Source organism: Lithobates pipiens, unplaced genomic scaffold (genome assembly GCF_037356315.1).
Source record: "Lithobates pipiens isolate NorthernLeopardFrog02 unplaced genomic scaffold, aLitPip1_a1.2 Scaffold_28, whole genome shotgun sequence".
Lineage (NCBI taxonomy): Eukaryota > Metazoa > Chordata > Amphibia > Anura > Ranidae > Lithobates > Lithobates pipiens.
Window position 1 is genome coordinate 15,141,292 of NW_027507789.1, and position 144,179 is coordinate 15,285,470.

General features: G+C 47.2%; 2 protein-coding genes across 8 annotated transcripts in view; one reads left to right on the plus strand and one right to left on the minus strand.

Moving 5' to 3' along the window:
- Positions 1–14,289, minus strand: part of FAAP100 (FA core complex associated protein 100) — a 98,850-nt gene extending 84,561 nt beyond the window's left edge. For 2 of the 4 annotated variants that reach the window (XR_013263459.1, XM_077458724.1), the window contains exons 1-6: positions 14,185–14,289; positions 8,475–8,647; positions 6,764–6,882; positions 3,283–4,166; positions 1,821–1,974; positions 1–78 (exon numbers count right to left, since the gene is read on the minus strand). The exon at positions 1–78 is cut by the window's left edge and continues 617 nt beyond it. Coding sequence is in view for 3 of the 4 variants with exons in the window: in XM_077458724.1 (XP_077314850.1) it covers positions 1–78; positions 1,821–1,974; positions 3,283–4,166; positions 6,764–6,882; positions 8,475–8,618 (1,379 nt within the window). In the remaining variant the exon portion in view is untranslated. Of the gene's footprint in view, positions 79–1,820; positions 1,975–3,282; positions 4,167–6,763; positions 6,883–7,176; positions 7,317–8,474; positions 8,648–14,184 lie in introns of those variants that run through there. The other 2 variants (XM_077458726.1, XM_077458725.1) reach the window with 2 other exon arrangements.
- A 6,592-nt stretch (positions 14,290–20,881) lies between these two features.
- CEP131 (centrosomal protein 131) lies at positions 20,882–106,446 on the plus strand. Of its 4 annotated transcripts, none has more exons than XM_077458720.1 (27): positions 20,882–21,047; positions 28,835–29,009; positions 32,172–32,254; positions 34,816–34,930; positions 37,123–37,244; positions 39,569–39,682; positions 41,447–41,596; positions 44,395–44,512; positions 45,600–45,716; positions 48,552–48,714; positions 51,376–51,470; positions 53,922–54,089; positions 55,516–55,716; positions 56,989–57,126; positions 61,198–61,323; positions 61,866–61,982; positions 63,560–63,589; positions 65,263–65,365; positions 69,966–70,167; positions 71,861–71,968; positions 76,290–76,407; positions 90,774–90,848; positions 94,708–94,850; positions 97,588–97,765; positions 99,940–100,136; positions 104,269–104,329; positions 106,187–106,446. In XM_077458720.1, the coding sequence occupies exons 2-27, from the start codon at positions 28,845–28,847 to the stop codon at positions 106,256–106,258; spliced, it is 3,279 nt and encodes a 1,092-aa protein (XP_077314846.1). In that variant the 5' UTR covers positions 20,882–21,047; positions 28,835–28,844; the 3' UTR covers positions 106,259–106,446. The 4 variants fall into 4 exon arrangements, with proteins under 4 accessions (XP_077314846.1, XP_077314848.1, XP_077314849.1 ...); XM_077458721.1 differs by having other exon boundaries at positions 20,925–21,047; positions 28,839–29,009; XM_077458722.1 differs by lacking the exon at positions 63,560–63,589.
- The last annotated feature ends 37,733 nt before the right edge of the window (positions 106,447–144,179 follow it).

The window sequence follows — 144,179 nt, forward strand, 5'->3', positions numbered from 1 at the left end:
CGGCTGAGTGACATCACCTGGTTCAGCTTCTGTAATGCCCGGCTCTTCTCACCGACTGCCAACTTCAGCCGGGATACCCTGCAGAAGGAAAACAGGGTACAACCTTACAAAGTGGGACAAAAAAAAAAAAAACTGCAAAAGGTCTATTGGCAGACTAATGTCACGTACACACGATTGGACAATCGGAAAAAAATCTGATGGATTTTGTTGTCGGAAGGGTGTTGGCTCAAACTTGTCTTGCATCCACACGATCACACAATGTTGTCAGAAATTCCGAACGTCAAGAATGCGGTGACGTACGACGAGCAGAGAAAAGTGAAGTTCGATAGCCAGTGCCGCTCTTCTGCTCGATTCTGAGCATGCATGGAACTTTGTACATCGGAATTATGTACACACGACCGGAATTTCCAACAACGGATTTTGTTGTTGGAAAAATTTGAGATCCAGATCTCAAATTTTGTGCGTCGAAAATATTTGATGGAGCCCACACATGGTCAGAATTTGACAAAAAGCTCCCATCGAACATTTTCCGTTGGAAAAAATCAGACCGTGTTGTACGCAGCATTATGCCCTGTACACACGGAAAATGTGCAATCGGACTGTGTTGTCGGAAATTCCGATCGTGTGTGGGCTCCATCGGAACGTTTTCCGACGGAATTTCCGACACACAAAGTTTGAGAGCTGGATCTAAAATTTTCCCACAACAAAATCCGATCGTGTGTATACAATTCCGACGCACAAAGTGCCACGCATGCCAAGAATAAATTACTAGGCGAAAGCTATTGGCTACTGCCCTCTTTATAGTCCCGTCGTATGTGTTTTACATCACCTCGTTCTGAACGATCGGATTTTCCGCCAACTTTGTGCGACGTGTGTATGCAAGACAAGTTTGGGCCAAAATCCATAGGGGGGGGGTGAGTTATAGGTGGTGGAGACTTATTTCTCTATAGCTGTCAATCACAGCACGGAATAGCAGGGGACCCGAACCCGGAAGAAGGGCTCGGCTTACATTTACGTCGCCCGGAATGGAGCTGCTGCCTGCTCGCAGTACAACTACTGTGGGAGGGTGGCAGGCGGTTAAAGGCCGCCTCCTCCTTTTCAACACATTACACCCATATTTGGGGTGCAACAAGTAGCTAAGTAAATCCCACCGCCAGAGCACCCTACCCACGTGTGTGTACAGGGGCATCTTACCCGCAGCCGCTGTCACTTGTACAACCCGTGCGCCTGTGCAGGGTTCCACTCACACAGCCATGTCATTAACTTACAGAGATCTGTGAATGAACTACAAATCCCATAACCCACCACAGCAGATGGACTTCTAGTTCTGGAAGGAATACAAGTGTGGTGATCACAGCTCTTGCAGTCCATTGGCACTTCCTCCAGCTCTCTACCTCCGTAAGGACAGGGATCTAGAAGAAGGGTCTGCAGGAGCCTGGCATTGCACCCTCCATCCACTGATCACAGCTGCAATGCTCGAAAATACTACTACTACTACTACAAATTGTTTTGCTACAAATATATGTACATTTATTTCCGAAAGGTGGACTTATCCTTTAACTTAATGCAATGTCATGAATCGATGTTCTAAAACAGGGATATGCAATTAGCGGACCTCCAGCTGTTGCAAAACTACAAGTCCCATCATGCCTCTGCATCTGGGTGTCATGCTTGTGGCTGTCAGTCTTGCTATGCCTCATGGGACTTGTAGTTCTGCAACAGCTGGAGGTCCGCTAATTGCATAACCCTGTTCTAAAAGTTCACTATCAACTTTATCTTGATAGAAGCTCACCCGCGAGTCCCAATAACAAACTGCTCACCTGTCAGACACCGAGCCGATCCCAGACAGCAGCTCTTTAATCCGGAGTCCGGTGTTGTCCCTTTCCAGTCCAGGCCCCCGGCCGCCATGTCCTTTCTGATTGAACCTGCACAGCATGAGGCGCCCCCTGCTGGACAGCAGAACCAGACCTGTACCTGTCAGGAGAAAGTTATAAAAACGCTGCAATTACAGTATTTTTGGAGGGCGACCACTATTTTTACGAAAAGGTAACAGCGCTCTCTGTGGGGGCAACCCAATCCATACACCAGATCCACTCACAGGTGCCTGAGCTTGATGTATCCCATCACACTCTAATGTCATAAACGTAGAAATAAATAAAAGTAGAAAGAGTCGGCAACACTGAAATCCTTGAAGTGTAGTTTATTGGTACATCAGAGTGACAATAAAAACAATAGCGCTGACAATTTTCAAGGTTGCAAGTCTGTAGACTCCCAATTAAAGTGGAAGTAAACTCAATCAACATGTGCTCTGTAATCCTTATGCAGCTAGCATCTTAGGAATCCTTATCCAGAGACATTGCGTGCTTCTCCTGCAATAAAAAGCCTGCATGCTCGCCATTTGTGACAGCTGAACTTCAGTTCCACTTTAGGTCTAGGGATAGCGGAAAAGGCTGGAATATTATTTCTCACTCCCCTGGTTGCCAGTGCTCTTCTCTTTAACGTTATGGGTTGTAGAGGGAACCTTTGCGATCCTCACATACAAAACGTAGGACTGTTGGTGCTGCACTGTGTGCAAAGACATCAGCGTCGGGAGCACCTTAGAGAAGAGGTGTCGGGGGGAACCGATCACACAGTGGATGAGAAAGCCTAACAGGAGTGAGGAATAAAGCTTATTCCTCAACCCCTAAACCTAATGAGAATGTAACCCTTGCAGTGCCAGGAGGCTTTGTTCCAAGGGTTTATTTTTTTAAAAAGCACATGTTGTAAAGTGCTGCTTAAACTGTTGGTGCTATATAAATCCTGTACTAAAATATACATATACACACATAGATAGATATATATATATATATATATATATATATATATATATATATATATATATATATATATATATATATATATATATATATATATATATATATATATCTATCTATCTATCTATCTCTATCATTATGATCAGTGGATCTGGGGTGCAATGTCAGGCTTCTGCCTCTCTATAGATTGTCAGACAGACTACTGCTGTGTACAATCACAGCGGGTGTCGGCAGGGAAGCGCACGTGTGCTCGACCCTAAACCCAGAAGCAGGCAGCAATGTACATTGCTTTGCCTGCACAGGCTGCCTGTCTGCAGTACATTGCGGGTGGGCGGTCCGGAAATTGCTAATTTCTTTTTTTTTTTGCCAATTTTATTTTGATAAGAGGGTCATTTTAAAAATCTTCCCCTTGCTACCCAAGGCTGGCTGGAATAAGGTTTTAGTATATGAGCACCTAAAACAGACCTACCATCAGAAGTGTGGATGTTCTCCGATACGGCTGCAATCCTAGGAACATTGTGTCGGACAGACGACACCATGGAACTCCTCGTTGCAGAGGCAGGGGCCCCGTCCTCAGCCTTGGGAATGGTTATGGAGAAGAGGTCGGAGGGGTTGCTGTAAATGACAGCGGCAGCAGAATAGAACGCACAGCACACAGGAGCGTGAATTGGATACTTCCTATATTCACAGGCTGCACCTTCCCCTTCGTCTCCAGACGTCATCGACACCAAGGAGCCCTTCTGTCCAATAAGCAGCATACAGTCACAGGAAACGTTCCCAGAGCCTCCGATTGGTTGCTCAGTACCGCCATCATGTGGTCCTGTCTTAGTTGCCCCGACAGAGACCACCGGCTGCTCCATGTGGTACAGGAGTTTCAGCAAGCTCTGATTTTCTTTACAAGAACCCGAACTCTTCAATGGGAAGTATGCCACCCGACCATCAGGGAAGCCGCAAAGGATTATGGGGGAATCGAGCATCGCCAGATCGACTCCAAACAATCGAGTGAACAGTCGTGCTTCCAGGAGAAAGGTAGACGGGACCCCGTTCACTTTATTTTCTTTCCATAGAGAGACACAACACAGGACGGGCGGCGGGGGAGGATTCGGCGTGACCGCCTTGCCGGATAACGTCACCTCTCTGGTCGGCGATGGGTTGAGGTCTCCATAACCGAGGGATTTCCGGGGAAAGACTCTGACCTTCCATTCTTCCAACTGCTGTACGGCCAGTACCAGAGCATCACCGGCCAGCGTGAAGGAGGCGGCACTGCTGTCCCGCAAGCAGCAGAACCCGGGCCCAATATGGTGGACAGTCGCCCCTCCTCTCTGTGATGTACAATCCGGGTCCTGCAACAACCTGCACAGATACAAATAAGAACAGCCAAAAGGATTAAAGAACCACCCCGGATAACAAGAGACCAATCAGTAAACTGAGTGCAGCTTTCCTCAACCCGATGTCCTGCAGAGAACGCTGGGAGTTACCCGAGCAATCAGAGATTCATGAATTTTAGATAAGGACCCCCCCCCCCCCCCCCCCATCTGCAGCCTACACACCGGAGACAGTGCAATCAGCTCCTCATCCTGGGAAAGGATGTGAGGCGCCAAAACGGCATCAGCTGGAACTAAATCTGCCCCAATATTTACATTCTCCTTCCTTAACCACTTGCTGACCGCTATCAGCACACATATATATATATATATATACATATATATATATATATATATATATATATATATACACACACATATATATATATATATATATATATATATATATATATATATATATATATATATATATATATATATATATATATATATATATATATATATATATATATATACACACATACATACACACACACACACACACCGGCAGAATGGCACGGCTGGGCAAATTAACGTACCCGTATGTTACTTCGAATTTCCATAAAACTATCCCTTATTTTGTAGACGCTAACCAACTTTTGCGCAAACCAATCAATAAATGCTTATTGCGATTTTTTTTTTTTTACCAAAAATATGTAGAAGAATACGTATCGGCCTAAACTGAGGGGAAAAAAATATTTTTTTTTATATATTTTTGGGGGATATAGCAAAAAGTAAAAAAAAATGTGTTTTTTTCAAAATTGTCGCTCTTTTTTTTGTTTATAGCGCAAAAAATAAAAACCGCAGGAAGTGATCAAATACCACCAAAAGAAAGCTTTATTTGTGGGGAGAAAAAGAACATCAATTTTGTTTGGGAGCCAAGGCGCACGACTGCGCAATTGTCAGTTAAAGCGGCACAGTGCCGAATCGCAAAAAGTGCTCTGGTCTTTGGCCAGCAAAATGGTCCGGGGCTTAAGTGGTTAACGAACCATCACAGCTCTGTGGTAGTTCGTTGAGAACTACAATCCCACAGCCACCAAGGCTGTCGGGACTTGTAATTCATCCATACGCAGAACTCTGTATGAATGATGCTGCCGTGTGGGCGGAGCCCCGCATGGCCGTGCTGCATTCAAAAACAGACAGCTAGTACAGTGACAAAGTGTCTGTTAGTGTCCGCCACAATGTCACAGTCCTGCTATAAGTCGCTGATCACCGCCAAAGAAAAAAAAAAAAAAAAAAAAAAAAAAAAAAAAGGGGAGAGAGAAGATTTGGGGCAGCACAGTGGTGTAGTGGTTAGCACTCTCACCTAGCAGTAAAAAGCGTCGCTGGTTCAAACCCCAACCATGACACTACCTGCCTGGAGTTTGCATGTTCTCCCTGTGCCTGCATGGGTTTCCTCCGGGTACTCCGGTTTCCTCCCACAATCCAAAGAAATGCAGGTAGGTTAATTGGCTTCTGCCCACAATTGGTCCTAGTAAATGAATGGGGACCTATGTGAGTGTGCAATGTACAGGGATAGGGACAATTGTAGACACTCACAGGTTGAACTGGATGGACTGGTGTCTTTATTCAACCTTACTAACTATGAAACTATGATCCCATGGTTTGTAGACACTATAACTTTTGCTCAAACCAATCAATATAAACTTATTGCAATATTTTTTTTTCTTTTTTACTAAAAATATGTAGAATACATATTGGCCTAAATTGATAAAGAAATTCGATTTTTTAAAATTTTTATTGGATATGTTTCCTAGCAGAAAGTAAAAAATATTGTTTTTTTTTTTTTTTTTCCAAAAGTCTGTCTTTTGTTATTTGTAGCAAAAAAAAAAAAAAAAAAAAAAAAAAAATGTATTGTAGGGATGATCAAATACCACCAAAAGAAAGCTCTATATGTGGGGAAAAAAAAAACAAACAATTTTATTTGGGTACAGCGTCTCACATAATGCAGTGCCGTATCACAAAAAATGTCCTGGTCATGGGGGGACCCTGGGCTTGAGCCGCTTTCAGAACCTACTGTACCTTCTATACATTAACATATTTATCAGCGTATAACACGCACCCCAAGTTTAGGAGGGAATTTTAAGGGAAAAAAAAAAAAAAACTTACATTTAAATGCCCATCAATGCAGCCTTATCAGTGTCATTGCAGCCTTTAAGTTTAAAAATGGCGCCGCTGAGATACAGAGTCCTGCGTATCTCTCCAGCTCTCGGGTCCTCTTGGCGGCTCTCGGGTCCTTTCACAGTCGTGAGCGGAGCCGAGAGTAGCCAAGTGTACTCGGCTCAGCTCACAGTCACGCCCAGTCCCTGTGTTATGTCCATCATAGGACAGGACTGGGCGTGACTGAGCGGAACGGAGCCGAGTACACTCGGCTTTGTATCTCGGCGGGGGCCCCCCTATTGGGTGGGGCCCATGGGCTTGAGCCTTGTCAAGCCCAATGGTAAGCCCGGCCCTGGGGAGGGTTGCAAATCTTCCTGAGGGCACCAGTTTAATAATATACACAATAGTACTACTCCTTTAGTATGGGTGGTACTCCGGGAGATGAAGCCAGACTTGTGAGAATGATGGTGATGTCGGGCGACTTACCTCCCAGTCTCGTCCCATTCCAGGAGGAAGACTCCGCAGGGAGCGCACAGTGCGTACAGCTGATTGGACCGGCGGTCAACTTCCATATGGGAGATTTTGGAAGGAAATAAATACACGGACTGAAAAAAGAAAAACATCGTCCCGTTTTAATGCACACCGAACACGCCATTTGTTGTGAAGCAGCAAAATTTAACGCTGAACTCCAACCAGATTTAAAATCTGCGCATTAACCCCTTCCCGCCAACCGGTCCTTAAAGTCAGTGGATCTCAACCTCAATCCTCCCCCCCAACAGGCCATGTTTTGGAAACTTTTTTTTACTATAAAATAGTTTTTACTTAAAGGGGTTGTAAAGGTTAGTTTTTTTATTCTCTAAATAGGTTCCTTTAAGCTAGGGCATTGCTGATTCATTTACCTTTTCCTTCGATTTCCCTTTTAAATGTTTTTTTTTTCTTTGTTTTCTTTGTCTGAATTTCTCACTTCCTGTTCCTCCTCAGAAAGCTGTTCAGTAAGCTGTTCTGGCTGACTAAACACCGCTCGGATGATGGTGTGAAGTTTACTGAGGAAAAACAGGAAGTGAGATATTCAAAGAATAAAAACATTTAGAAGGGAAATCGAAGGAAAAGGTAAGTGAACGAACAATGCACTAGCTTAAAGGAACCTATGTAGAAAATAAAAAATTAACCTTTACAACCCCTTTAACTATTTTAGATAAAATAGCTCTTATCAATACCATGTCATTGATATTGGTTTAAAGCAGCTGTGCAAAGTATAGGGAAAAACCTGAAAACATGGCCCGTTGGAGTTCCGTGAGGACTGAGGTTCGAGAATCACTGCTTTAAAGCGGGAGTCCACCGGGACTCCGCGTTTTTTTTTTTTTTTTAAAAGCCAGCAGCTACAAATACTGCAGCTGCTGACTTTTAAAATAGTGACACTTACCTGTCCAGCGCGCCCGCGATGTCGGCACCCGAAGCCGATCGCTAGGTCGTCTGTCGGGTCCTGCCGCCGCCATCTTGGGTATGGGAATCAGGAAATGGAGCCTTTCGGCTTCATTTCCCGGTTCCCTACTGCGCATGCGCGAGCCGCGCGCCGCAATCCGGACGGTCCCCGCTGCCTTTGGGAACTGTGTGTTTCCCAGCAGGCAGCGGGGCACTTGCGCAAAGGGGCGGGCAGTTGCGGAAAGGGGCGTAATCTACGCCCCTTTCCGCAGACAGCTATCCCGGAAGTGGGTGCAGTTACCTGGATTATCCAGGTAACTGCACCCCCCTCCCCCCTGAAAGGTGCCAATTGTGGCGCCGGAGGGGGGGGGGGGATTCCGATGAGCGGAGGTCCATTTTATGGTGGACCTCCGCTTTAAGGGTTCTAAAAGCCAAGAGGCGGGCAGACGGGCATTCGGGTCATACGCCTGTTGGCTATCACAGGGAGCGCGCTCAGGGATGGTTCAAGCTGGAACAAGGTAACAATTTCCAGACCTGGAATTCAGATATAAGGGAAGTCACGTTGCTGTCATATTGGGGTTTACTTACTAAATCTGGAGAGTGCATAATCAGCCTCACCTCTGCACAGAAACCAATCAGCTTCCAAGTTTTCATTTTGGAAGCTTAATTGAAGAAGCTGAGGTTAGAAGCGGATTGGTTTCTCTGCAGAGGTGAGACGGATTTTGCACTCTCCAGCTTTAGTAAATCAGCCCGGTTGTGTTCTGGAATCTCTCACCGTGATCGCCCTCCTCTCCAGGGAGAAGACGTGGAGGAATTCGCTGCCTCCGCACACATAGAGATCGCTGCCCCAGGGGACAATGCGGCCTTTACCTCCGGGCACGCCGCCGGCCGGGCACTGCAACTGCACCAACGGCTCCATCCCGGCCAATCCTACGTCTCTGTCGGGGTCTAAAGAGGAAATAAAAAAAGAAATCGGGTCATCAATCAGATCTGAACCCAATTCACTGAACTCTCATAGAAGCTCCAACATATTACAGTAGATGTAACAGAGGTGATCAAATATCACCAAAACAAATCTCTATTTGTGGGAGGAAAAAAAAAAATACATCAATTTTATTTGGGTACAAAATCGCACCGCGCCATTGTCAGTTAAAGCGACACAGAGCCGAATCGCAAAAAAGTGGCCCGGTCATTAAGGGGGCAAAAATGGTTAAAGTACGGAGTGATCCCGACACATTTCACCGCTATGGGGGGGGTTCTTCAGGGGATAACACACGACCTCCCCCTCTCCACCACGCAGGTCACACGACCCCCCCCCCCTTCTCCACCACGCAGGTCACACGACCCCCCCTCTCCACCACGCAGGTCACACGACCCTCCCCTCTCCACCACGCAGGCCACATGACCCCCCCCCATTCTCCACCACGCAGGTCACACGACCCCCCCCCCCCCATTCTCCACCACGCAGGTCACACGACCCCCCCCTCTCCACCACGCAGGTCACACGACCCCCCCCCCCTTCTCCACCACGCAGGTCACACGACCCCCCCCTCTCCACCACGCAGGTCACACGACCCCCCCCTCTCCACCACGCAGGTCACACGACCCCCCCCTCTCCACCACGCAGGTCACACGACCTCCCCCCCCCTTCTCCACCACGCAGGTCACACGACCCCCCCCTCCTTCTCCCCCACGCAGGTCACACGACCCCCCCCTCCTTCTCCACCACGCAGGTCACACGACCCCCCCCCCTTCTCCACCACGCAGGTCACACGACCCCCCCCCCCCCCTTCTCCACCACGCAGGTCACACGACCCCCCCCTCTCCACCACGCAGGTCACACGACCCCCCCCCCCTCTCCACCACGCAGGTCACACGACCCCCCCCCCTCTCCACCACGCAGGTCACACGACCCCCCCCTCTCCACCACGCAGGTCACACGACCCCCCCCCTCTCCACCACGCAGGTCACACGACCCCCCCCTCTCCACCACGCAGGTCACACGACCCCCCCCTCTCCACCACGCAGGTCACACGACCCCCCCCTCTCCACCACGCAGGTCACACGACCCCCCCCCCCTCTCCACCACGCAGGTCACACGACCCCCCCCCCCTCTCCACCACACAGGTCACACGACCCCCCCCCTCTCCACCACACAGGTCACACGACCCCCCCCCTCTCCACCACACAGGTCACACGACCCCCCCCCTCTCCACCACACAGGTCACACGACCCCCCCCCTCTCCACCACACAGGTCACACGACCCCCCCCTCTCCACCACACAGGTCACACGACCCCCCCCTCTCCACCACACAGGTCACACGACCCCCCCTCTCCACCACACAGGAGACACGACCCCCCCCTCTCCACCACGCAGGTCACACGACCCCCCCCTCTCCACCACGCAGGTCACACGACCCCCCCCTCTCCACCACGCAGGTCACACGACCCCCCCCCTCTCCACCACGCAGGTCACACGACCCCCCCCTCTCCACCACGCAGGTCACACGACCCCCCCCTCTCCACCACGCAGGTCACACGACCCCCCCCCTCTCCACCACGCAGGTCACACGACCCCCCCCCCTCTCCACCACGCAGGTCACACGACCCCCCCCCCCCTCTCCACCACGCAGGTCACACGACCCCCCCCCCCTCTCCACCACACAGGTCACACGACCCCCCCCCTCTCCACCACACAGGTCACACGACCCCCCCCCTCTCCACCACACAGGTCACACGACCCCCCCCCTCTCCACCACACAGGTCACACGACCCCCCCCTCTCCACCACACAGGTCACACGACCCCCCCCTCTCCACCACACAGGTCACACGACCCCCCCCTCTCCACCACACAGGTCACACGACCCCCCCCTCTCCACCACACAGGTCACACGACCCCCTCTCCACCACACAGGAGACACGACCCCCCCCTTCTCCACCACGCAGGTCACACGACCCCCCCTCTCCACCACACAGGTCACACGACCCCCCCCCTTCTCCACCACGCAGGCCACACGACCCCCCCTCATTCTCCACCACGCAGGTCACACGACCCCCCCCCCCTTCTCCACCACGCAGGTCACACGACCCCCCCTCTCCACCACGCAGGTCACACGACCCTCCCCTCTCCACCACGCAGGCCACATGACCCCCCCCCATTCTCCACCACGCAGGTCACACGACCCCCCCCTCTCCACCACGCAGGTCACACGACCCCCCCTCTCCACCACGCAGGTCACACGACCTCCCCCCCCCTTCTCCACCACGCAGGTCACACGACCTCCCCCCCCCTTCTCCACCACGCAGGTCACACGACCCCCCCCTCCTTCTCCCCCACGCAGGTCACACGACCCCCCCCCTCCTTCTCCACCACGCAGGTCACACGACCCCCCCCCCCCTTCTCCACCACGCAGGTCACACGACCCCCCCCCCCCTTCTCCACCACGCAGGTCACACGACCCCCCCCCCTCTCCACCACGCAGGTCACACGACCCCCCCCCCTCTCCACCACGCAGGTCACACGACCCCCCCCCCTCTCCACCACGCAGGTCACACGACCCCCCCCCCTCTCCACCACGCAGGTCACACGACCCCCCCCCCTCTCCACCACGCAGGTCACACGACCCCCCCCCCCCTTCTCCACCACGCAGGTCACACGACCCCCCCCCTCTCCACCACGCAGGTCACACGACCCCCCCCTCTCCACCACGCAGGTCACACGACCCCCCCTCTCCACCACACAGGTCACACGACCCCCCCCCCTTCTCCACCACGCAGGCCACACGACCCCCCCTCATTCTCCACCACGCAGGTCACACGACCCCCCCCCCTTCTCCACCACGCAGGTCACACGACCCCCCCATCTCCACCACGCAGGTCACACGACCCTCCCCTCTCCACCACGCAGGCCACATGACCCCCCCCCATTCTCCACCACGCAGGTCACACGACCCCCCCCCCCCCCCCCATTCTCCACCACGCAGGTCACACGACCCCCCCCTCTCCACCACGCAGGTCACACGACCCCCCCTCTCCACCACGCAGGTCACACGACCTCCCCCCCCCTTCTCCACCACGCAGGTCACACGACCCCCCCCCTCCTTCTCCCCCACGCAGGTCACACGACCCCCCCCCTCCTTCTCCACCACGCAGGTCACACGACCCCCCCCCTTCTCCACCACGCAGGTCACACGACCCCCCCCCCTTCACCACGCAGGTCACACGACCCCCCCCTCTCCACCACGCAGATCACACGACCCCCCCCCTCTCCACCACGCAGGTCACACGACCCCCCCCCCTCTCCACCACGCAGGTCACACGACCCCCCCCCCTCTCCACCACGCAGGTCACACGACCCCCCCCCCTCTCCACCACGCAGGTCACACGACCCCCCCCCCCTCTCCACCACGCAGGTCACACGACCCCCCCCCTCTCCACCACGCAGGTCACACGACCCCCCCCCTCTCCACCACGCAGGTCACACGACCCCCCCCTCTCCACCACGCAGGTCACACGACCCCCCCCTCTCCACCACGCAGGTCACACGACCCCCCCCTCTCCACCACGCAGGTCACACGACCCCCCCCCTCTCCACCACGCAGGTCACACGACCCCCCCCTCTTCACCACGCAGGTCACACGACCCCCCCCCTCTCCACCACGCAGGTCACACGACCCCCCCCCTCTCCACCACGCAGGTCACACGACCCCCCCCCTCTCCACCACGCAGGTCACACGACCCCCCCCCCCTCTCCACCACGCAGGTCACACGACCCCCCCCCCCTCTCCACCACACAGGTCACACGACCCCCCCCTCTCCACCACACAGGTCACACGACCCCCCCCCCCTCTCCACCACACAGGTCACACGACCCCCCCCTCTCCACCACACAGGTCACACGACCCCCCCTCTCCACCACACAGGTCACACGACCCCCCCCTCTCCACCACACAGGTCACACGACCCCCCCCTCTCCACCACACAGGTCACACGACCCCCCCTCTCCACCACACAGGAGACACGACCCCCCCTTCTCCACCACGCAGGTCACACGACCCCCCCTCTCCACCACACAGGTCACACGACCCCCCCCCCTTCTCCACCACGCAGGCCACACGACCCCCCCTCATTCTCCACCACGCAGGTCACACGACCCCCCCCCCCATTCTCCACCACGCAGGTCACACGACCCCCCCCCCCATTCTCCACCACGCAGGTCACACGACCCCCCCCCCATTCTCCACCACGCAGGTCACACGACCCCCCCCCCCATTCTCCACCACGCAGGTCACACGACCCCCCCCCTCTCCACCACGCAGGTCACACAAACCCCCCCCTCTCCACCACGCAGGTCACACGACCCCCCCCCTCTCCACCACGCAGGTCACACGACCCCCCCCCTTCTCCACCACGCAGGTCACACGACCCCCCCCCCCTCTCCACCACGCAGGTCACACGACCCCCCCCCTTCTCCACCACGCAGGTCACACGACCCCCCCCCCCCCTCCACCACGCAGGTCACACGACCCCCCCCTCTCCACCACGCAGGTCACACGACCCCCCCCCTCTCCACCACGCAGGTCACACGACCCCCCCCCTCTCCACCACGCAGGTCACACGACCCCCCCCCTCTCCACCACGCAGGTCACACGACCCCCCCCTCTCCACCACGCAGGTCACACGACCCCCCCCCTCTCCACCACGCAGGTCACACGACCCCCCCCCTCTCCACCACGCAGGTCACACGACCCCCCCCCTCTCCACCACGCAGGTCACACGACCCCCCCCCCTCTCCACCACGCAGGTCACACGACCCCCCCCCTCTCCACCACGCAGGTCACACGACCCCCCCCTTCTCCACCACGCAGGTCACACGACCCCCCCCTTCTCCACCACGCAGGTCACACGACCCCCCCCTTCTCCACCACGCAGGTCACACGACCCCCCCCTTCTCCACCACGCAGGTCACACGACCCCCCCCCTCTCCACCACGCAGGTCACACGACCCACCCCCCTCTCCACCACGCAGGTCACACGACCCCCCCCCCCTCTCCACCACGCAGGTCACACGACCCCCCCCCCTCTCCACCACGCAGGTCACACGACCCCCCCTCTCCACCACGCAGGTCACACGACCCCCCCCCCCCTCTCCACCACGCAGGTCACACGACCCCCCCCCTCTCCACCACGCAGGTCACACGACCCCCCCCCCCTCTCCACCACGCAGGTCACACGACCCCCCCCCTCTCCACCACGCAGGTCACACGACCCCCCCCCCCTTCTCCACCACGCAGGTCACACGACCCCCCCCTCTCCACCACACAGGTCACACGACCCCCCCCCCCTCTCTCTCCACCACACAGGTCACATGACACCCCCTCTAATCTACAGTAGTTATGTCAGAGGTCCCTATATGACGCCGGGGGTACCCGGCTCGCCTCCGTGTATGAGAGAGCAGTGAGGACCGGTCACATAGCGACTCACACCGACATCCACAGTTCTTCCTGCCTTCTCCATCCCGCTTATTTTTTCTAATTTTTAATCCTCAACGCCGATTGGCCTAGCCGCCTGTCACTCCGCCGATCCGTCATCGAGCGCTTTGAGTGCGAGACACGCCCCCCTTCTCCGCGGCGAGGCATGACGGGAGGTGTAGTCCATGTGACAAGCGGTGACGGCCCGGGCCAATAGGAGGTGGGACACGTGACTGGTGGCGCGGATCCATTATATACATATATACATATATACCTCATCATAGGGAGGATTTACATCTTAGGAGACTAGGTTGACCTTTTGTTTCTCCAGCCCCGAGCCTCTTTCTGACATTTGTTGCTTACAAGTTAAAAACAGTTTTGTTTTTTTTACCAGAAAATTACTTAGAACCCCCAAACTTTATATATATATATATATATATATATATATATATATATATATATATATATATTATCACTTGGGATAACAATACAGGTGTGGTTTGAAGAAAGGTTTTCATATGCGGGCGTGGCTCACGTATGCGTTCGCTTCTGCGTGCGAGCTCGTCGGGATGGGGCGCTTTAAAAATTCTAAAAAAAAATTTTCTTATTTTACTTTTTTTTTTTTGACACCGTCTTTAAAATAAATAAATAAATTGGGTCACGTTTATTCCTATTACAAGGAATGTAAACATCCCTACATCCCTTGTAAGGCCCCTTTCACACTGGGGCGCTTTGCAGGCGCCGCAGCACTAAAAATAGCGCTTGCAAAGCGCCCTGAAAGAGCCGCTCCTGTGTCTCCAGTGTGAATGCCCCCCGAGGACTTTCACACTGGAGTCCTGCTAGCAGCATCTTAGGAGCGGTGTGTGTGTGTACACCGCTCCTGCCCATTGAAATTAATGGGGCAGCGCGGCTATACCGCCAGCAAAGCGGCGCTGCAGCAGCGCTTTGCAGTGGTTTTAACCCTTTCTTGGTCCCTAGCAGGGGAGGGGGTAAAACCGTCCCGCTAGCAGCCGAATACGGGCGGTAAAGTGGCGCTAAAAATAGCGCCGTTTTACCGCCGGCACCTGTACCGCACACATAGCAGGGCCTGTTGCTGCACTCACCAAGAGTAACTGTGAGGGCTTACAGTTTTCTGATTTCACCAACACCTAAGGCCCAATTTTCTGCAGAGTATATAGGGCAGGCCGTATAGTGTGTATATATATATATATATATATATATATATTTATATATTTATATATATATATATATATATATATATATATATATATATATATAGATATATATATATATCTATATAGATATATATATATATATATATATATACTGCTGTTCAGAGTATATAGTGCCTGGGGACCCCCACGCCATTTTTACATTTTGGTGCAGGGTTCCCCTTAATATCCATACCAGACCCAAAGGGCCTGGTAATGGACTGGGGGGGGGGGGGGGGGGAACGACCCATGCTGTTTTTCTCAATGATTTTCATCTATATTGCCGGGACCCGACAATACGTTACAGCCGTGAGCAGTTTTAAATGACTTTTTTTCCTTTAGAAATGTGATTTTGCTGCAGGGACTGTTCTAAACACGGGAACCACTTTACAGGCATACTATAGACACCCCCCAGGCACGATATTTAAAGGAGTATTGCACTTTTATTTTTTCACTTTAAGCATTATTACAATCACTGCTCCCCAAAAAAACAGCCATTTAAAAAAAAAAATTGCATTGATACATGTCCCCTGGGGCAGGACCTGGGTCCCCAAACACTTTTTAGGACAATAAATTGCATATAAGACTTTAAATGAACACGTTTGATTTTTCACGTCGTGTCCCATAGACTTTAGCGGTGTTCGTCTGTTTGAACAAATGTTTTGCCTGTTTGCATGTTCTGCTGCGAACCGAACCAGAGGGGTGTTCGGCTCAACCCTAACAGTGGTGGGGGGGGGGGGGGGGTGAGGGGAGACTCATTGACAGAGGTGGGGAGGGAAGGCTCAATGATGGTAGTGGGCAGGGTAGGCTCACTGATGGTGGTGGGGGAGGGAAGGCTCACTGGTGGTGGTGGGGGAGGGAAGGCTCACTGGTGGTGGTGGGGGAGGGAAGGCTCATCGATGGAGGTGGAGGAAGGAAGGCTCATTGGTGGAGGTGGCGAGGGAAGACTCACTGATGGTGGTGGGGGAGGGAAGGCTCATGGATGCAGGTAGGAGGCAAGGCTCATTGATGGAGGTGGAGGAGGTACGGCTCATTGGTGGAGGTGGGGAGGGAAGGCTCATTGGTGGAGGTGGGGAGGGAAGGCTCATTGATGGAGGTGGGGAGGTAAGGCTCATTGATGGAGATGTGGAGGGAAGGCTCATTGATGGAGGTGGAGGAGGGAAGGCTCATTGGTGGAGGTGGGGAGGGAAGGCTCATTGGTGGAGGTGGGGAGGGAAGGCTCATTGATGGAGGTGGGGAGGGAGGGCTCATTGATGGAGATGTGGAGGGAAGGCTCATTGGTGGAGGTGGGGAGGGAAGGCTCATTGATGGAGGTGGGGAGGGAAGACTCACTGATGGAGATGTGGAGGGAAGGCTCATTGGTGGAGGTGGGGAGGGAAGGCTCATTGGTGGAGGTGGGGAGGGAAGGCTCATTGGTGGAGGTGGGGAGGGAAGGCTCATTGATGGAGGTGGGGAGGCAAGGCTCATTGATGAAGGATGGAGGGGATGTTCATTGGTGGAGGTGTGGAGGGAAAGCTCATTGATGGAGGTGGGGAGGGAAAGCTCATTGATGAAGGTGTGGAGGGAAAGCACATTGATGGTGGTGGGGAGGGAAGGCTCATTGATGGAGGTGTGGAGGGAAAGCACATTGATGGAAGTGGGGAGGGAAGGCTCATTGATGGAGGTGGGGAGGGAAAGCACATTGATGGAGGTGGGGAGGCAAGGCTCATTGATGAAGGTGGGGAGGGAAGGCTCACTGATGGAGGTGGAGGAGGGAAGGCTCATTGATGGAGGTGGGGAGTGAAGGCTCATTGGTGGAGGTGGGGAGGGAAGGCTCATTGATGGAGGTGGGGAGGGAAGACTCTTTGATGGAGGTGGGGAGGGAAAGCACATTGATGGAGGTGGGGAGGCAAGGCTCATTGATGAAGGTGGGGAGGGAAGGCTCACTGATGGAGGTGGAGGAGGGAAGGCTCATTGATGGAGGTGGGGAGTGAAGGCTCATTGGTGGAGGTGGGGAGGGAAGGCTCATTGATGGAGGTGGGGAGGGAAGGCTCATTGATGGAGGTGGGGAGGCAAAGCTCATTGATGGAGGTGGAGGAGGGAAGGCTCATTGATGGAGGTGGGGAGGGACGGCTCATTGGTGGAGGTGGGGAGGGAAGGCTCATTGGTGGAGGTGGGGAGGCAAAGCTCATTGATGGAGGTGGAGAGGGAAAGCTCACTGGTGGAGGTGGGGAGGGAAAGCTCATTGGTGGAGGTGTGGAGGGAAAGCTCATTGATGGCGGTGGAGAGGGAAAGCTCACTGATGGAGGTGGGGAGGGAAAGGTGGAGGAGGGAAGGCTCATTGATGGAGGTGGGGAGGGACGGCTCATTGGTGGAGGTGGGGAGGGAAGGCTCATTGGTGGAGGTGGGGAGGCAAAGCTCATTGATGGAGGTGGAGAGGGAAAGCTCACTGATGGAGGTGGGGAGGGAAAGCTCATTGGTGGAGGTGTGGAGGGAAAGCTCATTGATGGAGGTGGAGAGGGAAAGCTCACTGATGGAGGTGGGGAGGGAAAGCTCACTGATGGAGGTGGGGAGGGAAGGCTCATTGATGGAGGTGGGGAGGGAAGACTCACTGATGGAGGTGGAGGAGGGAAGGCTCATTGATGGAGGTGTGGAGGGAAGGCTCATTGATGGAGGTGGGGAGTGAAGGCTCATTGATGGAGGTGGGGAGTGAAGGCTCATTGGTGGAGGTGGGGAGGGAAGGATCATTGATGGAGGTGTGGAGGGAAGGCTCACTGATGGAGGTGGAGGAGGGAAGGCTCATTGATGGAGGTGGGGAGTGAAGGCTCATTGGTGGAGGTGGGGAGGGAAGGCTCATTGATGGAGGTGGAGGAGGGAAGGCTCATTGATGGAGGTGGGGAGGGAAGGCTCATTGATGGAGGTGGGAAGGGAAGGCTCATTGATGGAGGTGGAGGAGGGAAGGCTCATTGGTGGAGGTGGGGAGGGAAGGCTCATTGATGGAGGTGGAGGAGGGAAGGCTCATTGATGGAGGTGGGGAGGGAAGGCTCATTGGTGGAGGTGGGGAGGGAAGGCTCATTGATGGAGGTGGAGGAGAGAAGGCTCATTGGTGGAGGTGGGGAGGCAAAGCTCATTGATGGAGGTGGAGAGGGAAAGCTCACTGATGGAGGTGGGGAGGGAAAGCTCATTGGTGGAGGTGTGGAGGGAAAGCTCATTGATGGAGGTGGAGAGGGAAAGCTCACTGATGGAGGTGGGGAGGGAAAGCTCACTGATGGAGGTGGGGAGGGAAGGCTCATTGATGGAGGTGGGGAGGGAAGACTCACTGATGGAGGTGGAGGAGGGAAGGCTCATTGATGGAGGTGTGGAGGGAAGGCTCATTGATGGAGGTGGGGAGTGAAGGCTCATTGATGGAGGTGGGGAGTGAAGGCTCATTGGTGGAGGTGGGGAGGGAAGGCTCATTGATGGAGGTGTGGAGGGAAGGCTCACTGATGGAGGTGGAGGAGGGAAGGCTCATTGGTGGAGGTGGGGAGGGAAGGCTCATTGATGGAGGTGGAGGAGGGAAGGCTCATTGGTGGAGGTGGGGAGGCAAAGCTCATTGATGGAGGTGGAGAGGGAAAGCTCATTGATGGAGGTGGGGAGTGAAGGCTCACTGGTGGATGTGGAGGAGGGAAGGCTCATTGATGGAGGGGGAGAGGGGAGGTTCATTGATGGAGACTGTGCCCATCAAATGCATCCACTGTGCCCATCAAACGCAGCCACTGTGCCCATCAAATGCATCCACTGTGCCCATCAAACGCAGCCACTGTGCCCATCAAATGCAACCACTGTGCCATCAAACGCAGCCACTGTGCCCATCAAACGCAGCCACTGTGCCCATCAAACGCAGCCACTGTGCCCATCAAGCACAGCCACTGTGCCCATCAAACGCAGCCACTGTGCCCATCAAGCTCAGCCACTGTGCCATCCAACGCAGCTACTGTCCCCATCAATTGCTGCCAGTGTGCCCATCAATTGCCGCTGCTGTGCTCCATCAAATGCTGCCAGTGTGCCCATCAAATGCTGCTCTAATAGGCGTCAAAAAAAGTGACCTGCGAGCGCCATCCTGGGCACTCGCAGGTCACTCAGCTGTGTTAGAAAAGCGAATGAATATTGGCTTTCCTAAAACTAAACTGCCTCTCCGCCAATCAGGTTTTTGGGTCTGTTACCTGATTGGCTGAAACGACATGCGCCACCATTGGACACCTATCAGAAGGACAGGACGGGAGATGAGGACGGCAGGAGACGCAGGAAGGATCCGCTCGTGTCTGCCACCCGCTGCCCCACCAAGACAGGGTAAGTGACGGGCAGACGGTGGACGGTGGACGGGGAGTCACACTGGGGGCATTCAGGGGCACACTGGCAGCATTTAATGGGCACACTGACAGAATATGGTGGGCATACTGGCAGCATTTGATGGGCACACTGGCAGCATATGATGGGCACACTGGCAGCTTTTGATGGCACAGTGGCAGCGTTTGGCACAATGGCAGCGTTTAATGGGCACAGTGGCAGCATCTGATGGCACAGTGGCAGCATTTGAGGGAACAGCGGAAGCTTTTAATGGGCACAGTGGCAGCATTTGATGGCACAGTGGGTGCAATTGAATGCACAGTGGCAGCGTTTGAGGGCACAGTGGTAGCGTTTGATGGCACAGTGGCAGCAATTAATGGGCACAGTGGCAGCATTTGATGGCACAGTGGGTGTAATTGATGGCACAGTGGTAGCGTTTGATGGCACAGTGGCAGCAATTAATGGGCACAGTGGCAGCATTTGATAGCACAGTGGCTGCAATTGATGATTTTTTTTCAAAGTTTTTTTGTGCCCTCCCCCCCCCCCCCAAATATTTTGAGCACCAGTCCGGCCGCCACTGTGTCTGAGCAAATTAATGGGAACCACCCCAACCTATAACCAGCCATTCCAGCAAGGAGCACATGGAAGGGGCGACGCATTTCATAAAATCAGTCTGACGTGTACTGTATAATGTAACATTAAAGTGTAATAATGTGTTCATATAATGTAATAAAATATTATATAATGTATCTTTATAATATAATAAATTAATATAATATTATGACATAAAGCATAAATAAGATAGTTGAGATAAATAATTAAGATAAATAATAATATAATTTATATTATTATAATAATATGTTCATAGACTATAATGTAATATAGTGATAATATAATATATATAATAACCTGGAAATATACCGTATAATTCTGTGATACTCTTATATTATAATCTCCGCATTATCGGGTGATTTAAGTGATTTGTAAAGAAGAAATACTTTAGAACATCCATCACCCTCCAATCAGATTATAGGGGAGTGACGTAACCCTAACATAAGAACTCTCCAATGATGTATTGACCGTCCCCGCCCCCCGCCCCGCCTCCTGGACCACGACGAATAACAGAGAAACCAAGCACCGCCCCTTTTGTGTTCTCCACCAAACTGTGCCGGGAGTCCCCGCCCACTTCCTCCTATTGGCAGCTGTGGCGCCGCTAGTGCGGGAAGAAGCCTCCGCTTCGGCCAATGAGGAGCAGTGGGCGGGGAGAGTTCGTTAGGTTGTTGTGTGTTGCTGCCATGGAAGTCTAGAGCGCCGAGAGGAGTGTAGAGTGTCAGCTCTGCGGACTAGAGGAGGCCCGAGGGTGAGAACTACCGCTAACTCCTTCCTAACATACCATGTGCACCCCCATCCCCCTATATATACCCCACTATCTCCCCCCATATATGCACCATACTATATACCCCTATATATACCATACACCCCACTATATACCCCTATATATACCATACACCCCACTATATACCCCTATATATACACCCCACTATATACCCCCTATTTATAGCATACACCCGCTATCTCCCCCTATATATACCATACACCTTACTATCTCTCCCTATATATACCATACACCCCGCTATCTCCCCTCTATATATACCATACACCCCGCTATCTCCCCCTATATATACCATACACCCCGCTATCTCCCCCTATATATACCATACACCCCGCTATCTCCCCCTATATATACCATACACCCCGCTATCTCCCCTCTTTATATACCATACACCCCGCTATCTCCTCCTATATATATACCATACACCCCGCTATCTCCCCTCTATATATACCATACACCCGCTATCTCCCCCTATATATACCATACACCCCGCTATCTCCCCCTATATATACCATACACCCCGCTATCTCCCCCTATATATACCATACACCCCGCTATTTTCCCCTATATACACCATACACCCCGCTATCTCCCCCTATATACACCATACACCCCGCTATCTCCCCCTATATATACCATACACCCCGCTATCTCCCCCTATATACACCATACACCCCGCTATCTCCCCCTATATATACACCATACACCCCGCTATCTCCCCCTATATATACACCATACACCCCGCTATCTCCCCCTATATATACACCATACACCCCGCTATCTCCCCCTATATATACACCCCGCTATCTCCCCCTATATATACACCATACACCCCGCTATCTCCCCCTATATATACACCATACACCCCGCTATCTCCCCCTATATATAGATACACCATACACCCCGCTATCTCCCCCTATATATACACCATACACCCTGCTATCTCCCCCTATATATACACCCCGCTATCTCCCCCTATATATACACCATACACCCCGCTATCTCCCCCTATATATACACTATACACCCCGCTATCCCCCTATATATACCATGCACCCCACTATCTCCCCCTATATATACCATGCACCCCGCTATCTCCCCTATATATACCATGCACCCCGCTATCTCCCCCTATATATACCATACACCCCGCTATCTCCCCTCTATATATACCATACACCCCGCTATCTCCCCTCTATATATACCATACACCCCGCTATCTCCCCTCTATATATACCATAAACCCCGCTATCTCCCCTCTATATATACCATACACCCCGCTATCTCCCTCTATATATACACCATACACCCCGCTATCTCCCCCTATATATAGATACACCATACACCCCGCTATCTCCCCCTATATATACACCATACACCCTGCTATCTCCCCCTATATATACACCCCGCTATCTCCCCCTATATACACACCATACACCCCGCTATCTCCCCCTATATATACACTATACACCCCGCTATCCCCCTATATATACCATGCACCCCGCTATCTCCCCCTATATATACCATACACCCCGCTATCTCCCCTCTATATATATACCATACACCCTGCTATCTCCCCTCTATATATACCATACACCCCGCTATCTCCCCCTATATATACCATACACCCCGCTATCTCCCCCTATATATACCATACACCCCGCTATCTCCCCTCTATATATACCATACACCCCGCTATCTCCCCTCTATATATACCATACACCCCGCTATCTCCCCTCTATATATACCATGCACCCCGCTATCTCCCCCTATATATACCATACACCCCGCTATCTCCCCTCTATATATACCATACACCCCGCTATCTCCCCTCTATATATACCATACACCCCGCTATCTCCCCCTATATATACCATACACCCCGCTATCTCCCTCTATATATACACCATACACCCCGCTATCTCCCCCTATATATAGATACACCATACACCCCGCTATCTCCCCCTATATATACACCATACACCCTGCTATCTCCCCCTATATATACACCCCGCTATCTCCCCCTATATACACACCATACACCCCGCTATCTCCCCCTATATATACACTATACACCCCGCTATCCCCCTATATATACCATGCACCCCGCTATCTCCCCCTATATATACCATACACCCCGCTATCTCCCCTCTATATATATACCATACACCCTGCTATCTCCCCTCTATATATACCATACACCCCGCTATCTCCCCTCTATATATACCATACACCCCGCTATCTCCCCTCTATATATACCATACACTCTGCTATCTCCCCTCTATATATACCATACACCCTGCTATCTCCCCTCTATATATACCATACACCCTGCTATCTCCCCTCTATATATACCATACACCCTGCTATCTCCCCTCTATATATATACCATACACCCTGCTATCTCCCCTCTATATATACACCATACACCCTGCTATCTCCCCTCTATATATACACCATACACCCTGCTATCTCCCCTCTATATATACACCATACACCCTGCTATCTCCCCTCTATATATACACCATACACCCTGCTATCTCCCCTCTATATATACACCATACACCCTGCTATCTCCCCTCTATATATACACCATACACCCTGCTATCTCCCCTCTATATATACACCATACACCCTGCTATCTCCCCTCTATATATACACCATACACCCTGCTATCTCCCCTCTATATATACACCATACACCCTGCTATCTCCCCTCTATATATACACCATACACCCTGCTATCTCCCCTCTATATATACACCATACACCCTGCTATCTCCCCTCTATATATACACCATACACCCTGCTATCTCCCCTCTATATATACACCATACACCCTGCTATCTCCCCTCTATATATACACCATACACCCTGCTATCTCCCCTCTATATATACACCATACACCCTGCTATCTCCCCTCTATATATACACCATACACCCTGCTATCTCCCCTCTATATATACACCATACACCCCGCTATCTCCCCTCTATATATACCATACACCCCGCTATCTCCCCTCTATATATACCATACACCCCGCTATCTCCCCTCTATATATACCATACACCCCGCTATCTCCCCTCTATATATACCATACACCCTGCTATCTCCCATATATATATATATATATATATATATAATATGGACTTAAACACTAAGAGCCGGTTCACACAGGGGCGACACGACTTCCAGGACGACTTTGTGAGGCAACTTGGAGACGACTTGAACACGACCTGGGGCGACGTACAACACGACTTAAACCTTTTCCTGACATTTGTTGGTTTCAAGATAAAATCATTTATTTATTTTTTGCTAGAAAATTACTTACAACACCCAAACATTATATATATATATATATATATATATATATATATATACGCACCCTAGAGAATAAAATGGTGCTTGTTGCAATATTTTATGTCACGCTGTATTTGTGCAGCAGTCTTTCAAATGCAATTTTTGGGGGGAAAAAATTACTTTAATGAATAAAAAACAAAAGAAAACTAACCAGTAAAGTTAGCCCATTTTTATTTTTTTGTATAATGTGAAAGATTTGACATTGCGAGAATCGTGATCTTTTTATTCTAAGCAAAAAAAATTGTGATTCTCATTTTGACCAGAATCGTGCAGCTCTACCATACACCCCACTATCTCTCCCTATATATACCATATACCCCACTATCTCCCCCTATATATACCATATACCCCACTATCTCCCCCTATATATACCATATACCCCACTATCTCCCCCTATATATACCATATACCCCACTATCTCCCCCTATATATACCATATACCCCACTATCTCCCCCTATATATACCATACACCCCACTATCTCCCCCTATATATACACCATACACCCCACTATCTCCCCCTATATTTACACTACACCTTGCTATCTCCCCCCTATGACGAGGCCTGGCGGGCCTTGTGTTTTCCACCTGTGCCCTATCGTGATCCAGTGCTGTCCTGTCTGCTCTCTCTCCATTCCTCTCACAGAACAGACTGAGAGCAGAGGGATACACTGTGTGTGTCTATGGATGCACACAGCCCCACTAAGTAGCAAGCCCACATGTGTGCTCCCCGCAGGAAGTGGCTTGCTATGGGGGCACACACAGAAGAGGCGGCGAGAACATCACAGGGGGATGCCAGAAGAGGAGGATCCGGGCGACTTCTTGTTATTTTATAGGCAGATGGATATAAAGGGATGTGCGTTTGCTTACATCTGATGACCCCAGTGCCCATCTGGGTAAAAAAAACAAAAAAAAAACATAAAAGAATGACATCTTTTCCTGTTCATTGGACCTTAAAGTTATAACTAAAGGCAAACTTTTTTTTGTTTTGGATGGAAAGGAGAGGGATGAGACCCCCCTGTCAGGTTTTTTTTATTGCTGTCTGTGTCCCCGTTAGGGAGAGTCACTCTCTCTATCTGTCCCGTTTTACTATTATCACTGAGAGTGAAATAAAATCCCAAATTTTGGGTTGTCACCAGAACAGGGATATAAGGGAAACCTTCCAATGGGGACAGCCAGAGATTCCCCCTCACTTTGGAGGGATTTCCTCTCACTTCCTGTTTTGGCTATGGGACAGGAAGTGAAGGGAAATCTCCCCAATGGGACACAGATGGCAAAAAACAAACCTGACAGGGGTTATAACCCTCCCTTACGCCATTTAAAATTAAACAAAAAACTTGTTGCCGATTAGTTTCTACTTTCATGCGATGGAATCGGAGGTAAACGGATGCAGAAATAGAAGTACATTCCACTACAGCAGGAGGATAAGTGACTTCTGTATGGTTTATGGTTTAGAGATCGGTTCATAGATCCCGTGATTGGAATGGGCACAGTCCCGTGTGAATAAGCTCATAGTCAGTGGGGGTGGGGCTCAATCACCAGCACCCCCTCCCCGCTGCTTTGGGGTAAGTCTTCCTGAAAAGCAGATTGCGCTGGGTGCTGGTGGAGGGCAGAGGTAGTGAACAATGGAGGAGAAGGTGGTGAAGAAGAAAGGTACATCTAAATATGTCAATGACACCCCTCTGCATGAGCTCTTATACTTGTGTTTTTCCACCAGGGTCCCGCGGCATGCTGGGGGGGGGGGGGCCCTCTGGGCTTCCCTGGGGTGCTACAAGCGTGGGACACAGTTTGCCCTGGATCAGCTTCATGAGTTGCCAGCACCATAACAACCAATGATGCTGTAGGTCCAGGACACACAATGTCATTCACCCGCACCTCATCAGCGCTGACTCTGATACACGGCAGAGAAGGTGGAAGTCCATCTCCCACCCTCTGATGCAATGAGCCCACTGTGTGATTTGAGGGGGGGGGGGGGTGGCTCAATATTGGGGAGAGTCTGGTCCTCCATATGACGTCAGAGGCCCTCCTCCATATGACGTCAGAGGCCCTCCTCCATATGACGTCAGAGGCCCTCCTCCATATGACGTCAGAGGCCCTCCTCCATATGACGTCAGAGGCCCCCCTCCCCATATGACGTCAGAGGCCCCCCTCCCCATATGACGTCAGAGGTCCTCCCCATCACATCAGAAAAAATATATATATATTGGGGAGGACCTCTGATGTGATTTGGAGGATCTCCTGGTTACACTAGAGGCCCCCCGTCACATTAGAGGTCCTTCCTATCGCATCAGGAGTTCCTCCCCATCACATCAGAAGGACCTCTAATGTGATGATGGGGGGGGGGGGGGCTTTGATGTGATGGGGAGGACCTCCTGATGTGATTGTGGGGCCTCTAATGTAATGGGAGAGGTGGACCTCCTGTTGGGGGAGGGGGGGGGTGTGGACCTTCCGATGTGAAGGAGGGACCCCTGGTGTGATATGGGGGGGGCCTCCTGATGTGAAGGGGGGGTTGGATCTCCTGATTGGGGGAGGGGGGATTATGTGATTGTGAATTTTCATACTTTTAAAGAGTCCTGTGAATAAAAAAAAAAGTTGTGAAATGCTGCCCTATATTGTAGCATAATGGCCTTTAATGTTCATTTACAGCCATATCGGGTTTTTTTTTTTTTTTTTTTTTTTTTAGCTTTGGACAGATAAGGAAAGGGTTAGAACCTCTATGGGAGAATATCACTCACTTCCTGTCCTGGTGACAACATTCACGGAGAGAAGGTGCAGAAAAATAATAAAATAATATTAGTACGTGAACCCCTGTCGGCTTTTCAGTGCTGTCCTTTTTCCCTCACTTGACAGCGTTGTCACCAGGACAGGAAGTGAAGGGAAATCTTACATCGGTGTCTCGGTGGTATCTACTCCAGCCAGAACTAAGGGAAAAAATTTTTTCAGGATGGGGTACAATGTGAATGGGAGAGGAGACAATGCAGGGAGCGGACAACACTCATCACACCAAGGTTTAAATGGACCAGAGGGCTGGAGTGAGCAGAGAACTTCCTATTGGCCCCCTTGTGATGACATCAGCACATGAACAGCCAATCCACAGGGGGGGCATTTAAATGGAGCATTCACACTCCCAGGAGAGGGAAGACAATGGGAAGCATTGATGATGCTGACCTTTCACCCCCTCTCCCCCCCCCCCCCAGACTGCAGCTGCTTGGATCCGATCCTCCCCCTGATTCCGAATGTTTTCTATGAGAAGTGTCACCTCCCTTCTATCCACCCCTCTATGTACTAACCTCTCCCCGCCCGCCTGTAACCAGCAATCCCATCGCCTTGTATCTCTATAGAACTTCCTGTCTGTATTTATTATTATTATAATACAGGATTTATTTATTTTTCTATATTTTTGTACCATTTTATTTTTATATCTTTAATTTTCTTTCTTTTGTGTAACTTTGTATCATTAACTCTCGATATGTATTTGTCCTTGTGATGTAGATGACAAGTCCTGAGGCTTGGTAACACACTCGGGGGTGGGGTTCTTTTTTTTTTATTATTATTTATTTATTTTTTTTTGCACATTTTGTCTCTGATTGGTGAGTAAGTCTGGTTAATGATCCATTATTGGTGCAAATAGTTAATTAACGCCCCCCCCCCGCAGCGTGCGCAGATGAAGGGCTCAGTGCCAAGTCATGTATCAATAATTGTAACATAGCTGCCAGTAAATGACATCCACAGCACAGTTGCTCAGGGAAAAAACCGACCCCCGCCTACTCGGAAAACCGCTTGCTGTTAAAAGTGGGTGTGGCTTTTGAAGGTGGGCGTGGCCTGTTTGGCTGTCATGCCAGGTACACCTGTCCATTTATTTATCTGTCATTGCCCGTAACGAGCTGGATCTGTTTTCTTCGCTCTGCTTCCGTTTTCCCGTCGGCGTCTGTCCATTTGTGCGTTCATTTTGAAATATGTTAATAAATTACATTCCCCCTTCGAAAAAAAATATTGTAGAGCGACCCATACGAGGTGAAATTCTTACTCCTCCCGGAGAAAATGCTGTTTGAAGCTCCCTCCGGTGCTGCTCACAAAGACGGGTTTGGTCAGAGGGCCCCAGAATTAACATTGGTTGAGGTGTCCTATGGAAATGACTGGGGGGAGCCTGGAGCAGCGTTTTCTCCAGGAAGCTTAGTTCTGCGGACGTGTCTGTTACCAATGTGAGGAATCCTATAATAGTCGTATCGTTTATAAGTAATGGGGGGGCGCATTGTGCTGTATGTTATATCTGGTTTATGTAGCGGCTCCATATTCCATGGCGTTGTACACATTGTTGTAATAACACATCCTATGGGGAGATCGGAGATGGGATTTTATAAAATCGTACGATATAAATGTATTCTGCTTCCTCCAGGCAGGTCGCCATGCAGAGCTCACCCGGGACACCCGTCCAGCAGAGAGGAGGAAACAACAGTGAACTGGCCCTCACCGGCTCGCAGGTCTCCGTCACCAAGCGCCCGAGCAGCGCCAAGCTCATCTCCCGCTCCATCTCCGTCGTCACCGACACCCGGAGCAAAGGCAACTCGTTGGTGAGATATACAGGGGCTGAACGTCCCACAATGCACCTGTGTACAATGATAATTCTTACCCCAGAATGATTTATAGTAATGAGACACTAAACTGTAACCTGAAAAAAAAAAATTCTATTCCCGTCTGTCTTCTGAACCCCCCCTTCTCCGTCTCTCTTCCTCCTCAACATCTCCAAATTCCTTTTATTTTCCCACTGTGATCAGACTTTTTGTTAGAAAGTGGCTACGTTCATTCTCCATGATCTGTCTGTATGTAGGAATGTAGCCTCCCCCGCCTTGGTCCAACTGTATGTAGGAATGTAGCCCCCCTCCTGCCTTGGTCCCACTGTATGTAGGAATGTAGCCCCCCCTCCTGCCTTGGTCCCACCGTATGTAGGAATGTAGCCCCCCTCCTGCCTTGGTCCCACCGTATGTAGGAATGTAGCCCCCCCTCCTGCCTTGGTCCCACCGTATGTAGGAATGTAGCCCCCCTCCTGCCTTGGTCTCACCGTATGTAGGAATGTAGCCCCCCTCCTGCCTTGGTCTCACCGTATGTAGGAATGTAGCCCCCCTCCTGCCTTGGTCCCACCGTATGTAGGAATGTAGCCCCCCTCCTGCCTTGGTCCCACCGTATGTAGGAATGTAGCCCCCCTCCTGCCTTGGTCCCACCGTATGTAGGAATGTAGCCCCCCTCCTGCCTTGGTCCCACCGTATGTAGGAATGTAGCCCCCCTCCTGCCTTGGTCCCACCGTATGTAGGAATGTAGTCCCACCGTATGTAGGAATGTAGTCCCAACGTATGTAGGAATGTAGTCCCACCGTATGTAGGAATGTAGCCCCCCTCCTGCCTTGGTCCCACCGTATGTAGGAATGTAGCCCCCCTCCTGCCTTGGTCCCACCGTATGTAGGAATGTAGTCCCACCGTATGTAGGAATGTAGTCCCAACGTATGTAGGAATGTAGTCCCACCGTATGTAGGAATGTAGTCCCACCGTATGTAGGAATGTAGTCCCACCGTATGTAGGAATGTAGTCCCACCGTATGTAGGAATGTAGTCCCACCGTATGTAGGAATGTAGCCCCCCCCGCATGTAGGAATGTAGCCCCCCTCCTGCATTGGTCCCACTGTATGTAGGAATGTAGGCCCCCCCTCCTGCCTTGGTCCCACTGTATGTAGGAATGTAGCCCCCCCCTGCCTTGGTCCCACTGTATGTAGGAATGTAGCCCCCCCCGCCTTGGTCCTACTGTATGTAGGAATGTAGCCCCCCCCCCCTGCCCTGGTCCCGCTGTTATGTAGGAATGTACCCCCCCCCCGCCTTGGTCCCACCGTATGTAGGAATGTAGCCCCCCGCTTTGGTCCCACCGTATGTAGGAATGTAGCCCCCCCCCCCGCCTTGATCCCACCGTATGTAGGAATGTAGCCCCCCCCCCGCCTTGGTCCCACCGTATGTAGGAATGTAGCCCCCCGCCTTGGCCCCACCGTATGTAGGAATGTAGCCCCCCCCCTGCCTTGGTCCCACTGTATGTAGGAATGTAGCCCCCCCTGCCTTGGTCCCACTATATGTAGGAATGTAGCCTTGGTTTTACTGTATGGAGGTATGTGTGATGTGATGGACCTCTGATGTGTAGCCCCCCCCCCTGCCTTGGTCTCACTGTATGGAGGAATGTAGCCCCCCCCCCTCGCCTTGGTATCACTGTATGTAGGGATTATGGGCCAAGGCAGGGGGGTTACATTCCTCCATACAGTGAAACCAAGGCTGGGGGGCTACATTCCTCCACAACGGGACCATAATTCTGGAACTCCCATAATTCTGGCCTAGGTGAGAAATGCAGAGGTGGAAGTCGGTACCTGTCAGAAAAGCAAAGAAAATGTCAACAATGTGCTCTTGTGGTGACATGAATTGGTCCGGTGCATGAAATTTTTGGTCACCGCATGTGTTGTGAATGGGCTTTAAACACTGGGAATCCTCGTTATCCCCATCTTATTGAGCCTCAGGTACTCTCTTTAGGTCCCCGAAGTACTGAAGGAATGTCAAACTCTCAGACCTAACCAAAAAATACAGTATATTACCAAAAGTATTGGGACGCCTGCCTTCACACGCACATGAACTTTAATGGCATTCCAGTCTTAGTCCATACGGTTCAATATTGAGTTGGCCCTCCCTTTGCAGCTGTAACAGCTTCAACTCTTCTGGGAAGGCCGTCCACAAGGTTTAGGAGAGTGTCTATGGGAATGTTTGACCATTCTTCCAGAAGTGCATTTGTGAGGTCAGGCACTGATGTTGGACGAGAAGGCCTGGCTCGCAGTCTCCTCTCTAATTCATCCCAAAGGTGTTCTATCGGGTTGAGGTCAGTCAAGTTCCTCCACCCCAAACTACTCATCCATGTCTTTATGGACCTTGCTGTTCATGTGGGAACAGGAAGGGACCATCCCCAAACTGTTCCCACAAAGTTGGGAGCATGAAATTGTCCAAAATGTCTTGGTATGCTGACACCTTAAGAGTTCCCTTCACTAGAACTGAAGGGCCAAACCCAACCCCTGAAAAACAACCCCCCACCATAATCCCCCCCTCCACCAAATGATTTGAACCAGTGCACAAAGCAAGGTCCATAAAGACATGGATGAGCGAATTTGGGGTGGGGGAACTTGACTGGCCTGCACAGAGTCCTGACCTCAACCCGATAGAACAGCTTTGGGATGAATTGGAGTACAGACTGTGAGCCAGGCCTTCTCGTTCGACATCAGTGCCTGACCTCACAAATGTGCTTCTAACCTTCCCATAGACACACTCCTAAACCTTTTGGACGGCCTTCCCAGAAGAGTTGAAGCTGTTATAGCTGCAAAGGGTGGGCTCAATATTCAACCCTATGGACTAAGGCTATTAAAGTTCATGTGCGTGTAAAGGCAGGCGTCCCAATACTTTTGGTAAAATAGTGTATATGCTCACTGTGTGTGTATAAATACATCTATATTTTACACACATCTTTTGAGGGCTGGTAGTATTGCATCAGGAAAATTTTCCCCCTTTTTTTATTTATTTATTTTTTTGGACAAAAATTTTTTATTTTTAATGTGGATAAGGAGACGGCTGAGAAGGGGTTAATGGCAGCAAATCTGAGCGTTTTTTTTAATTTATTTTGTAATCTCCGATCGCCTTTCTGACCTTTTCTCCTGCTCCTGTACAGAAGGACTCGCCGCGGGCAATCAATAACCTTCGCCGCTCCAACAGCACCACTCAGGTGACCCCCGGGAACAGCGATCTGCTCAGGTAATGCAACCAGAGGCCGGTACGGCACCACAGGGCCCCCCCGGCCTTTTCCCAGAGACAGCCGTGTACTAGAGTGCCCGGACTCTGGGGGGGGGGGGGTGGCTTTTCGTATTCTGACCTTTTGTGGTTCCAGCTGCTGCCCCCTGGGGGGGGAATAATAGATCAGTGAGGTGGGGGCCGCACGCTGCTCATCTCTGTCGGAATGTGGCAGATGTTCTCCTGGGGTGGGGGGGATTACATTGCTTACCTTTGTAGTGTGCTCTGTAACAAAGAGTGACAAGGGGGGGGGGGTAAAGAGTTCCAACTCCTCCCCCCCCCCCCCCCCCCTGTGTCCTATTGAGATGCATGAGGACCCGAGTCTAAGGCTACCTGTTGGGGAATTTTGGGGAATTTAAGTCAGGTGATAGGCAGGCTGAGACCTGCAGTCCCGGGACGATGAGAGACAGTAAGGAGCCCCCCCCCCCCCCCTTTTATAGTAGATCTGACCCCGGAGAGGAGGATGCTCACTTTACTTCGTGTATCAGGAATGATTTCCAGGGCTTATTCCCCATCTCAGTGCTGCTGATCTCCTGCAATCTCCTTCAGCCACTTCCGGTCTCCAATGTCAGCTGCACATGGCTCTGCAGCGGCTTTCTGATAGTAACAAAGACGGGCAATGATTGTGTGCGATACGGGGCATTCACTGAGCTTCACACTGTATGCGCCACATTATCCAAGTCCCCCCCCCCCCCCCTTACATCGAGGTCCCCATCAGAGTTGTTCACCCACTCCCTTGCATTGGGGTCCCCCATCAGGGTTCCCACTTACCTCAAGGTCCCTGTCGGTGTCCCTCCTTGCCTCAGGATCCCCGTGAGGTCTCCCCCCCCCCCCCCCCTATTAATTGAGGTCCCCATCAGATTTCCCCCTTATCTCAGGGATCCCATATGGGCCCCCCTTTCATCATGGTCCCCATCAGTTGTTCCCCACCCCCTTGCACCAGGATCCCCCCTTACATTAGGGTCCCCACTAGAGTTCCCACTTACCTCAGGGTCCCTGTCAGGGTCCTCCTGTGCCTCAGGATCCCCGTGAGGTTTTCCCCCCTATTCATTGAGGTCCCCATCAGATTTCCCACTTACCTCAGGGTCCCTGTTGGGGACCCCCATGGCTCAGGGATCCCATCAGGAGCCCCCCTTACCTCGGGGATCCCATCAGGGCCCCCCTTTAATTGAGGTCCCCATCAGAGTTGTTCCCCTTGCATCAGGGTCCCCATCAAAGTTCCCATTTACCTAAGGGTCCCCACTTACCTCAGGGATCCCATTGGGACCAGTGTCCCCCTTTATCACAGGGTCCCCGTCAGGGATCCTTAGTCTGTACACATCAGCTTCCGTCTGGATAAAATCTTGTAGCGGGCCGTTTGTGGCCCGGGGGCCGTAGTTTGGAGACCCCTGTCCTAGGCTTAAAAATAAAATTTAAATAAGATCTCCAGGCAATTTTCTTTTTTCTTTTCCCATGCAGTGGGGCTGTACGCACACTGCATGGGTTAGTTGCTCGTTTTTGTTTAGGGAATTGCAGAGCGGAGATGATACTTACCTAATCCTCCAAGCACAAGACCGGTCCCCGTTCCCTCCGCACACACACACACACACACACACACACACACACACACACACACACACACACACACACACACACGAGCAGTCTTGTACAGTGGACTATCCCTGATGTCATCACGCCCATAGACCGGGTCTGGATATGAGGATGGCAGGAACAGTCCACCGCTGGACACGGGGGAGTTCGGTTTTCCGAAGGATCAGGTAAGTATTGCCTTTCGGTGCACCCCTGGACAAAACGAGCCCCACTGCATGGGAGAAGAGTGTTGTGTTTTTTTTTATTTTTATATATGGAGTTCTTCTTTAACCCTTGCAATGCACTGGAGCCCAACTGCAAAGATAGTTTCAGAATTCCCCCAGAGTTCCGCTTTAATGAATGCTGCCAATCTAAGAAGACTGAAAATTAGAAGTGATCGGAGATTGTAGTGAGCGGGGTCAGATTTCATTTAAAGCTGACTCTGGCTGTTGATATCCCCCCCCCGCCCCCATTAACCTGCTGAGGAAATAAAACCTTTCCATTTTCATTGCATTCCTTATTTTAGACCCAATAATGTAACCGCTGGGTCACTGTGCTTCTCTAGGCAATGCAGGCAGATCGTGGCTGGGGGGAGGGGCCAGCAGGGTGCTGAACATAGCTTCCTGAAAAATCAGAGCACCCAGGCTCAGTACTCCTCTATGGAGCCCCCCAGTCCTGATACAAGCAGTGGGAGGAGTTATGGAAATGTCACAATGCCATGATGGGTGGGGTCAGTCTGGAGGAGTGGGAGGGGTCAGTCTGGAGGAGTAGGCGGTCCCAGGTGGGCTGTATTCACATTGAAGCAGAGTGCTGAGAAGAGATGATACTCTGGAATGGATGGGGGGGGGGGGATTCTGGTTTTAGAAGACTGGGAGGATGTCAATCGGATCACCTTGTAACTTCTCTTCCTATTTCTAGTTCATGTAACAATTTTGTCTCCATTTCGTCCTCTACAGCGGGGATCAGACAGAGGACTTCCTGGCCTTCTTCCAGAGCAGCTCCATCGGCAGGAAAAAGCTCCATGGATTGGCCAAAACCCCCCCAGAGAGGAAGGCCACCTGGAACATTCTGGTGAGTTAAGACCTCAATTCATGAAGGTGACACCCCAGGGTGACACACACGTTGTCAGATTCCCCACCCCTTCAGTCTTGCACAGTTTTATCGTCTCCTTTCCTACACTGAAATGTCTTCCTCTAATTTCACTGCACACTGTGAGCTTCTCGCAATGTGCACTAGAAGCTGCAGCAAGTCAGATAGAGCCCCGCCTCATTTTCTGGCTGGGTGATGTCCAACGTCATTGCCAGGGGTTTCAAACTGTCAGCACGCCAGCTTATTGCTGAACTACAAGTCCCATCATGCCTCTGGGAGTCATGTTTGTTGCTGTCAGCCTTTCAGTGCCTCATGGGACTAGTTCCGCAAAAAGCTGGAGGGCCGCCAGTTTGACACCCGACTGTCCCTGGCCCCACCCCTTTTGGATCATTGGATTTCAGTTTGTTTATCATGGAGGCTCAGCATCTCGTGTGGGCGTTACCCAAGGAGAGCTGCATTCTTGGGAACGCCCACTCCTCCACCCATCAGGGCCTTGTGATGTTTGCATAACTCTTCCCAAGATTGCATATCGGCAGCACCACCTGTCAAAAGCCCTCTTTTCCGCCACCCTCTGTTCATAGAAGCCGCACTATCAGTTACTGCAATGAAAAGTGCTCTATGAATGGAGGATGGGTGGGTGAAAGGTCCACCTCCTCCATTCATAGAAGCCGTAGTATCAATTACTGCAGTGAAACGTGCTCTATGAATGGAGGATGGGGGGGGGGCTAACGGGTCCACCTCCTCCATTCATAGAAGTCATACTCTGTTACCACAATGAAAAGTGCTCTATGAATGGAGGATGTGGACCTTTCAGCCGCCCACCCATCCTCCATTCGTAGAGCGGTAACTGATAGTATGGCTTCTATGAATGGAGGATGGGTAGGTGGATGAAAGGTCCTCCTCCTCCATTCATGGAGCACTTATCATTGCGGTAACCGAGTATGGCTTCTTTGAATGGAGTCGAGGAGGGGGGGGGGGGCATAGACAACACTTTCGGTGAGTGCTTATGACAGGTGGAACCAGTCTGCTTAACCCCTGCAGCACAAGAAGAGCACAGCTGGGGGCGGAGCAAACCAGAGGGGTGGAGCAAACCAGGGGGGCAGAGGAATTAGGATTTTAAGGAAGAGAGTGACCAGCAGCTTACGGCACCTTCCTCATTATTACTGTCCCTGGTGCTGATCAAATAAATCCCTAAACTTCGCCTATAAATATTAGAGTGGCGATAGTTGCTCTCTCCCCTTCCACCATACATACATTTCTGTAGGGTGGTCCTCTCCCCCTTCATTTCTGTAGGGTGGTCCTCTCACCCTCCATACATTTCTGTAGGGTGGTCCTCTCGCCCCTCCATACATTTCTGTAGGGTGGTCCTCTCGCCCCTCCATAAATTTCTGTAGGGTGGTCCTCTCGCCCTCCATACATTTCTGTAGGGTGGTCCTCTCGCCCTCCATACATTTCTGTAGGGTGGTCCTCTTCCCCTCCATACATTTCTGTAGGGTGGTCCTCTTGCCCTCCATACATTTCTGTAGGGTGGTCCTCTTCCCCTCCATACATTTCTGTAGGGTGGTCCTCTTGCCCTCCATACATTTCTGTCGGGTGGTCCTCTCGCCCTCCATACATTTCTGTCGGGTGGTCCTCTCGCCCTCCATACATTTCTGTCGGGTGGTCCTCTCGCCCTCCATACATTTCTGTCGGGTGGTCCTCTCGCCCTCCATACATTTCTGTCGGGTGGTCCTCTCGCCCTCCATACATTTCTGTCGGGTGGTCCTCTTGCCCTCCATACATTTCTGTCGGGTGGTCCTCTTGCCCTCCATACATTTCTGTCGGGTGGTCCTCTCGCTCTCCATACATTTCTGTCGGGTGGTCCTCTCGCCCTCCATACATTTCTGTCGGGTGGTCCTCTCGCCCTCCATACATTTCTGTCGGGTGGTCCTCTCGCCCTCCATACATTTCTGTCGGGTGGTCCTCTTCCCCTCCATACTTTTTCTTTTAGGGTCGGTTTATGGTTTTATCTCAGCAGTCATAATGCTTACCAGTTGCACCACCTCACACCGGGCCAGGAAGGGTATAAGGTGCCCTCTTGGGAAATATGGAACAGCTGCAATGTGAGCAGTTGGGGGGTCTATAGAGAAGAATTTCATGCACAGTAATTATCATCTCCTATGTTTGGTTTGTAGGATGAACAGTCGCGGGTGTTTCCCATTCCCTCCAGTGCCCGCAGCGCCAGCTCAGTGCAGAGTATGGGCATGAAGAGGAGAGAGATGCCAGTTTTGGCTCCCAGCTTTCCCGCCAACAACAGGTATGGGGGTAATTTTGTACAATTGGCACTCCTGCCTGTGTCTTAGAATAGGAGGGAGATGAAGCCTCCATTATTCTACATGTAATATCCTGCCCTCATTGTTTAGTTGGTTAGTGGGCATTGGGGGGGGAGGGAGTGGGCTGTCATTTAGCACCATGTATACACCCACCTGTGTGACTCTATAGTCACATGGGCTGCTCAGATGTGATGGGGAGGAAATTCTCAGGATAGAAACTCGCTGGAAACTGAGCATGTGCAGAGCTGCCACCACAGCTACAAAATCCCCAACTGCAATAGAGACAGGAGGGGGAGATAGAGAGCAGCAGGATTAGCCAGGATTTTTGCAGAATACAGAAAAGGAATCTCATAGGGAGTGAGTGAGTATGAACAGCATGGAATACACCATTTATTCATCGTTTTTTATGATGGAGATGTCAGAAACCATGAAATCAGGCCGAAACAGAAGTACAGTTAAATCACACTTGTTTAATAATAAAAGTAAAAAGAACAAACGTCAAAACATAGCCAAAGTTCAGTAACCGGAACGGATAGTCAGCCAAACCAGACGTTTGGGATCAATGTAGAGGAACAGCAAGCAGGATCCTGAGCCAGAAGGGATGTCGGCAAAGCAAGTCTTGACCAGGATCGCAGGAGATAGTTTCTGTGATGTTTGACCAAGGCAAAGGCAGAGCTCCTCTGGACTGGAGGGCTTAAGTAGGCAGGACTGACGAGCAGGATATCATCAACAGCTGAGTAACTGTGGAGAGAGATGGGAGCTGGCAATTAGCCGAAAGCTGAGCGGCCAGCTCAGAGAAGGAAGGGCCGAGCCCAGCCCTGACAGGGGGTTAATGACACTTTAGGTAATGAAGACAATACCCAGCAGCACCTCAAGTGTGGACCCCCTAATTAACGCGTTTCACAGAAGGCAGGCTTAAGCCCATCTTGGGTGAAATGCGTTAGTGTGGGCACTTCACAGGCAGGGACTGTCGCTTTGGCTTAGTGGAATAATTTTTGAATTGAGAGACGTTATGGGAGAGAGGCCTTACTCCATGTCCTATTCAGAGTGTGGACGGCTCCCTGGTGTCGGGCACCTGATCTCTAGGAGGATACAAGAGTGCCATGACCCTTAAAAAGACATTGAGGTTGGTTTACTAAGGACAGGGCCTTCTTTAATATTGATTGGATCCTGGGCAAAAATTTTCTTGGGGGGGCCCCTCCCATGCAATTTTGCTCTCTACCTGCTCTGAGACATACAATAAATTGCAGATAGACTTAAAATCAGTTTACTGTATCAGATCAGGCAGCAATTGTGATTGGCTGCCAGTGGTTACAGCGTATCATTACTGCTTAATGACTGGTTGCTAGAGGTTACAGCACACATTACGGCTCACTGATTAGTTGCTAGAGGTTACAGCAAATTATTTCTGCTTGTTAATTGGTTGCTAGAGATTACTGTTAAGTAATACTGCTCACTGATTGGCTTCTAGAGGTTACAGCACATCATCTCCTCACTGCAGGGGAGCATGATATACATATGAATGCCACCTTTATTTACATATCAATGCTGCCGGCCGCATCTATTTACTTAGTAATGCTGCCAATATTTACATATGAATGCCGGTTATTTACATGTAAGCACAGGGTCTGCAGGTGAGTCATCTGTACACAATAATAGGGCAGAGCTGGGCAGCATTAGTAGCAGCACTTCACACTGAGATATTGGGACACAGCACAGGACTAAAACTTCAAGGGAATTTACACTGGGATAGTTGGCAAGTATGAGGCAGCTGCTTTGGGCCCCACAACAATGACTGGGCCCAGGACCGCTGCCCCTTTTGCCCTGCCTTAAAGACGGCCCTGACTAAAGACAAAATTAGACTGATCTCCTTCATCTGTCGCATCCGGTGCGTCTGGGTGTGGGGGACCAGGTGGCCTCCTTCCATCTTGCAGGACCTTTAGGCGGTGGTGGGGAAATGCTGGAGAGGTGAGTGTAAAGCGTTTGGAAGGGGGGAGGGCTGTGCACAGATGCTGTTTCATTGCCCTAAACGGGAAGGTAACAGGTTCTCCTTAAAATTTGCCCTGAATGGAAAATAGACAGCGTTTTACAAAGCGACATTTCTCTGTCTGCCCTTCTCCCTCTTCTGTTCCTGGGTATGGGGGGAGCGTGTGGTCTTCCACAAGGGGAGCATTGGAGGGAAAGTATAAGAATGGTTGGTGGGGGCTCCACACAGACAAGGCAAGGTGACGGGTTCCCTTTTAAATTATTTTTTTTTTAATTTTTTTTTTTTTTTTTTTTTTTTTACAATCCATCTTTTCTGTTTCAGGAGTAACAAGGGAGCTGTGGGGAACACGGTAACCACCATGGTGCATAATGACTACTCCTCCGACGAGCGAGGCCTCAGCGCAAAGAGCTCCAATCAGAAGACGCCATCGCTCAAGTAAGCGCAGTTTGCTTAAGTCGGTACACTTATTGGTCTATAGAGGGCGCCTTTACACCCGTCTATCTTATATCATAGATTTCAAGAAGAACATGCGATAAATAAGATGCAGGGAGCGGAATAGTGCTAAGAACTTCTCTCTGTCTGAACCGGAAACCCGCCAGCAGTGCGGTCTCCTGACAGTGCTTGGGGAGGCACATACGCATTCACTGGCTACTTTATTAGATACACCTTTTCAATCTCTTGGTAACACAAATTGATAATCGGCCAATCACATGGCAGCAACTCAACGCATTTAGATGTTCTAGATGTGGTGAAGACGACTTGCTGAAGTTCAAACATCAGAATGGGGAAGAAAGGGGATTTAAAGAGGGATTCCACCTAAAAAAAAATATTAAAAGCCAGCAGCTATAAATACTGCAATAGGAAATCTCCGCGCTGTTACTGGGACCCGTGTGTGTCCCAGCAGACATCGCGGCAGGACAGGAAATGGCGTAGACTCCCACGGAAGTCTATGCCCGGAAGTGGGTGAAAATACCTGTCTTTGACAGGTATCTCCACCCCCCTCCCCCTGAAAGGTGTCAATTGTGACACCGGAGGGGGGGAGGGATCCGATCAGCGGAGGTTCCACTTTAGGGTGGAATCCCGCTTTAAGCGACTTTGAACGTGGCATGGTTGTTGGTGGCAGACGGGCCGGTCTGAGTATTTCTGGTATTTTCACACACAACCATCTCTCGGGTTTACAGAGAATGGTGGGGGGGGAGAAAATATCCAGTGAGCGGCAGTTGTGTGGAGGAAAATGCCTTGTTGAGGTCAGAGGAGAATGGGCAGACAGGAAGCTGAGGCTACAATTGGCACAGGATCACCAAAACTGGACAATAGAAGATTGGAGAAATGTTGCTGGTCTGATGAGTCTGGATTTCAGCTGCGACATTCGGATGGTGGGGTCAGAACTTGGCGCATGGATCCACCCTGCATTGTATCACTGGTTCAGGCTGGTGGTGGGGGTGTAATGGTGTGGGGGGATATTTTTTTTTTTGGCACACTTTGGGCCCCTTGGTACCAATTGAGCATGGTTTAATCACCACGACCTTCCTGAGTATTGTTGGTGACCATGTCCATCCCTTTATGACTACAGTGTCCCCATCTTCTGATGGCTCCTTCCAGCAGGATAATGCCCCATGTCACAAAGCTCCAATCATCTCACCACTGGACAATGAGGTCCCTGTTCTCCAATGGCCTCCACACTCACCACATCTCATCCAATAGAACACCTTTGGGATGTAGTGGAAGATTGGCATGATGAATGTGCAGCCCACAAATCTGCAGCCACTGCGTGATGCTATCATGTCACTATGGAGCAAAATCTCGGAGGAATGTTTCCAACAACTTGTTGTATCTATTCCACAAAGAATGAAGGCAAAAGGGGGTCCAACCCACTACTAGCAAGGTGGACCTAATATAGTGGCCAGTGAGTGTGTATGTTCTGAATGGCTCCTTGGCTGGGTGAAGCCCTTCTGCACACCTGTACGTGCGCTATACTGGTGGTGCCAAAGGCGTGGGAGGGCAGAGCCGGTACGGAGCGGGACTGAAGTTCTGCTTTAAGGGTGGCACATATCTATATGCTATAGAGAACTGGGCTGTGACGGGATTGCACTTTTTCTGTTTTGGGTAAACTATATGGGACATGTCTGCCATGGAGGAGATTTTGGCGGATGTGTTGTACTCTAATTTAATCCATATCAATTTTTTTTTTCATTCCAGTAACCAGAGAACCACCCCCAGTGATGATCCCGGGAGCAGCTTCCAGAAATCGCAGAAAAACCTCTCTGGAGCCAACAACCTGGGCCGCAACTACACCGGGGGGAGCTCCCAGCAGAAGAGGCACGAGGTCACCGCTGAAGAGGCGGAACGGTTAGTGTCCTCCTCACTCCGGTCTGTCTCTGGACAAATCAAATGCATACAACTTCTTCCAGACAAAATAGAACGGGGTCTGTAGGTGGTCTACAACTGCATTGCTCCAGAGGGAAAACTTACAATTGCACACAATGCAGTTCCATTCATCACTGAGCCCAGCCATGTGATCAGAAACTGTTAGGAACAACAAGCCTTTACAGCCAGGCACAGAGAGGGGAATCGGATGTGGCCAGCACAGTGGGGGGGGGGGTCGGTGCGGGGGATGGGAGGACAATTGCAGAACGATGCACTGTGTCTGTGTCTCTCTTTCCAGCAGCTGAAAGCCGGTGGGAGGGAGGGGGAGAAACTGGCTTTCGGCTGCTGGAGGGAGAGACACAGTGCATAATTCTGTATTCGTCCTCCCGTCCCTTCTCACCGATCCCCCCTGATTTCCCCCCTGTGTGCATGGTCCCCATACAGGTGGCACGGTGGTTCCCCCCTATAGGCGACCCTGCTTGTAAGACCTTTCTCTAAAAGGACAGAACTTCCAGAACTGGACCTACTCCCTGACCGTCTGTATATATTTCTTCCCATTTTTCTCTCCCTTTTTTAAGCTTACTCTGAGCAGGAAGGAGACTCTTTGGTAGTATAATACCTGAGAAGAATTTTTTATTTTTTTTTGTTCTTCCCTGACATGCCAGGGGGAGGCCATACATGTCTCATTTTATTTTTATTTTTACTGGTTCAGGTTAGACTCCAGAAACAATCAGGGCAGTGTGTGTGCACATACTTTTTCTGCATTGCTTTTCTCTGGAGTGCCATCCATTAAAAAGAGGGGCAAGACCTCAAGTAAAATGGCTGCCGCAGAGTTGTGCATTGACTTTTATTGAAGAACAGATGGCGTTGACGCACACAGTCAGCAAGGAAAAGCGTCACCATTGGAAATAGTGTCGGCGCACCTTCTCTCCATGTGCACGTACTGGCCGATTTTGTCCTCATTATTTAGGGGACACAGGACATCTCTAAGGTGTAAGCCCTGCCCTTAGGTGGGTGAACACTAAGTAAAACAATAAATCATAACCTTAGCGCTATACCCCCCCCCCATGGGAAGTGTTTCAATCCCAGCTTCTAAAATCTTTTATTCATGCATAGTCTCTTCCCATTAACATTTCATGATGAACAGGGTCCCTCTTCATTTTCTCCAGTAGTGGGCAGTCTTCCATGCTGCAGGGGGCGCTGTACACTCAGAGTCTACGGACATTCTAAGATAATGTTTCTATTTCCACCTACTGTATATAGTCAGAACAGAAAGGTTGGTCTGTTTGTTTATTTTTTATTTATCGGGGTGAAGAATATGTGTTCACAGAGGAAACATTTCCAAATTTGCCCCTACTATTTACCCTAAAAAAATAAAAAGTGATCTGAAGAACATCTGTTATATTTTACTTTGTTTAATGTAATGTAATGTAAAGTACCCTTCCTTGCTCTTCCCTTTCCCTCCATACCCTTCTTTAACCCTACCCTACCCTACCCTTCCTTCCTTTCCTTGCCCTATGCTTCCTTACTCTTCTCTTCTCTTCTCTTCTATTCACTTCCCTACCCTACGCTTCCTCACTCTTCCCTTTCCTTACCCTACCCTATCCCTTCCTTACCCTTCCCTTTCTTATCCTTTTTCCTTCCTTTTCTTATCCTTTTTCCTTCCCTTTCTTATCCTTTCTTATCCTTTTTCCTTCCCTTTCTTATCCTTTCTTATCCTTTTTCCTTCCCTTTCTTATCCTTTTTCCTTCCCTTTCTTATCCTTTTTTCTTTCATTTTTTTACCCTTTCCTTCCCTACCCTTCTTTAACCCTACCCTACCCTTCCTTTCCTTGCCCTATGCTTCCCTACTCTTCTCTTCCCTTCCATTCACTTCCCTACCCTATACTTCGTCACTCTTCCCTTTCCTTTCCTTACCCTACCCTATCCCTTTCTTACCCTTTTTCCTTACCTTCCCTACCCTTCTTTAACCCTTCCTTCCTTTCCTTGCCCTATGCTTCCTTACTCTTCTCTTCCCTTCCATTCACTTCCCTACCCTACGCTTCCTCACTCTTCCCTTTCCTTACCCTTTTCCTTCCCTTTCTTACCCTACGCTTCCTTCCCTTTCTTACCCTACGCTTCCTTCCCTTTCTTACCCTACGCTTCCTTCCCTTTCTTACCCTGCGCTTCCTTCCCTTTCTTACCCTGCGCTTCCTTCCCTTTCTTACCCTGCGCTTCCTTCCCTTTTTTACCCTACGCTTCCTTACTCTTCTCTTCCCTTCACTTACCCTACCCTTTCCCTTTCTTTCCCTTTCTTTCCCTTTCTTTCCCTTTCTTTCCCTATCTTACATGTGGAGACTGTATTAGAAGAAATAGAGCAAAGAAAAACTGTTGCCGTTCAGTTAAAGTTTTGCTTATTTTCCACCATTTGGGAAGGAATTCTTTGAATTTTTTTTTTGCTTTGACCCTGCAGAACATATGGACTTATAACCATAGCCACCACTGATCCATATAATTGTGCGTTCATACGCTGTGGACATTTGTTTCATTTATTCACATAACACTGTTTATTTATTTATGGATTCAGTCATTGGGTAATTAAAAAAAAAATATTTTCCCCATAGGGGATGAATGACACTATTTGTCACTTATATTATTTACTGATTTGTTGATATATTTGATAATTTATATTATCTAACTAAACTTCACTTAGGTCACGCAATTAAAGCTCTTTTTCGCTTCCCTACCTTACTCTACCCTTCCATATATATATTAATTATACTTTTATTTTTATTTTTTTAGGTTTATTCTGCAGGTGAACAATGCAGCCATCACCATTCAGCGATGGTACAGACGCCAGCGGCAGAAGAATCGGGCGGGAGAGATGGCGATAAGGCATATGCTGGCTTCCAAAAAGGAGGTAATTGTTCGGGTGTTCCCCCCTCCCCCCCATGGATGTCTGGAGGCCTCCTCCCTCTACCAGCCTGCAGGGCTGCAGGTACTCTAAGAACTCCCATAAAACTGGCAGGATGAGTGTTCCCAGTCCCTCCCCCTATAGGCTGCTGATTATCCTTCACACAGATAGAGAGGATGCAAGTCCATCTGTGTCCATAGTTCTCTGCAGTGTTTAATTTGCTTCCTAACACGGTCTTTGATTTGTAACTTTAATTCTTTCGCTGCCAAAGTGACAAGAAAGGAATTTTGTGTTTTTTACTGCAGAGCATGCAACAACGTATGTAACAACGTAAGTCACCCAGTATGTATAAGCACCCAACACATGGTGATGTTCACATGTACATGGAGGGCAGGCTCATAATTTGTGGGGGTGTAATTTAAAACATTTTTTACACTTTGTTTCTGTGTTCATTCTAGCTGGATTGAGCTCAAGGAGATGTTTGCTTGTCTCCCTCCCCTCTACCCAACCACACCCACCATGGGGATCATCACAGCCTGGAGCCCAGGAAACATGGGGGGGGGGGTGCTGCACACTACTAGGGGGTCCATGAAAGCGATTAGGTGGCTGTACAGCCATCTGATTGCTGACAGTTGGTTTGTCACATCTTCCAGCTGCTGTGCTGCTCACTGTTCTCCTTGCTGGTGGGGAAGCTGTACCTGAGGACCTGCAGTGCCAGGATCTCCCTGCTTCTGCTTCACTCATTCTGTAGATCTGATATTCCTCCACCTCTATCATCACCCCTCTAGTCATCCAATCACCAAGCATCAGGAATTGAAGAAGCAAAGCCCTGGCTCCACCAAGATGGCCACCTCCACACATAGACAGTGCAGAAAAGGCATAAGTCACTATTGGGGAGCAATCATCTGCAGAGAGACTGCAGGCAATGCCAGTGATTGTTCCTTGTTTCTGGGCCCGGCCTTCACCACTCAGGTCCTCCATAACACACATTGATGAGATTATTTTAGGGGATTATATTTGCATATCCTGAACATTTTTAAAGTATAGATTCCCAGCTGTTCCTGTTTGAAAAAGTTCCCAATCTTTCTCTCAGGTGCGGCAGCAGCAGGCGGGTGAAAGCGTTACACTAAACTTCCAACAATCCAAGGTGGAGGAGAGACGCCGCGTGAGAGAGGAGAAGGCACGCCAGGCTCGGCGGGCAGCAATACAGGTAAGAAGCGTGGTCTGACTGCTTACCAATGGCACCGATATCAAAACTTTTACTCATGAAGGGCATAGTAACAGATTTCCTCTTGTGCCCCCCTCCCTCCAGCAGCCCATACTCACCCTTTCTATGCTCCTATCTGCTCCTGGAAATGGGGGACTCTCTCTCCCCTTTTTATCATATGACAGTAAATCCTGGTGCCTGTCCATTTCACAAATGTCTAATACGGATCAGCCCCTGCTGCAGCCCTCTCCTTTTGTAACATACAAGTTACAGGGGGGAACGAGAGAGAGGAAGCTGAGGAAATTCTTACACCTGGCTGCAGCAAACTAATGATATCATCTTGGCCTAGGCACGGGGAGTTTATCCATGCAGATTTGTATAGGCTTCCCGAAAGATCCTTTTGTAATAATGATTATGTTTACAGTAAAACCTTGGATTGCGAGCATAATTCGTCCCAGAAACATGCTTGTAATCCAAAGCACTTGTATATCAAAGCGAATTTCCCCATAAGAAATAATGGAAACTCAAATGATTAGTTCCACAACTATTTATTCATAGGTCCTTTCGTTTATAGTCCATATAAAAAGGTTATAGTAATGTGATCAGGTTGTGTAACCATAAAATGTCCATCCACAAATGGAAGCCTCCACAAGGGGATTAGAAGCGAAATCCAGCAGGAGCTCCAGAGTATAAAAGAGAAGAGAGGTGCCTCTAAGTGTAGCAATATGTTGCTTAATGTTGTACCTTCATTAAATGTAACCATATTGCTACACTTAGAGGCGTCTCTTCTCTCTTATACTCAGTTGTGACATGACACTACTCGTATATCAAGACATCGCTTGTATATCAAGTCAAAATTTATTTAAAAATGCTGCTTGTCTTGCAAAACGCTCTCAAACCAAGTTACTCTCAAACCAAGGTTTTACTGTATATAAAATATAGAACTCAGTTGGCTTGAAGGAGAGATCAGTGAGTGGGATGCAAATGAAATGGCTTAAAGAAGAACTGCAGGCTGAGCGCATAATTTGTAAATAAACATCTTTGCCATTCTGAAGCTTCCCTCCAACCACTTTGCATATTATTTTATATATACTGTGATTCTGTACTTGCCAAATATTCTGCAGAAATCTCCCTCCACTGAGTCTGCTGCAGCCATTTTAACTGTGGGCAGCTGAAGCTGTTGCCTTTTCACTTCCTGGATTTACAGAGACACACACAGGCACACCTCCCTGCTCTGCAGCTCTCATTGGCCCTCTTATGACTCAACTCTTCCTGACAAACTCTCAGGAGAGTGAGAGAGAGAGAGAGAGCTGTGCACAATGTCATAAGTCTAGGCCAGTGATGGCAAACCTTGACGCTCCAGATGTTTAGGAACGACGTTTCCCATGATGCTCATACACTCTGCAGTGTAGGTGAGCATAATGGGAAATGTAGTTCCAAAACAACTGGGGTGCCAAGGTTTACCATCACTGGTCTAGGCTAATGACCAGACAAAAAGGACGTGGGCTGTATAAGGGATTTACTGGCAGGAAAAAAAAGTGTTTTGTTATCCAAAGTTAACAATAACAAGGGCAGAAGATTTAATAGATGGAAAGTTGAAAAAAATGACTGAAGAGCCAGAAGGAGTCTGTTCCTGTAGCCCAGGGATATGCAATTAGCGGACCTCCAGCTGTTGCAGAACTACAACTCCCATCATGCCTCTGCCTCTGGGTGCCATGCTTATGGCTGTCAGAGTCTTGCTATGCCTCATGGGACTTGTAGTTCTGCAACAGCTGGAGGTCCGCTAATTGCACATCCCTGCTGTAGCCAATCAATAGTGATCAGATGATAATAATATCTATAAATGAGACAAAGATGGTTACAACCATAAATATGTAAAATACTGTCATTTCAATAAGTTTTACCTTTTTTAGCGCCATATCTAAGCCATAAATGTCTGCAGCCCTGTAATCATTAATATATCGTTAAATTTTATTTCTAAACCAGAAGTGTAAGCCTGAATGGGACTTTGTGTCAGCCTCTTGCAACCCCTGTACAGCAAAGCTCAGAGGGATAGAGGTAGCAGAAGCACAAGGGGCCTATCACCTGAACATGCGGATAGGGGGAGAAAGCAGAGTGACAGAGAGAGAAGCTCATCAGTCTGCTGCTTCTCCTTTCCCTGCCCGCTGGGGGGTGATGTGGAGACTTTATGTGCAGCAAAGACCTATCACAGGGATGTGCAATTAGCTGACCTCCAGCTGTTGCAAAACTACAAGTCCCATCATTCCTCTGCCTCTGGGTGTCATGCTTGTGGCTGTCAGTCTTGCTATGTCTCATGGGACTTGTAGTTCTGCAAAAGCTGGAGGTCCGCTAATTGCATATCCCTGACCTATCAAGTGTCCTGATGTGGTAAGGTGCTGTGCTGTGTGGCAGAGCTGTATAGCTCTCAGGACTGTAAGAACAACAGAGGGTGCACCAGCCTAGTGCATTACCCCATGGATAATTTATAATGCATTAATATAAAAAATATACTCGCAAAAACAGTAAAAGTAAACCGCACATGAAACCTCTGACTCTGGCACAGTGGTAAGGTGAACCCGGAGTGTTCCAATGCCAAAGGGACGCTTGTCAGGGGCCAAAAAATGACTAACGTGTTTCGAGGGGTGAACCCTCTTCTTCAGAGATCTTGGGACTGGCTGGACAGAAATACGGATCTTTTAGCAGGCACTTTAGCTCAGATAAATGCATTTCATTTGTGTATTTAGTGGTTTGCCTGGAGTTCAGATTTAACTAATAATAAAGGTCAAAAGAAAAAGATGTGTGCCTTAAACTCTTAACCCCCCCCATCCCCAATAACAGGAGCTGCAGCTGAAGCGAGCGCAGAAAGCCCTGGAGACTCAGAAGGTGGCGGAGGAGGAGCTGGCGCTGCTGGTAAAGAGTGGCAAGGTGGGAAAGAAGAAGACCGGAGGCATTACCATGGCATCTCCAACAGGAAGGGGCAACAAATCCAAAAATAATGCTGGTAAGAAATGTCGCACAATGCAGAAATTTTTTGTGGGCTTCAAAATGATGATATCACTGTGATTGGGTGTCAGTGATCACATGATTGGTGTTCTGTCCTACCAGCTCTGGTTCATTGCTGTGTGACCGGGAGCTGGGGACATGCAACTCCTATTGAAATCAATAGAAAGTGTATCAAAAATGCATCAAAAACATACTGCGTGGTTTTGCCTTTTGGTGTGCTTCTTGAGTTGCATGTCCATGTTCGAAAGGTGCATGCTGGGAGTCGGGCAAACGCAGGCAAACGGAAAACGCACAAAAAAAACAAAACGCATTAAACAAAGCATATGCTTTTTTACCACATTTACCAGGAATGTGAAGAGGGCCTAAAACTCCCCTTCTGCCGGAGGCAGACAAGAAGATTCCTTGGAATTATTCCTTGGGGGGGATGGGAGGGCGCAGGTGGAAGGACACGTTGTAGTAAGACGATCTGACCAGCACAGATGCAGTTTTGTTTAAGGAATGACAATCATAACTTTTGCAGACGCATGCCGGGGCCTGTGTGATGGACAAGGAATAATAACAAATCTTTGTGACTTTTTTTGTAAGAGGTAAAATTCATCAACACAAAAAAGAAAAAGAATCGGGGATTTTTTTTTTTTTGGTGCCAAGACTTTCGGGAATAACCTCCCAATTACAGCTGTTCATAAAACGTTAAATTTTATTGAATGCACAAAACATATAAAAAAATAAAAATAAAAAAAAATGCATTTCATGAAATCCCAATTTGCTATTCACCATTCAAAACAATAGTAATCTCTATATACAATATACTGTATGGGGGTTATTTACTAAAGGAAAATACACTTTGCACTGCAAGTGCACTTGGTAGTAAAGTCCCTGTAGATCTGAGGGGGACATGCAAGGAAAATAAAAAAACAGCATTTTAGCTTGCACATGATTGGATGATAAAATCAGCAGAGCTTCCCCTTATATTTAGAGCGACTGCAATTCCAAGTGCACTTGTAGTGCAAAGTGGATTTGCCTTTCGTAAATAACCCCCAATATATATATGTGTGTGCGCGCGCGCGCGCGCGCGCGCTCTCGCTCTCTCTCTCATATTTATTATATATATGTATGTATGCATGTATATGATATCTCTTTAGTTCTTTTCATAGATTTTCTATTGGATTCAATATCGGTGATTAGCAGCGAATTTACACTGTGTGTGCGTGTGTGTGTATATGTATATAAATATATATATATATATATATATATATATATATATATATATATATATATATATAATATATATAATATATATATTATATATATAATATATATATTATACAATGTGTATGTATATGTGTGTGTAATAAAATATATATAAAATTTTTATTTATTTTTTTATCTCGCATACAGTATATTGCATATGGAGATCATTTGAATGGCAAACAGCAAATTGTTATTTCATTAAATGCCTTTTTTTAAAAAAAATTTATTTATTTATTTTTATATTTTTTTTTTTTTTATGTTTTGTGCATTCAATAAAATGTAAAGTTTTATGAACAGCAGTAATTGGGAGGTTATTCCCAAAAGTTTTGGCACCAAAAATAATCCCTGATTCTTTTTCGTGTGTGTGTGTGTATCTATTTGGGAATAACCTCCCAATTACTGCTGTTCATAAAACTTTACATTTTATTGAATGCACAAAACATTAAAAAAAAAAATATAAAAATAAATAAATAAATAAAAAAAAAAAAAAAAGGCATTTAATGAAATAACAATTTGCTGTTTGCCATTCAAATGATCTCCATATGCAATATACGGTCTCAAAGCCTTTCAGGCAAGTCCCCAAGCAAAACAATAGTGATCTCCCTATGCAAAATATACAGTATCTCACAAAAGTAAGTACACCCCTCACATTTTTGTAAATCTTTTCTTCTATCTTTTCATGTGACAACACTGAAGAAATGACACTTTGCTACAGTGTAAAGTAGCGAGTATACAGCTTGTATAACAGTGTAAATTTGCTGCTAGAACAGAAAATCTATGGAAAGAACTAAAGAGAGATATAGAGCGCTCTATCTATCTATCTATCTATCTATATATAGATAGATAGATAGATATAGATAGATAGAGCGCTCTATATCTCTCTTTAGTTCTTTCCATAGATTTTCTGTTCTAGCAGCAAATTTACACTGTTATACAAGCTGTATACTCGCTACTTTACACTGTAGCAAAGTGTCATTTCTTGTGTTGTCACATGAAAAGATAGAAGAAAAGATTTCCAAAATGTGAGGGGTGTACTTACTTTTGTGAGATACTGTATATTTTGCATAGGGAGATCACTATTGTTTTGCTTGGGGACTTGCCTGAAAGGCTTTGAGACCCAGTATAGGGTAACAGCAAATTGTGATTCCATCAAATGCTTTTTTTTTTTTTTTTAGGTTTTATATTTAATAAAAAAAAAAAAAAAAATTAAATGTTTAACAATGGTAACTGTAGGGTAATACCTAAGCGTTTGAACATCGAAAAAAAAAAAAAATCCCACTTCTTTTTCTTCCCTTTCTTTTATTTTTTTGTGTTGATGTTTATACTTGGGATGTGGTGCCTGACCTACCAAACTGCATCAGTGTGAGACCTAAGGTGAACAGACCTGGCTATACTTTATTTCCGGCAGGTTCTAGAACACAGGATGCATTGGAATGTGACCGCTCCGGAGTTCCCCTCTTTAAACCAGCATCAGACAGCAGGAACTATGAGCAGGGAGAGGCGGTATGTACCCAACCATCCATCTACACATCACATACCTCTGGCAGGACTTTTGATCATTTTTTATTTATTTTTTAAAGCAAATATGAGAAATCAGATGAAACACATTTATTTTTAGTTACAAATTCAATTAGATGATAAAGTATCATGAAACTCCTAGAGACCCCGTCACCAGTGGTTATTTTGGCAGCAAATTTAGATTTTCGTTTTTAGTCTTTTGACTAAAATGTAACTTTTAGTTTTAGTCCCATTTTAGTCTTCTGCAATTGTTTTTAGGGTTTAGGGCAATTGTAATCTCCAATACGTTTTATTAAAATAAAATCCCCAGTACATTTTAGTCGACTAAAACAAATTTTATCAATCTAAAATCGAATGGACATAGTTAAATTGTAATGCATTACTTAAGCATTTCTTATCTTACACCAAAATCATAAGCCCGCAACCAAAACCTCCTGGTCTCCACCAACCGTCTTTGGGCAGACTATCTCCCCAAAGACCAAAGCGAAGAGTCTCGGGGTTATTTTAGACGCACAAATGTCAATGGATGCGCAAATAGGAGCAGTAGTCAGTCGATCTCACCATCTGCTGCGCATGCTTCGCAGACTCATCCCTTTTATCCCAAAGAATGACAAAGCAGTGGTAGTTGGAACAATCATTAATTCACGACTGGACTACGCAAACTCGCTTTACATAGGATTACCACAATATCAACTTGCGCGATTACAACTGATCCAAAACATGGCGGCAAGGCTGATAACAGGCAAAAAACCCTGGGAATCCATTTCTCCTTCACTGAGGAGCTTACATTGGCTAACCGTAAAAAATCGGATCACGTTCAAGACCCTTTGCCTCACCCACAAATGCGTGCATAGAGAAGCTCCGCAATACCTAATGGCGAAAATAAATCCTTACACACCAAACCGCAGTCTTCCATCAGCCAACAAAAACCTCCTCCTCGTGCCCAAAGCCCGGTATAAATCCAAGGGGGATCGGAGATTCGCTGTCCAAGGGCCTCGGCTATGGAATGCTCTACCAATCAACATCCGCCTGGAAGAAAATCACCTGGCTTTTAGGAAAAAACTCAAGACCTTCCTCTTTTAGCAGATGATCAAAGCTCGCCACAGCGCCTAGAGGCGATTCAGTTCGCATTGTGCGCTATATAAGTATTTCATTCATTCATTCATTCAAGCATTCCTCTACAGTTTCCAACTCATTATATACTGCTGGAGTGAAAAATCTAATATGTTAATATTTATGATTATTAAAGTGATTGTAAAGTCTTGTTGGCTTTTTTTGTATTTGTTATTAACCACTTCAGCCCCGGGAAGGATTTGCCCCCTTCCTGACCAGGCCATTTTTTGCGATGCGGCATTGTGTCGCTTTAACTGACAATTGCACGACCGCGCAGGGGAGCCATTCTGCTTCCGTCAATCAAAAGGGGGGGGGGCGATCTGGAAGCGGTTAAATAACAAAACATGTTATACTTGCCTCGTTTGTGTAGTTGGTTTTGCACAGAGCAGCCTGGATCCTCCTCTTCTTGGATCCCTCTTTGCTGCTTCTGGCCCATCCCTCCTGTCGAGTGTCCCCACAATCAGCAGCCTCTTATGGGGGCACCCAAGCCGGGTCACAGCTCCGTGTGTCCATTCGGATACGGAACCCCCCGGCCCCGCCCCCTCCCCCCCCCCGATTGGCTGGCTTGCCTGACCTTGATTGCTGCAGGAGTCTCTTCTCCAATCGGCTCTCGCTGAGCTCCCCAGGGTGTAACTTCAGCTCCCCATCCCCTCTTTTTTTTTTTTTTTTTTTTTGTTATGACCGCTCAGACAAGCTGTATGAATTCTGCACCTCAAATGGAACTCACTCCCCTGTCACCTTTTTATCTCTTGGTGTCAGGAAAACTTTTCGGAAGTGACTCCTGCTGATAGCAGAGGAAGGAGGCAGTAGACAGAAATGACACTTAGTGCTCTGAACTGAGACACACTATAGATCAGGGGTCTCCAAAGTTTGTAAACAAGGGGCTGGTTTACTGTCCTTCAGGCTTTCGGGGGGGGGGGGGGGCGGACTGTGGTCATTGGAAGTAGAAGATGTCTCAGCATTAGCTAGAGTAAACAATGCCCCATCTTTAGTGTCAGTGAGAGGAATTGGGCCCCATCGTTGGTGTCGTTGGGAGGACCTGTGCCCCATTGTTGGTGTTATTGGGAGGAATTGTGCCCCATCATTGATGTCACTCAGAGGAACTATAGCCCATTGTTGGTGTCATTGGTAGGAAATGTGCCCCTATATATCAGGTCTGGGTTGATCTATATTGTTCTATGGGGGTTCTTATCTCTCCATATCTATTTATTGATAAGAACCCCCTCCCCCCCTATAGATCACCCCATACAAATCAAAGTGCAGATTATGATCAGGTCTGGGTTGCCTGACCATCGATTTTGTCTGCAATTTCCTCTTCTTTAGGGTCTCCCATCGGCAGAGCAGACTCTGGGGGACGTGGATGTCGCAGCCTCTGCTCAGTCTAAGACGACTCTCACGGACTTACTGGACACATTGAAACAGCTGGAGGAACCGGAACCTTTGCTGGGCATCAAACCCGACAGCAAAGACAAGTTCAGCTGGATCGATGGGGTAAGAAGAGTGCAGAAGAGTTTCCATTTTTATATATATATATATATATATATATATATATATATATATATATATATATAATGGAAACTCCTGCAACCTAGCAGCCAGCACAGCTTGTAGACAAAAAGCAAAATTACTCCCATTTTTTTCCTGAGTTTGGACTCACATTCATTATGTGTTAATCTTTATTTATTTGATGTGTTTCTGTTCAATATTAAAGCGGGAGTAAACTCGCAGGTGTTTTTTTTTTTTTTTTTGTTTTTTTTGTTTTTTTTTCTACCTGCAAAGGAAAAGGCATAATGAGCTAGTATGCACCGCATACTAGCTCATTATGAAATACTTACCTTAGAACGAGGCCCCGACATCTGGTCCGATCCACGCCGAGGGAGCTGACATGCTCCCTCTGAGTTTCTTCCGGGTATCGCGGCTCTGGCGCTGTGAGTGGCCGGAGCTGCGATATCGTCACTCCCGCGCATGCACGCGGGAGATTTCTTCCCGGCAGCGTCCATAGTTGGCCGGGCTTTCAGCCGGGAATCCCCTGTGCGCATGCGCCGCTGCAGTCAGCGGCGCATTGCGAGGGGAATATCTCCTAAACCGTACAGGTTTAGGAGATATTTTTTTTACCTACAGGTAATCCTTATTATAGGCATTGCTGTAGGTAAAAGTCCCAAAAAAGGCTATACAACCACTTTAACACCCTAAATTTTATCTCTCACCTTATTTATGGTAAAGTCGCCATACTAGCACATTCTTTACCATACCTGCATTTTTTTTCAGAGATTTCACTTTTTTTTTCTTTGAGTCACATTTCACCGTGTATGAATCTCTGTTTATTTGATATGTTTAAGTCACATTTATATCTATATATATATATATATATATATATATATATATATATATATATATATATATATATATATATATATATATATATATATATATATATATATATATATATATATATATATATATATAATATATATATATTTTTTTTTTTTTTGCATAGGATGCAGTAAGGTGAAAAAACACGAGAGTTTACAACCCCTTTAAGATATAACTGTAGTATAGCTGTGCGATCCTTCCTGTGAAATCAAACTTTTCCTATATGGTGCCCGAGTCCTCCATCCATAGAGAAATAGGTCTCTGATTTCTTTGTGTGCCCCCCGCCCGACGCCACCCCCCCCCCCCCGATTTGTTGTAACTGGGGGGCTGGGGGGATTTACTAAAACTGGGGAGTGCAGAATCTGGTGCAGCTGTGCATGGCAGTCAATCAGCTTCTAACTTCGGCTTGTACAGTTATGCTTTGACAATAAATTCTGGAAGCTGATTGGTTACCGTGCAGAGCGGTACCAGATTTTACATTCGCTCCCGTTTTAGTAAATCCCCCCCATATAGTAATTGTAATGTCCTCTCTCTCTATTTTTAGGATGCAGACACCTCCCTGACTGTCGATAACTTGGAACGGCTCAGTCAGATGACACGCGACGGGCAAGCGGAGCAGAAGGAACCCCAGAACGGGACTCTGCTGTCCGAGGCCAAGTTAAAGAATATCATCAGTTTTCTGGATGAGATGGAAAAAGCCGAGCAGGAGAGACCTCGATCGTCCGCTTCCAACACTCACCGAGCGGTAATCAGAATCATCAATTTATTTTTTTTTATTATTATTATTTATTTATTTTTTAGATTGCTTTCCGATCCACCAGCAGGAATTAACCCTTTCAGCTGTCAGAGCTGTGTTTTTTTTTTTTTTTTTTTTTTGTTTGTTTTTTTTTTTGCATTTTATTTATTATTATTATTATTATTATTATTATTTTTTTTTTTTTTTTTATATTGCTTTCCGATCCACCAGCAGGAATTAACCCTTTAGCTGTCAGAGCTGGGTTTTTTTGCATTTTTTTTTTTTTTAATTTTTTTTTTTTTTATTATTATTATTTATTATATTGCTTTCCGATCCACCTGCAGGAATTAACCCTTTAGCTGTCAGAGCTGGGGGTTTTTTTTTTTTTGCACACGTTTTAACAAACAATTGGGTAATATTTTGTGTGCATTAAAATGTTTCAATTTTTTTTTTTTTCTTTTTTTTTTTTTTATATGAGGTTGATAAATCATTGCACCAATATCATGTGACATTAAAAAACTGGAACTGCCACCATTTTATTCTCTAGGGCTTCTGCTTCCAGAAAATATATGTTTGGGGGTTTAAATGATCATCAGGCCTAACATGTGCATTTAAGATATAAAAGACCGAGTTGTGTGGAGTAAATAGATACCTGTAAATCGTATTGAGCTTTGTTACCCGAAACGCATCATAGACAACAGTTTTTATGACCTTTTTTGAGGTCGTATAGAGACTCGCCCAAGCTGTACCGCAAGATGCGGTAGATACGGAGTGCAGTGTCGGTGCTCAGGCTAAAATGTCCAAAACACTTCCAAATGTCAAAGACAAGCCGACACACGAATGCTTCTTTTTGCAATTTTATTCCAGCAGTTACAGCCAAATTCCAACGCGTTTTGGCCGTAGCCTCACTCATAGCAGAGGTCATCCGTTTCGAGTTAGAGTATAAGTAAAGTAAGGCAAAACTTCTTTTTTTTTTTTTCTTTAGCGTTGGATGGAGTGGAGATGGATGAGTCCCAAGTCAGTCAGAAGGATTACAATTTTTGTTGGGCTTTTATTGCTCTCTGGGTTCCTTTTGCAATCCCCCCCCCCCCCCCCCACACACACACACACACACACACACACACACACACACACACACACACACACACACACACACACACACACACTTCCTGTTGTGTCACAATGACAGGAAGTGAGATAGCAATAGCTTGTAGCAAATGAAGGAAATCTATACAATGCATGGTGTACTCTGAATGTTCTTGTTGCCTCTTCCCTGAACAGCCGCTGCTTTCGGAGGAGGAACTGAATCATCTAGAACAGGCCTCGGCGGTGGCTACCGAGGTGACCAGCTCCATGCTGAAGATGCGTCTGGAGCTGGAGGAGAAGAGGAAAGCTTTGGGGCTCCTGCAGACGGCGCTGGTGAGTATTTCTGCCTCCATAATCCGGGGGGGGGCTCCAGATTTTTTTACTACGAGGGCCACATTGTATCTATTACAAATATTCGAGGGATGGAAAAAAAACTATTTTATAAATGATCCAGGAAATTACTTTCACATCAGAGCTTCCTCCTACCCCCACCCTTCCCTTCCACATCAGAGCTTCCTCCTACCCTTCCCTTCCACATCAGAGCTTCCTCCTACCCTTCCCTTCCACATCAGAGCTTCCTCCTACCCTTCCCTTCCACATCAGAGCTTCCTCCTACCCTTCCCTTCCACATCAGAGCTTCCTCCTACCCTTCCCTTCCACATCAGAGCTTCCTCCTACCCTTCCCTTCCACATCAGAGCTTCCTCCTACCCTTCCCTTCCACATCAGAGCTTCCTCCTACCCTTCCCTTCCACATCAGAGCTTCCTCCTACCCTTCCCTTCCACATCAGAGCTTCCTCCTACCCTTCCCTTCCACATCAGAGCTTCCTCCTACCCTTCCCTTCCACATCAGAGCTCCCCCCTTCCCTTCCACATCAGAGCTCCCCCACCCTTCCCTTCCACATCGGAGCTCCTCCCCCACCTTTCCCTTCCACATCGGAGCTCCCCCCTTCCCTTCCACATCAGAGCTCCCCCCCACCCTTCCCTTCCACATCAGAGCTCCCCCCACCCTTCCCTTCCACATCAGAGCTCCCCCCACCCTTCCCTTCCACATCAGAGCTCCTCCCCCACCCTTCCCTTCCACATCAGAGCTCCTCCCCCACCCTTCCCTTCCACATCAGTGCTCCCCCTTCCACATCAGAGCTCCCCCTTCCACATCAGAGCTCCCCCTTCCACATCAGAGCTCCCCCTTCCACATCAGAGCTCCCCCTTCCACATCAGAGCTCCCCCTTCCACATCAGAGCTCCCCCTTCCCTTCCACATCAGAGCTTCCTCCTACCCTTCCCATCTACATCAGAGCTCCTCCCCCACCCTTCCCTTCCACATCAGAGCTCCCCCTTCCACATCAGAGCTCCCCCTTCCACATCAGAGCTCCCCCTTCCACATCAGAGCTCCCCCTTCCACATCAGAGCTCCCCCTTCCACATCAGAGCTCCCCCTTCCACATCAGAGCTCCCCCTTCCACATCAGAGCTCCCCCCACCCTTCCCTTCCACATCAGAGCTCCCCCCACCCTTCCCTTCCACATCAGAGCTCCTCCCCCACCCTTCCCTTCCACATCAGAGCTCCTCCCCCACCCTTCCCTTCCACATCAGAGCTCCCCCTTCCACATCAGAGCTCCCCCTTCCACATCAGAGCTCCCCCTTCCACATCAGAGCTCCCCCTTCCACATCAGAGCTCCCCCTTCCACATCAGAGCTCCCCCTTCCACATCAGAGCTCCCCCTTCCACATCAGAGCTCCCCCTTCCACATCAGAGCTCCCCCTTCCACATCAGAGCTTCCTCCTACCCTTCCCATCTACATCAGAGCTCCTCCCCCACCCTTCCCTTCCACATCAGAGCTCCCCCTTCCACATCAGAGCTCCCCCTTCCACATCAGAGCTCCCCCTTCCACATCAGAGCTCCCCCTTCCACATCAGAGCTCCCCCTTCCACATCAGAGCTCCCCCTTCCACATCAGAGCTCCCCCTTCCACATCAGAGCTCCCCCTTCCACATCAGAGCTCCCCCTTCCACATCAGAGCTCCCCCTTCCACATCAGAGCTCCCCCTTCCACATCAGAGCTCCCCCTACCCTTCCCTTTCACATCAGAGCTCTCTCTACCCTTCCCTTTCACATCAGAGCTCTCTCTACCCTTCCCTTTCACATCAGAGCTCTCTCTACCCTTCCCTTTCACATCAGAGCTCTCTCTACCCTTCCCTTTCACATCAGAGCTCTCTCTACCCTTCCCTTTCACATCAGAGCTCTCTCTACCCTTCCCTTTCACATCAGAGCTCTCTCTACCCTTCCCTTTCACATCAGAGCTCTCTCTACCCTTCCCTTTCACATCAGAGCTCTCTCTACCCTTCCCTTTCACATCAGAGCTCTCTCTACCCTTCCCTTTCACATCAGAGCTCTCTCTACCCTTCCCTTTCACATCAGAGCTCTCTCTACCCTTCCCTTTCACATCAGAGCTCTCTCTACCCTTCCCTTTCACATCAGAGCTCTCTCTACCCTTCCCTTTCACATCAGAGCTCTCTCTACCCTTCCCTTTCACATCAGAGCTCTCTCTACCCTTCCCTTTCACATCAGAGCTCTCTCTACCCTTCCCTTTCACATCAGAGCTCTCTCTACCCTTCCCTTTCACATCAGAGCTCTCTCTACCCTTCCCTTTCACATCAGAGCTCTCTCTACCCTTCCCTTTCACATCAGAGCTCTCTCTACCCTTCCCTTTCACATCAGAGCTCTCTCTACCCTTCCCTTTCACATCAGAGCTCTCTCTACCCTTCCCTTTCACATCAGAGCTCTCTCTACCCTTCCCTTTCACATCAGAGCTCTCTCTACCCTTCCCTTTCACATCAGAGCTCTCTCTACCCTTCCCTTTCACATCAGAGCTCTCTCTACCCTTCCCTTTCACATCAGAGCTCTCTCTACCCTTCCCTTTCACATCAGAGCTCTCTCTACCCTTCCCTTTCACATCAGAGCTCTCTCTACCCTTCCCTTTCACATCAGAGCTCTCTCTACCCTTCCCTTTCACATCAGAGCTCTCTCTACCCTTCCCTTTCACATCAGAGCTCTCTCTACCCTTCCCTTTCACATCAGAGCTCTCTCTACCCTTCCCTTTCACATCAGAGCTCTCTCTACCCTTCCCTTTCACATCAGAGCTCTCTCTACCCTTCCCTTTCACATCAGAGCTCTCTCTACCCTTCCCTTTCACATCAGAGCTCTCTCTACCCTTTTCCTTTCACATCAGAGCTCCCTCTACCCTTTTCCTTTCACATCAGAGCTCCCTCTACCCTTTTCCTTTCACATCAGAGCTCCCTCTACCCTTTTCCTTTCACATCAGAGCTCCCTCTACCCTTTTCCTTTCACATCAGAGCTCCCTCTACCCTTTTCCTTTCACATCAGAGCTCCCTCTACCCTTTTCCTTTCACATCAGAGCTCCCTCTACCCTTTTCCTTTCACATCAGAGCTCCCTCTACCCTTTTCCTTTCACATCAGAGCTCCCTCTACCCTTTCCTTTCACATCAGAGCTCCCTCTACCCTTCCCTTTCACATCAGAGCTCCCTCTACCCTTCAAGGTAAAGAAGAAATGGCTTCACATCAGGTGGAATGCCATTTATTTAGTCACCAAGTGACCCCAGGAGGTGCCGAAACACAATCTCGTAGACGAGTTTCACACCGTACAAATGTACTTAATCATTACTTACATCAGAGCTCCCTCCACCCTTCCCTTCCACATCAGAGCTTCCTCTACCCTTCAAGGTAAAGAAGAGATGGCTGCACGTGAGGTGGAATGCTGTTTATTTAGTTACCAAGTGACCCCAGGAGACACCAACACAATCTCGTAGATGCGTTTCACATAGTACAAATGTACTTAAATAATTACTTGCATCAGAGCTCCCTTCCCTTCCTTTCAACATCAGAGCTCCCTCCACCCTTCCACATCAGCGCTTCCTCTACCCTTGCCTTGCACATCAGAGCTCCCCCCCACTGTTGCACATCCAGAGCTCCCCCCCCCCCACCCTTCCCCTTCACATCAGAGCTCCCCCTCCCACCCTTCCCTTCCACATCAGAGCTCCCCCCACCCTTCAAGGTAAAGTGACTCCAGGAGACACCAACACAATCTCGTAGACACGTTTCACACAGTACAAATGTACTTAATCATTACCTACATCAGAGCTTCCGCCCACAACTCCCTTTCACATCGGAGCTTCCCTCCACCCTTCCATCATTAGAACCCCCCACCCTTCCCTTCCACATCAGAGCCCTCTCCACATCAGAGCTCCCCCTCCCCATGCTTCTCTTCCAGATCAAAGCTCCCCCATGCTTCTCCCATCACATCTCGGAGTCTGTAGTTTTATATGAGGCCCCCACCATCTGTGATCATTGATGGAGTCTCCGGAAACTAACAGACTCTTCTCCTTCACAGGCCCAGCAGCGGGAGCTGACGGTACGCCATGTAAAGCAGACAGAGAAGGAGTTGGGGTACCAACTGAAACAGCAAAGTGAGCAGTACGAATCCACCATCCAGAGACACCTGACCTTCATAGACCAGGTAATGGCATGAACCATGTTTGAAAAAAATTCCGGCCTGCAACCCCCTGTGATGGAAGAATTTGAATGCCCACCTGTGCTGAGTCCAAACGGCACAGGCGTGTAATGTTTGCTTTCTTGCAGAGCTAGGAACACAGCTGCTATCCGAAATTTCTGAGTGTGACAGATAGCATGACCCCCGATGCATTCTGGGATTCCTCCTGGTGGTCGTTACGGCACTACAGGAAGCAATAGTGACCAGTGGAAGGAACAATGGCACCAAGGTGGGAGATGCTTTCTGGAACGCCCAGAAATGTTGGATAGAAGCTGGGCAACTTTCTCTGCACCAACACCCAGATAGGGTGAAAACGGAAACACCCGGGTACAATTCAACAAAAAACAGCCCAATAAGGAGGCACGATCTCAGAACATTTCCATAAATTATGTATAATGACCCTGATGAAGGCCTGTTTTTTTTTTTTTTTTTTTTTTTTTTTTTTTTTTTTACATTGAGTATATTGAAAACCATTTTCTCCATAAACTCAGTATCTACATTTTCCCCAGCTCATCGATGACAAGAAAGCTCTGAGTGAGCGATGTGAATCTCTTGTGACTGAACTGAAGAAGGTGGATCAGAAATACTCCAGTAAGATCCGACAGATGCAGGAGCAGCACGACACGGTAAGAGACGAGGCTCACTGCACAGTTAATGCTGTTATAGTTACTTTTAGTCTTTTTCGGTAGTAGTTTTGTTGCATAAGGCAGGCCATAGATGATGCGGTTTTCTTTCCTGCAAACCTATTGTTTTCTGCCGTTAAGGAGCCTTCTTGGCCGGCAGAACACAATGATTACTGCAGCCTCAGCAGAACAGAATAAATAGGAATAGATCAGAACAGAGGCTTCCCATTCATTCACAAACCGAAGCAAAGGAAACTGTTATGAATGAACACAGCAATTGGTACACATCCGTTAAGGGTGGGGGGGGGGCTGGCTATGAGGGGGGCCTGGAGAGAAAACGGGGGGGGGGGGGGGGCAGGAGAGAAAACAGGGGGGGGGGGGCCAGGAGAGAACACAGATGCCCAGGGGGCAGCAGAAGGAAGTTTGATAGGAGGGGTGATGGGGACAGCATTTTTTTTTTTTTTAAAGTGTAAGTATCGGCGTCAAATGTAGAGCACCTGGAAGATTCGGAACAACCGGTAGCGTATGTTGTACGGCCTTAGACCCAAGTCATTAATGAAGCAGAAACAGAAAGGTTGGCCCTCGCAGCTATTGAGTGATCTGTTCAGGTATCTTCCCCCCCGTGTACCTCCCCCGTAGGCCTGTTCGGGGGTCTTTCTGTGAAGGGTAGGACAGGCCTGGAAAACAGGTGTTTATGCGCTGCAACCTTCCTATGTAAAAGCTCCACCCGGTGCTCAGACCTTGAGGCTGCTGACTCCTCCAATGTACCAGAATAAGGAAAGGGATGGTCGGCACTCAGGATGACATCCAAAATTATATTTCTTTATTAAATACAGTGGATTACGAGCATAATCCATTCCAGGAGAAAGCTTGTAATCCAAAGCACTCGCATATCAAAACGAGTTTCCCCATAGAAGTCAATGGAAACTAAGATGATTTGTTCCGCATTGACTTCTATTGCATGCAATACCGCATGTGGCCAGAGGTGGGGGGGCGCCAGAGAGCCTCAGAAATACTCGGGGGCAGCTAGGCTGAACTCGGAAACACACGGGAACAGAGTATTTCCGAGTGTTTTCCGATCAGCACCAAACCATTCCGAGTGTCACCGGCGCCCCCGAACCTCTGGCCAAAAGCGGTACTGCACACCACATTAGCTTGAATTCTGCTCGTTTTGCGAGACAACCGAGTCAGAAAAAAAAAACTTTCTCGTCTTTCAAAATGCTCATTAACCACATTCCTCGTTAACCAAGGTTCTACTGTACATGTACAAAGCTGTAAAACGGGCTACGCGTTTCGGACATCAGTCCTTAGCCTGGACATTGTCCCCATCGCTCGCTCCAGGAGTTCTGGCTTCTTCCGTCTTCCATCAGATTCCTCGCCGGGCTCCTGTGACATAATTTCTGTGTCCGGACCGTGTCTCTATGTCATGTACTACCATAAAGAGGAGACCGATGTACTGCCTGTCACCTACAAAAACAAATTGATGATTAGCAGTTGACCGTTTTCTTGACACCATTTATCTGTGTGACTTCTGTGTTGACCTTTTACCTCTCCCCCTCTCTTCTCTTCCTCTTCCTCAGGTTTGGCAGACTCTGGGCCCCCTGTGTGAGGTAATGGGCCCCCCAATCCCCTCCCCAGCCTGCTCAGTACACATTGTCCGGTCCCACTCTTCTGTTCTGTACAATGTGCCCCTCCCTCCACCCCAGCTTATGTCAGTACTTACCGTCCTCCTCTGTTATATACTAAGGGCTGTATTGAGCACCACCTCCGCACCGCACAGTCCCTGGGGTATGTGTGTCCTGTGCATGTTTCTGGAACCCCCTTACTAACAAATGCTTGCTGCAGAGGGGGAGCCCCCTTCACCATCACCTGTTTCCTGGTAATAACGAAGGTTAGCCTATTAATAAAATATCAATGTGAAATTAGAACATGCCTATCCAGTACATCTCTGCAGTACATATCGGATTCCCATGTTTTATACCTTTTTAAAGAAGAGCACCAAAAAAAAAGGTAATTTAAAGTAAAAGACCGCATCTACAAATCCTGTACAAATACTGCAGCTGATGACTTTTAATATAAGGACACTTACCTGTCCAGGGATCCAGCACTTTCCTCACCTAAGCCGATTCTTCAATCAGCTTCGGGGTGCAGGCACCGCCATCTTCACTAAGACCCCTTTCACACTGCGACGGTGCAGGCGTTAGCGGTAAATACATTTTTTTATTTTTTTTTTGTTTTATTACTCGTTGGGTATAGCCTGCAATTATACTTTATGTATCTAGCAACAATCGATTAAAGTCCTAGAGGTACTGAGCTAAAGAGAGGTGCGGTCACATGATTTACACACCAAAAAAAAAAAAAAAAACTCTTTTGCTTTGTAAAGCTAAAGGGTAACTCCACTTTTTTTGTGGGTGGGAATAGCAAATAAAATAATATAGTATACTAAATTCCTACACAAGTCATATTGTAATTGAGGCCTCGCGCACACTGGACGTTATAATAAGGTTTTTAAAACGCCAGTAGCTTTGCCGTGAGCTTTTCAACATGCAAACCTTTTTTTTTTTTTTTTTTTTTTTTTTTTTTTTATTTAGCTTTTTTCATTTTTTTTTTTTTCAATGGATCAAAAACATGAAATTTTTTTGCTGAGCCGCGTTTTTGAGGTTATCAGCGCTTTTTGACGTTAGAGCGATTTTACAGCTGAAAAACTCTAGAAGCCCACCCGTCTACCGGGGTAGGGGGGTGCTGCCGACCAACCTACTGGGTGGGGGGGCTTGTTTACGGCCCCCCCCTAAAAAAATCACCAGCCGCCACTGCACACAGGGGGGGGGGGGGGGGGTCGGCGGGGTTCGGCGATGGTGGGTGTTATTCTCAACAGAAGTGGAGTTACTCTTTAATTTCTAGAGTTTGGCTGATATAAGTCAGCACCTATTAGGAGGTATATAAGAACACAATAAGTCCATGCAGTTCAACCAATAGAAGGGTAAACGTGTGTGTATATATATAATCCTATATATACAGTCCTGTAAATCCAACTTCCTACATTGTAGCAGTGCATGGCTCAGAGGCTTCGATGCCCCGGCAGCTCCATACCAACTGCATGACAGTTCACAACGAGAATGGCCACTTACCTCTTCTGTCTGCATACAGCTCCTTCTGTGTCAGAACATCACGCATCCCGTGTCTCCATGCTGCATGAAGAGCGCCCCCCACATAATCAATCTTATGAACCATTTCCTGTCCTCATCCCTCTTCTCTCTCTCTCTCTCTCTCTTGTGTCTTCCAGGAGATGAAGAAGCTGCAGGAACTGATGACGGCCACCGAGAAAGTCCGCAGAGAGAAATGGATCGACGAGAAGACCAAGAAAATCAAAGAAATCACTGTGAAGGGTAAGCGACTTCCATCCCCCCTACCACCAGCAATCCTCAGATTACAGTACAACAGAAAGGATGGAGGGGAGAGGGATTAGAACCCCTGTTGTGTTTTTATGTCTGTCTCCACTAGGGAGAGCCACCCTCTCTCTTTTGTCCTCTATACTATTATCACAGAGGGTGAAAGAAAATCACAATTTTTGGGTTGTCTCCAGAAGAGGAATAGAAGGGAAATCTTCCAATGGGGACACTAGTTCTGGTGACAACCAGGGATTCCCTCACTTTGGAAGGACTCTCGCTTCCAGTTGTGGCTATGGAACAGGAAGTGAAGGGATATCTCCCCAAATAAATATATGTACCTTTTTGAGACAAATATAAAATTCCTTGGTCTGTTGATCTGCGGTGCCCATTATGAGGTGTTCCAACCAACCCTGTGCTGAGTTCCTGGATCTGTACACCTAAAGTGCCCATTATGAGGTGTTCCCACCATCCCTATGCTTAGTTCCTGGGTCTGTACACCTGAAGTGCCCATTATGAGGGGTTCCAACCATCCCTATGCTTAGTTCCTGGGTCTGTACACCTGAAGTGCTCATTATGAAGGGTTCCCACCATTCCTGCTGGACTTCATGGAAAATGCAGAAGTAAGAGTGGGAAGACCAATCGTGAACACTAGCCCAGCGCTGGTGGTGTGATTGAGCCATAGTAGAAAGCTGCCATCTCTACTTCTGCCACTAGATGTCGCTATGTGGTGTGTGGAATTGGAGACTGGTTTGGCACTGGGAGATGCACACATGGACACGGAACGCTCCTCTGAATAACGTCCTTGGATCGGTTCCATGCAGAAACAATTAGCAATAGCAGCACATGATGCATCAGCTGTATTTTGGTCAGAGATGCGATAGCTCAGTCTTCCTCACTGCTGCCTGCAGTACGGCCCAGATGGTTATGTAGGTCACGCTGTATTCACATTACAGGCAGTAATCCCATTTTATGTCAAATGGCTAAAGCCGGCTGTGTAATAAGAGAGACCTACCGACCTACCTATCCCATAGATCCAAACATTCATAGTGCAGAATGCCTGCTGACTGTATATAATCAGTGCCTGAGAAAGTTAATTCCGCCACCCTGCTGTGTATTTCATTGAGTTAGTTAGTTTGGCTCTTACATAGTTAAAAGCAGACTGAGGAAGCATCAGGTGACCCCTTCACCTCCAGGAGGTTTTACCCCCCTCCATGACCAGGGAAGGAACTTTTTGCTATTCAGCACTGTACTATTTCAACTGGTAATTGCACGGTCATGCAACACTGCACCCAAATTAAATTTGTATAATTTTTCTTCATCAAATTTCTTTTGGTGGTATTTGATCACCAATGGGTTTTTTATTTATTCCATAAATGAAAAAAGACTGAAAAATTGGGGGGGCTGGTGTATTTCCTTTTTTGCTATAAAACATCCAATAAAAAAAAATCACAAAAATTAAATGTTTTCATAAATTTTGGTCAAAATGTATTCTGCTACATGTCTTTGGCAAACAAAATCCCATAAGTGTATATTAATTGGTTTGTGTGAAAGTTATAGCGTTTAAAAACTGTTATATATAATCCATGTATACCTTGTTTGTGTGTACATGTATGTATGTATGTGTGTGTGTGTGTGTGTATGTGTGTGTGTGTGTGTGTATATATATATATATATATATATATATATATATATATATATATATATATATATATATATATATATATATATATATATATATATATATATATATATATTACTAATGGTGGTGATCAGCAGCTTGTAATGGGACGGTGATAGTGTGGGGGGGGAAACTGACTTACGGCCACTGACCTCACCAGTGACACTAATACAGTGATAATACTATACAGTGTCACTGTACTAATGACACTGGCTGGGAAGGGGTTAAAATCTAGGGGTAATCAAGGGGGGGTAAATATGTGCAATGTGTGTGCGCACTGTGTGCTGATTTTACTACTAGATCTGTTTCTCATCTCTGCTTTGCAGGAATAAGAAACAAAGCGCTCATTCCCTCTGTACAGATCTCTGTGTTAAATGTCAACTCGGAGCTCTGGTCTGTGATTGGACACAGCCAATCAGCATGTTCTGGCCATGAATCATTGGCCCGGGCTTGATGACAACCTCCCGCTGTGTACCTGTGGCCTTTTGGGTCTTGGATTCTGTATAAGAATACTTACCAGGCCCCATTCTGGTATAAGCCAGCCACAGAATGCTTTCCAGAGCCATTGGCATTGCCCCTCGGTGCTTGTTTTGTCTCGGAGTCTCTCTGAATAGGCTGATTTTGAAGCTACTGTACCACTTGTTCGGTACACTGGGTGCCTTTGAAAATACGCACTTCCCACCAGTTCCTAAACTGCAGAATGGGTTAATGTTAAAGGACTTGGAGTGCTGATGTCATCTTTGTGCTCTTCAACCTCCGAGGAAGCATCTCCGTGCTGCTGCAAAGAGTCGCGTGGAATCCAGTCCAATCTCTGGTCCATTCCTACTGCCTGTTTACAGTGACCTTGGTTACTTTTGGCCATCTGGCACCTTGGTCCCTAACAGCCTGCCCCAATTTACCCACCTATTCTCAAGAATGAAAGTATAACTAGTTGATAGAATTGAACATTTATTAGCACTTTTAATGAAATCGATTTTAATCAAGTAGCAGGGTAAGATGTAATTTTTATTTTAGATTTAGCACAATAACAGGCTGCTGCTGCCCCCGTAGCTCAAATCCCGGGGATGCTGCCCAGGACGTGGCCACCCCGGGACAGCTTTGTATAAAACGTGACTGTCCTGGAAAATCCATGACAGTCAGCAAATATAGTGTAATACAAGATTATCATTGGACCTCCATGCACCTGGGGCCCCTGGACAGTGCCCATGCATTAAGAAGACCCAGTCTCCAGACCTGACACATTTTTGAGATTCAATAAGGATATCCATTGCCTTGGGTTTCTTTCTACAACTAGGACAGTGTTTCTCAAATCCAGTCCTCAGGCCCCCCCAACAGGTCATATTTTCAGGTTTTCCATTATTTTTCACAGGTGATTTGATCAGTTTCACTGCCTTAGCAATTACCACAGCCGTTTCATCTGAGGGAAATCCTGAAAACATGACCTGTTGGGGGGGCCTGAGGACTGGATTTGAGAAACACTGAACTAGGACATCATTCCTCTGTCCAGCCTCAGCTCTTCAAGAGGATATCTCTCCCCTGGTTGACCACCGTTCAGTCTGAGAGTGCTTACCTTTTCGGTATTGAATAGTGATTGGTCTTCCCAGATGGTCCCTGGATGGATCTGGTAGAGGCACTAATAGTCCCTACTTATGTAACTATTTCTTGTTCTTCTGGAATTAGAGAATTATCTCCCATTGTGGTTTGTTCTCATAGTTTTGTTACCATGTGGGGCTTGTGGTCTCATCATCTGGCGCACAGGAATGACGCCATCCTGCATTGGTCAATCCCAGATGGTTGGAGACCATCACCTGTAACTGTCTGGGGAAAGGATGGTGGCAAAGGACCTCACAGGTGTTGGACCATTGGAGCAGAGGTAAGGGTCTCTTGCTGCCTTTTAGTTCAGCTTTAAAGAAAAAAAAAAAGTGAAAGTCCAAAGTTTGGGGGTAAAATTAGGGGACGTCTGGGCACACTCTTTAACAACAATGGACTGACCCAAGAGCACCGTCCATCAGAGGTGTCTGGAGCACAAGACTGGCTGAAAAGAATGTTGGCTCTTTCCCAGGTAAATATTCACATCCTCTTCTTTTTTTTTTTTTTTCTTTTTTTTTTTTTTTATCTGTGTATTTAGCTGTTTGGTCTGCTAATCTGAAAGCTAGTACTATGGATGAGTTTAACTTGTATTTGTACAGTGAATTGTAGATTTTTCATGTGTCAAGAGTTGGAATTTCCAGAATGAGCTCTTATCTGCTTTGAGGGGGGAGGTCGGAATTTGTGCACTTGTCCTGGGTCAGTGCAGGCAACTACAAGCAAATTCACACCGACTATTTATCCAAGGCAAACACAGAATATCCTATGTAATAACTAACCTCCTTCCTACTATCCCTAACCTGCATGTTCCCATCACCTTGTATCACCTATTAGTTCAGTATATCTTCATCCATACATCAACTCCAACCACTTACTGCAATCAGCGCGATCAAGTTGAGTAATCAACAAAACAACGATCTTTTGAAATGGACCCCCCCCCTCCACTCCTAATGAACCTGACTACATTGATGCAGTGTATTTAGTAAAAGTAACAATGTTAGTGTTAGAGACTAACCTCCCTCCTTGCACTGCCTCCTCTGCTCTCCATAGTCCACCATCCACCCCATCTCAGGGTATGCCATACAACATTAGTCTTCTGTTGAAAACAAGGCACCCACAGGTCTTGTGAGATCTTTTTATTCTCCAGGGTCTCTGCTTTCAGAAAATATAATCATGTTTCTGTAGTTTCTAGCAATAAAATGCTGATCTTAACATTCATGCAAAAAAAAAAATGGAAAAATTGCTCTGGAGGTGCTGGTTGAATAAAAAAATCTTTGTCTTCTAATAGAAGCCATGTTTTGTTTTTTTACTTTTTTTTTTTTTTTTTCCCAGGCCTGGAACCCGAGATCCAGAGACTTATCTCCAAACACAAGCAGGAAATCCGCAAGTTGAAGGCGCTCCATGAGGCCGAGCTCCTGCAGTCTGATGAAAGGGCCGCCATGCGTTACGTGCGCCAGGCCGAGGAGCTGCGCCAGAACGTGGAACAGGAGAAGGAGGAACTGAGCCAGAAGGAGCGAGAGCTGGCAAAGCAGAGGTGAGCATGGCACTGTGGTGGTGAAGGGAAGTCTCTAAGTGAAACAAGTCCCAACTGGGCTGATGCAGACCCATTGAAGGCCTTATCTGGCCTTCAATGCCTCACTGAGGAAGCTGGCAGATGTCTGTGTGGAGAGCTGCAACAATTGGAAGGGGAGAGCCTGAGGAGATGATCGGTACAGGAGGGAGACTCTGTTCTGGCAGAGAGACTCTCCCGCCACTCTGCTCCCTGGCAAAGTTCTTCCTGTGTTAGCACCGTCATGCTGAAAACCCTGGGAGTCCTTCACCTGTTCTTCAATCCAGGTCAGGTTCTGTAGAAATCCCAGCTGTACTCATCTCTACCCCTCTCCTTCCAGTCCTCTCAGGATCTCTCCTTCCAGTCCTCTCAGGATCTCTCCTGGATCTCTCCTTCCAGTCCTGTCGGGTTCCTGCCTTCCAGCCACGTCGGGTTCCTTCGTTCCAGCCACGTCGGGTTCCTTCGTTCCAGCCACGTCGGGTTCCTTCGTTCCAGCCACGTCGGGTTCCTTCGTTCCAGCCACGTCGGGTTCCTTCGTTCCAGCCACGTCGGGTTCCTTCGTTCCAGGGTTGTACCGATACTTGGTAACAGGACTGATACTGAGCATTTGTGCGAGCACTTGTACTCGCCCAAATGCTCCCAACGTTTAATCTAAAACCTCGGAATGCAACTGGAAGAGGGCGGAGCGGAGATAGACTTCGAGTCTGACAGCAGTGGAACTAGGGGTAAGTTGGCCGGGTCAGAGGTGCCGCATATACCGTCCAAAACGGTGACCGGAGCTGTCACATTCAGTAAAGGAAGTGATGTTCCGTGTCACTGTCGGAGGGTAAACATCATGACGCCCATCTTGGTACACCCTGCAGTAAGCCAGCAGCGGACATCTTGTTACATCCAGCCCACATAGTTCAGGCTGGGTGTAACAAGATGTCCGCTGCTGGCTTGCTGCAACCGAGTGCAAAGTGTACCAAGATGGGCATCGCAACATACTTACTAGATGATAAATGTTAAATGACATGACTGCTGAGAGGCAAGGAAGGATTTTGCAATGCTATATGCCTAGCATTGCAAAATCGTTCCTTTCCTCTCTTCATTCATGTCAGGCAATTGCATAATAAATACCAGTGCCCATAAGTGCTGCCTATCAGTGCCATCCATCAGTGCCCATAAGTGTCATCAATCAGTGCCCATTTGTCAGTACCAACCATCAGTCAGTGCTGCCTAGAAGTGCCCATGAGTCAAACTATCACATGACATTAAAAAAAGTATCGGTGCTTGTACTCGGTCTAAAAAAGGTGGTATCGGGACAACCCTACTTCTTCCAGTCATCTCAGGTTCCTTTCTTCCTGTCATCTCGGGCTCTATCCTTCCAGCCATCTCAGGTTCCCTCCTTCCAGCCAGTCTGTGACTGGACAGCGAAAGATGACGCATTAGACTGATGAGCTGTCACTCTGCGGTCTTGTCCTATCGGCATGCTCCTTATAGTGCAACATACCTGATTGGCTCTTTTCTTCCTCTCGCAGTCTGAGCTCTACTATACAAACTGTACACTACATTGTTAGAGGCTGATACCAAGCCAAAATCCACATACATACCCTGTAATCCTCATAGTATTGAGGGAAAAACGGGCAAACTTTGTCACCTGTGTTCTCTATTGATGTGAAGCTTTGTGTGTGTGCAGGTATGAGAAACAGCTGGTGCAGGAAGAGCAGTCCCTGCAGGAACAGCGCCGGCGTCTGTACAGCGAAGTGGCCGAGGAGAAGGAGCGGCTAAACCAGCAGGCCGCCAGGTGAGAGCTTGGAGGGGGATTCTGCTTTATATTGCCTGAACTCCATACACGAAACGGGGGCACTTCCTTAAACGGAGCATGGCCAAATTAAAGTGGGTGGGTGTCGGTGATGAGAAATCATAAACTGGTTGTTCGCGTGCCGTCCATTATTGGTGGTCAAGTGGGGGGGACCCAGTAACGTCAGTCTTACTCATTGCTACCAATATTTCCCCCCCAGTGCCACCATCATGCCCCCATCAGAAATGCTTTCCGTTATACACCCCCCCCGTTCCTTATATGCTGAGTGGCACAGGGAAGCAGCGGTAAGACATAGCTACCTGTTCTAGCATGCTGGTCCCCACCAATCCACCCCAAGAAATTCTATGTAATGTTACAAGCACCTGAAATGGGCGCAATAGGAGTGGTGACATAGAGCAGCAGACCAGGTAGGGTATGTCTTGCTGCCACTTCCTTGCACCACTCCTGCCTATGAGGGGAAATGGGCACTTCTGATGGAGGGACGGCACAGCAGGGACACGATCTCTCCCTCATCACAAGGCTGCAAATGATAGGTAGATCATGATAAATATTTCTTTATCGTACATCATGGGACACAGAGCCTTAAGTAATTACTTAATGGGTTATAGACCACCTTCAGGTGATGGACAATGGTTATACCCAATCCAAGAAGTTCACTCCTTATATAACCCCTCCTCCTTCCAGGAGCACATCAGTTTTTTCGCCAGTGTCTAAGGTGTTGGTCACGAGTGAAGATGTGCTCTGAGGAGCTCCACTAGGAGGGATCCATGCTGGATTTAAATAGCCTCCATAAAGACCAGATCCATCCAATGTGCCACTAAGGCCTAAAAGGATGGTACCTGGGGCCTCGTATTCCGAAGCACAAGATTTCGCCTCTCTTTGAAGGGCTGGACCCCAGGAACCCAGGGCTTTGGTCTTGCTACATTACCTAGCTTTCCTGGTGGGGTGCTTTTACAGGTCCAAGGGAGTTGGAACCCGTTTTAGGGACCTGGTCCTTGAAGGTTTGCTAAACGCAGCCCGCCGTGATGAGTGAAGGTTGGATTGTCTCTTTAATTCAGCAAATCCTGTGGCAGGGATAAGGGAAGAAAGTTGGGTATTAAAAACACCTAGGTATTCTTCCATTAGGGAAAAAATTTTGTTATGCCTTAATTCTCCACTAGAGGGAGTCTATCCACATAACTTACTCTGTTGTCTTCACTGTAAATCTCAGTCTCTGTGTGGTTGCAGCAGCATTTTGAGGGAGATTTTTTTTCAAGGTAAAAGGAAATCTGCAAAATGTTTTTTTTTTTCTTCTCCCCTGATGGGACCAGAGGGTTAGGGGGCATTTGAGTGTATCCCTTGTTCTGACCAGCTGGATGTAAGGCGGTATGAGGATATCGCCTTTGGGCGCAGTGTTATGCAGGCAGCAGCAAAGGTCCTCAAGTCTGGGGGTACCCTCCCGGTTGTGTCTCCCTCCCCTCAAGTAGCATTGCTGTGGGACGTCCCATTAATTACTTAAGGCTCTGTGTCCCATGATGTACGATAAAGAAAATAGGATTTTCTTTTTACAGCTTACCTGGAAAATCCTTTTTTCTTGGAGTACATCATGGGACACAGAGATCCCTCCCCTCTTTTTTGGGATTTAAGCATATTCCTATGCTACAAAAACTGATGTGCTCCTGGAAGGAGGAGGGGTTATATAGGGAGTGAACTTAAGGCTCTATGTCTCATGATTTACTCCAAGAAAAGGATTTTACAGGTAAGCTGTTATAAAAATCCTATTTTTGCCGATCCGGCATGAATTATAAATTCATAATTGCACTTTGAGGGCCCCCCCCCCTTTTTTTTTTTTTTTTTTTTGTCTATCTGCAGCCTTGGAATCTGACTGCCCAGTTCTGACCCATCAGTGAATAGCATGAGATTTTCTCCAAATATAAAAGACACCCTCAGCTACTAAAACCACCCAACTCCAAGAAGAGAGACAGCCCCTCCAGGTGTTTTTGAAGTCTGCATGCCCCCCACCCCCCCTCCATTGGGGGAGATTTCTGCCGCGTACACACAACCAGACTTTTCGACGGACTTGGTCCGGCGGACAATCCGACGTACTTTGCAGCTGTGGTCCGCCGGACTTTCAAACGAACGGACTTGGCCACACACAAGTCAGATGGATTCGAACGTGATGACGTAGAATAAGGAAGTTCATAGCTAGTAGCCAATAGCTGCCCTAGCGTCGGTTTTAGTCTGTCGGACCAGCACACAGACGACCGGATTTTTCGACCGGACTCGAGTCCATCGGAAAGATTTGAAGAAAGTTTTTTGTTTCTAGGTCCGCCGGACTTTTGGGAAGAAAAAGTCCGCTGGAGCCCACACACCTGATCGAATTGTCTCCGGATTCCAGTCCGCCGGACCAAGACTGTCAAAGTCCGGTCGCGTGTACGCGGCATTCCCCGTCACTTCCTATTGGAAAAGGAAGTCATGGGAAATCTCCACTAAGAAGACAGCCAAAACAATGTGGGCCGGTCTTGAGTTTTACAAAGTTACTAATGTGTGAAAACATCTCCAGAGCAGTAAGTGGCAGGTTTATATTTTTGTGCTGCTTGGCAGCTGGGAAGTCTAATATACACCTAGAAATGGTTCTGACTTCCTGCTTAACTGCCATGACAACCCCGATAAAGGCGGTACACCCTCATCTTAATAATGGTGGTACACCCTGCAACCCAATAATGGCGGTACATCCCCCATAGCCAATAATGGCGGTACATCCCCTATAGCCAATAATGGTCGGTACATCCCCTATAGCCAATAATGGTCGGTACATCCCCCATAGCCAATAATGGTCGGTACATCCCCCATAGCCAATAATGGTCGGTACATCCCCCATAGCCAATAATGGTCGGTACATCCCCCATAGCCAATAATGGTCGGTACATCCCCCCCATAGCCAATAATGGTCGGTATATCCCCCCATAGCCAATAATGGTCGGTATATCCCCCCATAGCCAATAATGGTCGGTACATCCCCCATAGCCAATAATGGTCGGTACATCCCCCATAGCCAATAATGGTCGGTACATCCCCCATAGCCAATAATGGTCGGTACATCCACCACACCCAATAATGGCCGGTACACCCACCACACCCAATAATGGCCGGTACACCCCCCACACCCAATAATGGTCGGTACACCCCCCACACCCAATAATGGCCGGTACACCCACCACACCCAATAATGGCCGGTACACCCACCACACCCAATAATGGCCGGTGCACCCACCACACCCAATAATGGTCGGTGCACCCCCCACACCCAATAATGGTCGGTGCACCCCCCACACCCAATAATGGTCGGTGCACCCCCCACACCCAATAATGGTCGGTGCACCCCCCACACCCAATAATGGTCGGTGCACCCCCCACACCCAATAATGGTCGGTGCACCCCCCACACCCAATAATGGTCGGTGCACCCCCCACACCCAATAATGGTCGGTGCACCCCCCACACCCAATAATGGTCGGTGCACCCCCCACACCCAATGATGGTCGGTGCACCCCCCACACCCAATGATGGTCGGTGCACCCCCCACACCCAATGATGGTCGGTGCACCCCCCACACCCAATGATGGTCGGTGCACCCCCCACACCCAATGATGGTCGGTGCACCCCCCACACCCAATGATGGTCGGTGCACCCCCCACACCCAATAATGGTCGGTGCACCCCCCACACCCAATAATGGTCGGTGCACCCCCCACACCCAATAATGGTCGGTGCACCCCCCACACCCAATAATGGTCGGTACACCCCAAACCCAACAAAGATGGTACAACCCCACACCAATAATGGCGGTACACCCCAAACCCAATAATGGTGGGACACCCCCACACCAATAGCGGTACACCTCAAACTCAATAATGGCGATACACCCCCACACCAATACGGGGCGGTACACTCCACTCCAATAATGGTGGTACACCCCCTTCCCAATGGATTATCCATACAATATAGTTGACCTAAATATGAGGGTGATATGGCTTCCAGAAACTACTGCAGGAAAATGTTGGCATTGGGGTCCCCAAGCAGACAATTAGCCTTTCACCAGTGCACCCCCACAGTTAGAAACCTCTGTTTTGGGTGGAGTTGGCCTTTTAAAAGGCAACAGAACAGCAACTGGCAAATATAGCAGACAGAATATTTCACAAATGACCCCCCTCAGTGCACTTTGCTGTGGTTTAGCTGCTGATTGGTTGCATGGTGTATTGGTGGGAGGAGATTGAGCCGTGTGTGTCGTTTTGTTCTCATCAATCTCTTTGGGTCCTCACACAGGCAGAGGGCGGAGCTGGATGAACTGAGGAAGCAGCTGGAAGATAACTGTTCCTTGGCTACCCGCGTGCTGAGAGAAGAGTACGAGAAGAGCAAAGAGGAGCAAGACCGGAGGCACCAGGTAACCACCCCCTTCATCCAGTCATAGGAACGGTCTCATCACCTAGACGTGATAGCGCAGTTTTTGGTGGATGTTAGAGAGTTCAATCCTCCCTCTGGCCTCCCCTTCAGTCTTATATCCTCCCTATTCCTATCAGTCTTGCACAGATGTACCGGCTCCTCTCCTGGACTGAAATGTCTTTCTCTGATTTCACTGCACACTGTGAGCTTCTCACAATGTGCATTAGAAGCTGCAGCATGTCAGATAGAGCCCCGCCTCATTTCCTGGCTGGAGGAAGTCCAGGATCATCACAGGTGTGGGCAACTGTGGCTCCCCAGCTGTTGTGGAACTACATATCCCATGAGGCATTGCAAGACCGATGGTTACAAGCATGACTCGCAGAGGCACAATGGGATTTGTAGTTCCGCAAAAGCTGGAGGGGCCACAGTTGTCCACACCTGATTTCTAATCCTTTCCAAGTCTGACTATCCCTGGCCCAGCCCTTTCATTGGATTTCAGTTCTTTCCATAATGGCGGTTCAGAAAATGTGGGCGTTACCTATGTAAATACAGCCTGCCTAGGAACATCCACTCCTCCAGACTGGCACACAAAAACCAAGGCATTTAGATATTTTCATAACTCCTCCCACTGCATGCATCAGAACTGAAGGCTACTGAGGCTGGGTGCTGTGATGTTTCAGGAAACTATGAACAGCCCCCTGCTGGCCCCACCCACCAGCCATGATCTGCCTGCATTGCATAGAGAAGCACTTATAAGGAATATACTAAAACATTTTTTTTTTAATTTTTTTTTATGTCATTAATATGTTGATTCTCAGATCTGCAGTTCTGTAACTGCAGTCATAAGGGGGTGCTGCTCTCACTACTGGAGGGTTTATGGGGTGGGGATTGAGCAAGTACTTCTTACAGAGGGTTGTCTTTTTGAGTGCAGCTTCCAGCACAATTGTCCTCACATCTGGACTGGGCTTGTGAAGACAGCTCGTAAGTGACCCTCGGGCACCTGGTCCACCTAGGACACTATTTGGACTCCATTCTGGTAAGTTTGCTGAAGAGCGCTTTCCTGGTCTAGAGCCATTGGCATTTTATTAGCAGTTTCCCTGTTTCTGAAGAGTCACTTTGTGAGTAGGTTGGTCAATTGCTTAGGTTGCTGGGTGCCTTTATTTCCTGTTTCCATGGTCTCGGCTCTGACGTCATACGCTGCTGCTGCTTGAGGAATTCTCTCCCCACTGCTGCTTAAGGAAGCCTGCTCCCCCTTCTGCTCCTCCTTGAGGAAGCCTGTCCCACCTTCTGCTCCTCCTTGAGGAAGCCTGTCCCACCTTCTGCTCCTCCTTGAGGAAGCCTGTCCCCTCTTCTGCTCCTCCTTGAGGAAGCCTGTCCCCTCTTCTGCTCCTTCTTGAGGAAGCCTCTCCCCACTGCTGCTCCTCCTTGAGGAAGCCTGTCCCCTCTTCTGCTCCTCCTTGAGGAAGCCTGTCCCCTCTTCTGCTCCTCCTTGAGGAAGCCTGTCCCCTCTTCTGCTCCTCCTTGAGGAAGCCTGTCCCCTCTTCTGCTCCTCCTTGAGGAAGCCTGTCCCCTCTTCTGCTCCTTCTTGAGGAAGCCTGTCCCCTCTTCTGCTCCTTCTTGAGGAAGCCTGTCCCCTCTTCTGCTCCTCCTTGAGGAAGCCTGTCCCCTCTTCTGCTCCTCCTTGAGGAAGCCTGTCCCCTCTGCTGCTCCTTCTTGAGGAAGCCTCTCCCCACTGCTGCTCCTTCTTGAGGAAGCCTCTCCCCACTGCTGCTCCTTCTTGAGGAAGCCTCTCCCCACTGCTGCTCCTTCTTGAGGAAGCCTCTCCCCACTGCTGCTCCTTCTTGAGCAAGCCTCTCCCCACTGCTGCTCCTTCTTGAGCAAGCCTCTCCCCACTGCTGCTCCTTCTTGAGCAAGCCTCTCCCCACTGCTGCTCCTTCTTGAGCAAGCCTCTCCCCACTGCTGCTCCTTCTTGAGCAAGCCTCTCCCCACTGCTGCTCCTTCTTGAGCAAGCCTCTCCCCACTGGTGCCTGAGGAAGCCTCTCCCCACTGGTGCTTGAGGAAGCCCTTGCTGCTCCTCCTTGAGGAAGCCTCTCCACTCTCCTGCCCCTCCTTGAGGAAGCCTCTCCACTCTCCTGCCCCTCCTTGAGGAAGCCTCTCCATTGCGATCTCTGATTTGTAGACAGACACATGGGAACTGTCCCACTGTACTGGTCGCCCCCACCTCACATTCTACCAATGGTCCTGAGACTGTTTGAAGCATTTCTTCTAATGTCTACAGCTTGGAATCCCGTTATCCACCAATCTTGGTAGTCTGTTTCTTCCTGGAGGGTCTCTCTTGGCTCCCTCAGATGTGGTTGGCTCCTCTCCCCCTCTCCTTTTTCAGATGAGGTTTTTACCATGCAAGAGTTTTACCAAAACCACCCTGTTATTTGCTGATGCTAATTGTGGACTATATGTGATCTGTCTGTGGCATCGGAGTCTTCCGAGCCATTGGCTGCAGAGACTGTATCTGATTTTAAGTCGCTCCAGTCCTTGACTCATGACCTCGAGTAGCAGACTACTGCTATTACTTCCAAATTTAAAGGCAACTTTTTCGGCTCTTATTGAAGCAGCATAAACTACCCTGAAGCTACAGAGACCTATCTCTTCTATCGGTGCTCTTTCTAGTATTGGTTTCTTGGTTCCCTTTGCACCCCACTGTAAGAAAGCACACAGGAAAACCCCATTTTGAGTTCATTCAAGGTCCCTATTTTCTGACCATCAAAAACACGAAGCCGGCACAAGGCTATCAAAACGCCATTCCAGCTCAGGGCGATACTAACAGAGCTCTGAGGAAGGGGGCTCCTCCCCTGAAACATGTCAGCATTCCAACCGCAGCTCTGTTGGCATCGCCCTAAGCTGGAGTGCTATTTTAATACCCTTGTATCGTCTCTTGTATGTGAGTATGTTTTGGGCTTTTATTACACAATAAAATTTGGTGGTGGTAATGCGCTAAGCGTTTGCGCCCTCCTGTGTCTTTGGCAATTTTCTCAGGAGTTTCCCAGCTTGAGGATGGCAGCATCGTTTGGAGCATCATGTGTACGCTATTGGATGTAGGACTAAGTGAGCGATGAAGTGGCATTACGTTTACTGAATAGTCGGGGTGTCACCCAAGAACTGACTTACCAACCTACTTCATGGCATGGCTGTTGAAGGTTCTTAGGGACGGGCATTTCTGAGTCTGTGATTCCTAGTGTTTGAATAGAAATGTACTTCTTGTAAGACCTCACATCTGACATGGAATACATTCTTCACTTGGTGCGAGTTTTAGGGCTTCCACCCCAGGAGGTTCTTCATGGGACAAAATGTCTCCCCGGGGGACTGACTGTTGGCACCAATCAGGGGTCGGGTCTCTTTTTATCTTCTGTTTCAGAGACCTTTTGTTCTCTGACAATCTTGTACTGGAGGTCTCCCGTCTACAGTGGGGAAAATAATGATTTGATCCCCTGCAGATTTTGTAAGTTTGCCCACTTACGAAGAAAGGAAGGGTCTGTCATTTTTATCATAGGTGTATTTTAAATGATTGAGAGAGAAGATCGACCAAAAATTCAGAAAACAAACATGATAAAAATGTTATAAATGAAGTTGCAGTTCAGCGAGTAAAATAAGTATTTGATCTCCAAGCAAAACATGACTTAGTAGTTGGTGGAGAAACCCTTGTTGGCAAGCACAGAGGTAAGACGTTTCTTTGGTCCACGCTTCCTTACAGATCTTCTCTAAAGCCTTAAGGTTTCTTTGCTGTCGCTTGGCAACTCAAAGTTTCAGCTCCCTCCATAAATTTTCTATAGGATTAAGGTCTGGAGACTGGCTAGGCCACTCCATGACCTTAATGTTGTTGTTCTTGAGCCACTCCTTTGTTGCCTTGGTGGTTTTTTTTGGGTCATTGTCATGCTGGAAGACCCATCCATTACCCATCTTCAGTGTTCTGACTAAGGGAAGGTTCTCATCTAAGATTTTACAATACATGGCCCCCCTGTCCTTTGGCCCCTCAATGCAGCAAGTCGGTCTGTATCTGTAGCAGAGAAACGATCCCAAACCATCATGTTTCCACCTCCATCCTTGATTGTAGGGATGGTGTTCTTTGGGTCATTCAGCATTTTTCATCCTCCAAACACGGCAAATTGAGTTAATGCCAAAGCTAAATTTTGGTTTCACCTGACCAATCCTTCTCCGAATCATTTAGATGTTCATTGGCAAACTTCAGATGGGCCTGTACATGTGCCTTCTTGAGGAAGAGGACCTTGCTGACTCTGCAGGATTTAAATCCATGGTGGTGTGTTTCCAATGGTATGTTTGGTCACTATGGTCTCAATCATGCACAAGCTCCTCCCGTGTAGTTCTGGGCTGATCCCTCACTTTTCTCATGACTATCCTCACCCCATGAGGCGGAATCTTACATGGAGCTCCAGACCGAGGACAGTTGATGGTTATTTTGTATTTCTTCCATTTGCAAATAATCGCTCCAACAGTTGTCTCCTTCTCACCAAGCTTCTTGCTGATGGTTTTGTAACCCATTCCAGACTTGTGCAGGTCTACAATCTTGTGCCCGACGTCCTTTTGACAGCTTATTGGTCTTGCCCATGATGGGGAGGTTTGAATGGAAGGAAGAGATTCTGTGGACAGGTGTCTTTTATACACATAACGAGTTGTCGTTCGAAGCACCTTCTTATATTGACTGGACTAATCTGTCTACCACATGAGCACCTACTGTAGTCCGTCTATGGGAGCCAGATTTATTGTTGGTTGGTAGGGGATCAAATACTTATTTTACTCACTGAACTGCAACTCAATTTCTAACACTTGTATCATGTTTTTTTTTTTTTCCTGGATTTTTGGTTCATATCATGTCTCTAACATTTTAAAATACACCTATGATAAAAATTATAGACCCCCCTTTATTTCTTTGCAAGTGGGCAAACTTACAAAATCTGCAGTGGATCAAATCATTATTTTCCCCACTGTAGCTCCCCCTCTCTGACTCCATGGGATCTGAATCTGGTTCTCTCTAGATATTTCGTACTCCACTTTCACCCATTTCGTACTCCACTTTCATGTCCTCCTAACCCCCCCAAGACTATGACCCCCAGGACCATGGCCTCCTGATCTTTCTATAGTGTGCTCTCCTAATCCCCAGTACCATGTCCTCCTGACACCTCTGTAATGTGCCCCCCTGACCCCCCAGGACTGTGCTTTCCTGACCCCCAGTACAATGTCCTCCTAACCCCCCCAAGACTATTACCTTCTTATACCCAGATAGTGTTTTATTAGCCATCACCTCTGCCAGGTGAGTGTCTGAACTGGCGGCCTTATCCTGGATTTTCATTGGAACGAGGTGGTGGTGAGACCCAGGCCTTCCTTCTTGCCCAGAGTCGTTACCTGCCTTTCACCTCCATCAGGATATTTTCTTTCTCTTACTCTGTCCAGCTCCAGTTAACAAAATGGGAATTTCCCCGCATTGTTTGTTTGTGGTTTCGGACGCGAGAGTCTTCTCTTTGCCCTATATGTCTTTTTTCTGAAAGACCGATTTCCATTTTCTCATCCCGGATGGTCCCTACAATAGAGCTCCGGCTTCTTGTTCCACCATCTCTTGAGTGGCTCTGACAGGAAATCATTCAAGCAAATGATCCTAAGGGGTTAGGTCTCACCTTTTCCCATCACTGTTTGATTTGTGAGTTTTTTTTGTCTTGAGTCTCCTGTTTCCCAGATTTGCATGACTGATAGCTGATCCCGATACTCACATGTTCTCGAAGTTCTACCTGGTGGACATTGTTATCTTCTCTGATGTCAGCTTCAAGGGTCAAAGGATCATTCAGGCGGCTCTTGGAGCTGAGGACTTTCCCCAATTTTATGTTGCTTTCATGCGACTGTTAGCAGTTGTTAGCTGTGTTGACCACCACTTATTTGGACATTCCTGAAGGTTTAAACCAGGGGTAGGCAACCTTCTAGAGGTGGAGATCCACCACAACAACATGGAAGAGAGCAAAGGTCATCACTACACACTTTTCTTTTTAAGAAGTTAACGAGCAAGCCCTCAGAGGTCAGTAGTGGGTAGAACAGTCTACAGAGGTTAGTAGTAGGTAGGGAAGTGGAGGGAGTCATGAGGGTGCAGTCCTGCGGGGGGGTGGGGGTCAGGATGGCACAATATTAAGGGGGGGTTAGAAGGTGATAGTACTGGGGGTCAGGAGGGCACATTACAGAGGTGTCAGGAGGACGTGGTACTGGGGATTAGGTTGGCACACTATAGAGAGATCAGGAAGCCATGGTCCTGGGGATCAGGAGGTCATAGTCTTGGGGGGGTTAGGAGGACATGGTACTGGGGGTCAGGAAGGCACAGTCCTGGGGGGGTCAGGAGGGCACATTACAGAGGTGTCAGGAGGACATGGTACTGGGGATTAGGAGGGCACACTATAGAAAGATCAGGAGGCCATGGTCCAGGGGGTCATAGTCTTGGGGGGGGGGGGGGGTTAGGAGGACATGGTACTGGGGGTCAGGAAGGCACATTACAGAGGTGTCAGGAGGACATGGTACTGGGGATTAGGAGGGCACACTATAGAAAGATCAGGAGGCCATGGTCCAGGGGGGTCATAGTCTTGGGGGGGGTTAGGAGGACATGGTACTGGGGCTCAGGAAGGCACAGTCCTGGGGGGGGTCAGGAGGGCACATTACAGAGGTGTCAGGAGGACATTGTACTGGGGATCACAAGGGCATGCTACAGAGGGATCAGGAGGCCATGGTACTGAAGGGTCCATATTTGGTTTCCTAATATGGAGTACGCAGGGAAGCTGCTGTTACAGATCTACCTGTTCTGGTGCGCTGATCCCTGCCAGCCCTTCTTTCGTCACGTGATGTCACCTTTGAATGAAATTGAGAAGGATGGCCTGTGGGGATCGGGACACTACACACAGGTGTACAAGAGCCTCAAATCGTCCACGCGCTGTCAAAGATGACAGCGAATGCTAGGCATCAGAGGCATTCCCTGCCCTGTAGCCACACATGCAAAGGGCATGCTGCGGGGCAGGAAATGCCTCTACTATCTAGGACTTACTCTGAGGAGGGAGGAGGAGGGGTGGAACTTGAGGGTTGACAGGGCAGGAACTGGAACGCGTTCTAACTGTCACCTGTTGGCAGTCAATAGGTAGATCGCGATCGACCAGTTGCTAGCCTCCCGGGTTTAAAGTATATGTGACCCCCTTCACCTTGTAAAACAACCCGTTCAGTTCAATATAGATATGAAAGGCAAAGCACTTGTGTATATATTAGAGCTGGGCGATTTTCAAAAAAAAAAATCAGCGATTTAAAAAAAACAAAAAACAAAAAAAAAACTATTCACGATTCAAATCAAGTTGTTTTTTTTTTTTTTTTTTCTTTTTTTGATGGAGATCACGCAGGTCCTGAGGAGCTGCGGGCAGGAGTTTTTAGGCGAGGCCGCGGCTTCGGCCTAATCCACAGCGTCCAGCCTCGCGGACTAGGCCGAAACCGCGGCCTCGCCTAAAAACTCCTGCCCGCAGCTCCTCAGGACCGGCGCGATGGTAAAAAAAAAAAATCGATTTGACCTCTCAACTCGATTCAAGATTTAAATCCGATTATTATTTTTTTTTTTTTTTTTTTTTTTTTTTTTTCCCCCCCAGTAGTATAGATATAAAAACATTCTAAATACCTTTATTTATTTAATTAATTTTTTTTTTTTTTTTTTTTTTTTTTAACCACTGGGCACTTAAACCCCCTTCCTAACCAGACCAATTTTCAGCTTTCAGAGTGCTCACATTTTGAATGACAATTACTCAGTCATGCAACACTGTACCTATGTGACATTTTTGTCCTTTTTTTTTTTTTTTTTTTTTTCTTTTCACGCAAATAAAGCTTTGTTTTGGTGGTATTTAATCATCGCTGGGTTTTTTTTATTTTTTGCACTATAAAAGAAAAAAAGACTGAAAATTATGTAAAAAAAAAAAAAATGCATTTTTCTTTGTTTCTATTATAAAATTTAGCAAATTAGTAATTTTTCTTCATAATTGTGGGCAAAATGTATACTGCTACATATCTTTGATAAAAAAATAACCTAAATTGGTGTATATTATTTGGTCTTTGTGAGGCTGAGTTCACACTGCTGCGGGGGGAGATCCGGATGTGATTCGCACCGCAAATCACATCCGATCTCCATAGCGATGCGAGTTCAGCCATACAGATAGTATGGCTGAATTCGCATCGCTCCCGCAGCAAACTCGCACGGGACCCTTTTTTTGGTCCGCAACAGAATCGGATCGCATGGGTGTTCACACCATGCGATCCGATTCCTGTCCGAGTCGGCAGATCGCACTGCGATATGCGGACGGATCTGGGGGTGTCATTAACATATCATTGACACTCCCAGCCATCCGCATAGGGCAGTGTGAACTGCCGGCGGGAGTAATGCGATGCGGGAAAACGTCGCGGATTCGCGGCGTTCCCGCATCGCAGCGGTGTGAACCCGGCCTGAAAGTTAGTTCTAGAGTCCACAAGCTATGGTGCCAATCACTGAAAATTGATCACACCTGAAGTACTGACGGCCTCATTTCTTGAGACCCTAACAAGCCAGGAAAGTACAAATACCCCCCCAAATAACCTCTTTTTGGAAAATAGAGATTCCAAGATATTTAGTAAGTGGCATAGTGAGTTTTTTCCCACAATTCTTTGCAAAATCAACACTTTTTTTTTTTTCCACAAAATTGTTATATTAGCAGGTTATTCTCACACACAGCATATGCATACCGCAAATTACACACCAAAACACATTCTACTACTCCTGAGTACGATGATACCACGTGTGAGACTTTTACACAGCGTGGCCACATAGAGAGGCCCAACATGTAGGGAGCACCCATCAGGCGTTCTTGGAGTATAGATTACACATAGAATTTCTTGACTACCTCTTACACTTTTGAAGGCTTCGGAGCGCCAGGTCAATGGAAATCACCCCATTTTGGAAAGAAAACAACCCAATGTATAATATACGAGGCATTATGAGTCTTTTAACCACTTGCCGACCAGCGCACGCCGATGTACGTCGACCGAATGGCACGGGCAGGCAAATGGGCATACAATGTATGTCCCTTTAAATTTGCCGCCCTGCCATCGGGAGCGCGCCGCCGCCGGCGCGCTCCCGCGCTGGTCGGGACCCCCGTGATTCCGGTCTCGGGACTCGCGGACTCGATCGCCGCGGGCATACCCGCGATCGTCTCACGGAGCTGCCGAATGAAGAAATGCCGTTGTAAACAGCATTTCTCCATTCTGCCTAGCAACTGGTGACGCTGATCTCTGCTCCATGTGATTGGAGCAGAGATCAGTGTTCACTAAATGAAAGCCCAACCCCCCCACAGTTAGTAACACACCCCTAGGAACACTTAACCCCTACACTGCCACCCACTGGTTAACCCCTTCACTGCCAGTGTCATTTACACAGGAATCACTGCATTTATATAGCAGTGATTACTGTATAAATGACAATGGTCCCAAAAATGTCCGATGGGTCCCCCACAATGTCGCAGTCACAATAAAAATCGCTAAACGCCGCCATTACTAGTAAAAAAATAAATAAAAAATTATTAATAAAAATGCTATAAAACTATCCCTATTTTGTAAACGCTATAACTTTTGCACAAACCAATCAATAATCGCTTATTGCGATTTTTTTTATTTTTTTTTACCAAAAATATGTAGAAGAATACGTATCGGCCTAAACTGAGGGAAAAAAAAAATTTTATATATATTTTTGGGGGATATTTATTATAACAAAAAGTAAAAAATGCGTTTTTTTTCAAAATTGTCGCTCTATTTTTGTTTATAGCGCAAAAAATAAAAACCGCAGGGGTGATCAAATGCCACCAAAAGAAATCTCTATTTGTGGGAAAAAGATGTCAATTTTGTTTGGGAGCCACGTCGCACGACCGCGCAATTGTCAGTTAAAGCGACGCAGTGCCGAATCGCAAAAAGTGGTCTGGTCTTTGACCAGCAAAATGGTCCGGTCTGAAAGTGGTTAAAGATGTCATTTTTTTCCTCCCAAGTTTTAGAAAAATGTGTTAAAAAAATGAAAATGCTTTTTATTTTTTTATTTTTTTTAACACATTTTTCAAAAACTTGTAGGAAAAAATGACATCTTTAAAAGACTTATAATACCTCATATATTATACATTGGGTTGTTTTCTTTCCAAAATGGAGTCATTTCCATTTTACACAAAGTTTTCCATTTTACAATATTTCTAACACATAGCATGTACATACCAAAAATTACACCCCAAAATAAATTCTCCTACTCCTCCCGAGTACGGCGATGCCACATGTGTGAGACTTTTACACAGCATGGCGACATACAGAGGCCCAACATGCAGGGAGCGCCGTCAGGCGTTCTTGGAGCATAAATTACACATATCATTTCTTGACTACCTCTTACACTTTTGAAGGCTCTGGAGCACCAGGACAATGGAAACTCCCCAAAAATGACCCCATTTTGGAAAGAAAACAACCCAATGTATAATCTGAGGCATATCGAGTCTTTTGAACATGTCATTTTTTTTTTTTTTTTTCTACAAGATTTTGAAAAATGTGTAAAGAAAATGAAAAACGCATTTTTTTTTTTTTTTTTTACACAACGTTTTCCATTTATACAATATTTCTAACATATAGCATGTAGATACCAAAAATTCCAACCCAAAATAAATTCTCCTACTCCTCCCGAGTACGGCGATGCCACATGTGGGAGACTTTTACACAGCCTGGCCACAGAGAGGCCCAACGTTTAGGGAGCACCATCAGGTGTTTTAGGGGCATAAATTTCAAATCTAATTTGGCTACCTATTACACTTTTGCGAGGCACTCTAGTGACATGGATGAGCCTTGGATGGGGATGGCTGAGTATGGATGGGATGGCTGAGCATGAATGAGTACGGCTGGGTATGACTGGGGGTGGAGGGGATGGCTGAGCATGGATGGATGGATGCGTATTGCTCAGTATGGATGAGCATGAATGACTCGGAATATCAGACGGACCAAGTTTTCCAACTTGACGGTAAAATTTTCCAACAAAATGCTCCGATCGGACATACTCCGATCATGTGTAGCCTACTCCGACGGACAAAGTGCCATGCATGCTCAGATCAAATTCCTAGACCAAAGCTATTGGCTACTAGCCTGAACGTAGTCCTGTCGTAACGAAATAATGTCATCATGTTATGTACAATTGGATTTTCCGACAACTTAGTCCAACCGTGTGTATGCAACATCACTTCCGGACCTCTTCCGGAATTACTCCGACGGATTTGGTTGTCGGAATCTCCGACCGTGTGTACAAGGGATAAGACTTTGCCCCTTGAAGGACTCAAGAAAAGGATTTTTTTTTGCTAGGACTTCATCCTATTCACCTCTCTGCTCAGAGTTGACCTCTTTAGGCTGTGCGGTGCGGGAAACGCAGCTTTTTCCACACCGCATTGTAATCGCACAGCATTCATGCGAACTGCAGTGGGTGTCAATGTTAAGTTGACGACACCCCCAAAACGGTTTGCAAAACCAAGTGCCATTGACAGAATCCCATCACATCAGATTCCAGTGTGGGGGGGGGAAGGGGGGTCCCGCACTATTTTTGCGCTGATTTGGTGCGATTTGAGCTTTACAAATGAATGGCTGAAATCGCACCGCACAGATCTCGCATGTGATATGAATAGGAATCTGCTGCGATTTCCTATCTGAATAACACGTGGTGTCCCACACAAGTGCGAACACAGCCTTAGGCTTCATTCACATCTATGCAGTCAGATGCATTCTGCAGTGCTTTTTTGTGTTTTTGGACACGCGATTTTTGCTTTTTTTTTTTTTTTTTTTTTGCCAAATTTGTTGTTGGACAGATTTAAAAAAAAAAAAAAAAATGCAAACCAAAAAAAGCAAAAAAAAAAAACAGCACTTTGCATTTAAAAACAGTCCCTGGCCCTTTTAAAAAAACGCAGCGGCTGAAAATAAGCATATATGTGAACCAGTCCCATAGGAAACAATGTTAAAAGGACTGTAGTGCGTTTTTCTGCGAAAAGCACCAAAACGCATAGGTGTGAACCCAGCCTTCATATCTGCAGAGCAGGCCAGGAACGCAGAGTCTCTCCAGCTGCAAGAACTGGAGGACATCGTAGTTTCAAGCTACAAATCTATTTATGTACCTTTTTTTATTCTGCTTATTGTTTGCATGCATCCGGGAAATGATAGTTTTCTGGAGCAATCGTTTGCTTTTAATATTTGTTTTGGAGAGAGTGCAAGGAACCAATAAGATGTCATTCATGTAATAGGTTATTGAACAGAAAGACAATTGTCTTGTAGGAACTTGGATGTCCTGGAAGTCTGGATGACTTGGCTGCGTTAAAGCTCCGCTCCAGGCAAACTGCTAAATACACAAATTAAATAATTATACACTAAGTATCGGGACGACCTGCCTTTACACGTACATAAACTTTAATAGCATCCCAGTCTTAGCCTGTAGGGTTGAATGTTGAGTTTCCTACGCTTTGCAGCTATAACAGCTTCAACTCTTCTGGGCAGGCCGTCCACAAGGTTTAGGAGTGGTCAAACATTCCCATAGACACATTCTTCCAGGAGCGCATTTGAGAGGCCTGGCTCACAGTCTCCGCTCTAATTTATCCCAAAGCTGTTCTATCGGGTGAAGTTTAGGACTCTGTGCAGGCCAGTCAAGTTCCTCCACCCCAAACTCGCTCATCCATGTCTTTATGGACCTTGCTTTGTGCACTGGTCCAAATCATTTGGTGGAGGGGGGGATTATGGTGTGGGGGTTGTTTTTCAGGGCTTAGCCCCTTACTTCCAGTGAAGGAAACTCTTAAGGCTTCAGCATACCAAGACATTTTGGACAATTTTAAGCTTCCAACTTTGTGGGAACAGTTTGGGGATGGTCACCAGTGCACAAAGCAAGGTCCATAAAGAGCGAGTCTTTGATGAGCTACCTCAACCCGATAGAACACCCCTGTGATGAATTCGAGCAGAGAATGCGAGCCAGGCCTTCTTGCCCAACATCAGTGCCTGACCTCACAAATGCACTTCTGGAAGAATGGTCAAACATCCCCATAGACACATCTCCTAAACCTTGTGGACGGCCTTCCCAGAAGAGTAACGTAGTTACATAGTTAGTAAGGTTGAATAAAGACACCAGTCCATCCAGTTCATCCTGAGTGTCTAAAATTGTCCCTATCCCTGCACATTGCACACTCACATCAGTCCCTACCCTCAAGGAGCCCACAATCCAAGATCCCCATTCATATACTAGGGCCAATTTTGGACAGAAGCCAATTAAAGAGGAAGTAAACCCTGATGAGTTTACTTCCTCTTTTTTTCCCTGCAAAGGCAAAGCATAATGGACTACTATGCATCGCATTGCATAGTAGCCCATTATGTGTCACTTACCTGACACAGGAGCCAGCGAAGTCGCCGCTGTCCCCTGTAGTCCGCCGCATCCATCTTGCTGGTGGCGTCTCGCAGCTCCGCCGAATGACAGCGGCGAAGCCGCGATGACGTCACTCCCGCGCATGCGCACAGGAGTCGACAAATGCGGCAGCTCCATTCTTGGAACTGCCGCGTTTAGTGCGCCGTAGACAGTGGTGCCCATTTTCGGGCAAATATCTCCTAAATATCTCCTAAACCATATAGGTTTAGGAGATATTGCTTGGACCTACAGGTAAGCCTTAATCTAGGCTTACCTGTAGGTCAAAGTGGTTTGTAAGGGTTTACAACCACTTTAACCTACCTGCATGTCTTTGGAGTGTGGGAGGAAACCCACGCAGACACAGGGAGAACATGCAAACTCCAGGCAGGTAGTGTCGGGGTTGGGATTCGAACCAGCGACCCTTTTTACTGCTAGGTGAGAGTGCTATCCACTACACCACTGTGTCTATATATATATATATATATATATATATATATATATATATATATATATATAAAAATATATATATATATATATATATATATATATAAAAAATTAAAATATTAGAATTATTATTTTTTTATCAAAAAAGTGTGTGTGTGTGTGTATATATATATATATATATATAGTAAAATAGAATATATATATAATATAAAAAACACAATTTTTAATATACAGTTATTTATCAAATTAAAGTAGACTGGAGGATAGTCACCTGAGTGACCTAAAGGGTTAGGAAACAAGGCAAATAAATAAAAAAATGCCATTATATATTGTGGCGGGGGAGGCGGAGATTTCTTGCTCTGTAGCAGCCGTGAGATTGATGCCAAGGAAAAAAAAATAACGGTTACACCTATTTATTTTATTTTTTTCTGTTCTGACAGGCCGAAATCAAAGCCTTGAAGGAGCGATTAGAGATCGAGAAGCAGGCGTGGGAGCAGAACTACATGAAGAAAGAGGTAAACACTCCCCATTGTCTGTCTGTCCTTGGTGAGTGATGGACGGTCCTCCTTCTTAAAAGGTCAGGCCACCCATGGTTGATATTCCCATGTGAGATGTTTGGAAACCTTAGCAGAGAGACTGTAGACTCTTCTCCGCAGGGTGAGTGACCTCCTGTATACAGGGCAGCTCTTCGGCATAGACTGCTGCCTATAGTTGGCTGGGCCAAGCCATGAAAGCTAATTTCCTTGGATCGCCGGGCACCATTATCATTCCCTGTTGGCAGTGGACGTGGGGTTCAGTGCAAGGCATCATTTGCTGGGAGGAACCTGCATGCTCTGCTTTTTTTCATGCCATACAGAATTAAAGCGGTTGTATACCCGCTGACAATTTGTTTTGTTTTTTTACTACCCCTGTAAGGCAAAAGGCATAATGCGCTAGTATGCACCGCATACTAGCTCATTATGAAATGCTCACCTTAGAACGAGTCGTCGGTAACTCACCTGGTCCACACCGAGGGAGATGACGTGTTGCCTCGGCGTGTCTTCCGGTATCGTGCATGCATGCATGCATGCGCGCAGGAGACTTCTTTCCGGCATTTGCCCGGCTTTCCGCCGAGAATCCCCTGAGCGCATGCCCACTGCAGTTAGCGGCTCATTGCACGGGGAATATCTCCTAAACCGTACAGAGATTTTTTTTTTACCTACAGGTAAGCCTTATTATAGGCTTACCTGTAGATACAAGTTTAAAAAATCATCTATTCAACCGCTTTAAAGTGTTTTGTAAACCTCGGACATGAAATCTGACCAAAGCCTATCCCTCTGTAGTGTGTACCTGTCTCAGTCCAGAGCACCAAGTGTCGTTTCTGTCTGCTGCCTCCTTCCTCTGCTATCTGCGTGAGTCACTTCTGACAATTTTTCCTGACACCAAGAGATAAAAGGTAACAGGGGAGGGGATCTCCAGCACACAGCCTCTGCCAGGGGCGGACTGACCATTCGGCCACTCGGGCACTGCCCGAGGGCCCCAAGCCACTAGGGGGCTCCATCAGGGTTGCCAGCCTCAGTAAAACCAGGGACAGTATGATGAAAAAAAAAAAAAACACAGATTTTTAATCTGTCTCTGAAATGTCCCTTACCGACATCCTTTTGGTCTAAAAATCCTGAGATTTTAGCTGCCCCACCTCTCCAGTACCTTCTCAGCCAATAGAAACACTGGTCTGTGTATACTGTGTGATTGTATACTGTGTGATTGTATACTGTGTGGCCCCATACTCTCCTATTGCCCAGGGGCCCCATGAGTTGTCAGTCCGCCCCTGGCCTCAGCCCCCCTTCCCTCCCCCCTCCAATCAGCTCTCCTCACTGGTGTAACTTCAGCTTCCCACACCCTGCTTTTCAGAGCTGGAGATTCTGCACTTTGAATGGCTTTAAAGAATAGAAGGCTGCAGATAAACAGGTACAACGTATGTGGGAGGATTTTTGTCATCTCTGTGTATCACCTGAGGCCAGTCACTGCACTGGGGATATGGAGGGTTTACACGCATCTCTCTGCTGCTTCTCCTGCATGAAAAGCACTACGTAGAGCTTCAATCTGTTTCTGCTGCCCACCTCTTGTGACTTTCATCATCCTGGGCCACCAGTCCTTCACCAGCTGTTCTGGTTTTATGAGAAGCTGAGGCCTTGCCACTTACTCTGAGCCTTAACGTTGCTCAGTTGCTACATGCCCAATTCTAGATGGGGGATTAATGGGTCCTGATGTCCCAGGTGCCCCCAACTCACATTCTACTAATGGCTCTGGGAATGCTTGCAGCACGCCCATTGATGGTGCCAACATCTGCAGTCTGGAGGTTGTCCTCTGCTCTTAGAGTCTGTTCCATCCTCTGAGTCCTCTGGCTCTGTTGAGGGTGGCTGGACCCCCTCCTGGTTGAGGTTTTTTGGTCATGGTTATGCAGGACTTTATGGTCCATATCATCCAGTTATTTGCAGATTGCAGAGGCCACAAGCATTCCCCCCTATTCCCTCTCCTGCCAATGCAATACCTGATTTGTCCACAGCCTCAACAGCTTACCAACCTCATCGGTTGATTCTGAATGGCTCCAGTGCTGGAGTAATGAACTTGCCCCCTTTTTTTTTTTTTTTTGAATTTGCCATTTTGTTGTTACTTCCAAATTAGTAGACCATTTGCTGTTATTGTTACAGTGCACACAACTCTGAAACCAAGGGAGGAGCCGCACTCCTTACCAGCAGGTAAAAGCAGCCCTCCTAAATTCTGAAGGACAGGAAACTGGCCCTTTGTTTGAAAAGTTTGGAGACCCCTGCCCTAGACCAAAGGGGGCATTCACCCTAATCTGGACCTCAGAGCCGTTGCCAGCTGCAGGACCTCGATGCTTGGCGCCGTTCCCAGCGGCAGGACCTCGCTGCCAGGCGCCGTTCCCAGCGGCAGGACCTCGCTGCCAGGCGCCGTTCCCAGCGGCAGGACCTCGCTGCCTGGCGCCGTTCCCATCTGCAGGACCTCGCTGCCTGGCGCCCGGGCTGCAGGACCTCGCTGCCTGGCGCCGTTCCGGGCTGCAGGACCTCGCTGCCTGGCGCCGTTCCGGGCTGCAGGACCTCGCTGCCTGGCGCCGTTCCCATCTGCAGGACCTCGCTGCCTGGTGCCCGGGCTGCAGGACCTCGCTGCCTGGCGCCGTTCCGGGCTGCAGGACCTCGCTGCCTGGCGCCGTTCCGGGCTGCAGGACCTCGCTGCCTGGCGCCGTTCCGGGCTGCAGGACCTCGCTGCCTGGCGCCGTTCCGGGCTGCAGGACCTCGCTGCCTGGCGCCGTTCCGGGCTGCAGGACCTCGCTGCCTGGCGCCGTTCCGGGCTGCAGGACCTCGCTGCCAGGCGCCGTTCCCAGCGGCAGGACCTCGCTGCCTGGCGCCGTTCCCATCTGCAGGACCTCGCTGCCTGGCGCCCGGGCTGCAGGACCTCGCTGCCTGGCGCCGTTCCGGGCTGCAGGACCTCGCTGCCTGGTGCCCGGGCTGCAGGACCTCGCTGCCTGGCGCCGTTCCGGGCTGCAGGACCTCGCTGCCTGGCGCCGTTCCCATCTGCAGGACCTCGCTGCCTGGTGCCCGGGCTGCAGGACCTCGCTGCCTGGCGCCGTTCCGGGCTGCAGGACCTCGCTGCCTGGCGCCGTTCCGGGCTGCAGGACCTCGCTGCCTGGCGCCGTTCCGGGCTGCAGGACCTCGCTGCCTGGCGCCGTTCCGGGCTGCAGGACCTCGCTGCCTGGCGCCGTTCCCGGCTGCAGGACCTCGCTGCCTGGCGCCGTTCCCGGCTGCAGGACCTCGCTGCCTGGCGCCGTTCCCGGCTGCAGGACCTCGCTGCCTGGCGCCGTTCCCGGCTGCAGGACCTCGTTGCCTGGCGCCGTTCCCGGCTGCAGGACCTCGCTGCCTGGCGCCGTTCCCGGCTGCAGGACCTCGCTGCCTGGCGCCGTTCCCGGCTGCAGGACCTCGCTGCCTGGCGCCGTTCCCGGCTGCAGGACCTCGCTGCCTGGCGCCGTTTCCGGCTGCAGCACCTCGCTGCCTGGCGCCGTTCCCAGCTGCCTGCACCACATTGCCCCTGCTTTCTGCCAACACACCGACATTCACTTCCATAATTATCAAAATCATTGAATAGACACAATTCAGCTAATTCACGTGTTTACTAAATCATTAAAGGCACCGGAGCCAAATTATCTTATAAAAAAGAGGTTTTTAATGAAGATAATTTGGCCGTCATCTACATGTATAGTTACAAACTAAACTCTAAACACATTTTTTTTGTAAGACTGTTGTTGATAAGTTTGATCTTCTTCTCACACATATAGTCACAGACTATATTAGGAACTTTTCCCCACTCCTGTTCCTGCAGGAAGCCTGGCTTCTGACCCGGGAAAGAGAACTCAAAGCCGAGGTCCGGAAGGGAAGAGATAAGGAGATAGAACTGGTGATTCAGCGTCTGGAGTCAGAGATGTCAACGGCAAGAGAGGAATGTGAAAGAGCTGCTGAGAACAGGTGCGAAAAATGTAATTCCTCTACAAAGCGGAACAGTAACGCATTTAGAGGTGGATTTACTAAATGCAAATAGACTGAGCACTCTGCAAACGCAGTTGCACCAGAGCTTAGTGAATGAGGTCAAGCATCACCTTGTAAAGAGTACCCAATCACATTCAAGGGGGGAAAAAAATGCATTTTTGCTTGCACGTGATTGGATGATGGAAGTCAGCAGAGCTTCCCCTCTTTACTAAGCTCTGAAGCAAATGCCCTTGCAGATTGCGCAGTCTATTTGCCTTTAGTAAGTCAACGCCATTGATTCACTACTGGAAATGTAACAAACGGAACATAATAATTTTGCTTTTCTGTACTGTCCCCAGGCTGGCCAGTTAAAAATAAAATGTTGATTACAGCATTTGTAATTTTGTGATAGTCTACACAGGTTGTCTTTTGATCATTTAGACCAAGGGTCCCCCAGGCCGTGGACCAGTGCCGGTCTGTGTGACCTGCTAGGAGCCAGGTCCCGCCATGGGGGGGTTTGCGGCGGGCAAAGCAAGCTGAAACAACCTGCACCACCACCCTCCGACCACCGGAGGGTGTCTGCTCCCCTTCTCCTAGCACCACTACCCCCTTCCCTTTCTGTGGTCAAGAAGAAGAGGAGGAAGGAGAGCTGGGCCGGGGACAGGATGTAATAGCACTGGCAGTGGCAGCCCGTCCATAGGGGGCGCACAGGTGCCACCCTTCTCCAGGCAGTCAAAAAATGACAATTTTTTTTTTTAAAACTGGCCTTTTAAAAAAGATAAAAAGGTCCTTAAGTGCACTGTGTTCAGACGCCGGGCATAGTGCACTATGGGAAGCGCCGCGTCTATGCAGTCACGAGATTACAGACGCGGCACTTCATTTGCAGGCTTTTGTCCCACCTTGCGGCACTCTCCGAAGCGCCAAGTAGCTTCCGCCCGGCGCTCATAGTATCTATTACTACAGCCGAGTGGTTTGATTTGACATCGGAGTTAGATGTCACTTCCGGTTTTCTCTCTCCCATTGCGCCCGAGAGAGAAAACTGGGAGTATGAGGAGTGGACTCCTCCATCACCGCTGCCAGTGCCCACACAGCAGGAGAGGACACCACACAGCAAGGTAAGTGCCGCTGTGCCAGTCCGGAGCTCCCGCGGAGAAGGGGGGGTTGATGGGGCACAGGCTGCACTTCATGGGGCACAGGCTGCACTTCATTGGGCACAGTGGCTGCGTTTGATGGGGCACAGTGGCTGCGTTTTGATCGGGCACAGTGGCTTGATGTGTTTTTTTTTTTCAAAAATGTTTGTTTGTTTGCCCCCCCCCCCCCCCCACATTTCTGAGCACCAGCGCCACTGAGCACTGGTGAGACCCAGCAACCACCACACGCTCCCCTTCACTGGGTCATAAGTCCCCCCCCAATCAAAGCGACAAGCTGCAACCACCACACAAGTAACCCCCCCTCCCCTCTTTCCCCGGTCCATGACTTCCGAGTGGCTGGTCCCTGGTGCCAAGAGGTTGGGGACCTCTGATTTAGACCGTTCTAAATGATATTTTTAGCGTGAAAATGGTTGTTTTGGATGATCGACTGTAGCCGCAGCCATCATTTCCTCATCTCTGGGTAACGTGATGTCTACACATCACGCCTGGCCACACTCGCTGCATGGTTTTATTGTGACTTGTTTATTGCTGATCTATTAGGAGTGCCTAGACTTCATGGGTCATGTTTATTTTTATGGTTCAATTAGATGGACTTGTGTCTTTTTTCAACCTGACTAACTATGTGTAATTATGTGATTTCTGATGTCCGCAGTCTCCCCAGCCTTGAGGTTGCATGGTGTTTGAATGTGCTGTCAACGCTCCTCAAGGCATGAAAAAAATAGGTCCTGGAAGATAATTTTTGGGAGGCTGAGGACAGTAATGTGAATGGGGGGGGGGCTGAGGACAGTGATGTGAATGGGGGGGGGCTGAGGACAGTGATGGGGGGGGGGGGGGGCTGAGGACGGTGATGTGAACGGGGGGGGGGGCTGAGGACGGTGATGTGAACGGGGGGGGGGGGCTGAGGACGATGATGTGAACGGGGGGGGGGGCTGAGGACGGTGATGTGAACGGGGGGGGGGCTGAGGACGGTGATGTGAACGGGGGGGAGGCTGAGGATGGTGATGTGAACGGGGGGCTGAGGACGGTGATGTGAACGGGGGGGGGGGGCTGAGGACGGTGATGTGAACGGGGGGGAGGCTGAGGATGGTGATGTGAACGGGGGGCTGAGGACGGTGATGTGAACGGGGGGGGTTGAGGCTGAGGACGGTGATGTGAACGGGGGGGGGCTGAGGATGGTAATGTAAACGGGGGGGCTGAGGACGGTGATGTGAACGGGGGGGTTGAGGCTGAGGATGGTGATGTAAACGGGGGGGGGGGCTGAGGATGGTGATGTGAACGGGGGGGCTGAGGACAGAGGTTAGTGATGTGAACGGGGGGGGCTGAGGACAGAGGTTAGTGATGTGAACGGGGGGGTTGAGGCTGAGGACGGTGATGTGAACGGGGGGGGGGGGGAGAGAGGTTGAGGACGGTGATGTGAACGGGGGGGCTGAGGATGGTGATGTGAACGGGGGGGGGATGCAAACATAGGATTCGGACCTGTGCCGGAAGAAAATTTTACAAGCTGGACCCCCGTGAATTTTAATTCTGTAGAATGACACCTCTGGCTGATCAGGGAGAGATTTCACACAAGATTTTTTCTGTTGTAGAATTAAAAGAGTTCGTGAGAAATACGAATCGGAACTGCAGGAAATGGAGCAGTCTGAACGCAAGCTGCAAGATCGCTGCAACCAGCTGAAGGAGAGAGTGACGGAGCTGGAGGGGGAGCAGATCCGACTGCAGGGGCATCTGAAGCAGAGAGAGCAGGAGGTGGAGGACATCAGGAAGGTGAGTAGCCGCCAACGTCCTCCCATGATCGCACCCTTGCTGCACTCTGTGATCGCCATGTCCTCCGGACACAGCTGATCACAGAGTGGGGTAAAGAGCCAATCAACGGCTCTTTACCACATGATCAGCTCTGTCCAATCACAGCTGATCACGTAGTAAACACAAGCTGGTTATCAGCATTTCTTTCCTTGCGCTGACGAGGAGAGGAGAGCCAATAACCGGCTTGTGTGAAAGGGACCTCCATTGATTATCAGTGCTGCCTCATCAGTGAAGGAGAAAAAAATACTCATTTGCAAAATTTTAATTTTTTTTTTTTTTTTTTTTCTTTGTTTAGCAAAAAATAAAAACCACAGTGGTGATTAAATACCACCAGAAGAAAGCTCTATTTGTGTGAATAAAATGATAAAAATGTCATATGTGCACAGTGTAGCATGACCGCGCAATTGTCATTCAAAGTGTGACAGCGGTGAAAGCTGAAAATAGGCCTGGGCAGGAAGGGGGGTAAAAGTGCCTGGTAGGCAAGTGGTTAAATTATCAGGAGAAGCTGGAAACATACCTGTTAAATCAAAAAGTTTATTTTACAAAAATATATAAGACAACAAACACATTTAAAATATTAAAATATTAGTAATTGACATCACAGCCATATTCAAAAGCTGGTACAAATATCACCCCCCCCTCCAACAGTTAGTAAGGGGCAAGTTTAACCACTTCTGGACCAAGCCTATTTTCTGGCACTTGTTGCTTACAAGTTAAAATATGTATTTTTTTTTTTTTTTTGCTAGAAAATTACTTAGAACCCCCAAACATATATTTATTTATTAAATATATATATTTTTTTTTTATTATTTTGTTAGCAAAGATCCTAGAAAATAACATGGCAGTCTTTGCAATATTTTTTGTCACATGGTATTTGCGCAGTGGTCTTTTCAAATTGCGATTTATTTATTTTTTATTATATTATTTTATTTATTTTTTGGGAAAAAATAAGATTTTGGATAAAAAAAAAAAGGAAAACATTAAAGTTAGCCCAATTTATTTATTTTTTTTTAAATATGAAAGACGATGTTACGCCGAATAAATAGATACCTAACATGTTATGACTTAAAATTGCACGTGGAATAGTGACAAACTACGGTACTTAAAAATCTCCATAGGCGACATTTAACCACTTCAATACTGGGCATTTTCACCTCCTTCCTGCCCAGCCCAATTGTCAGTGCTGTGGCATTTTCAATGACAATTGCGCGGTCATGCAACACTGCATCCAAATTACATTTTTATCTTTTTTTTTATCCCACAAATAGAGCTTTCTTTTGATGGTATTTGATCACCTCTGCGTTTTATTTTTTGCGCTATAAACAAAAGAAGAGTGGTGACAAGTTTCAAAGAAACGCAATATTTTTTTACTTTTTGCTATAATAAATATCACAATTTAAAAAAAAAAAAAAAGTTTTTTTCCCCCCTCAGTTTAGACCGATATATATTCTTCTACATATTTTTGGTTAAAAAAAAAATAAAATCGCAACAAGCGTATATTAATTGGTTTGCGCAAAAGTTATAGCGTCTACAAAATGGTGGATAGATTTATGCCATTTTTATTTTTTTACTAGTAATGGCAGTGATCTGCGATTTTTTTTTTTTATCGTGACTGTGACATTGCAGCGGACACTTTTGACACTATTTTGGGACCATTCACATTTATACAGCGATCAGTGCTATAAAAATGCACTCATTACTGTATAAATGTCACTGGCAGGGAAGGGGTTAACACTAGGGGGGCGATCAAGGGGTTAAGTGTGTCCTAGGGAACGATTCTAACTGTAGGGGGAGGGGAGGAGACCGATCGGTGTTCCTCTGTACTGGGAACACACAATCGGTCTCCTTCTCCCCCTGACCGGAGCAATCGCGGGTGCCCGTGGACATTGCGGCCTCCAGGCACACGCACCGGCTCCCGAGCGACGTGGCGGACGCCCAGCCCCCCCCCCCCCCTAGACGCCCGGGAAGCCCAGGACGTCGTATGACGCCTGCCCAGGATGGGAGATCCCTCCTGCTGACGTCATTTGATTATGGGCGGGGTATGAAGTGGTTAAATATTTAACGGTTGCCTGTTTAGAGTTAAAGAGGGAGGTCTTTTGCTCTAATGAGCGCTCTTCTTTGCCGACCAATTGCAGATCACGGATCGGTTAAACGAGGAGAGGAAGAGCCTATCGGATGTGATCCGTCAGGAATTCGCAGACCGCCTGGTGCTAACAGAAGAAGAGAACAAGCGGCTGAAGATCGAGGCTTCGGAAGGGCAGGCCCGGCATCGCCTGGAGCTGGAAAGAATCACCCGGGAAAAGGAGGAGGAGCTGGAGGAGGTGCACAAAAGGTGAGCGCCACCCGCAATAACCTGTAATGCAACGACACAAGAAACTGGCTTCAATTTTTAGCTAATGGATACTTTTTATTCAATTACAATTCTGATTAACCACTTCAGCCCCGGAAGGATTTACCCCCTTCCTGACCAGAGCACTTTTTGTGATATATACGGCACTGCGTCGCTTTAACTGACAATTGCGCGGTCGTGCGACGTTGCACACAAACAAAATTGGAGTCTTTTTTTCCCCACAAATAGAGCTTTTTTTTTTGGTGGTATTTGATCACCACTTCGGTTTTAATTTTTTGCGCTATAAAACAGAAAAAGAGCGACAATTTTGAAAAAAAAAAAAGCAGTGTGTTTTTACTTTTTTGCTATAATAAATATCTCCAAAAATAAATAAACTAATTTCTTTCTCAGTTTAGACCGATATGTATTCTTCTACATATTTATGATTAAAAAAAAAAAAAAAAATCGCAATAAGCGTATATTGATTGGTTTGCACAAAATGCATAGCGTCTATAAAATAGGTGATAGATTTATGTTATTTTTATTATTATTTTATTAGTAATGGCGGCAATCTGCTTTTTTTTTATTTTTTTTTATTTTTATTTTTTATTTTTTTTTATCATGACTGCGACATTGCGTCGGATACTTTTGATACCATTTTAGGACCATTGTCATTTATACAGCGACCAGTGCTATAAAAATGCACTGTACCCAAATTAAATTTTTTTTGTATTTTTTTTTTTTTTTTTATCCCACATATAGAGCTTTCTTTTGGTGGTATTTGATCACCTCTACGTTTTTATTTTTATTTTTTGCGCTATAAACCAAAAGAAGAGTGACAAGTTTGAAAGAAACACAATATTTTTTTTACTTTTTGCTATAATAAATATCACAAATTATTATTTTATTTTTTTTAAATGATTTTTTTTTCCCCTCAGTTTAGACCGATATGTATTCTTCTACATATTTTTGGTAAAAAAATAAATACAATCGCAATAAGAGTATATTAATTGGTTTGCGCAAAAGTTATAGCATCTACAAAATAGTGCAGGGATATGCAATTAGCAGACCTCCCAGCTGTTGCAGAACTACAAGTCCCATGAGGCATAGCAAGACTCTGACAGCCACAAGCATGACACCCAGAGGCAAAGGCATGATGGGACTTGTAGTTTTGCAACAGCTGGAGGTCCGCTAATTGCATATCCCTGAAATAGTGGATGGATTTATGCCATTTTTTTTTTTTTTACTAGTAATGGCGGTGATCTGTGATTTTGACATTGCAGCGGACACTTTTGACACTATTTTGGTACCATTCACATTTTATACAGCGATCAGTGCTATAAAAATGCACTGATTACTGTGTAAATGACACTGCCAGTGGAGGGGTTAAACACTAGGGGGCGATCAATGGGTTAAGTGTGTCCTAGGGAGTGATTCTAACTGTGGGGGGTGTGGGCTTCAACTCACATGACAGCGATCACAACTCCCGATGACAGGGAGCAGTAGATCCCCCTGTCATGTCACTAGGCAGAACAGGGAAATGCCTTGTTTACATGGGCATCTCCCCGTTCTTCCGCTCCCTGACACGATAGCGGGGCCACCCCGGCGGACACAGAGTCCGTAGGCACAGCCACAAAGCACGCGGCGGGCGCGCCCACAATGCCGAATCTTAAAGGGGACGTACCTGTACGCCTACTTGCCCAGCCGCGCCATTGTGCCGACGTATATCGTCGTGCGCTGGTCAGGGCATAAAAATATCTTCCTAGAAAGCCACAAAATACATACATTCACACTTTGTCCGCTTTGCAAATCCCAATATTACCTTGTAAAAGTTATGGTGTAACAAAACAACATCTCAATCCCCCGCGCTCCATAGTCCATACACTAATCGGTGTGTATAAATAGCTGCTCTGTTCAACACAAAAGGGGTGTGATAATTATGTTATTTATATTACACAGCACTCATTTAAATGCTATATTGGTGTATGGCAGGGATATGCAATTAGCGGACCTCCAGCTGTTGCAGAACTACAACTCCCATGAGGCATAGCAAGATTCTGACAGCCACATGCATAACACCCAGAGGCAGAGGCATGATGGGACTTGTAGTTTTGTAACAGCTGGAGGTCCGCTAATTGCAGATCCCTGGTGTATGGTAATAAGGCACTTTGTCATTTCTAAGTCATCATTTTACAATAATTCATGAATAGTAAAACAAAAATAAAATAAAATAAGTGAAGAAATGTCAATACAATTTTCAAAGGGGGTTTGCAGTGAAAAAGTATTTATACCTCCTGACATTTTCCACATTTTGTCATGTTACAACTAAAAACGTAAATGGATTTTTATTGGGATTTTATGTGATAGACCAACACAAAGTGGCACATAATTGTGAAGTGGAAGGAAAATGATAAATGGTTTTCAAAATTTTGTTTACAGTTATGTGAAACGTGTGGCCTGCATTTATATTCAGCCTCCTTTACTCCGATACACCTAACTAAAATTTTAGTGGAACCAATTGCCTTCAGAAGTCACCTAATTATTAAATAGAGTCCACCTGTGTGTCATTTAATCTCAGTATAAATACAGGTGTTCTGTGAAGCCCTCAGAGGTTTGTTGGAGAATCTTAGTGAACAAACTGCATCATGAAGGCCAAGGAACACACCAGACAGGTCAGGGATAAAGTTGTGGAGAAGTATAAAGCAGGGTTAGGTTATAAAAAAAAAAATATATTCCAAGCTTTGACCATCTCACGGAGCTCTGTTCAATCCATCATCGGAAAATGGAAAGAGTATGGCACAACTGCAAACCTACCAAGACATGGCCGTCCACCTAAACTGACCGGCCCGGGCAAGGAGAGCATTCATCAGAGAAGCAGCCAAGAGGCCCATGGTCACTCTGGAGGAGCTGCAGAGATCCACAGCTCAGGGGGGAGAATCTGTCCACAGGACAACTATTAGTCGTCTCTCCACAAATCTGCCCTTTATGGAAGAGTGACAAGAAGAAAGACATTGGTGAAAGAAAGTCATAAGAAGTCCTCTTTGCAGTTTGTGAGAAGCCATGTGGGGGACACAGCAAACATGTGGAAGAAGGTGATCTGGTCAGATGAGAACAAAATTCAACTTTTTGGCCTAAAAGCAAAACGCTATGTGTGGGGAAAACTAACACTGCACATCACCCTGAACACACCATCCCCACCGTGAAACATGGTGGTGGCAGCATCATGTGGTGGGGATACTTTTCTTCAGCAGGGACAGGGAAGCTGGTCAGAGTTGATGGGAAGATGGATGGAGCCAAATACAGGACAATCTTAGAAGAAAACCTGTTAGAGTCTGCAAAAGACTTGTGACCGGGGCGGAGGTTCACCTTCCAGCAGGACAACGACCCGAAACATCCAGCCAGATCTACAATGGGATGGTTTAGATCAAAGCATATTCATGTGTTAGAATGGCCCAGTCACAGTCCAGACCTAAATCACATTGAGAATCTGTGGCAAGACTTGAAAATTGCTGATCACAGACGCTCTCCATCCAATCTGACAGAGCTTGAGATATTTTACAAAGAAGAATGGGCAGAAATGTCCCTCTCTAGATGTGCAAAGCTGGTAGAGACATCCCCAAAAAGACTTGCAGCTGGAATTGCAGTGAAAGGCGGTTCTACAAAGTATTGACTCCGGGGGGCGCCATACAAATGTCCCCCCCCCACACTTTTCACATATTTATTTGTAAAAAAAAAAATTGGAAAATCATTTTCCTTCCACTTCACAATTATGTGCCGCTTTGTGTTGCTCTATCACAAAAAAATCCCAATAAAATACATTTACGTTTTTGGTTGTAACATGACAAAATGTGGGAAATTGTGCTATCCAGTGTATTATAGCTTCAATGTGTCACCGCAAATACCATTACAGAGAATTGTATTGTATTGGAGTGGGTCACACTGCGCTTCATCCCCTCTGGGAGTTCCTCATCCAGGAATTGGGCACTGTATATTGATAAGAATATATCACAAGCACTTTTAAAAGGTTTAACTTAAAAATGCACACGAGATCGCCATTCTGCCAACAATCCCATCATCTCCTCCCGCATCACTCCACCTATAAAGGTGTCTAACATTTCCCATTTTCTATGATCAGGGTCAAGTCTGCCATTGTGAAGAAGGAAGAGACTGTGAACAGCCTTCGGAAGCAGTGTGAGGTCAGTGCCACAGAGAGTGACATTAAAGTAGAACTCAAACAATTTTTTTTAAATGTTTTTGATGACGTGGAAGGGTTTGAAATGCAGCTCCCGGCAGATAATATGGGTAAAAGTACCAAGTACGCTGTGGATGGGGATGTGGTGGGAAACAGAGGTGGCTGTGGACTGTGGGGGGGGGTTGGGTACAGAGGTGGCTGCACGGAAGGGGGGGGGGGGAATACAGAGGTGGTTGTGGTGAGAAACAGAGGTGGCTGTGGACAGGGATGGCGAGGGGGGGGGACGGAGGTGACTGCGGACAGTGGGGAATACAGAGGTGGCTCTGGAGGGGGGGGGGGATACAGAGTTTGCTGTGGAGGTACAAAGGTGGCTGTGGAGGGTGAGTGGGTATGGAGGTGGCTACGGACAGGGGGAATACGGAGGTGGCTGTGGATGGCGTGGGAAGTACGGGGGTGGCTGTGGACGGGGGGGGGGGTACAGAGTTTGCTGTGGATGGCTGGGGTGGAGGTACAGAGGTGGCTGTGGATGGCGGGAGGGGTACAGAGGTGGCTGTGGATGGCGGGGACAGTACGGGGGTAGCTGTGGACAGGGGGGATACAGAGTTTGCTGTGGACGGCTGGGGTGGAGGTACAGAGGTGGCTGTGGGGGGGGGGAGAGTACAGAGGTGGCTGTGGATGGCGGGAGGGGTACAGAGGTGGCTGTGGATGGCGGGAGGGGTACAGAGGTGGCTGTGGATGGCAGGAGGGGGTACAGAGGTGGCTGTGGATGGCGGGAGGGGGTACAGAGGTGGCTGTGGATGGCGGGAGGGGGTACAGAGGTGGCTGTGGAAGGCTGAGGAAGTACGGAGGTGGCTGTGGCCAGGGGGGATACAGAGTTTGCTGTGGAGGTACAGAGCCCGAGAGCTTTCACACTACAGCGGTGCGCTGGAAGGACGTCAGGGAAAAGTCCTGCCAGCAGCTTCTTTGGAGCGGTGAAGGAGCGGTGTGTTTACCGCTCCTCCACCGCTGCTCCCCATTGAAATCAATGGGGCAGTGCTGTAATACTGCCGGCAAAATGCCGCCATTGCGGCGTATTGCCGGCGGTTTTAACCCTTTCTCGGCTGCTAGCAGGGGGTAAAAGCGCCCCGCTAGTGGCCGACATGCGCCGCAAATCCGGCGGTAAAACGCCGCTAAAAATAGCGGCGTTTTACCGCCCCCCACGCTATGTGCGGTGTGGTGTGAAAGGGGTCTAAGAGCGACTCCCCACCTCTCTCTTTTCCTCGTCTGACAGTTGCAGCAGGCGGGGCCAAGAATGACGTCTCTTTGTTTTGCAGATGACTTTTTAAAACAGACAACCACTTGTCCGCGGGTCGAGTGCCTGTGAATTAAATTGCGGGCACTGCCAGGGGGCGTGGAGATTTATCGGCCCGCTCTTGGGTAGTTGGAGGGGGTAAAATCTTTATCTCTCACCTGACAAAAAGGCTAACAGAATAAATGCACAATCCGCATCTTGCTGTCCAGGACATGTAGATCTTTGGCTTAGGATTGGCTGCTTTCACTGTTGACTTTTATGGTGTTTATCATTCTGCAATGGTAGAGAACATAAGTTGTGCATGAGATTACACGGCTTGTGTTTCTTGCACATCCCCCTTTATTTATTTTATTTTTTGTCTTTTTTTGTTTGTGTCGTTAAATGTTATTTGAAAAAACTTTCAATAAAAATAGCTTGAGAAAAAATAAATAAAAAAAAAAAACCTTTTAAAAAAAGCAATCATGTGCGTTTTGAATCCGGTATTTTAATAGAAATGTATTCTAGTCAGATGAGGGTCTCCGGTGTAAAGTGATGAGGATTGATCTGACGTCTCTCTGCTCTTTCCTGCAGGCGGCGGTAAAGCGAGCCGACCACCTCGAGGCCTTGCTGGAGCAACAACGCAAGCAGCTGTTATCCAAATAGCAGCCATCTCCGTTCAGAACCCCTCCCCCCCCCGCCACCACCACCACCGCGGCCATCTGTGGCTCCCCGTTCCACTACTGCAGGATTTTAGTTTGTATTTTGTTCCAGAATGTTCCTGACACGCGTTCTGTTGGTGCCTCTTGTTTTTTTTAAATCTGTTAAATATATATTTTTGTTTTTTGTACAAATTTTGTCTCGTGTTTTATTATTAACCACTTTCAGACCGGACCATTTTGCTGGTCAAAGACCAGAGCACTTTTTGTGATTCGGCACTGCGTCGCTTTAACTAACAATTGCGCGGTCGTGCGACGTGGCTCCCAAACAAAATTGGCATCCTTTTTTTCCCACAAATAGAGCTTTCTTTTGGTTGTATTTGATCACCCCTGCGGTTTTTATTTTTTGCGCTATAAACAAAAATAGAGCGACAATTTTGAAAAAAACGCATTATTTTTTACTTTTTGTTATAATAAATATCCCCCAAAAATATATAAAAAAACATTTTTTCCCCTCAGTTTAGGCCGATACGTATTCTTCTACATATTTTTGGTTAAAAAAAATCGCAATAAGCGATTTATTGATTGGTTTGCGCAAAAGTTATAGCGTTTACAAAATAGGGATAGTTTTATAGCATTTTTATGAATAATTTTTTATTCTTTTATTTTTTTACTAGTAATGGCGGCGATCAGCGATTTTTATTGTGACTGCGACATTGTGGGGGACCCATCGGACATTTTTGACACATTTTTGGGACCATTGTCATTTATACAGTAATCAGTGCTATATAAATGCAGTGATTCCTGGGTAAATGACACTGGCAGTGAAAGGGTTAACCAGTGGGTGGCAGTGTAGGGGTTAAGTGTTCCTAAGGGTGTGTTACTAACCTGTGGGGGGGTTGGGCTTTCATTTAGTGAACACTAATCTCTGCTCCAATCACATGGAGCAGAGATCAGCATCACTAGTTGCTAGGCAGAATGGAGAAATGTTGTTTACACAGCATTTCCTCCATTCGGCCGCTCCGTGAGACGATCGCGGGGATGCCCGCGGCGATCGAGTCCGTGGGTCCCGCGACCGGACTCACGGGGTCCCAACCAGCGCGGGAGCACGCCGCCAGCGGCGCGCTCCCGATGGCAGGGCGGCATTGAACATTGGACGTACCTGTACGCCAATATGCCTGCCCGTGCCATTCTGTCGACGTACATCGTCGTGCGCTGGTCGGGAAGTGGTTAATCACTTCACCTCCGGAAGATTTTACCTCCCTCCTTCACGACCAGGGCATTATCTGCTATTCAGCACTGCACTACTTTAACTGGTGGTTGCGCGGTCATGTAACACTGTACCCAAATTACATTCGTATCTTTTTTTTTTTTTTTTACACAAATAGTGCTTTCTTCTCTGAATATTTTATCACCTGTGGGGTTTTTATTTTTTCTTATATAAATGAAACAAAGAGATGGGGTTACCACCGCTCCAGGTAGGTCTGCTGAAACAAAAAAAGGTTTTTCCTCCAGGAAATGAAGAGCCCCAGGTGCCGGCTAATGCATATAGCAAATCCAGGCAAGTAGAAAATTCTGGACAGACGCACTCCAAATGAAATTTCTCGTGCCTTTTTATTAGAACATCAGGATCACACTCTACATGTCACAGCAGAAATAATACAGAACCAAAAACAACTGACGCGTTTCACACTAAACGCATAGCTTGATAAATTGATTGTAAATGTAACGAAGACTGACGTTTTTGAAAATATAAATACACATTTTTTTTTCTTTCAGCTATAAAACCTATCCAATAAAAAAAAATCGAATTTCTTCATACATTTTGTCCAAAAGTATTCTGCTACAGTGAGGGGGAAAAAAAGTGTTTGACCCCCTGCTGATTTTGTAGGTTTGCCCACTGACAAAGAAACGATCGGTCTAAAATTTTATTGGTCGGTTTATTTTAACAGTAAGAGACAGAATAATAACAAAAAATATCCAGAAAAACGCATTTCAAAAAAAGTTATAAATTGATTTGCGTTTTAATGAGTGAAATAAGTATTTGATCCCCCTATCAATCAGCAAGATTTCTGGCTCCCAGGTGTCTTCCATAGGGGTAACGAGCTGAGATTAGGAGCACTTTCTTAAGGCTGGGTTCACACTGCTGCGGCTAGGAGAACCGGATGCGAGTCGCACCGCACTGCAGTGCGAATCACATGCGATCTCTGTGCGATGCGAGTTCAGCCATGCAGATAGTATGGCTGAATTCGCATCGCACCCGCCACAAACTCGCACGGGACCCTTTTTTTGGTGCGCAGCAGAATCGGATCGCATGGTTGTTCACACCATGCGATCCGATTCCTGTCCGAGTTTGCAGATCGCACTGCGATATGCGAACTGATCTGGGGGTGTCATTAAGGTTTCACTGACACTCCCAGCAGTCCGCATAGGGCAGTGTGAACTGCCGGCAGGAGGCATGCGATGCGGGAACCCGCCGCGGATTCGCGGCGTTCCCGCATCGCTTCAGTGTGAACCCAGCCTAAGGCCGGGTTCACACTGGTACGACAAACGCTCCGACATTGGGAGCATGACGTGTGAAAATCAATGTTTCCCTATGAGAGCCGCCTTAAAGAGGGATTCCACCTACAAAAAAAAAATTCTTAAAAGCCAGCAGCTATAAAGACTGCAGCTGCTGACTTTTAATAAATGGACACTCACCTGTCCCGGGTTCCAGCGATGTCGGCAGCCGAGACCGATCGATCGGGTCTCGGCTGCTGCCGACGCCATTCTAGGTGAGGGAATCAGGAAGTGAAGCGTTGCGGCTTCACTTCCCAGTTCCCTACTGCGCATGCGCGAGTCACGCAGCACACTAGGAATGGTCCGCGCTGTCTCTGGGACCCGTGTGTGTCCCAGCAGACAGCGCGCCGGGACAGGAAGAGGCATAGACTCCCGTGGGAGTCTAAGCCCGGAAGTGAATGCAAATACCTGTCTTAAGGCCCATACACACGATCAGACTTTGACAACAAACATGCAAATTAGCTGTTTTGGAGCAACATCCGACCCGTGTGTACGCTCCATCGGACAAACTTTTTTGGTTTTCATCGGACTTTTGTTGGCTGTGCGAACGGACAAACTTTCTGGCAACAAAAGTCAGATGGAGCAAAGTCTGATCGTGTGTACAGAAAACCATAGGACTTTTGTACAAAGTACAAACAGGCATGCTCAGAACCAATGCAAAAGATCAGACAACAATACAGAAGTTGACCAAAGGTGGCGGTAAAGAGCAGAAAAACCATGTGATTTGGTGAAAGTTGGCTGAAAAAGTCCTGCTGTGTGTATGCAATACAAGTTCAGGGCCAACGCCCTTTGTACAAAAATCCAAGGGAAAGTTTGTACAAAGTCCTATCGTGTGTATGTGGCTTTAGACAGGTATCTGCATCCCCCTGAAAGGTGCCAACTGTGACTCCGGAGGTGGGGGGGTTCCGATGAGCGAAGTTCCACTTTAGGGTGGAACCCCGCTTTAACTGGTCCGACACAAGTCAGTCCGACTTTGAAAATGCTCCCTGTACTACTTTGGTCCGACTTTGATTCTACTTCAGTCCATTGACTATCATTGAAGTAGGATCTAAGTCGGCTCCTTGTCCTAACCATCCGACTTTAGCATCCGACATTGTGTTATTTCCTGCCCCCTGTTGTAGCCCCTCCCATTGTGTGTTAGTTTTGATTGGTCAAAGGACAAGTCGTATAATCTGAAAAGTCGGATCAAAGTAGTATCCTGTTCATGAAAGTTGGATGGATGTAGGACTGATGTCGCAAAGCAAAGTAAGATGAAAATCTAATGCCCTGTACACACGGTCGGAAATTCTGACGGAAAAGGTCCGATCGGATTATATTGTCTGAAAATCCGATCGTGTGTGGGCTCTATCGGACTTTTTCAGACGGAAAAAATTTGAGAGCAGGATCTAAAATTTTCTGACAGAAAAAATCCAATCAGACTTTTTCCGATCGTTTGTAGAGAATTCCGACGGACAAAGTGCCACGCATGCTCAGATTATTATTATTATTAGGCTGGGTTCACATTGCAGCGATGCGGGAACGCCGCAAATCCGCGGCGGGTTCCCGCATCGCATGCCTCCCGGCGGCAGTTCACACTGCCCTATGCGCACTGCTGGGAGTGTCAGTGAAATGTTAATGACACCCCCCAGATCAGTTCGCATATCGCAGTGCGATATGCGAACTCGGACAGGAATCGGATCGCATGGTGTGAACACCCATGCCATCCGATTCTGCTGCGGACCAAAAAAAAGGGTCCTGTGCGAGTTTGGGGCGGGTGCGATGCGAATTCAGCCATACTATCTGTATGGCTGAACTCGCATCGCACAGGGATCGGATGTGATTTTGCACTGCAGTGCGGTGCGAATCACATCCGGTTCTCGTAGCCGCAGCAGTGTGAACCCAGCCTTATACACGATTTATATAGCGCCAACAGTTTACGCAGCGCTTTACAATGTATAGGGGGGGGGGGCAACACAATTACAGTACAATACAAAAGGGTACAGGAGGGCCCTGCTCGTAGAGCTTACATTCTAAGCTATTGGCTACTAGCCTCTACGTAGTCCCGTCATACGCAACGAACGTCACCACGTTCCGAACGATCGGATTTTCCAACAATTTTGTCCGACCGTGTGTATGCAACAACAGTTTCAGGAAAAATCCGTCTGGAAAAAAAAAAATCAGACGGATTTTGTGGTTGGAATGTCCAACCGTGCGTACAAGGCATTACTACTGTCGTATAGTATACTGGCCTAAAGAGAGTGCTCCTAATCTCAGCTTGTTACCTGTATAAACGACACCTGTCCATAGAAGCAATCGATCAGATTCCAATCTCTCCACCATGGCCAAGACCAAAGAGCTGTCCAAGGATGTCGGGGACAAGATTGTAGACCTGCACAAGTCTGGGACGGGCTACAAGACCTTTGCCAAGCAGCTTGGTGAGAAGGGTGACAACAGTTGGTGCGACCAGGGCCGTCTTTAAGGCAGGGCAAAAGGGGGCAGCTGCCCTGGGCCCTGTCATTGTTGTGGGGCCCAAAACAGCTGCCTCATACTTGACAACTATCCAGGTTTAAATTCCCTTGTCCCTTGAAGTTTTATTCCTGTGCTGTGTCCTAATAGCTGTGTGAAGTGCTGCTACTAATGCTGCCCAGCTCTGCCCTATTGTTGTGTACAAGTGACTCACCTACAGACCCTGTGTTTACATATAAATAACCGGCACTCATATGTAAATAGCGGCGACAATACTAAGTAAATAACTGCGGCTGGCGGCATTGATATGTAAATAAAGGTGGCATTCCTATGTATATCATGCCCCCCTGCTGTGAGGAGGCGATGTGCTGTAACCTCTAGCAACTAATCAGTGAGCCGTAATGTGTGCTGTAACCTCTAGCAACTAATCAGTGAGCCGTAACATGTGCTGTAACCTCTAGCAACAAATCAGTGAGCTGTAACGTGTGCTGTAACCTCTAGCAACTAATCAGTGAGCCGTAACGTGCTGTAACCTCTAGCAACTAGTCAGTAAGCAGTAATGATATGCTGTAATTGCTGGCAACCAATCGCAATTGCTGCCTGATCTGATACAGAAAACTGATTTTAGGTCTAGCTGCTATTGTATGTCTCAGAGCAGGTGGAGAGGGAAATTGCATGGGGGGGGGGCCCCAAGAAAAATTTTGCCCAGGGCCCAATCTATATTAAAGACGTGCGACTATTCACAAATGGAAGAAACACAAAATAACTGTCAGTCTCCCTCGGTCTGGGGCTCCAGGCAAAATCTCACCTTGAGGTGTTTCAATGGTCATGAGAACGGTGAGGAATCGGCCTCGATCTACACGGGAGAATCTTGTCAATGATCTCAAGGCAGCTGGGACCATAGTCGCCAAGAAAACAATCGGTAACGCACTACACCATGAAGGACAGAAATCCTGCAGCCCCTGCAAGGTCCTCCTGCTCAAGAAAGCCCATGTACAGGACGGTCTGAAGTTTGCTAATGAACATCTGAATGATTCAGAGGAGAACTGGGTGTTGTGGTCAGAGGAGACCAAGATCAAGCTCTTTGGCATCAACTCGCCGTGTTTGGAGGAGGAGCAATGCTGCCTATGACCCAAAGAACACCATCTCCACCATCAAACATAGAGGAGGAAACATTATGATTTGGGGGTGTTTTTCTGGTAAGGGGACAGGACAACCTATCGCAGGGACAATGGATGGGACCCCATGTACCGTCTTGGGTGAGAACCTCCTCTCAGGAAGGCCATTGAAAACGGGTCTTTAAGTGGGTATTTTAGCATTACAATGACCCGAAACACACATCCAAAGGCTTGAGAAGAAGCACATGAAGGTCCTGGAGTGGCCTAGCCAGTCTCCAGACCTTAATCCCATAGAAAATATGTGGGGGGAGCTGAAGTTTCGAGTTGCCAAACGTCGGCCTCGGAACCTTAATGACTTGGAGAAGAGCTGCAAAAAGGAGTGGGGACAAAATCCCTCCCGAGATGTGTGCAAACCTGGTGGCCAACTACAAGAAACGTCTCACCTCTGATTGCCAACCAGGGTTTTGCCACAAAGTACGAAGTCATGTTTTGTGAAGGGGTCAAATACTTATTTCACCCATTAAAATGCAAATCAATTTATAACTTTTTTTTAAATGCTTTTTTCTGGATTTTTTTTATGTTATTCTGTATCTCACTGTTAAACCTACTATTAAAATTATAGACTGATCATTTATTTAATAAATCAGTAGGGGATCAAATACTATTTTCCCCTCACTGTACATTTCTTTGGTAAAAACAAAAAAGTGTATATTTTTAATTTTTTTTGGTGTGAAAGTTAGAGTCTACAAACTATGGGATAGATACTGGAATTTGTATTTAAACTAGTAATGGTGGAAATTGGCGACTAATATTGGCACTGCGATAGTGTGGTGGGCAATCTGACATTAACCGACACTGGGGGCAACTGACATCACCAGTGACACCAATACAGAGATTAGTGGTATTACTATACACTGTCACTGTGCTGTACAGTTTCTTCTCCTTGCTTTGCAGGTATAAGAAACACAGAGATTGTCCCCTCTGTACAGAGCTCTGTGTTGAATGTCAACACAGAGCTCTGGGCTGTGATTGGACAGGGCCGATTAGCAAGCCAGTATCTGCTGACAAGCTCCCACTGTGTACAATCGGAGCAGGACCCGGGCAGGGGGGTGCGCATGCACGCGCCCTAAACCCAGGAGGTAGGCAGCGATGTACCAGTACGTTGCTTTGCCTACAGAGGCTTCTCTCCCGCAATACATTGTGACACGGGTGGTCGCAATGCATGCGCAGTACGCAGCGTCACTCCAGCTGATATACTGGTTAGCTGGCGTGACGTCAACACTGCGCATGCGCAGATCGTCTGAGACATTATCCGACGATCGGCAAAGCACAGGGGGAGAATGTAACTGTCCGATTCTGCCTCGCGGGGCGGGGACTCCGCTTTAATGCTTTCCCTTTACAAACACCCCAAGCTGCAGGACGTAGGAAAGAATGGGATGCAAGAGACAAAAAAGCTCCTATGTGCTGCACATCACTGCAAGACCCTATGGATTAAGCTAGGGGGAGGGTGGAGTGAAACGCGTTGGAGGCATGGTTTTGCTGGAGCCTGGGCTGAGGCCGTCATTTCACATCTTCCCGGGGTCTTGTAGTGATATACGGTGCATAGGACCTTTTTTTTTTTTTGTCTCATTGAAGCTGGGATAGGCTCTGCCCTTGCCCACTCCCCGCGGTGTACCCCAGGCCGGATTCCTTAAGTGGCACCCGCTATTGGCTGTCTGGTCACAAAGAATGGGATGAATTCATGTTTTTTTTTCCTGTCAGGAAACCAGACGGGCGTGAATAGGCCCCGAGTGAGGCTGGAGTGCTCTCCACACAAGTGGCTGTGTCAAGTGGGGACAACGAGCTGAGCAGATCTGCCCATCACCCGCTATAATTGCCGGCTTCCTGTATGGCGGCTCATTGTTCTCTTATCATTAAATCTCGCAGAGGGTTTCACCTCTGTAAATTGCTGCTGCTGTCTGCGGCTTCATCACATAAACTCCTCTTCATGTTTGACACCATGAGGGAGATTTACTAAAGTTGGAGCGCTCAGAATCTGGTGCAGCCAATCAGCTTCTAACTTCAGCTTGTTGCTGGCCAGGACTTTTCTGGAACTTATTTTAAAAGTCAGCAGCTGCAGCATTTGTAGCTGCTGACTTTAAAAAAAAAAAAAAAATAATAATAATAATTTTTGCAGGACTCCCGCTTTAAACTTCCTGCATTTACACAATGTTTAAAAACTTGGCAGACTGCCTGGAATTTTTTTCTTTACACACAGAAGTTTATCCCTTTGATCTAAGAAGGAAGAGTTAGTTACAATATTTCATTTTAAAAACTTGGCAGACTGCCTGGATGTTTTTTTTTTTTTTTTGACAGCTGAGTGAGCTGATATGTCTCTCTGTGTGTTATATGAAAGAATCGGCAAACTCTGCAATAGAGATCCTCAGGGGGGGTTGAATCGAGATCACAATTTTTTTTTTAACGATTAATTGTGCAGCTCTACCATATACAGAGAGTTTATGAGGGGAATACAGGGGTGTATATCGGGGGAGTATACAGGAAGTGTATGGCGGTATATTTTGGGGGGGTACAGGGGGTGTATGAGGGCAATACAGGAATTGGGGGGGGGATACAGGGGGTGCATGGAGGTATACAAGGGGTTTATGAGTGTAGATAGGGGGTGTGTGGAATATACAGAGGGGTTATGAGGGGAATACAGGGGTGTATGGAGTATACAGGAAGTGTATAGAGGGGGTATATGGGAGGAGGGACACAGGGGATGTATGTAGGAGAATACAGGAGTGTATGGAGTATAGAGGGGGTTTATGAGGGGAATACAAGGGTGTGTATATAGGGGGAGTGTATGGGGGGAATACAGGGTGAATATAGGGGTTTATGGGTGTATAAAAGGAGTGTATGGAATATACAGGAAATGCATGGTGGTATACAGGGGGAGCATGGGGGGGGGGGGGGGTTATGGCGAATACAGGGAGTGTATGAGGGCAATAGAGGGGGTGCATGGAGGTATACAGGGGTTGTGGGGGGGGGATAAAGTACCTCATTTTGCCCACACACCCCAAGGGACTGTCTGAAAGCCTCAGCTAATGATTCACCACCAAGACCTGCTGATCAGCTGTGTCCAATCGCAGGCCAGAGCTCTGTGTTGACATTTAACACAGAGCTCTGTACAGAGGGAATGACCTCTGCGTTTCTTATCCCTGCAAAGCAAGGATGGAAAACAGAGATCTAGTAGTAAATGCAGCACACATATTTACCCCTTGATCAGCCCTAGATGTTAACCCCTTCCCAGCCACAGTGTCATTAGTACAGTGACAGTGTATAGTGTCAGCACTGGTCGCTGCATTACTCTCACTGAGGATGTCAGTGGCAGTTAGTCAGTCGTCCCTCCCCCCCCCAAGTGTCTGTTAGTGTCAGAATGTCTGCCGCACTATCGCAGTCCAATTATAAGTCACTGATCAACACCATTGCTAGTATTAAAAAAAAAAAAAAAAATTTCCAGTATATCTCATAGTTTGTAGATACTGTAACTTTTACACAAATCATTCAATATTCACTTATTAGGATTTTCTTTTACCAAGGACATGTAGAAGAATACATTTTGGCCAAAATTGATAAAAAAATTAGATTTTTTTTTTTTTTTTTGTTTTATAGCAGAAAGTTTTGGGGTTTTTTTTCCAAATTTTTGGTCTTTTTTTGTTGTTGTTTATAGCGCAACAACAAAAAATAAGAAACGTACAGGTAAATACCACTAAACGAAAGCTCCATTTGTGGGGAAAAAGAACAAATAAATGTAATTTGGGTACAGTGTTGCATGACCACGCAATTACGAGTTAAACTAGCGCAATGCTGAATAGCAAAAAATGGCCTGGCCATGAAGGGGGGGGGGGTAAATCCTTCTGGAGCTGAAGTGGTTCAATGCATAGTCCACCTTTTATATATATATATATATATAGATAGATAGATAGATAGATAGATAGATAGATAGATATAAGAATAAATGCACCCTCATTGATGTGAACAAAAAAAAAAAATGCAATTTATTTATGATATCATTTCTTGCATTGAAACCTGCAAAGCGTTGTGGGTAGAAATGACGCTTTATGACCCCCAGTGCACTCGCCCCGTCTTTCCGGTTTTATTCGCTATACGGAATGATTAATTTGGGTGTCGCCCTTATCTTATCCGAAAGACACAGATTTCACATCATTTAGATCTCTGACATCTCAAAACAACTCCGCCTGGATTCCATGGAGCGTACAACGCGTTCCGATACTTCAGTCTCACCCCGGAGTCAACCCTGGAGGAGGACCGTTGTCTCCAAGTTCTCCGACATTCCCCTGGTCTTACTATCATGTTATGTACACGTGACGATCGCTGATTGACTTCATTCTCTATCAACATCGACTATTTTCAATTCTAATGCTGCTATCATTAGTACAGCGCCCTGAAATTGCACTGAATTGCAACAAAATTTATAACATTTGTATCGTGTGTTTTTTTTATGGATTTTTGGTTGATATTCTGTCTCCATCATCCTATAAAATACATCTATGATAAAAATGATAGACCCTTCATTTCTTTGTTAGTGAGCAAACTTACACCATCTGCAGGGGATCAAATCATTATTAGTGCGACAATTTAAATCTTTCATCCATCAGCTCGAATTATACCAAATGCAAAAATTCTTACGTCCATTTCTTGTTAAAAAAAATAAATAAATAATTCTTACGTCCAATAACCGCTTGTGATACGCACTATAGCCGAATGACTGCTACAGCGCGGACCTGCTTTGCCGGGACAACGTCTATTGACGTCGTCCCGTGCACAAGCGGCCTGCGCGCCCCCTGAGGGGCGCGCGCGGTGCGCTCTGTGATCAGCGAGTCTATGAGACTCGGCTGATCACAGATCGTAGCAAGGGATCGATCCCGACCCCTTACCACATGATCAGCTGCCAGCCAATGACAGCCGATCGTGTGACCACAACAGAGCGGTCAGCGCGAGGAGAAAAAAAAAAAGCTGATCACGGCGGCCGTGAGAGGGACTTCAGTCCCGATCACGGCGAGCTGGGGCCAGCTCATCAATGCCCACCTGCCCCCTGCCAGTGCCACCCATCAGTGCCCATAGTGCCACCTATCAGTGCCCACAATCTGCCTCAACCAACAGTGCTGCACCTCAGTGCCACATATCCGTGCCCATCAGTGTCATCTACCAGTGCCCATCAGTGCCACCCACCAGTGCCACCTATCAGATGGGACTGATGGGCACTGATAAGTGGCTCTGATAGGTGGCACTGCTGGGCACTAGTGGGTGGCACTGATGGGCACTGGTAGATGACACTGATGGGCACGGATATGTGGCACTGAGGTGCAGCACTGTTGGTTGAGGCAGATTGTGGAGACTGATAGGTGGCACTATGGGCACGGATGGGTGGCACTAATGGGCACTGATAGGTACCACTGATAGAGCCACCTATCAGTGCCCATCAGTCCCATCTATCAGTGGTACCTATCAGTGCCCATTAGTGCCACCCATCCGTGCCATCTTATCTGTGCCCATCAGTGCCGCCTTATCTGTGCCCATCAGTACTGCCTTATCTGTGCCTATCGGTGCCATCTTATCTGTGCCTATCGCTGCCACCTTAACTGTGCCCATCAGTGCCCACCAATGCAGCCTATCAGCGCATTTCAATGAAGGAGAAAAATGACCTGTTTTCAAAATTTTATAACAAACTATTAAACATGATTTTTTTAAAAATTTTATTTTGCATTTTTTTTGTTTGTTTAGCAAAAAATAAAACTCCCAGCTGTAATTAAATACCACCAAAAGAAAGCTCTATTTGTGGGGGAAAAAAATGATAAAAATTTCATTTGGGTCCAGTGTTGTATGACCGCGTAATTGTCATTCAAAGTGCATCAGCGCTGAAAGCTGAAAATTGGTCTGGGCAGGAGGGGGGTTTAAGTGCCCAGTAAGCAAGTGGTTAACAACATAATCACTTTAATATTTCAGTGTCATTTTTATGAGGGAATCTTGTTTTGGTATATGGTTCCTGAAGTCTATGCAGGCCGCGGGTGTATAATCCGATATTAATTTCATATTATAATTATATGCTGACATTTCTGACACTTACCATCAGCGTTTATACAAGTCAGGAGGAGATGTCACTCCAGCAGCTCATTAAATAAACGGGCACGCCCGCCACCTGAGCGACTATTTAAATAAAAATAATATTAATTATAATAAGTAGTAAAGCCTTTTGCATGCCGCATTATAAGTAGGGCGGTCCTTTTCCGCATACCTGACCCCGCGTCACGGGAACCGCGCAATCAGTAAACATTTAATCCGAGGATTTTGGTACCATTTGCGTCAACATTTCCCGCCACAAACTGCAAACCGATGAAGGGTGAGGGGCTCATTCACATTAGTGATTTTAGAGGCGATGGCGGTTTTCTGCACTGGGCATTGCTGTGGCACACAGATAAGGAACAGAGATAGGTTGGGATTTTTTAGGGTGCGGTTTGAGTTCACAAACACAATTAATATAAAAACAATAAAATGTTTTATTGGTACAAAAGTTACAATCCAAAAACATATAGACAAAATTACATATGCGCAGCGGCTAAAATAAATATTGAACACGCCGCCATTTTTCTAGGTAAATATCGCGCTATTGACATTGAAACGTTCCCCACATGTCGCTAACAACCCATGTACTCCATACATACAGAGACACCAAAACAAATAAGTTCAGAAATGAAGTGTAATAAAATGGAGTGGCACAGGGAAAAAAGTATTGAACATGCTCAGTGTTAGGGTTGGCGCCACCTGGAGCAGTAAAACCAGTTGTCACCCTCCCTCCCAATAATTTTTTCAACCAGTGGGAGAGAGAGGGGGAGCAGGGGGATAGAGAGAGAGAGAGAAAGAGAGAGAGGGGGGCATGAATAGAGAGGGAAGGGGGGCAGGTGGAGAAAGAGGGGGGCAGGGAAAGAGAGGAGGGGCAGAGGGAGAGAGATAGAAGGAGGACAGAGGGAGGGGCAGGGGGGGTGGTAGGGGGAGAGTGAGAAGGGGCAGGGAAAAGGAAAAATATGCAGGGAGAGAGAGAGGGGGGCAGGAGAGAGGGGGGCAGGGAGAGAGAAGGGGAGAGAGGGAAAGATGTGCAGGGGGAGAGGGGGGGCAGAGTATTTGAGAGAGAGATAGGAGGGGCAGGGAGAGAGAGGGGCAGAGAGAAAGGAAGGCAGGCACAGAGAGAGGGGGCAGGGAGGAGCAGGAAGAGAGAGCGAGGAGGGGGGCAGGGAGAAAGGGGGAGCAGGGGGAGAGAGGGAAAAAGGGGCAGGGAGAGAGGGGGCGGGGAGAGAGGAAGGCAGGCAAAGAGAGAGAGGGGGGGGGGGGGTAGAGGGAGAGATAGCGATAGGAGGGGCAGGGAGAGAGGGGGAGGGGCAGGCGACAGAGGGCAAGCAGAGAGAGCGAGGAGGAGGGGCAGGAAGAGGGGGAGCAGGATGAGAGGGGGGACAGGGAGAGAGAGAGAGAGGGGGGGCAGGGAGAGAGAGAGGGGGGGACAGGGAGAGAGAGGGGGGGACAGGGAGAGAGAGGGGGGGACAGGGAGAGAGAGGGGGGGGGACAGGGAGAGAGAGAGGGGGGGGACAGGGAGAGAGAGAGGGGGGGAGAGAGAGAGGGGGGAGAGAGAGAGGGGGGGAGAGAGAGAGGGGGGGAGGGAGAGAGGGGGGGCAGGGAGAGAAGGGGGGCAGGGAGAGAGAGAGGAGGGCAGGGAGAGAGAGAGGAGGGCAGGGAGAGAGAGAGGAGGGCAGGGAAAGAGAGAGGAGGGCAGGGAAAGAGAGAGGAGGGCAGGGAGAGGGGGGGGGGGCAGGGAGAGAGAGGGGGGGGGGACAGGGAGAGAGAGGGGCAGGGTCCGGACAGTGCTTACTCACTTGGATGGTCGGCTTCACAGATGGAGCACACAGGCACGGAGAGAGGGGCGGGAGAAGGGATAGGTGTCTTGCTCTGACACACTGAAGGTGGATGGAGCAGTGTGGGGATCCCCTCCTTCCAGGACAGCCGTCACCCGCAGAGGATGGAGCGGTCAGGGAAGGAGGGGGAGGAGAGGATCCCCGCCATCAAACATGGAGGAGGAAACATTATGATTTGGGGGTGTTTTTCTGGTAAGGGGACAGGACAACCTATCGCAGGGACAATGGATGGGACCCCATGTACCGTCTTGGGTGAGAACCTCCTCTCAGGAAGGCCATAGAAAATTGGTCTTTAAGTGGGTATTTTAGCATTACAATGACCCGAAACACACATCCAAAGGCTTGAGAAGAAGCACATGAAGGTCCTGGAGTGGCCTAGCCAGTCTCCAGACCTTAATCCCATAGAAAATATGTGGGGGGAGCTGAAGGTTCAATTTGCCAAACGTCGGCCTCAGAACCTTAATGACTTGGAGAAGAACTGCAAAGAGGAGTGGGGACAAAATCCCTCCCGAGATGTGTGCAAACCTGGTGGCCAACTACAAGAAATGTCTGACCTCTGATTGCCAACCAGGGTTTCGCCACCAAGTACGAAGTCATGCTTTGCGAAAGGATCAAATACTTATTTCACCTATTAAAATGCAAATCAATTTATAACTTTTTTGAAATGCGTTTTTCTGGATTATTTTTTTTTTTTTATGTTATTCTGTCTCTCGCTGTTAAAATAAACCTACTATTAACATTATAGACTGATCATTTCTTTATTAAATCAGTAGGGGATCAAATACTATTTTCCCTCACTGTAAATTTCTTTGGTAAAAAAATAAAATAAAATAAATCCCAAAAAGTGTATATTGACTTTTTTTTTTGGTGTGAAAGTCTACAAACTATGGGATATATACTGGAATTTGTATTTAAACTAGTAATGGCGGAAATCAGCGCCTAATAATGGCACTGCGATAGTGTGGTGGGCAATCTGACATTAACTGACACTGGGGGCACCTGACATCACCAGTGACACCAATACAGAGATTAGTGGTATTACTATACTCCAGGGATATGCAATTAGCGGACCTCCAGCTGTTGTGGAACTACAAGTCCCATGACCCATAGTAAGACATTGACAGCCACAAGCATGACGCCCAGAGGCATGATGGGACTTGTAGTTTTGCAACAGCTGAAGGTCCGCTAATTGCATATCCCTGCTATACACTGTCACTGTGCTGTACAGTTTCTTCTCCTTGTTTTGCAGGGATGAGAAACGCAGAGATTGTCCCCTCTGTACAGAATGTCAATGCAGAGCTCTGGGCTGTGATTGGACACAGCCGATCAGCAAGCCAGTATCTGCTGACAAGCTCCCACTGTGTAAAATCAGAGCAGGAGCCGGGCAGGGGGTGCGCATGCACGCGCCCTAAACCCAGGAGGTAGGCAGCGATGTACCAGTACGTTTCTTTACCTACAGAGGCTTCTCTCCCGCAATACATTGTGACACAGGTGGTCGCAATGCATGCGCAGTACGCAGCGTCACTCCAGCTGATATACAGGTTAGCTGACGTGACGTCAACACTGCGCATGCGCAGATCGTCTGAGACATAATCCGACGATCGGCGAAGCACAGAGGGAGAATGTAACTGTCCGATTCTGCCTCGCGGGGCGGGGACTCCGCTTTAATGCTTTCCCTTTACAAACACCCCAAGCTGCAGGACGTAGGAAAGAATGGGATGCAAGAGACAAAAAAAGGGTCCTATGTGCTGCACATCACTGCAAGACCCTATGGATTAAGCTAGGGGGTGGGTGGAGTGAAACGCGTTGGAGGCATGGTTTTGCTGGAGCCTGGGCTGAGGCCGTCATTTCACATCTCCCCGGGGTCTTGTAGTGATATATGGTGCATAGGACCTTTTTTTTTTTTTTGTCTCATTGAAGCTGGGATAGGCTCTGCCCTTGCCAGCACTCCCCGCGGTGTACCCCAGGCCGGATTCCTTAAGTGGCACCCGCTATTGCGCACTATCGCAGTCCAATTATAAGTCACTGATCACCACCATTGCTAGTATTAAAAAAATAAATAAAATAAAAAAATTCCAGTATATCTCATAGTTTGTAGATACTGTAACTTTTACACAAATAATCAATCAATATTCACTTATTGGGATTTTCTTTTACCAAGGACATGTAGAAGAATACATTTTGGCCAAAATTGATAAAAAAAATTAGATTTTTTTTTTTAAACAAAATTTTTATTGGATTTGTTTTATAGCAGAAAGTTTTGGGGTTTTTTTTTTTTTTCCAAATTTTTGGTCTTTTTTTTTTTTAGTTTATAGCGCAACAACAAAAAATAAGAAACGTACAGGTAAATACCACTAAACGAAAGCTCCATTTGTGGGGAAAAAGAACATATAAATGTAATTTGGGTACAGTGTTGCATGACCACGCAATTACGAGTTAAACTAGCGCAATGCTGAATAGCAAAAAATGGCCTGGCCATGAAGGGGGGGGGTAAATCCTTCTGGAGCTGAAGTGGTTCAATGCATAGTCCACCTTTTATATATATAAAAATAAATGCACCCTCATTGATGTGAACAAAAAAAAAAAAATGCAATTTATTTATGATATCATTTCTTGCATTAAAACCTGCAAAGCGTTGTGGGTAGAAATGACCCTTTATGACCCCCAGTGCACTTGCCCCGTCTTTCCGGTTTTATTCGCTATACGGAATGATTAATTTGGGTGTCGCCCTTATCTTATCCGAAAGACAGATTTCACATCATTTAGATCTCTGACATCTCAAAACAACTCCGCCTGGATTCCATGGAGCGTACAACGCGTTCCGATACTTCAGTCTCACCCCGGAGTCAACCCTGGAGGAGGACCGTTGTCTCCAAGTTCTCCGACATTCCCCTGGTCTTACTATCATGTTATGTACACGTGACGATCGATGATTGACTTCATTCTCTATCAGCATCGACTATTTTCAATTCTAATGCTGCTATCATTAGTACAGCGCCCTGAAAAAGTATTCATACCCCTTGACATTTTCCACATTTTCTCATGTTACAACCAAAAACGTAAATGTGTTTTATTGGGATTTTATGTGATTGACCAACACAAAGTGGCTCATAATTGTGAAGTGGAAGGAAAATGATAAATGGTTTTCAACATTTTTTACAAATAAATATGTGAAAAGTGTGGGGGGTACATTTTTATGGCGCCCCCCCGCCCCCCCCCCCCGGAGTCAATACTTTGTAGAACTGCCTTTCACATGAGCAGGTTCATGGAGCTGCGGGTTTTCCCCGGTCCTGTGTGTTTGCAGCGGATGTAGTGCAGTCTTTCAGGGGGCATCAGAGCGGCCCGACTCAGTCTGCCCCTGGTGTCACCCCTCTGCCGGGTGTCACACGGGTGCGGTCCGCACCCCCCTAGCGACGCCACTAAACACGATAACTGAAATGTATTTAATACTTAGTAAAAAAAATCCTTTGTTGGTAATGACAGCTTCAAGACACAGGCTCCTGTATGGAGAAACTGGTCGCATGCGTTGCTCAGCATATGCTGAAAAACAGCCCTGCCCCACCATGATGTTCTCACCTCCAAACCTCACTGTTAGTATGGGGGCTGTTCTCGGGGTGATGCCATTTGACCCCCAAACATGGTGTGTATTATGGCATCCAAAGAGTTCCATTTTGGTCTCATCTGACTATCTTCTCCCCGTATTTCACAGGCTTGTCTAAATGTTGTGCAGAAACTTTAAAAGAGCTTCAACATTTTTTTCTTCAGCAGTGGAGTGTTTTGCGGTGAGCGTGCCTACAGGCCATGGCGGGTGCATTACTTATTGTGTACCTGCTAATTCCAGGTCTTTCTCAAGCTCTCCACAAGTGGTCTTTGGGATTTGGACAAGTCTGATAGTTCTTTTCACTCTTCTGTCAGAAATCTTTGTAAGGATCACCTGGTCATGGCCGGTTTATTGTGAAATTATGTTCTTTCCACTTCTGGATTATGGCCCTAACAGTGCTCACTGGAACATTCAGAAGTTTAGAAATCCTTCTGTAATCAATGCCATCAGTATGTTTTGCAACAATAAGGTTGTGAAGGTCTTGAGAGAGCTCTTTTGCTTTTACCCATCATGAGATGTTTCTTGTGTGACGCCTTGGTAATGAGACACCTTTTTATAGGCCATCAGTTGAGACTGAACCAGCTGATATTAATTTGCACTGACAAGGGGCAGGATTGCTTTCTTATTTTCTAACCACTGATAGATTTCAGGTCCTTTGAGGAGGATCAATAGAATCCATGGGCTCCCACAGCCTGGCCTATTACGCCTAGCCTATGCCGAGCTCCAAAGTGGATTATAAGCAGGGGGTGGTTGCTGGGTGTCCAGTTCAGCGTGCCCCAGATGCCCAGGTTCTATCCGGGTACGGAGACCCTAAAACCCTGCCTAAGCTGTCTAAAAAAATATGATAAAAAATGTCATATGGGTACAGTGTTGCATGACCGCGCAATTGTCATTTAAAGTGGAGTTCCAAACAGCTACACATACTGTAGCTGCCGATTTTTAATATTGGGATGCTTACCTGTCCTGTATTCCAGCAATGTGGGCACCCCAGCTGATGTTTCCATTGGCTCTCGGGTGCCGCCGCCATTGTCTGCAACAGGAAAGGTTCTCGGCTGCACATGCACGAAGCGATCTGCGGTATTGAATGGGTTAATAATGTATCACATGTATATCGTGATGTAACTCGCTGCACTCTGCATGGAGGATCATTTTCATAGTAATTAGTTATGAATGGCTTCAGCCTGAAGGAGAACGGTCTGCTCCAAAAGCATCGACCATTTACAAGCTGATGCCCAAATACACCATACAATCTACAGCGAATGAAGTGGATTTTCTAAAAAAAAAAAGAAGAACACAATGAGATTCATGTCAAATAAAGACACGCCCATTACACTGAACTCATACATAAATATCGATGTATGAAAGAAACCGCACCCACAGAACCCCAAACGACCTGCAGGGGATCCAGAGAAAGGTAAAAAAAGAAGAAAAAAAAAAACGGAAAACATCGTCCAATCGGCAACAAGCAAAGAAGTTCCTCAGATCAGGAATACGCACGATTACCTACAAATATGTGGCGGCGGAAAAATGTCTACAATGTAGCTGAGCGTATAATCGGAGCTTCTCCTTTTCTACTATTAAACGATTCCACCAAATGTCCACCAAATGTCCTGCCAGCAATTAACTGCCAAAAATACAAGGAAGGATTAAAGTGACACCGTCCAAAAGTAATCCAGACATGTTCTACATAACGGTCCTGTCATCCATTTCTCATTAAATCATTTTCTGCTGTTTATTTCTGCCTCCTTGTAACGTTCTCTGTGAGCCGCATGTGTGATCATGTACTCCGCTCTGTGCTCACTACAAATCTTATAGCCCCAAAACCCCATCGATCCTATAGTTTCATAGCCCCGTAGTCCTATAGTTCCTTAACCCCATAGTCCCATAGACCACATAGTTCCATAGTCCCATAACCTCATAGCTCCTTATTTTCATAAATTTATAGTCCCATAACCTCATAGCCCCATAGTTCCTTAATCCCTTAGTCCCATAGTCACCTAATCTCATAGTTCCATAGTTCCTTAATCCCGTAGCCCCATAGTTCCTTAATCCCATAGTCCCATAATTACCTAATCTCATAGTTCCATAGCCCCATAGCCTCTTAATCCCATGGCCCATTGTTCCTTTATCCCATAGTCCAACAGCCCATAGTCCCACAGTTTCTTAATCCCATAGCCCCATAATGCCATAGTTCTTTAATGCCATAGTTCCATAATGCCATAGTTCCTTAATCCCATAGTTCCTTAATCCCATAGTTCCTTAATCCCATAGTTCCTTAATCCCATAGTTCCTTAATCCCATATTCCCGTAGCCACATAGATCCATAGTCCCATAACCTCATAGCTCCTTATTTTCATAAATGTATAGTCCCATAACCTCATAGTTCCATAGTTCCTTAATCCCATAGTTACCTAATTTCATAGTTCCATAGCCCCATAGCCACATAGTTCCTTAATACCATAGCCCATTAGCTCATAGTCCCACAGTTTCTTAATCCCATAACCCCATAGTTCCATAATCCCATAGTTCCTTGCTCCCATAGTCACATAGTTCCATAGTCCCATAACCTCATAGCTCCTTATTTTCATAAATGTATAGTCCCTTAACCTCATAGCCCCACAGTTCCTTAATCCCATAGCCACATAGTTCTATAGTCCCATAACCTCACAGCTCCTTATTTTCATAAATGTATAGTCCCATAACCTCATAGCCCCATAGTTCCTTAATCCCGTAGCCCCATAGTTCCTTTATCCCATAGTCCAATAGCTCATAGCCCCACAGTTCCTTAATTCCATAATCCCATAGCCACATAGTTCTATAGTCCCATAACCTCACAGCTCCTTATTTTTATAAATGTATAGTCCCATAACCTCATAGTCCCATAGTTCCTTAATCCCGTAGCCCCATAGTTCCTTTATCCCATAGTCCAATAGCTCATAGTCCCACAGTTTCTTAATCCCATAGCCCCATAGTTCCATAATCCCATAGTTCCTTGCTCCCATAGTTCCATAGCCACATAGTTTCATAGTTCCATAACCTCATAGCTCCTTATTTTCATAAATGTATAGTCCCATAACCTCATAGCCCCATAGTTCCTTAATCTCATAGTTCCATAGCCCCATAGTCCCTTAGCCCCCATAGTTCCTTAATCCCATAGCCCATTGTTCCTATATTCCATAGTCCTATAGCCCATAGTCCCATAGTTCCTTAATCCCATAGCCACACATTTTCTTAATCCACAAATCCCATAGCCCCATAGTCCTAAAGTTACCTAATATCACAACACCATAAACTCCTTATTCCCCTTATTCCCTTAATCCCATAGCCAATTTCCCCATAGTTTAATAGCCCCATAGCTCCTTAATCCCATATTTGACCCCCTGCAGATTTTGTAAATTTGACCACATACAAAGAAATGAAGAGTCTATGATTTTTATCATAGATGTTTTTTTAAACGAAAGAGACAAAATATCAACCAAAAATTCTGAAAAAACACACAGTACTAAAGTTATAAATTGAGTTGCAGTTCAGTGAGTAAAATAAGTATTTGATCCCCGAGCAAAACATGACTCGTTGGTGTCAAAACCCTTGTTGGAAAGCACAAAGGTAAGACGTCTCTTGTAGATGGTGACCAGGTTTGCACACATCTCAGGAGGGATTTGGTCCACTTTTCTTTACAGATCTTCTCTAAATCCTTAATCGTTTCTTGGCTGTCGCATATCAACTCAAACTTTCAGCTCCCTCGATAAATTTTCTATAGGATTAAGGTCTGGAGACTGCCTACGCCACTTCATGACCTTAATGTGCTTCTTCTTGAGCCACTCCTTTGTTGCCATGGTGGTATGTTTTTGGTCATTGTCATGCTGGAAGACCCATCCATGACCCATCTTCAGTGTTCTGGCTGAGGGAAGAAGGTTCTCTTCTAAGATTTTACAATACGTGGCCCCGTCCATTCGCCCCTCAATGCAGCAAAGTCGGTCTGTACCTTTAGCAGAGAAACAGCCCCAAAGAATAATGTTTCCACCTCCGGGCTTGACTGTAGGGATGGTGTTCTTAGGCCCCATTCACACCTGAGCATAGCGTTTTTCAGGCATTTTGTTGCACGTATTTGCGCGTTTCCATGCAGCGTTTTCCGGCGTTTTTGAGCTTTGGCGTTTATTTTTATTAGCCAATAGGAAAAATTCTCATTTGTTTCATCATTTCTTGCTATGTTGTCATCTGCTTCCTGGGTGAATATGCTCCAAAAACGCCCAAATCTGCATGTTTCGAGCGTCAAAAAAGGGTCCAGAACTTGTTTGAGATTCAGGCGTTGAGCTTCAGACAACTTGGAGTGGAGTTGTGAGACATCTCCATAGAGAATAATGGATTTTTTCCCCTCAAGCGTTTTGTAGTTTCAGGCTTCAAGCTACAAAACGCTCAGGTGTGAACGGGGCCTTAGGGTCATAGTCGGAATTTTTCTTCTTCCATACACGGCGAGTCCAGCTCAACAAGAAGGCACATGTACAGTCATGCCAATGAACATCTAAATGCTTCAGATAAGTATTCGGAGAAAGTGCTGTAGTCAGATGAGACCAAAATCTAGCTCTTTGGCATTAACTCGACTCACTGTGTTTGGAGGAAGAAAAATGCTGGCTATATTCTGATTGGTACTCCTGCGAATGCTCCGATGCTTCACCCAATACCTGGGCAGTCAGACAGTCGCTCCCCCCCCCCCCCCCGCATGGCTTTCTGCTGTTTTATTGAAATCTATACAGGTAGATTGGTGCTTGTAACTCCCCCCACCACTGCACTGATCACCCCTGACTGTCCCCCTCTCCGTGCTCCTCCAGTTCTCCTCTGATCCACCGCCATGTCCTCTGTGCTCCTCCTGTCCCCCCGCCATGTCTTCCTCTGGTCACCCGCCATTTACTCCCTGCTCCTCTGGTCCCCCCCACCAAGTCCTCCCCCCGTCCCGGATCTGTCACAATGGAGAGTGGAGGAAGGAGTCGGTAAATCTGTAATTTACCGGCTCCTTCCTTTTCTGAATGCACATAGTCAGTGACCACTGACTATCCATTCATAACTAAGCGTTGTAAACTGTATTTATGATGTCTCATTTTATGAATGGAGAAGAGCCGCTGTCTCTTCGCCCACTCATTTTCAGTACAGCTTAGGCTGCAGAGAAAAGGACTGGGGAACCTGCGCCTTTCTCTGTCTCAAAGGGGAGATGTCAGGGGGTCTGTTTAGACCCCTGATATATCTTACCAAAGCCCCCCCCCCCCAAACAGGGCTGATAAAAAATAAGGAAAAATTTGTAAACAAATTAAAAAATCTAATAAAAATAAAAAACTACTGGCACAGTCCACTGTCACATGACAGTAAAAAAAAAAGTATCGTTAATCGGTATTAGCGAGTACTTGAAAAAAAGTATTGGTACTCGGTGTTAAAAAAGTGGTATTGGTGCAACCCGAATTTGTATCATGTGTTTTTTCTGGATTTTTGGTTGATATTCTGGCTCTATCATTTAAAATACACCTATGATAAAAATTACAAACCCTTCATTTCTTTGTAAGTGGGCAAACTTACAAAACCTGCAGAGGATCAAATTATTAATTTTCCCAACATATACACACATATATATATATATATATATATATATATATATACACACACACACATATAGATAGAGATATATATATATATATATATATATATATATATATATATATATATATATATATATATATACACACACACACATATAGATATATATATATATATATATATATATATATATATACACACACACACACACACACACACACACACACACACACGTGCCTATACACATATTTATAATCTGCAATTCTCTGAATTATTGAAGCAAAGTCAGAGAATATAAAATGAACTCAGAATGAAAGCAGTGATTCGGGGTGGATGGGATGGGATGCATTCCCGGGCTTTATAGAAGAGTTCGGAATATTTAGATGTCATTAATAAACACTCATCCTGAGGTTTCTTTGACTCAGTGCTTCATAAATCTAATTTCTTTGTCTATTGCTTCGGGCTGAACAGGCAAACAGCTAAGTAAATAGTTGGAACGCGTTCAGCGGATTTTACGTGCCAAAACATTTTCTTTTATTTGGCAGCGGTTTGATTTAAAACAAATGACATAGATAAATAGTAATACATATTATACCATTGTCTGATAATGACACCGAAATGATCATTCGGTTACAAAGCATTGCACAATTAATTGTCATTTAAATTAGTTCTACAGCTTTAAAGTGATACTAAAAGGAAAAAAAAATAACAAACATTTTATACTTACCTGCCCTGTTGTGGTTTTGCACAGAGCAGCGCCCAATTCTCCCCTTCTCGGGTCCCCCCGCCAACGCTCCTGGCTCCTCCCCCTACCGACAGCCCCCATAGTATATATCTGGTCTCCCCAGGACCCAGCATTCACTATATCTGGTCTCCCCAGGAGCCTGCAGTCACTATATCTGCTCTCCCCAGGACCCTGCAGTCACTATATCTGCTCTCCCCAGGACCAGCATTCACTATATCTGGTCTCCCCAGGAGCCTGCATTCATTATATCTGATCTCCTCAGGAGCCTGCATTCACTATATCTGCTCTCCCCAGGATCCTACATTCACTATATCTGCTCTCCCAGGAGCCTGCATTCACCATATCTGCTCTCCCCAGGAGAATGCAGTCGCTTATTTGGTCTCCCCAGAATCCTGCATTCACTACATCTGCTCTCCCCAGGAGCCTGCAGTCACTTATCTGGTCTCCCCAGAATCCTGCATTCACCCTGGACCGGACTACTCTCTCACCTGCCTCGACCCCTGCCTGGCCTGACTACGCTCTCACCTGCCTCGACCCCTGCCTGGCCCAACTACTCTCTCCTGCCTCGACTCCTGCCTGGACCTGACTACTCTTTCACCTGCCGCTTGCCAAGTCTCTTGTCTTCAGACACTTGAACAGTCTTTGCACTGTAGCCTTTACTTTCTAGTCACCCCCCCCCCCCCCCCCATTGGTGGAGGATCCTGAGGGCTGTTGCCTGTTGCCAAATTGCAACAAGGAAATCCGGGACCACTGGGGTGTCTGGAGCTTTGGTGAAGATCCACTGATGCGTAGAACCTGTGCCTTTGGTGAGCCTACATCACCTGCAAGGGGGCAACAGAACCCAAACCAGGAACTGAAGAAAACCAAAGACCCAGAGTATTTTTATAAATCTTTTTCATTTATAATATCTTTTTAGAAAATAAAGTATAAAGATATTCTCTTTTTCTTATTTTCTGCATCATTTTTCTTTTCCTTTCACTAAAATTATATTGAAAAAAAGTTAAGCCGATTCTCTAAATGCTCCAATCAGAAATTAAAGAATCTTTGCCTCTGAAGAAAAAAATTATAATATTTTAAACTCTGTGTTGTTCCTGCCTGGCGTGGCAGCGAATATCACAGTTCATTTCTTAAAGGTCCCCATTGCTATATCAGACATGGTATATGGGGTGCATTTCCATTAAAATACGTGGTGGCGGTGGCTGCTATGTGTAAAGGGTTGGATTCGGAGTTACTTGTCCCCGGTGACGATCACTCTCAGTATGCTGCCACTTGTCCTTCAGGCTGGAAAAAATCTTTGTACAAGATGAAGTCGGGAGTGCAACGGCCACTTTCTGCTGGCAGCATCAGGTTCTACGACTGCTGGCATCACAATCTGGATAGTAGTGAGCGTTTAACGTCTGCAGTGGTGGTGATGATGATGGTGGTGGTGGTTATGATGATGGTGGTGATGATAGTGGTGGCGATGGTGGGAATGATGGTGGTGGTGATGGAGGTGGTGGATTTGGTCATGGTGGTGGTAGGGATGAAGGCAGTGGTAGGGATGATGGTGGTGGTGGGAATGATGGTGGTGGTGGGAATGATGGTGGTGGATTTGGTCATGGTGGTGGTAGGGATGAAGGCAGTGGTAGGGATGATGGTGGTGGTGGCGATGATGGCGATGGTGGGAATGATGGTGGTGGTGGGAATGATGGCAATGGTGGGAATGATGGTGGATTTGGTCATAGTGGTAGTAGGGATAAAGGCAGTGGTAGGGATGATGGTGGTGGTGGCGATGATGGGGATGGTGGGAATGATGGTGGTGGTGGGAATGATGGTGGTGGTGGTGATGGAGGTGGTGGATTTGGTCATGGTGGTGGTAGGGATGAAGGCAGTGGTAGGGATGATGGTGGTGGTGGCGATGATGGGAATGATGGTGGTGGTGGGAATGATGGTGGTGGTGATGGAGGTGGTGGATTTGGTCATGGTGGTGGTAGGGATGAAGGCAGTGGTAGGGATGATGGTGGTGGTGGCGATGATGGCGATGGTGGGAATGATGGTGGTGGTGGGAATGATGGTGGTGGATTTGGTCATGGTAGGGATGAAGGCAGTGGTAGGGATGATGGTGGTGGTGGTGATGATGGCGATGGTGGGAATGATGGTGGTGGTGGGAATGATGGCGATGGTGGGAATGATGGTGGATTTGGTCATAGTGGTGGTAGGGATGAAGGCAGTGGTAGGGATGATGGTGGTGGTGGCGATGATGGCGATGGTGGGAATGATGGTGGTGGTGGGAATGATGGTGGTGGTGGTGATGGAGGTGGTGGATTTGGTCATGGTGGTGGTAGGGATGAAGGCAGTGGTAGGGATGATGGTGGTGGTGGCGATGATGGCGATGGTGGGAATGATGGCGATGGTGGGAATGATGGTGGATTTGGTCATAGTGGTGGTAGGGATGAAGGCAGTGGTAGGGATGATGATGGCGATGGTGGGAATGATGGTGGTGGTGGGAATGATGGTGGTGATGGAGGTGGTGGATTTGGTCATGGTGGTGGTAGGGATGAAGGCAGTGGTAGGGATGATGGTGGTGGTGGCGATGATTGGAATGATGGTGGTGGTGGGAATGATGGTGGTGGTGACGGAGGTGGTGGATTTGGTCATGGTGGTGGTAGGGATGAAGGCAGTGGTAGGGATGATGGTGGTGGTGGCGATGATGGCGATGGTGGGAATGATGGTGGTGGATTTGGTCATGGTGGTGGTAGGGATGATGGCAGTGGTAGAGATGATGGTGGTGGCGATGATGGTGGTGGTGGTAATGATGCTCGATTCACACCTACGCAGGTTGGTAGTGATGATGGTGGTGGTGATGTGGGGGGGGGGGGGGGTGGTGGTGATAGTGCTAATGATAAAAAGTGGAGTTTCTTTATATAGAATGATATTGTTGCTTTATGCTTTCATGTAGGAATTTATTCACAATGACTTCCCAGGTCAACCTTAGGACACAGAGGAGAGTTCTAAACTCACTGGCAACATACTTGTTTCAGGTCAGTGACTCAGGGAGCACAGCGACAAGATGATGATCGGTGACGCACGATGCCGAGCTACTAGCAATCGCAACAATGTATATTCCCGGGGATAGTTCTCTGTCATTTCTGTACAGTCAGCAACAATTTCCCTGGAATGATGTAGAAGGATTGTACTGTGGAATGTATGGTAAGTAGGTGCTCCCATATCAACCAGTAAGGCTCCGTTCACACCTATGCTTTTTTTTTTTTGTTTGGTGCTTTTTTGCAGAAACTCACCACAGTTCATTGAACATGGTTTTCTATAGGACACGTTCACATCGATGCTTTTTTTGTGCCTCTGCTTTTTTGGTTCCATAGACCTCAATGGAGAATCTGCAGAAAAGCATGTAGTGCATTTTTGCCACGATTTGCGTTTTTTTGGGGTTTTTTTTTTGTAATCAACCCAACATATCGACCCAAAAAAAAACCCCCAAAGCATAAAAAAAGCCAAACACATCAAAAATGCTTTAAAAACTCTCCAAAAATGCAGAAAGCACTGCAAAATGCACTGTAGAACGCATCAAACCATAGGTGTGAATCGAGCCGAAGGACCGGTTTGCACCACGTGCAGTCCAGTGTGTTTTTTTTCTGCATTAAAAATGCATTAATAGCAGATTATTGAGTTTCCAATGGCATTTTAGATGCAGAAAAAAGCGCACTAGACTGCATGTGATGTGAACAGGTCCTTAAAAGGTGAAGAAAAAAAAAAAAGAAGAGGGTAAGAAATGCACTGGAAAGCATAAAAACGCATGAAAAAAAACACATCAAAAACGTGTCAAAAACGCAAAGGCAGAAATGCATTTGGAATGCACCCAGACTGCATTTTTATGGTGCGAAATGGCCTTAAATAGCGAATCGCTAAAAAAGACTATAACTGTTCCCCAGGCACGCCCCCCAGCGTGGAAAGAGCGCACAGCATACCACAGCAACAATGATCAAAGAGCGGGGGAAATCCCGTGATATGGAAAGTTCAATGACTGCATTCTGTAAATGTCAAGGCAAGTCGCTTAGGGGATAGTGCGCTACTGTACCCACACATTCCAGGGCGCCCACACATTGGGGAGAGACTGTGCACAGAGCACCACCAGAGAAGGCAGGGAAGAGCTGACATGCAGGATGAGATAATAATAATACTACTACTAATACAATAATAGTACTAAAAATAATACAAATAATAGTGATACTAATACAATAATAGTACTTAAAATAGTATTATTATTTGTATTATTTTTAGTACTATTATTCTATTAGTATCACTATTATTTGTATTATTTTTAGTACTAATATTGTATTAGTATTAATATTATTTGTATTAATACAACATTAGTACTAGAATAATACAAATAATAATACTAATACAATATTAGTACTTAAAAGTAATACAAATAATAATAATACTAATACAATATTAGTACTAAAAATATTATTATTATTATTTGTATTACTTTAAGTACTAATATTATATTATTATTTGTATTACTTTGAGTACTAATATTGTATTAGTATTGGTATTGTTTTTAGTACTAATATTGTATTAATACAAATAATAATATTAATACAATATTAGTACTAAAAATAATACAAATAAGAATAATAATAGTGATATTAATACAATAATAGTACTAAAAATAATACAAATAGTGATATTAATACAATAATAGTACTAAAATATTATTATTATTATTTGTATTATTTTTAGTACTATTATTGTATTAATATCACTATTTGTATTATTTGTAGTACTATTATTGTATTAATATCACTATTTGTATTATTTTTAGTACTATTATTGTATTAATATCACTATTATTATTCTTATTTGTATTATTATTAGTACTAATATTGTATTAATATTATTATTTGTATTAATACAATATTCGTAATAAAACAATACCAATACTAATACAATATTAGTACTTAAAGTAATACAAATAATAATAATACTAATACAATATTCGTACTAAAAATAATACAAATAATAGTGATACTAATACAATAATAGCACTAAAAATAATAGTATCACTATTATCATTTGTATTATTTTTAGTACTATTATTGTATTAGTATCCCTATTATTTGTATTATATTTAGTACTAATATTGTATTCGTATTATTATTATTTGTATTAATACAATATTAGTACTTAAAATAATATAAATAATAGTGATACTAATACAATATTATTACTAAAAATAATACAATAATAGTACTAAAAATAGTATTATTATTATTTGTATTATTTTTAGTACTATTATTGTATTAGTATCACTATTATTGTATTATTTTTAGTACTAATATTGTATTAGTATTATTATTTGTATTAATACAATATTAGTACTAAAAATAATACAAATAATAATAATACTAATACAATATTAGTACTAAAAATAATATACTACTACTACTACTACTACTAATAATAATAATAAAAAGCATACAAATATTATTAATACAAATAATACATTATTATTATTTGTATTTTATTATTTGTATGCTTTGAATATTATTAGTGGTATATTATTAGTTTATTATTTGTAATATTATTATTAAAATAACAATTAAACAGAAAAAAAGAAAGAAAGTGTTTTTGCCTATTTACTAACTCATTATTGTCACGGTCAGGAATCCAGTCCAGAGCAATGATGAATTGGTAATCTGCAATATAATAAAATGTTCGCTTTTGGGTTGAATACGGCTTTAATGTCTCAGAGTGGGAGAGAAGCCCTCCACCCTCTCCTAGAAGAGACCCTGTTAGTCAGTTTACACAGAAAGCCAACAAGCAGGGAGGCAGGAATTGTCTGTCCCCGTTAAACACTTTGCAAACTGAGCGTCACAAAGTCAATCTTCTTTTTAACCACTTGCTGACCAGGCTTTTTTTGACATGCGTTGCTAACAAGTTAAAATCAGTATTTTTTTTTTGCTGGACAAGCACTTAGAATTCCCAAACGTGTATATTATATATATATAAAATATTATATATATATATATATATATATATATATATATATATATATATATATATATATATATATATATATACATCCACACTTTTATCAGGGACCCTAGAGAATGAAATGTCGGTCGTTAAAATCTTTTATGCCACACAATTTTTTTAACGTAATTTTTGGAAAAAAATCCACTTTAATGAATAAAAAAAAAAAAACATAATATATACCCCAATTTGCTTGTAGAATATGAAACATCATGTTACGCCAAGTAAACGGATACCTAATGTCACGCTTTAAAATTGCGCACAATGACGCTAAACCACGGTACTTAAAAATCTCTATCTACAATGTTTTAAAATTATTTTACAGGTTACCAGTTTAGAGTTACAGAGGAAGTGCAATGCAAGAATTATTACACTCGCTCTAACGATCGGGGCGATACCTCGTGTGTGGTGCAAACACTGTTTACATATGCGGGTGTGACCTATGTATGCGTTTACTAAAGCTTGTGAACTTGCGGGGAGGGAGGAGCTTAAAAAAAAAATATTATTTTATTAATGATATGTTTTTCATTTTTACACTGTCCCTTTTCAAAAAAAAAAAAATAATAATAATTTTTATCACTTTTATTGCTATTGCAAGGAATGTAAACATCCCTTGGAACAACAATACAGCATGACAGGTCTTCTTTATGGAGAGATCTGGGGTCTAAAAGATCCCAAATCTCTCTTCTACCCTTAAAAGTAAATTAAAAAAAAAAGTTTATTTTTTTAAGAAAAAAATCAATAAAAAAAAAATCATGTTGATCGGGCCCAAGAACCGTAAGTGACTCTGACGTTGCTCCGGTCCTCCAAGGGCACAGAGATGAGCGGTGGCCACCTCTATGAGAAAACGGATGGTTCCCGCAGCAACCAATCGGTAACGTTAGTCCAGGAGCGAAACAACACACCTTCCCCGCCCCTTTTGAAAGTGATCTGGCACCGATTACGCCACTGGGATCACTTTTATATTATATCCGACTGCCTGTAGAAATAAGGGATACCAGGGCTATGGTATCTAGCTGCACCATAACCCTGGTCATAGGCGTGCGCACTGGGTGTGCCGGGTGTGCCTGGGCACACCCTAATCACCTTGCGTGTTGCCAATTTCTAAAGCATAGTAAACAATGTTTACTGCAGAGGAATGGACTGGAAGAAAGAGTATTTATTCTATAAAAGGAACATCTGGCAGATGATGTCTTATTAGACAAAACGCGTTGGGGCGGGCTCTGCCGATGCCACTGCCTCATATTTTATAACAAAAACTTTTTATCCTCAAAAATTTGAGTGTTCCTTTTATATAATAAATACCCTTTCTTTTTTTTTTTAAACGGAATTACACTATGTGCCCCTTTTTCCTTCTTTTCTTATAACCACGATATTAGGAGAAACCATTCGTCTGGCTCCCCCCTCTCAAAACCCTCTACTGCGGTCTACCCATTCGGAGAGTCCCGAGAGGGACCATTGGAGCAAATCCCCAGATCATAGGTGGTGTTTGCTGTGGCCGGTTTTTCCTGGTGTGTTACACCACAAGTCCGATTGACTCATTGGGCGTATGCCTGCTCGAGTTCAGTCGTTTTGGTAAGCCTTCCGCTCATTGGCGGTGGATCATCTGTCAGCAATTTCTTTTCACTTCAAGTCACTCGATGTTTAGTTTATTCTTTGATGGATTTCGATTCACTTTTGTTTCCCGGTTCTATTCGCTTTGTTGGCTGCAGCAGACTGATTTACTCATCGGTGATATGTTATGTACCCAATACATCAGAGTACAAAATGTCCTTTTAAGTTTTATTTTATTACGCTAGTTCACTACAAATCACTGGGTTCGTAACTATGTGTGTTGATTTTGGTTTTCCCATTGTTCATGCTGCACACGCACAGCGTAAACTTGGCACAAGTTTCAGCCTCCGTGTATGCTGAGACAATTTATTGGCGCTGCACTTATTTTTCATACATTTCTCTACCGACGCCGTCCACCGCCCCACAGACGCCGTCCATCGCCCCACAGACGCCGTCCATCGCCCCACCAACATTGTCCTCTGCCCCGCAGACGCCGTCCACCGCCCCGCAGACGCCGTCCACCGCCCCGCAGACGCCGTCCACCGCCCTACCGACGCCGTCCTCCGCCCTACCGACGCCGTCCTCCGCCCCACAGACGCCGTCCTCCGCCCCACAGACGCCGTCCTCCGTCCCACAGACGCCGTCCTCCGTCCCACAGACGCCGTCCTCCGTCCCACAGACGCCATCCACCGCCCCACAGACGCCGTCCACCGCCCCACAGACGCCGTCCACCGCCCCACAGACGCCGTCCACCGCCCTACCGACGCCGTCCTCCGCCCTACCGACATTGTCCTCTGCCCCGCAGATGCCGTCCACCGCCCCGCAGACGCCGTCCACCGCCCCGCAGACGCCGTCCACCGCCCTACCGAAGCCGTCCTCTGTCCCACAGACACCGTCCTCTGTCCCACAGACACCGTCCTCTGCCCCACAGACACCGTCCTCTGCCCCACAGACACCGTCCTCTGCCCCACAGACACCGTCCTCTGCCCCACAGACACCGTCCTCTGCCCCACAGACACCGTCCTCTGCCCCACAGACACCGTCCTCTGCCCCACAGACACCGTCCTCTGCCCCACAGACACCGTCCTCTGCCCCACAGACACCGTCCTCTGCCCCACAGACACCGTCCTCTGCCCCACAGACACCGTCCTCTGCCCCACAGACACCGTCCTCTGCCCCACCGACACCGTCCTCTGCCCCACCGACACCGTCCTCTGCCCCACCGACACCGTCCTCTGCCCCACCGACACCGTCCTCTGCCCCACCGACACCGTCCTCTGCCCCACCGACACCGTCCTCTGCCCCACAGACACCGTCCTCTGCCCCACAGACACCGTCCTCTGCCCCACAGACACCGTCCTCTGCCCCACAGACACCGTCCTCTGCCCCACAGACATCGTCCTCTGCTCTACCGACACCGTCCTCTGCTCTACCGACACCGTCCACTGCTCTACCGACACCGTCCACTGCTCTACCGACATTGTCCTCTGCTCTACTGACACTGTGCTCTGCTCTATAGACACCGTCCTCTGCCCCACCGACACCGTCCACTGCCCCACAGACACCGTCCTCTGTCCCACAGACACCGTCCTCTGTCCCACAGACACCGTCCTCTGTCCCCACAGACACCGTCCACTGATCTACCGACATTGTCCTCTGCTCTACCGACACTGTGCTCTGCTCTATAGACACCGTCCACTGCCCCTCTGCCCCACCGACACCGTCCTCTGCCCCACCGACACCGTCCTCTGCCCCACCGACACCGTCCTCTGCCCCACCGACACCGTCCTCTGCCCCACCGACACCGTCCTCTGCCCCACCGACACCGTCCTCTGCCCCACCGACACCGTCCTCTGCCCCACCGACACCGTCCTCTGCCCCACCGACACCGTCCTCTGCCGCACCGACACCGTCCTCTGCCGCACCGACACCGTCCTCTGCCGCACCGACACCGTCCTCTGCAGCACCGACACCGTCCTCTGCAGCACCGACACCGTCCTCTGCAGCACCGACACCGTCCTCTGCAGCACCGACACCGTCCTCTGCAGCACCGACACCGTCCACTGCTCTACTATTGTACACGCATGTATGTTTTTGCTCTGGGGTGCACACCTTAATGCAATAGGCTGTGCACACCTGTAACCCCCAGTATTAGTGTCAAATGATGACGTATAATTACAGTTGGGCGGTCAGAAAGTACAAATCAAAAATAACAAATAAAATTCAGCCTCTGAACGCGGCCGTTTTATGGAGTATCCCCCCCGGGCAGAGTCCACAGAGCATTCTCAGTAATGGGGGAAATTAGGTTATTAAAGGTAAACAGAGGATATGGTTGTTCATCCTGTATGTCATGCTGCAGTGATAAGATTTGGAGTATATCGGGAAGGGTAAAGGTCGGCCGTACTGCAATAATCCACACAAGAAAAATATCGTAAAACGCATCACGCACGCAGAAAACATTCAGACGGGACAAAAGGACAAATGACAAGCCGGCTTCTGGGAAGGAGGTTTCAGGGATGTTTTATCACTCATTATGCCCTCTGCCTTGTAGCAATGGCCTTCTTTTATCACTTCAGCCCCGGAAGATTTACCCCCCATATGAACAGGCCATTTTTTTTTTTGCAATATGGCACTGCCTTATTTTAACCGACCATTTTGCAGTCGTCTGACGCTGTACACAAATAAAATGTATGTCCTTTTTTTTTTTTAACACAAATAGAGCTTTCTTTTGGTGGTATTTGATCATCTCTGTCGTTTTTATTTTTTGCGCTATAAACAAAAAAAGACCGACAATTTTGAAAAAAATTAAATATATTTCTTACTTTCTGCTATAAAACGTATCAAATAAAAAAAAATGAAATTTCTTCATCAATTTAAGCCAACGTGTAGTCTGCTACATGTTTTTGATAAAAAAAAAATCCCAATAAGTGTATATTGATTGGTATACGCAAAAAGTTACCGCATCTACAAACTAGATTTATGGAATTTTTATGGATTTTTCTTTTACTAGTAATGACGGCGATCAGCGACTTCTAGCGTTACTGCGACATTGCGGTGGATCCTGTGTTCCTGCAAAGCAAGGAATAAAATCCACCACTTTCCCTAGTAACACCTCACACCATACACCAAAAACACTGGCTAGGCACACATTGAATCCTTTGATCGCCCTAGATGTTTAACCCCTTCCCAGCCAGTGTTATTAGTACAGTGCTGTGTATATTTTTAGCACGAATCACTGTATTACATAGGTTGAAAAAAGACATCTAGTTCAACCAATGAAGGTGGAAAAAATGAATAAAATTTGTGTCACCGGTTCACTTCACAAAGTGTCAAAAGTATCAGTGTCAGATTGTCCGTCACAATATCACAGTCCCACTATAACTCGCCGATTGCTGCCATTACTGGTAAAAAACATAAATAAATAAAAATGCCAGAATAGATGCCATCGTTTGTAGACACTATAAGGTTTCGCGTAAAACAATCAATATACGCTTATTGGGATTTTTTTGACAAAAAAAAAAAAGTGTCAGAATACATATTGGCCTAAATTGATGAAGAAATTTTTTTTTTTTTTGGATGTTTTATACCAGAAAGTAATAAACATGTTTTTTTTTTCAAAATTATTGGCTTTTTTTTTGTTTTTAGCACAAAAAAATGAAAAAAAACGCTGAGTTTTTTTTTTGTGCATAAATGATATTAAAAATAATTAAAGTGCCATATACCAATGCATAACGTGATAAATGAATTAATGTGAAGTGCAACAATACCTCTTCCTATAACATCAAATGAAATACATAATCCAAGAAGTGACTAAATTCCATCTATGAAAAAACCCGCACCATGAACACTAATATGTATAAAAATAATAACAAGTGTCAAAAGCAAAAAGACTAAAAAAAAATTATATATAAACCAGCAGTCCATCAAAAAATGATACGTGTACTGAAAAAATATCTGGTATTTCACTGAATATCTTTGGAAACTGTGACCGGTAACTGCTGAATAGGAGACCGTTTGGACATCTTGATCTGGTGGGACGGGCTGGAGGAGCCATTAAGGGATATTACGCCAGGCTATCGGCGAATCAGCTGGGAGGAGCCACTAAGAGATATCATCCCCGGTTATCCGTATATGCCAATCACCCCTGTGGGGGTAACAGGAGCTGATGAGTGGGGACCCTTAAGTGGGATGTAAGGAGGTGCTGATGGAACACTCTAATGTAAGGGGGCTGCTGATGGGACACTCTGATGTAAGGGGGCTGCTGATGGGACACTCTGATGTAAGGGGGCTGCTGATGGGACACTCTGATGTAAGGGGGCTGCTGATGGGACATTCTGATGTAAGGGGCTGCTGATGGGACACTCTGATGTAAGGGGGCTGCTGATGGGACACTCTGATGTAAGGGGGCTGCTGATGGGACACTCTGATGTAAGGGGGCTGCTGATGGGACACTCTGATGTAAGGGGGCTGCTGATGGGACACTCTGATGTAAGGGCGCTGGTGATGGGACACTCTGATGTAAGGGCGCTGGTGATGGGACACTCTGATGTAAGGGCGCTGGTGATGGGACACTCTGATGTAAGGGCGCTGGTGATGGGACACTCTGATGTAAGGGCGCTGGTGATGGGACACTCTGATGTAAGGGCGCTGGTGATGGGACACTCTGATGTAAGGGCGCTGGTGATGGGACACTCTGATGTAAGGGCGCTGGTGATGGGACACTCTGATGTAAGGGCGCTGGTGATGGGACACTCTGATGTAAGGGCGCTGGTGATGGGACACTCTGATGTAAGGGCGCTGGTGATGGGACACTCTGATGTAAGGGCGCTGGTGATGGGACACTCTGATGTAAGGGCGCTGGTGATGGGACACTCTGATGTAAGGGCGCTGGTGATGGGACACTCTGATGTAAGGGCGCAGGTGATGGGACACTCTGATGTAAGGGCGCTGCTGATGGGACACTCTGATGTAAGGGCGCTGCTGATGGGACACTCTGATGTAAGGGCGCTGCTGATGGGACACTCTGATGTAAGGGGGCGCTGCTGATGGGACACTCTGATGTAAGGGGGCGCTGCTGATGGGACACTCTGATGTAAGGGAGCTGCTGATGGGACACTCTGATGTAAGGGCCTGGTGATGGAACACTCTGATGTAAGAGGGGTGCTGATGGGACACTCTGATGTAAGAGGGGTGCTGATGGGACACTCTCATGTAAGGGGGTGCTGATGGGACACTCTGATGTAAGGGGGTGCTGATGGGACACTCTGATGTAAGGGGGTGCTGATGGGACACTCTGATGTAAGGGGGTGCTGATGGGACACTCTGATGTAAGGGGGTGCTGATGGGACACTCTGATGTAAGGGGGTGCTGATGGGACACTCTGATGTAAGGGGGTGCTGATGGGACACTCTGATGTAAGGGGGCTGGTGATGGGACACTCTGATGTAAGGGGGCTGGTGATGGGACTCTCTGATGTAAGGGGGCTGCTGATGGGACACTCTGATGTAAGGGGGCTGCTGATGGGACACTCTGATGTAAGGGGGCTGCTGATGGGACACTCTGATGTAAGGGGGCTGCTGATGGGACACTCTGATGTAAGGGGGCTGCTGATGGGACACTCTGATGTAAGGGGGCTGCTGATGGGACACTCTGATGTAAGGGGGCTGCTGATGGGACACTCTGATGTAAGGGGGCTGCTGATGGGACACTCTGATGTAAGGGGGCTGCTGATGGGACACTCTGATGTAAGGGGGCTGCTGATGGGACACTCTGATGTAAGGGGGCTGCTGATGGGACACTCTGATGTAAGGGAGCTGCTGATGGGACACTCTGATGTAAGGGAGCTGCTGATGGGACACTCTGATGTAAGGGCCTGGTGATGGAACACTCTGATGTAAGGGGGCTGGTGATGGGACACTCTGATGTAAGGGGGTGCTGATGGGACACTCTCGTAAGGGGGTGCTGATGGGACACTCTCGTAAGGGGGTGCTGATGGGACACTCTGATGTAAGGGCGCTGGTGATGGGACACTCTGATGTAAGGGCGCTGGTGATGGGACACTCTGATGTAAGGGGGCTGGTGATGGGACTCTCTGATGTAAGGGGGCTGCTGATGGGACACTCTGATGTAAGGGGGCTGCTGATGGGACACTCTGATGTAAGGGGGCTGCTGATGGGACACTCTGATGTAAGGGGGCTGCTGATGGGACACTCTGATGTAAGGGGGCTGCTGATGGGACACTCTGATGTAAGGGGGCTGCTGATGGGACACTCTGATGTAAGGGGGCTGCTGATGGGACACTCTGATGTAAGGGGGCTGCTGATGGGACA

Excerpts from the sequence above, each read along its gene's own strand:
- CEP131 (XM_077458720.1), top strand. The coding sequence starts at position 28,845 with ATGCAGAGCTCACCCGGGACACCCGTCCAGCAGAGAGGAGGAAACAAC. Across the intron at positions 51,471-53,921 it reads ACTATGAGCAGGGAGAGGCG|GGTCTCCCATCGGCAGAGCA; the intron begins GTATGTACCCAA and ends CCTCTTCTTTAG. Across the intron at positions 94,851-97,587 it reads GAAAGAGCTGCTGAGAACAG|AATTAAAAGAGTTCGTGAGA; the intron begins GTGCGAAAAATG and ends TTTCTGTTGTAG.